At 40.0% G+C, this 144,179-nt stretch overlaps 6 protein-coding genes across 6 annotated transcripts in view; 4 read left to right on the top strand and 2 right to left on the bottom strand.

Annotated features, from left to right (window-relative positions):
- Window positions 1-1,834, bottom strand: part of LOC121955489 (1-phosphatidylinositol 4,5-bisphosphate phosphodiesterase beta-1) — a 168,812-nt gene extending 166,978 nt beyond the window's left edge. The window contains 1 exon segment of the mRNA XM_042503476.1: window positions 1,533-1,834. Coding sequence (XP_042359410.1) covers window positions 1,533-1,631 — 99 coding nt within the window. The 5' untranslated portion in view covers window positions 1,632-1,834.
- A 42,190-nt stretch (window positions 1,835-44,024) lies between these two features.
- Window positions 44,025-49,947, top strand: bmp2b (bone morphogenetic protein 2b). The gene is made up of 3 exons (XM_042503385.1): window positions 44,025-44,419; window positions 45,301-45,668; window positions 48,741-49,947. Exons 2-3 carry the CDS (start codon window positions 45,314-45,316, stop codon window positions 49,640-49,642), a joined length of 1,257 nt encoding a protein of 418 aa, XP_042359319.1. The 5' UTR covers window positions 44,025-44,419; window positions 45,301-45,313; the 3' UTR covers window positions 49,643-49,947.
- A 31,543-nt stretch (window positions 49,948-81,490) lies between these two features.
- Window positions 81,491-97,510, top strand: fermt1 (FERM domain containing kindlin 1). Its single transcript, XM_042503748.1, has 16 exons — window positions 81,491-81,590; window positions 84,363-84,516; window positions 85,223-85,320; window positions 85,908-86,043; window positions 86,188-86,325; window positions 87,706-87,889; window positions 89,101-89,203; window positions 89,291-89,398; window positions 90,553-90,684; window positions 90,870-90,919; window positions 93,085-93,209; window positions 93,524-93,630; window positions 94,600-94,824; window positions 94,928-95,052; window positions 96,633-96,774; window positions 96,902-97,510. Exons 2-16 carry the CDS (start codon window positions 84,366-84,368, stop codon window positions 97,073-97,075), a joined length of 1,998 nt encoding a protein of 665 aa, XP_042359682.1. The 5' UTR covers window positions 81,491-81,590; window positions 84,363-84,365; the 3' UTR covers window positions 97,076-97,510.
- Window positions 97,511-100,605: 3,095 nt separating this feature from the next.
- On the top strand, window positions 100,606-109,946 carry trmt6 (tRNA methyltransferase 6 non-catalytic subunit). Its single transcript, XM_042503929.1, has 12 exons — window positions 100,606-100,875; window positions 101,092-101,222; window positions 101,696-101,805; window positions 103,013-103,104; window positions 103,209-103,292; window positions 103,386-103,510; window positions 103,640-103,810; window positions 104,871-105,028; window positions 105,799-105,884; window positions 106,559-106,661; window positions 106,999-107,085; window positions 109,314-109,946. The coding sequence occupies exons 1-12, from the start codon at window positions 100,769-100,771 to the stop codon at window positions 109,473-109,475; spliced, it is 1,416 nt and encodes a 471-aa protein (XP_042359863.1). The 5' UTR covers window positions 100,606-100,768; the 3' UTR covers window positions 109,476-109,946.
- Window positions 109,947-110,962: 1,016 nt separating this feature from the next.
- chgb (chromogranin B) lies at window positions 110,963-122,409 on the bottom strand. Its single transcript, XM_042503902.1, has 9 exons — window positions 122,344-122,409; window positions 118,027-118,168; window positions 117,839-117,885; window positions 117,653-117,743; window positions 114,746-115,706; window positions 114,172-114,522; window positions 113,879-113,978; window positions 112,603-112,713; window positions 110,963-111,331 (listed from the first exon to the last, which is right to left on the bottom strand). Exons 1-9 carry the CDS (start codon window positions 122,407-122,409, stop codon window positions 111,251-111,253), a joined length of 1,950 nt encoding a protein of 649 aa, XP_042359836.1. The 3' UTR covers window positions 110,963-111,250.
- Window positions 122,410-134,288: 11,879 nt separating this feature from the next.
- On the top strand, window positions 134,289-141,558 carry LOC121955815 (solute carrier family 23 member 2-like). The gene is made up of 12 exons (XM_042503901.1): window positions 134,289-134,333; window positions 134,872-135,012; window positions 135,323-135,480; window positions 136,251-136,410; window positions 137,775-137,956; window positions 138,206-138,326; window positions 138,401-138,557; window positions 139,382-139,635; window positions 140,661-140,825; window positions 140,907-141,015; window positions 141,180-141,275; window positions 141,395-141,558. The coding sequence occupies exons 1-12, from the start codon at window positions 134,289-134,291 to the stop codon at window positions 141,556-141,558; spliced, it is 1,752 nt and encodes a 583-aa protein (XP_042359835.1).
- Window positions 141,559-144,179: the final 2,621 nt, after the last annotated feature.

Here is a 144,179-nt window from a genome sequence, read left to right as displayed (position 1 = left end):
AGAAAGCGAGAAAACCCGAAGAAAACCCATGCTGACATGGGGAGAACATGCAAGCTCCACACAGTGGGGTTCAAACCCAGAAAACTCTTGCTGAGAGGCGAACTAATAATTTTAATTAATAAATACAAACACATTTGTATAATTCAAAAGGATTCAAGATTTCTGTAAATTGAATATATTATTATTCTGTAGTTAAAATGGCATTACATTTGGTGAAGAGCACATTATGACTTGCTAAGGACTCAAAACTCAAAATTTAGGACTTGGAACTTGAGTGCCAAGGCTTGAGACCCACTTGTGACTTGCAAAACAATTACTTGGGACAACCTCTAGGGTACAGAAGCGTCTCAAACGTTCCACATATTGACTCTGGAGGCCAAACATGTCAAATTCCAACTAAATACACAGATTTTGTGTATTTTTACCACACATTATTAATGGAGATTTCACTCTGTTACATATAATTCTGACTGTGTTCCACTATTTTCCATCTATGACATACATCTTATGTGATCTTTAGTGAGATTTAATTCCTCTTTTATCACAATTTTCACATAAAACAACTGTACAGTTAACTCATTAAACTACAGTTCCAGGTGTAGGTACATCACTTTGCATTTTCAGCAAAGGAAAAAGAGCAACCTGTTTCCCAGCATGGCAGAAATCAAGAGTGTGCTCATATTCAAATGCTCACACAATAAAGATACAGGAAGGTTTGGAGAAACCAGAGAAATGTGTGCAGACATTCAAATGAGATGGGCTATGGAAAGATTAGAAGCAAATATCAGAGAAAGTCCCCTATCAGAAAATAAAGAGCTATTATGGTGGCAGTACAGGAGATGGAAATAAACACAATAAGGTCAGTTTCAATTCAATTTAAAGTGCAGCAGCTCTAAATGTCTGTATTATCAGAGGGACGTGTTGATTTGTTGTTTGGGGAAGGTGCAGTGCGCCATAGCGGGTCTGTTAAAAGGCTACTACTGTTATGTTTTCGCCGGCTACTCACCAGCAGCGTGCAATCAATTTTAATCAAGGTCATTTCACTACAGCTAGACAGCCGGTGGTACGGACGAATGAAAATAAAACAAAACAAAAAAAGGCACGATCGTTATTCAACTCTCGCCTGTCTACGATCCGCGTGTTGAACCCCGATGCACTAATTAATTGTGGTTAATTGATAAAAACGTTTCCAGTAAAGGGGGAGGGGCGAGCTTAATTCAAATATTTAATGTTATCTCAGGAGCACATTCTCACACACGAGCGCTGTCAAACACTCGCGCGCACACACATACATATTGGAAAATGTAAACAATGCACATGTCAAAAGCCACTATATGCTGTATTCTTTATATATTTAAACCAGAAAGACAAATGCGGGCAGTGCGGTCTCCTCTAATGGTTCAACCTATTGGCTACTGTTGCATTAGTCGCCTATAATACACATATAGTGCATTCAAATAAAGCGTGCAGAAAACATCCGCCAGGGCACAAAAAACAAAGAATCACTGTCGGTCTCCCTGGATATTACTTACATCATCCCATTTCATAAATTTGTTGCCCCTTCTCAGGCTCTCGGGCACGGACACTGGCTTGAGCTGCAGCGCATGAACTCCAGGCTGTGCCCCTGCCATTGACTCATCTACTCTTCTCGACGCACGGCAGGGGTAGAAATGAGTCACTTCACTTTCTTCTACTCTTATTTCTCCTCGTCTCCGTTTGTAATCTGCTTAAAAGCGGGCTGACGGAAGCCCACTACTGCTGCTGCCAGTATGTCATGCCCGCATTGGCGGCGGCGGTGGCGCGTCTCGGCTTTGGAGAGCTGTGGAGGCGGACGCAGGCGCAGCGGACCGGGGCTACTAACTGACTGACTGACTGACTGAGCGACATGCAGCTAAAGTATAGAAGAGGAGGCGAGGGAGAGAGGGAGAGCGAGAGAGAGAAGGAGGGGGGAAATCTGAATAAGTTGCATGTCTGGTTTCAAATTGTACAAGTCAATGCGGGGACAGGATCGATGCTTGCAGTGATCTAGCGCCTCCGTGCGTCCGAGGCAAGATGATGGTAATAAGCGGCTCCAGGCTCTTAGCTGATAAAAGCATGAGGGTGTAAAACACTTGGAGTGGCAATATACTCAAAGCAGGTGCATGCGACAGTTTGGTTATTGCTGGTTTGGAAAATTATGCATTCAGTAAGATTGCAAGGTATTATTCTTTTCTTGGGAGATGAACATTATAATTTAGTTTGGGTGCTGTTATTGAAAAATCACTGTACTGCACCAGGGATGTAAACAGACAGTGCAGGTAGTGATGGCTGCACTGGGGCCAGTGGGGTGGTGGGCCCTCCAAAAATGTGTGATTTAGACTACCAAGTTACAGATGTTCAAAGAAGAGTTAAAAAAGTGGCATTTGCAATGTGTCCTCAAAAGGGTCAGCCTGTTCTCATTCTGAACTCATTAAATACCACCCCTCGGTCTGTGATTTTGGCATCAGACACTGATGACAAAAGCTGCCTTATGCAGAGGAATGATATGCCAGCAGATGGCATTAGCTAAAGCGGACAGACGGCACCTTTCGTGGCAGTATTATATGTCACCAGTAGGCCAGATGACCTGTCGCAGGAGGATGATATGCTGGTGGACGGCGTCAGATTATTATGCAACTGGTAATAACGTAATATAAGGGGATGGAAAGTTCCTATAGGGCATCTGGGATGGGGCAGAAGATTGGTCCAAATAATTCCAAACTTTCTCCTTGGAGCTCGCTGTTCGTCCTCTGTATGAATATTGAGCCAAACCATGTTATTTTTTCTAAACCTAACTACGTGCTTTTGTTGCACAAGGACATAAATGTAAATACAAGGTGTTTTGCAGACATTGTAGGTTTGTTTTGAAAAAGACTGCGTGCATCTAATGATTATAAAATTTATATTTCCGTTAAAAGCGGAAGAATATTTTGAAAAGACGTAATGCATTCAACAGGCATCCCAGAACAACAAACGCCAGGCATTACATAGTGTGTAATATGTAGATGTGAAAGGCACTGACCAAGTGCAGATATCGACAAGTTAGGATGAGAACATGAACAGATTTGTATGTTTCACATGGATCATATCAACATTTCTAAAGTGACATAGTTGTGATACATGTATATGAGCTGCCTTTGTCATGTAGACGTGGAGGAGATGGCTGATGAAATGACAAGCTGCAGACCTCTGTTTGAGACCAAGAAACAACAAAACCGGGTGTTTTTTTAGCAAGACATCATGTCATTTGGGATGGTTATTGTAGCAACAAAACTGGATACTTCAAGCCAAAACATCTTTCCCTAACCATAAACATGAGGGTTTTTGCCTAAACATCACCACATGTTAAGCACAGCCTTGTTGAAACATAAAGTTTAAACATATCCACTGCATAACATCATATTAATGTTACATCTCTGTGGTTTACAGAAATGTACAATGGCATCTGTGTTGCAGTTGGGTGCGTTTGTGAAGGTGGGGATTTAAAATGCTACATAATCAGCAGCAGCTATAGAAAGCAACAGCAAAGTTTTCAGGTAAGTGTGGCAGCAGGAGCAGAACACTGACAGCTTTAATACACTGTCACAGCCAAAGGGGTCGATTTGATGTCGCAGTGAGAGGAGTATGACTCAATTTCATTAAAACAAAATAAAGGGATTTAATATGTTTCCACCAGAATTGTATTCTTGGTTGACATTTTTGAGAAGTCTCTGAAATATTCAGGCTGTCACATAGAGAGTTGAAATTTACATATAATGGAGTGGTTGAACGGTGAAAAATGACATGCAGGCAAGTCAAACATCTCTTTTAGGTGCGGGGAAATTTGCAAGCACGACCTTCGAAAATCCTGGCTCTGTTCCTGGCATCATGTTTATGTAAACTGTCCTCATCAGCAGTCAGATAAGATCTATTATATTCAAGAGTGGATGGAGGGTAACAGGTGCAACTTTAATTTAAGAAGTCAGTCCACACCCATCAGCTAGAAAGGACACTCATTTCTGTTTCAGTGCACACACATGGCTGTGGGCCGTCTTACTTCTTCATGACTAAACTTCCTCAAAGTTCTGAGTCAAGAGTGCGTCACCCTTGTGAGGACTTTTACTTTCTTATTAAATAAAACATAAAGCCCCTCTGGGCTTTGTACCACCCACACTGTTTATTTTCTGCCTTTTCAAAAAAAGGGACTACAGACTGTTAGTCCTCCAAGCAGTTCCCCCCCTCCATGTCTCTCAGTGGTCAGTCTCTGGCCGGAAGACATGTCCAACTAGTCAAACCCGTCAACAACTGACTGGCACTTTTCATGTCAGTCGCAACAGTAGTTTGTTTGAGTTTGCCCTCTGTCATTAATGATTGATTAACTGTGACAGTTTGGGGACCAGGCCCTGAATAGAGTCATAGTTGGGTGACAGCTCAGGAAAGTGAGAGAGGGATGCAAGTATGTGTGTGAGACTGAGGAAAGACACAAAGGCATGAGAGAAAATACTTCTGACTGACCTTCATATTTTAAGACAATATTTCCTGAATTCCAAAGTGAAAGCGCTTGTTGTAGTAAGAAAAACAAATGCACAAGATAGAGTCATACCAATGCGCGGACTCAAATGTTTTTATATCGCAAATGAGTCATTGTTATCCTCCATGCCTCAGACTTCAGTATCCGTCATCAGTCTTCCTATCAGCCCCGAGGTTCCAACTAACTCTGAAATCAGCCACAGCAATCTCGCATGAAAGACAAAGGCCTACAGTAAGAAGAAATTATTGGATTGTCTGAGTTTATAAAGCACTTAGATGACAAATTTTGTTATTTCAGAGAAACACTGAGCTTTTAAAATTAAGTTAGTCAAGTAGTCAACAGAGTGTTTCTTTTTTTCCCCCTTTTTGCTGAAAAAAAATTAAAAGTGGATGTAGCCTCAGAAAACACAAACAGTGATAAGTCACAAAGATTTGAGGCAGACATTAGAAGTAAAATTGCATTAATAAATAATTGAGTATGCCTCTATCAGAAAACCCAAAACTACACACACATCATACAAAGTTTTTGGATTGCAGTTGATTTGTTGGTGGAAGAGATCAATCTAATCTTTTGGAACCACTACTTGTCCTCTGGAAGTCATAGAAGAGATTTATTTCATTTCCCTTTTTCATTGGCCCTTGTTGAGCCTCTCCAGAAACATGTTCCTTACACATATGGTCCTAGAAAGATTTATGGTATTAGAACTGGAATTTAACATGAAGTAAGACAGGACAGAGGGTCCGTACCATTTCAGTTTTTGGTTTTGCTCTAATGGGGACAAATTTGTAATGTAGGATGACAAAGTTATGGCTACGCAGGCCGGTAACATGTAAGTTGTTTTTTTTTCACTGCAGTGGCCCAAGTGGGGCGCTAACTCGTGCAGAGGAGGCATTAGTCCGAATGCTTCAATTACTAACATGGCAGTGTCTTTCATTCTGTTTAAAGTTAAGTTAAAAAAATAATAGACCTACCAATCACAACACTACAGAGTGACACCACACAAATGTAAAATGAAGCTGACATACTTTGTTAAAGAAATAGCTCTTCCAAAAATAAAAAACAATAGCAAGTAAAAAGTGCTAGAATTAAAACAAATAGTCAGGCTAGACACCACTCTGGCACATTAATGCCTCTCATGTTTAAGACTGAATTGCACCTATAAACAAATAAATTTGGGTATTGTACGTTTTTGCAAACCTCAAAATATATGTATCATACCAACATTTCTAAAATGACATAGTTTACAAGCTGACTGTCATCAGGAGGTGAAGGGGAAATGGGTAGCGTGTCAACCTAAGCGAGAATGCTGTCAAGCTGCAGACCACTGTTTGAGATGAGCAAACAAAAAACTGCCAAATTGCCAAATCCCCCCAATCTGTTCAATCCCTTCACTTTTGCATGCCAACATTTTTTTGGTCACTGGGTTACCTGCGGTCTAAATAACTGACAAGGTGTAACCTTCAACCAGTAAAGGTTTTCCTTGGGGAATATAACAGACAGATGTGGTGGCTTGTCCACTTTGTGTACTATTGATGAGACTTTCATGTTTCCACAATGCCGGTGCTACATCTTTTGATCCAGGTGATCATCCATCATCAGTAATCTTATCCTATTCAGTGCTGCGGGGGTTGGGGCTGGAGCCTATCCCAGCTGAAATTGGGCAAGAGGCAAGGTACACCTTGGACAGGTTGCCACACCTTGTTTAATTATATAAAGATGAATTGTTTTCTGCTGCCCTAAAAACTAACAATGGACCTGTAGTTTGTGCCCTTACAATGCTTTCTTACAGAAATCTTTTGCACACCTCAGACAGTGCATTGCTGTGTTGAGTTCTACCTTTCAGATGAGAATATTGCCCAAGTAAAACATATGATCCTCATGTTAAAGCTTCATAACATCCACTTCTGTAGAAGGGAGTTGGTTTTCTGTATTCAAGACAAGACCTGAGGATCTGTGGTATTCAGGATCTGTTTGAGGTCACGGTGTTGTCATCCACACACAGACTATCCAACATGCTGCACTGACCTTGCTCTCAACCTGTTAAGGTTGTAGAGCGTGCTCTATATACAGTACACACACTACCCTTAACAAGCCCTTACATTGGTACTGGTGAGGAGGCGAAATTGGTGATTTGCCCTATATGTGGTGACAAGGGAGAATGAACAGCAGTGCAGCAGCATGTCAGTGTTCCTACATGCACATGATGAGTAACAGGTGTTCTTAAATGACTGCCTGCTGGAGCTTTCATTATCAATATCAACCCAAGATCCCTCCTAAGCTGCACATTCAGAATACCATTAACTGCGCTGACTTATAGGCCAAAGCCCAGATGTGTCAAACATTTCTGCCAAGTGTCAACTGTTTACTTGGCTCACATTGTTTGGCTAACTAACAAGCACTCTATCATCAACATGAGTAGCTCAAATGTTAATTTCTTCCAAAAGTCAGAGTTCTGTGCCAGTACAGCTCGATGTGAGAACATGCAGTGTTGTTTTGTCAGTGAGCCTGTTGGGTCTGACAGGATGCAAAGAAACATGATGAAACATGACTTTAAAATTTAAATACCTTGTTTGAAATCAGTCATCCGGCTCGTCAGATGTGACAAGGAAAAAGCACTGCGAACTACAGTATATGAATGTATAAACAAAACCTCTGGGAATGGCAAAGGATCTGTTTAAGATGATGCCTGCATTGTCCTCTCGATGAACCCAAACAGAGTCACGCTGTACAAAGGCAGTGCATTAGCAGCATCTCCTGGACCTCTCCTGCCAGTGCACTTTGTGATTGCTTGTGTTTTCACACTGGTCTATATATGATGTGTCATATGTGGCAGAATTCAGGAATATTATGAATAATTTTTATTCCCCTAGCCAATAAGTCCTGCATACAAACACTTTATACACTGCAAAATCTACGTTCTTATAATGTGAGTTTATGTATGAAGAAATTTGATAAATGTCTATCATACCGTAAACAGCCATGAAGCACAGCATATGACCTGGCTTTGTTTCAAACAATTGTGAATTTAAAAATCAAAAAACAGAATGACGAAAGTCCTATTTTGGGATTTATTTATTATTAAATCATTATTATTTTCATGTGTATGTTTAGCACGATAAAACCTTATTCCCAGACAAAACTGTGTAACAAACACTAAGGCACTAGGAGAGGATTGTATATTTAAAGCTGTGGTTGGTAGTGTTATTTGGGCATCAATGGGTAAAAATCCCTAAATTAACTTTGAGCATATTGTAACTCAAGTCAGCAAACTTTCTGTTGCTGCTGTTACACAGGTTAGACCCAGCGCTGCTACTGGTCTCCAGCCTGCTGTGACACACAATGCTTTGGGTTTTGCAGTGACCGAATTCGAACTGCTACAGCTGCCACCTGTCTCTGTGGTCTGATAAACACAGAGAGAGAGAGAAAGGAGGGTCTGAACAAATGCACAGTGTGCAACTCTACAATTTCTAGTTCAGCTCCTAAAATAAGTCTAAAATACACTGTGTAAACAAAACTGTTACATTCATACTGTTGAGAGCAAAAAATGTGCCATTGAAACACATTCAAAATGCAATTTTTGATCCCACAGCCATCAAAGCATAAAAGTATTATTTCTGGGTGACATTCTGGGCCTTTGCCTTGAAATGTGTCATTTTTACTATTTTCCGCCTGATGTGGTCATTTTTTACCATATTTGGCATATGGAGAATATACCTGCTATTTCCACTTCATGTACTGTCACAATCAGTGTTGCTGCAAACCATTGACATATCACAGGTTGTTAACAAAAAAAGGAAAAACAATCTATTTTGCATGTAGTATGCTGAAAATAACTCATTTTTGTGTTGTGGTTGTTTTTTTCATCTAAAAGCATAGTGGCAACATGACAAAAACCTGGTATGTAAAGTGTTAAAATTCTAAAAATTAATGACTATTTGATATTTATGATTAGGAACGATATTCCTTCAAAAAGTAAAAGCAGAAAGCAGGAAGCAGAAAGTCAGATTTATATATAAAATTTTTATTGCTCGTTTTTGAAAAGCACATTTTGTGTGCAGAGTGATACGAATGTGTGTAATAATAAAGCGAGCCCTGAGGGTCAAATAAATCAATGTATGAGAAACACTGGATTACTGTTTGAAGCGTGTGCGTGTGCCTGTGGCCGTATGGTGGGAGGGTGTATTTTCAAAATCTCTTTTGTTCTTCCTTTTCCAGATTTCTGCCCACTACATCTTTAAAATCATTATATTGTGATATTAATATATTTTGTGAAATACAAATCAAGTTGCTTGCCTTATATTATTACTTTTTTATCACTGTAGCTGGTGATACTAAAAGTGAAAGACCAATGCAGCTTTTTTTACATGCTGCTTCTCCTTACTATATTTGGCTTTTTTTTTTTTTTTTTTTGGCGCTATGCCTGCAATTTTCGTGACTTCCTTTTGGATGTGTGCTGCTTATAGTCTGGCATTTGGTTGCTACCTTTTTATAAAGTCCCAGAAAAATTCTCGACACATCAAAAAAAATAAAACATAAATGTAAATGTAAATGCAGGCAGATGGCCTGGAGATGGAGTCTCAACAGAAAAATACACTGCCACACACTGAAAGCAGGTCTTAAGTGATGTTTTAAAGAGTTTACACTTGACTGAGTCTAACATTTTTTTAGGAAAATCCTGCCTCCTTCAAGGATGGATTTAGCTGTATACAACAGTTTTACTGTTAACGTGTCAGAATGCTGTATACAATTTGTTAAAAAAAACAAACACTGGAGCAAAACCCTGAAAAGCTTGTAAAATGTCTTTACGTGTCAGCCTCCTGCATACTGCTAAATTCACACTTATAATTTGACTATAATTAAAAGGTTTTATTGGTCAAAATTTAATTGTTTCCTGTGTGCTCTCTAGTGTGGTTTGAGAGACCCGACGCTGGCATGGCCCACTGCAAATTCCCTTCTAACAATTACTTGGACAGGATGTGACTGCAGCCTCTGGTGCACATGGACATCCTGAGCTGCGAGTCACGATAAAAAATCTGCTATACAGCCGCGTGTGTGTCTGAAAAATCAACACGGGCACCAACTACAGGAACAAGAATTAAAATCATATGAAGCCAAGTGGTTTCTCTTATCCACCTGTGCAAGGGAAAACACTCAGTAATTCATGGGCATCCCTGCTAATTATGTGACTATAGTCTATTTACTTCTGTATTATGAAACCATCAGCCTTGGGATTCTAAATGGGTTCAGTTCAAAGAGTTCCTCCACCACTCATACTTATAAAATAGTGAGTAAGTACTGGCAGGCCTAACTACTACTTAGTGAATACGAGCTCTTCAAAGACACCAGGGATGTGGTTTCTTGCCTATAAAAAGACCAAAGCCAAACTGGGACTTTCAAGGCTCCTAATGGGACAGTGCACCATGTTCACCAACAGAGAGTGCTGTGGCATCACTTTACGTTTCCATGGTGGCTCTCCTCTGCTTACGATTAAGAATAATCCTTCTCTCAAGGTTCAGGAACTTCATTGTCCATTCAATCCAAATTCCTGGTAACTAACATAACACGGAACATGTGCAGTGAAAAACGATATGTTAAAAACTTAACAGCTTGCAGAGGGGGCCCAGGGCCTGCGGTTCAGGTCAAATTATGAGTTTAAAGCAAAACGCTGGAGCCCTTTTTGCTCCCCGGCCCCGACTCCACTGACACAAAAATGTGTTTTTTTGACATTATTCACACCTGGAGAGCTGCAGCGACCTTGTGGGCGAGACAGGGGAGGCTTTAATATGTCTCATTCCTCGCTCTGTTTCTGTGTGTAACCAAACACTTCTGCTACTTCTATTGTCTTATCTGAGATTGAGGAAGGGAGAAAAAAAAACTGGCAGGTGTTCTTCCCCTCAGGCTACAGACTTCAGAAATGAGGAAAATAGAGGGTGGGAGTTGGAATGAAAGGGAACACACATGCATGCATGTATACATACACAGGCACACAGCACACACATGCACAAGCATATACTTTGACACACATGTCTGAGTGTGTTGCAAGATCACACGGCCGGTGCTGTTACATGCAGTGTAAACATGTCTGAGGGTGTGTATTAAATACTCATTACAGAGGACTGGGTAAGCTCTGGGAGAGACTGGGAGAGAAAACAAACAAACCCCACAGGGTGGCTGAGAGGGGTGGCGAGGGGCCGAGGGAGGCCTCTCCCAGTGTAATTCAAGTTCAATAACTGACCCTTAACCTCACTCTAACTCAGGTTACACAGTTCTGGTGAGACAGATTATAGGCGCAGTTACCTCACAGCTGTGGATACTATACACCTCTACAGAAGCTTTACACACACTTTTACACACACACACACACACACACACACACACACACACACACACACACACACACACACGGTACCAAAAACAAAAAAAGGTCAGTTGGTAATGTCAACAATCAACTAAGTATTCCTGAATATCAAATGGCAACATGGTTGACAGGTTCCCGATGCGTGCACTTTTTGGTTATGATGTAAAGAAACTTGGACCACACAGAGCCCTTTCACAGCCAGGAAGTTGAAGACATCATTCACCTGCAGAGCTGCAGCTGGGCCAGTTTCACTCTGTCACAAAGAACTCATTACCTGCACGTCAAAATGATCAGAGAAGGAAAACACTGCCACTTCAAACCGTTGACAAGTACTAGTAATTGTCTAGTTTACACCTATGCAGATATGGAATAACCTTAAAATGGCATTTCACAGGACTTTGGCTTCCTATAGCTTAAAGAAAGTTGGATTTGAAGGTTCATTGTGTAGATTTAGGGGTATATATTGGCAAAAAAAAAAGAGGAGACTGCTACATTCCGCGTTTATACTAGTTTAAATCACTTGGTTGGTTTGTCTTGGAGAGGGAGAGACAATTTATGGAAAATTTGGCTCCCGTTAAAAAACCTCCTGAATGTCTACATCAGAAATAGGATGAGCAAACATTAGCAGGCGCTGGGCTAGCAGCTCATCTCTGTCAGTTAAAAAAAAAAGATTTATAACATGAAACTGTTTCATTCAGTGTTTTAACCAGTTTTAATCACCTCGTCCATTTGTTATGGAGAGCAGGAGACCACGCCCGATAATTTGGCTCCCGGTAAAAACCTCATGAACAAAGAACACTGAAGGAATTCTAACCGGGAGAAGTTGGTTGCAGCTGGTTGCAATCTGCAATCCTCTTTGCTAGATACCACTTAAGTCCCCTAAATCTATCGCACTGTTCTTTTAGACTTTTTAAAACCTTTAATGCCACTCAAAATTTAAATTCAGACCAATTTTATAATTACCAAAATTTAGGGGAAAAAACAAAACAAAACAAAATATGAACCAGCATCAGTTATGTGAGGTTTCGGACAATGTGGCTAAATGTCTATTGTAAGTCTATTGACTTTTTTTGTCTCATGGCAGAGATGAGAGTAGAACAGAGCTGGGAAATAAAATTAGCGGGTTTTCTTGTCAGTTTTGTATTTCTCACTTTGTATGTGGAATCCCACTGCCTTGACTCTCATTGGGAATTTGAAAAACATTTTGCATAAAGTACACAGAGCCTCTTGTGCACTGCCTTGTACCAGTTTTAGCCATGTCATGACATCTTGGTTAAATAGCCCAATTTTCATTGATTTTGTATTTCCCCATGTTGTCCAAGAAAGACATTTCAAGGATCCACATGAACCCTGTTCAATTATTTCTCGGTGACCAGAATACAAAACTTGGTTAGAACCATCAAAAACCAAAGCAATGGAAAGGATGAAGGAATTGCATTTTGTGGTTTTTTTTGTGACGTTTTTGTGTCTTACACTGTTTATGTTTTGGTGGTAGCGTAGCCGCACTGTTAGGCATGAGGGTGTCTGCATGGTAGCAGTTGTCATGTTGTTGTTTTATTTACTTAACTGTGCTTGCAAGCTAAGAAACTAAAATCATAAAGTTGTCATGAAATATCAGGTATTATTGAATTCCACCTTTAAAAAACAAATAAAACTTCCTGCTTTCTGTGTTTGAATTATTATTTACTCAAATATATTCCTCTGCCACATGAATCCAGATTTTGCAACTTCCAGATGAGGCCAGTGGAAGGGTTGCAGATGCCACGGTTGTGGCCGCAACCTAAAAATGGTTCACATCCCATGCTGTGTTAGCATAACCACGGTCACATGTTTGAGGGAAGGACTCAGAAAGTCGGGGAGAAAGAGAGCGAGAGAGAGATGTTGCCACTTAAATCTGCTTTTTACACTACAGTCGAACAATAACAACGTGACAAACAAGAATGGTCAAAATCGATTGCCATTCCCTTTGACCACTTCCCTCCCAGTTGCTTTGGGTAAGAGACATGCTCACCCCAGACATCTGTGCCTCTGGGCATCTTTCGCTCCTATTGTGTGGCGCAACAGTAGATGGGGCTGCAGGTCTGTCACACTACAACAGAATAGAGTCCGGCTATTTGACCCAATCTTTCTTTTTTGTCTTTTTTTTCAGTCTTTCCTTTTCTTTTCTTTCCACCAGTCCCTGTGGACTCAATATTTATGGATTGGTAAAACCAACATGGAACGGGGAGTTGACCAACATATCAAGTGTCAAGGTCCTGTCAGAAAGGCCCTAAATTTGCATCATTACAGCTCATCCTCTGGGGAGACGGTGGGGCTAATTCAAACCATCCACGTACAGCTGGGAGAGAGAAGGGGGCTCTCTTCTGGAGAGAAATAAAATGGAGAGAAACATGTTTTATGTCTCTTCCACCATTTATTGTTTGCAGAGTCGTAGCTTGCCTATACGGCATTCCCCTAATCATCTTTAAGTTACACAATGTCCAATTGTCATTTCAAAACTGACATCTTCAGACAAAGCAAAAGGCATCTTTGTGTCTAAATGAAAACCAGGATTTATCAGACCCCTGCACCTCCCACTGTGACTTTACCATTAAGCATGTTTGTTATGAGTAGATCTGCCAATCAGCAATGCACAAAGGGTCTATTGTCTGTGGCCCACTATGGCACAGTTCCAGAGAGGGCGTAAAACTTCTGTCGGCTCTGATAGCGATCTGTAGCTAAAGCCCTTCTCCCAATCCCTACACGCTGCAACCACAGAGTGCTGACTAAGCCTAGGCCGCACTAAGATGCTGATCTAAGGTCAGTTTTGTGCCCCACAAATGGTTTTAAATGGGGGATTATGTGGAGGTAAGCTGGTCATAGGTCTGCGCCTGAGGCCAGGTGCGGAGTTAGGGATCAGGCTTTGTGCTGTGGTAGAGCTTTTCCCTTCAAGTGGGCCTAAATCCCTTCAAGAAAGAAAATGTTGATGTTTACATCCTAGCTGTGACCCCTTGTTGGCCTCTCCGCTCGAGCATTCCTGCCATAGCTGTGACATCTAGCTAAGCTTTAGGACACCAGGGGGATAGTGAAAACAACGCTTAATCACAGCCACAGGGCACCTCCATGATAACAAAGCAACCCCTTAACCCCTCTGTGTTTGTGTGTGTTTCTTAATGCATGTATGCATGTGTGTGTGTGTGTGTGTGTGTGTGTGTTTCATCGTTGGTGTGCTCGGATTTCTTGGACGAAGGTGCCCTTATTCTTGACACAGGGATTCAGGGGCCGCAGCACATTTATTCTAAATGAGTCACCGACTTCATTTCCACAGAATCCGCGTTGGGCTCAGGCAGGAATCCTGTTCGGATAATCACACGTAATTCCACACAGATCAGGCATATTTACTGTACACCTGGAGGGGGATTCCCAAAACATGTTCATCTAATATGCACTGAATAGAGCTGTCAAAAAACAAATAATGCCCCAAAGGTCATGCAATGGCCAGGATCAACACTAACAGGGTATGCAGCTATGGCAGTATAGTTAAAAATATGATGCATTTCCAAATCGTAACGCTTTTCTTTTGACACAAAACAGTCATACGACACTGGAGATTAGGGCTTAAACAATAATTGTAATTGGCAATTAATCCCAAAGCCCAAGACGCCATCCTGAAAAGTCTTGTTTTGTCCACAGCCAAAAGATATTCTGATTACTGTTATGCAGGAGTAAATAAACCAGAAAATATTCACATTTAAGCAGCTGGAATTAGAGAATTCTGACTTTTCTTGTAGAAAAATTACTTTTATTAAAAAATCAATTATCACATTAGTTGGCTATTCATTTAATACTTGACAACTAATCAACTAATTATTGCAACTACTGGAAATAGGTCAAAAACAAGCCTAACTTCAAGTATAGCACTGGTTTATGATATATGTATAGTCAACTTTATGCAACCAACAGATCACAGTTGCATCACAGTTCCACTTGGATAACACTCTTGTTTGTGCATTATAAAGCAGTGTAGTGGATTTTTTTATGCTGGTGCATTGCTGTGGGTGCAAGGCAGCACTCTGGCTGCGGACTGCTGAGCTCGAGGAGACAGGTCACCGCAGGTCAACCAAGTCCAGCTAAACAAACATGCGCTATCAAAGAGGAAATTTCCTGTCCAATCTGCAAGTTTTCTCTCCACAGTTAGCGTACATTCACCAGATGATCCCGAGGGATGAGACAACGTGTGTGCGCGTGTGAGTGCGTGCGTGCGTGTGTGTGTATGTGTGTAAAAGTGACTGTCAGTACAAAGAACTTTGTTGATTGGTCACCTTCATGATACCATTACTTAATGATAAAAACAAAACTTTTTGTCATATTTGCTGAAACTATTGCTACATCCAAACAGTAGTGCATAAGACAGATAATAATAAAAAACAATAAAAAAAATGAGCGCTCTCATAGTGCTTGTAATGGCAAATTTGTCAGAATCTATTGCGGCTCGCATTAAGTCTCTAATGCAGCTGTTACCATGTCAGTCCCCACTGGTGAACTGAAGTCAAATGACACATTCACACATGACTGAATGCAGGACAGTGACCATCACCTGCTTTATGGTGAATGTGGGCAGTGCATACTGCTGTTACTACTGTTACATTTTTCATTTTCTTACATTACATGCCCATCTATTGCTTACAGGCAGCCAGACATCATCTATCATTTGGGACGTTTTTTTTTTAACTTTTAATGACTAATATCACACTATATTGGCTTTATGAAACACAGTAACAATCATTGTCTCCTCCACACATACTGGTTGAGGCTGCAGCCTTAAGAGTGCAAATTTGCTCTGTCCCTGTAAGCAAATGCTTTTTTGGCCCCTCTGTTCGCACTGAATGTAGGTAAACTGGAGATGACTGCTAACCAATGTTAATTTTGCTTATGTGTGACAGTGCATTTCCTATTTTTCTCCTTAAATGTTGTCAGAAACATAATTTTGTGTACTATTTAGCTGTAAAATGAGCCAGTGGCTGGGACACGAACTTTCTCATTTCACAGCCATGCAGTACACTAAAATATGTCTCTGGAAACATTTGAGAATCTTGATTCATATTTGATCAGTGCTGCCTAGTTTGAAAGTTTGACCACAGTTCATGAGCAGTGATTGATATGACTGACAGCTGCGTCAGAGAGACTCCTTGGCTCTGATTGGTTGTTTTCGTTCAAGTGCAGTAATGCCGTTAAAAATGCTATAACGCAACAGAGGAGGCAGAGGAACTGTTTTTTTTTAGTCTCATGTACTGTTATGTATAGTGACAGTTTCAACAAATATGACAAAAAGTTAATTTTAGAAAAGTGACCAATTAGAGCTTTAATGCCATGGTCATCCCAAGATCACAAATGACAGTAAAAAGCAAAGAGAATCAACAAATAAAACAATTCAAAGTCTGCATTCAATCTCAGATTGGTCATTTGTAGTGAGAATATAATCACTTATAAACTAAAGAATTTCTTTTATTATAAAAAGATTTGTGATTTGCCATGTCGTAACCATACAAATAAGCGTTTCATTTTTATTTCATGCCAACTTATTCCCAGTAAAAGGACTGCATACAGACTGTGTCACACAGCAATTGACCACCAGTGAGGGTTTGGCTCTGAAGCCTTGCAACGTTTCAAATTGCTTCCCAGCCATAATTCCTCCATCCTTTTTGACTCAATTACCTGTCACCTCACCAGACAAAGGACACACTATGGAGGGCCATTTCTTATGCAGACATACATGTGCGTATATGCATGCACACACACAAAACTCAGACGCACACACTTACACACACCGAGGAACGATACAATAGTTCTTATGGTTGCTAGGCGCTGTTGTAATTTATGGCGGGATAGGGTTGCAGGCTTAGCGCCGCATCAGTGTCTTCCTACCAGGTGATGAGCGTTTGCTGACAGGGCTTTAGCCCGTCTCCTCTAACCAGTAGGGATATTCAGCATAACACACAGCTGACAGAAGAGACTTGGGCACTTGTTGAATGTTTGGAATATAAACAAGAAAGAGAAATTTTATAAGTAAGTTCGTAGGTGGTGTTTTTCTATTGAGGCTAGCTCCAAATTTTCTGGACCTGTTCAGATTTTGAATGGAATTTAATATAAATTTCAAGGAGAAAGCTGCCAAACAACCAGTATCAGAGTTGCCAACAATATCACATATTTTCTGAGACTGTCAAAACTTTGCTCTCAGCGTGCAGATATTTCTTTTACAGTCTTGATTTTTTGCTAAAATCTTTCTGTGCTTTCAACTGCACCTCAGACCATGCTTTTGTCAGACATCTGGACAGAGTGCAGCTCAGTCTCATCAAAATTATTCTTGGGATTACACTGCTAATTCATGGTGTATAATCCTTTTTTTTCTCAGACTGAACATATCTTCCAGAGTGCATGTGTGTGTGTTGTGTTGCCATGTCTCTGTGGTTCTGTACTACAGTTACTGAAAGTACAAGAGCACGTGCGTTTGCCAGTGTGTTTAAACTGTATTAATGTGTGCGTGTACGGAGCATGTGTGTATCACCGAGTGGACCTCCCCCGCCATACTGCAGAGATTTTTCATCACATGAAAGCCAACAGGGGGTGGTATGCATGCAGGGCGAGTCGCTTCCATCTGCCCTGTCCACTTAAATTAGTGGGGCCTCGCATCCAGCAGCATCTGGTTCCAATATGGAGCCAGGCGGAAGGGTGGGTGCCTCACTGTGCGGCGGAAAATACAGCCTACTGTACCTTTAAATAGCCCTCAGGAGGCTAGGGACGGATGCTGGCCCTATCGCCCTATCCCAAGATTCTTTGTATCTGGCCTAACACTTCTTCCCTTTGAAAGAGGACAAATGTACAATTAGGCAGGAATGCCTGCAATGCTGTTTTCCAAGCGTGTGTTCGCAGGGCTGGCTTGAGCAAATGGCGGATCGACTGGTGAGAGGTTACGCGCCGTCAACCTCCCTCACTGCTCCGCGGTGAGATGCACCGTCTGACCCTGGCAAGGCTGAGCTTCTCTGGTTCTGCTGGTCCGTGTTCGGGTTAGCCTCTTGTTGTTCTGGTTCTGCTGCAGTCTGCCGAGCCAGGTCTCTGTCAGCACTCCTCTGTGGCACAAGTCTGCAAAGATCCCTCCTCCTCTTCTTCTTTCCCTGGACGAGAGGCACTTCAGAGCTTACCCATAATTCAAAGGTTTCCATCTCAACCATAATTCACACTGCGCTCTGCTCTAACTAAAGGGGCTGTCTGTAACTACGGTGATTGCATGTTTGTCAAACGAATTGTCAGCGCAGCAGACTCAGGAGGAGGAAGAGAGTAGTGCCAGAAACATGATGATGACACACTCACACACAGGACTGTGCACGATAGTATCGTCCTGTAGTCATACATGATCTGTAGGATGAACTGTATATAAATAAAAGCACACACTGCAAATCGTGTAAGCATGCATCATGCTGGAAGATGCAAATTGCCTCTTTCTTCAGGATGCTGAAGAAAAGGTTATATCCAACTTCCAATCACCATATTTGGATGAATGCTACTGAGTATTGTTGTCATACAACATGGCAGAGAAATGTAAAGTTATTATATTGATACATGTAATATAAAGAGTGACTAAACTGTCAACCATATTTAAATAATCAATATTTGTATATATAATCACATGGTCTAAAGTGCATGGTGCAAGTGCATTTATGGTGTCTCTGACTCCACTTTTGATGGTTAAAAGGCGCAACAGGTAAAGGGTTGTATTTAGTCCTTTAATTAAACATAGGTGTGTTTTGGGCATAACATTCATTCAACCAATCAGAGTGTCATCTCCCATTCCCTTTAAAAGCCACCTGCACTTGGTGCATTGCTATTTACACGGTGTATTCGGCCAAATTGGAGCAGCAAGTGGTTTTCTGCTGAGAGTAATGTAGTAAAAGTAGTAATGTCATGGCAGCAGATATTGTGGTACATTAAATCAGCAAAACTAAAAAGTAAACTAAGCTTGACAGAGGACACAAAACAAAACTTTTAGCTTCTGAAATATTCAGTGAAGTTATGCTGCTCTTTGTGTATAAATGTGCACAAGGGCTTTCTTAAAAGGGAGTCACACGGCAGCTCTGTTATGCCCTGATGAAGGCCATGTATGGCCAAAACATGTTGGCTTAATTTTATCTGTTGCACCATCAACTAGCCTTGATAGCAATATGTCAACAATGTGCCTGGCAAAAGTCATTTAAAGGCACAAACACACTAGACCAAAATCAAAGAACTAGTGGCGACAAAGGTTGACTGTTGCGTTGCCTCACACAACCTGTCTCAGCCAAAAGTTGCACCTGAACACACTGCAAAGACTACAGTCAATGGCCAGCTAACAAGTATATTCTCCACCTGCGTCAGAGGAATTAATTCTGGTCTGTAGTTGTTCAAAAAGGTAAATTAAAAGACCAACAAGACGGATTCCCAACACCAGATAACACATCCTGACACTGAAATAACAAAGGATATTTACTGTGTACTAGCCGACAATAACACAAACCATAACAAAACATTTTTTGATCTCATGTCCTCCTTTATCCTTTTGTTTACTTTCTTCACTGCCAGTCAGAGTGATTTCAATCATCAACAGGCTCTGCCATCTCCGATGCTGATTCAGCATGCTGAATCTGCCAAAAAAAAGCAGATGAGGGCTGAAATACCACTAATGCCCACTGATGACTGACACTGACCACCGCACAACCATCAGCTCGGTGTGTCAGGGCCTTAAGACCTGCATGCACACAGATGGACGCAAGTACATTTGTTACTTACACAACGTGAGCACTGGCTGTGAAAATAACATTTGCATCAGTCAGAAACCAGCAATGACAGCTGTGCTGTGTCCTGCTCTTTGTGTCGGGTGCAGGGCCGAAAAATGTTTCTACTCTAAAGTTCTGAAACAGTTTCACCACACTGTATCAATCAGCAAAAGGATAAAAGTCTATATAAGTCAGCACATGTATCTATCTTGACTGAAAATATAAACATCTTTTTCTGTTCAAAGTACATTTTAAAATGATCAAGATTGAAATAAAAAACAAATGTGAAGTGATAAATATTAAATGCAGACAGCTTTATACTACTATACTTTATAGTGAAAGACTACAAGAGCACAGGGGGAAATATATATAAATACACCTACTATATAGAAAGCCACAAATTGTTTAAGAGGCCCTCTGGAGGCCCTCCCCTGAATTTCCCAAGCACAGGGATTCTGTGTTTGCATTAGCTGTGAGGGAGGAGAACATGGAGTGAGAAACACAGTGTGATCAGATAAGACTGATGACAAGGCAGAGAGAATCGATGACAAATTTTTGACAGCTTTGGCCCATGTCTTCAGACCGAGCTCGCCTGCTGAAATATAGATCGCAGTGTGCCTCCAACACACACACACACACACACACACACACACACTATCAGATACTTGTGTAATGTGTAAGTGATTAGCTGGGTGAACCACAGGAAAGCACTGAAATATCTGGATTTTTTGCTAGAATATTTCGAACAGCACCTTCATGTATCTCCGCCTCACCGCCATTGTTGCAAAATCCTCGCCCTTTGACCTTACTGTACGTGTTGGAGTGCACACATGTGCAGAGCAACAATCAAAGGGCATATCCAAAACTGCAGGAGGTTAAACTCTAACTTGTAGCCTCTCAAATTGAATATTGACAGATTGTCACTAAAGCGTTTTACCTATGTAAACAGCCCACCAGCCAAAGGTAATTCTATTAAGTTGTGACTTCCTTTTTTTCCTTCCTTACATCAGGAGTTCAGAGGTCAAGAGGATCTGTCAGCGGTGACAGAGAGGATTATGGGTGTAGGCATTCCATTGGCAGTCATTACTGCCCTCAGTCAGCACCCGGTACTCTCTCTCCCCCTTTTTTCTCATCCTCTGTCTTTCTGTCTCTTCTCTCTCTTGTCCTCTGACAGACTAAGAGGCAATTAGTGTCACATTAGCCATATCCAGAGTATAATTCTTATTCATGCCAAAGCTGCTGCTGTTCATTCATTTTTTAAGATAAACAGATGCCTTGTTAGATTTTTTTGTGCTTGATGTCAAACTTTTTAAAATCTGAAAGGGGCGGATCACCCCAGAAATGAAAAACAACATATTTCACTCTTACCTTCAGTGCTATTTATCAGTCTAGATTGTTTTGGTGTGAGCTGTCGGGTGTTGGAGATATCAATCAGGGTTCCTACAACTTAAGGCGTGTGGGACTTAAGATTATAAGACTCTTTTGATGACACTTCCTACTGACATCAATTACTTGAGATTAGGGGTAATTTTATTTAATTTTAATGTTATTATTTTACATTTATTGTAACATAAAACATGACTATTTAGTGATGTAAATACAAGAGGCATTATGTAAAAAAAATTTAATTAACCATTATTTTGGGAATTTTTAATGTAATGTCAAAAAAATGAATGAAGTCAATGCTTTTTAAGGCTTTTTAAGGATCTGTGGTAAGCCTTTGTCTGACTTCTTTCGAACATAGTGAAACTAGGTGGCACTCGGTTTGTGGTTCTAATGGTGCCAAAAAAGTAGATATGAAAAATTCAGCAGCAATGTGTCTTTCCAGACATCATGACCCAGTTACTCAAGATAATCCACAGACTTTAGTGTTAGTAGCTTCAAGTAGGAACTATTTTCTTTAAACCAAACTACACCAGACAATGGTATCACCACCCAGAAGGAGGTGTGCATCTGCTCATGGATTAGAGGCTCATGCTCGTGATACTGCGAGATATCAGCATTAATGCTGTCCTCCATGGCTAAGCTGTAATGTTAGCGAGCTCAAGTTGCTCTTTCTGCGCTTTCCTACTTTCCTACAAAAAGTACTGCACCAAAATTCTTCCATATGCCATGTAATCATGACCCAGTAATTCATGTAACCCACATATTTGGGAAGGTTGCAATCACGTGACTAAGGCGCTGACTGGAGTAAAAAGAAAGTGGACTTTCCTCAAGTGACCTGTGTTCGAAACCATGTGATCATTTTAAGGTACGTCGTCACCATGTTTCTTTTTCTAAACCTGACTGCAGTAACTTTACTTTAACTACGTAACTAACTTTATGTTAATTATGTAACATTAATCATAGGGAGCTAATTCATTAGATATTATATAAGCCCTTGTGTGTGTGTTTTCATAGGATGTCATTCAAACTGTTGTATGAGGATATGCTGGCTAGCTCAATGGTGCTAAGTGAGCTAGCAGTAGATGCACCTCAGTCTGCACCGAGATACGGTTGGTGGGTGTAGATCAGTAGAAAGAAAATAGATCATACATGAAACTGCACACAGCAAGGTCTGTGGATAATCTTCGGTAACTGGGTCATGATTTCTGAAAAGAGACATTTCTGTTGAGTTTTTAATTTTTTTTTCTTTCCACTCTGAGCACCACAAGCCAAGTCTACAGACAATATTTCCAACACTGCATCTCACATCAAAAAAATCACGATTAATAAAAACAGGTAAGAGGAAAAAAGTGTATTTTTAATTTTAGGCTGAACTGTCCCTTTAAAGATCCACATCTTTCAAATATTTATGATGTATGAGTACAATTTTCTTTTACTCTGCCTTACTAAAGTCTCAACTTTGTCCGCAGCGATCCCCAGAACTATTACTTTGAATTAACAGTCCCTGCTGCATTACAATCACCTATCCAAATACAAGCAGAGAGAAGGAAAAATGAGTGCGAGCAGCGCTGTGAGGTTTGGACCCCTGCACTAGAACCCCAGCCCAGTAGGATTCCTCACATTCCAGCCCGTGCTGGAGCTGGAGCTGGTAATAGATCTGAGCAGGCCTGCTGGGCTCAGCTCATTGTGGCCTGTCCTCCCGGCCTCAGTTTTCTGCTTTGGAACAAGACAGCGGTTTTTCCTTGTAGGACACCTTCCTGAGAACAGCCTCAGGTACTGACTTTCCCTCCCTCTGTCATCAAAAAAAGCACACACGAGTATGTTTCTTCCCTTTCTGCCGTCCCTCCTCATGCAGCTGTAAGAGGATAGTGGGAGTTTACATAACGGCAGAGCGAGGGGTTGGGTCTTTTTTGACAGTAATGCAAGGGACACTTGTTTACCTAACCTTATGGGTCACAGTGCAGTTTAGCAGGGAATGAATGACTTCATTTTTAGGGTTTAAATGAAAGGGTTCCTCCTCTCTTGAACTTAAAACAGATTTGTGCATGTTTTGGAATGAACAAAGCACTCACTCAGCACACAGACCTCTCTACTCCGGCTGTAACTATAAAGCAACAAGGATCGATGGCAAGAATGTAGTACAGCACAACTTTATAGCATTCCTTAATATCTCAGATATATTAATGCTGCATACATATAGTAAAAAACAAAATCTTTCATTCTGCCCGACATGGTGTCAGTTACTCCAACAGTTATTGGGCTACGCCATATTTGAGGGAAATTGCTACCTTATGCGCCTTTAAAAAAAACCCACTGGGTTTTGAATGGGACCTTTTAAAAAGGGGGTAGTGTTTCATTTAGGGTTGGTGGTCATTTTGGCAATGGGATTTTACCACCAGGGAGCCTTGGAACCATTTACACTCACACATGGCATCAAGGCCTGCTGTGGTGGTGATCAAGTGCTTCGGAGATGCCTGGACACCATGAGAACACAAATTAGAGCCCATCTCTCCCGTACTTCCCCCACACACCGAAATGTTGGGGCTATAGTAGCACGCTCTCCCTCTCCCTCTCTTTCACTCCAGCCTTTCATGCTGCTTGCTCGTCAAAGGGGAATTGATTAAAGGCCCCTTTTTAAATGACTTCCTTTTCAGAGCTATTATTTCCCAATAACTAAAGGAGAGCAGATTGAGATCAGTAGTCTAATCTGTTGTTTCCCTCTCCTTCTTATTGGTGTTTTTGTTAGAGCCCGGCAAAAGAGCTCACCCCATTTTTCCTGTCAGTCATCGGGTTGTAATACTGGGGCTCATGGCTGTAACTTTAGACCGCTCAAGCACTCACGCACGGGCCTTTTTCAAGAGAACAGAGTGAAACAAGTCACTCTCCAAACCCTCTGACAAATAACCCATGCCACAAAGAACCTGTAACTCTGCCGCCCAGGGAAAAATGCTTTGAAGCTGCAGTAGAAAGGAGGGCTTCTTCACTACGGCCACTGCAGCGCTGGGTGCAGCAGCTGAACTTCACAAAAAGAGGAGGTAATCGCGATCTTGACAACAATAGAAATCCTTGAACTCTTTATCCTATAAACAGAAACACAGCTACAAACCCGGAGGTTACTGTGATGGATTTTTTTCCCCAGGAGGCCGCTATTTTGTTGTCACCAGTATACAAAAAGCAAAAATGTGTTTTGGAATGGCAATATGTCATGCTTTCATGGCGCCAAATTGAGTTGAAAGACGAGCTCAGCCATCAAAACACATAGCAGATGGGAAGAAATGAAAAGATAAGAAGGGATTCTTCGTTCTGTGTGAATCAGAAACACCTACAGTGTCCGTCTTACTCAAGGCTCTAATCGGAGCACACCATCTCCCTTCAACTTCAAACATTCGTGTAAACACCTGCTTGTATCTCACCTCTGCATCTGTGTGGGTAAATACCGCCCTTTCTTGTTCGCCTGTGTACAGACAAGACCTCCACAAGCTACCTGTGGACAGTTATTTCTTCTGTAGCCATGCATCACATCTCCTCTCAAGATGAAGAGCTCCGGGAGATGAAAAGCAGACTCTCTGACTCTCTGGCAAGGGGGGAAACCCGTTGTAAAGAAGAGACCTTCAGGTGAGAAATGTGCGGTTTTGGCAAACAAAAGTAGGATTCATCCAGGTGGTCCCAGACGGCCTATCCAAACAGAGGTCTCAGATCGAGCGGCATCAAGATTGCGTTAAAAACAATGGCGCTGTGTGATCATATCTCTGACTTTAATGATTAATCTGATCGAGCCAACTTTTCATCTGTCGACGTCAAAATTCTAGGAGTTCTTTTGACTTGTCATGTGGACAAGTAATAACAAGAGGTGTTGTGTCTCACAGCGGTTTCAAAATCACCCACAAAAGCTGAGACGGCTGCCTCTCAGAGCCCGATTACACCAGGTATTAACATGGTTTTGGTGATCCGAACACAAATGGACAACCACACACAACACCAATTACACCTGCCTATCACGCAGCTCAAGCTGATAGTTGTCTTCCAACCTGTTCTCATCACAACTCATCAAATACCACTGCTTTGTCAGTTGACCTTCATGTCAAAATATGTCGTGCTAGGTACCATTTTGCATCATTTTTGGATGGTGTGTCTATTACACTTGCTACATACACTGTGTCTTTTCATAATACACTTTAGTTTTCACAGGAAATGTAAAGTTTATGCTCATTATGTGCATACGTTCTTTTTTTAAAAAATACTTACAACATAGATTAAACATTTTGATTTTAGATTTATGTAGAGATCATGATATCCTTTTAAGTCCTGTTGTGAAAGTCACTCTTGAGCTGACTGAGATTTCTAATATGCTTGTGTTATGTTGAAGAAAAAAGTGGAATGTCAGAAATAAAATTTAAATATAAAGTATTTTGTATTGGCTGATATGTAGTAAACAAAGATGCAAAAATCATAGGCGAGTGGGATGAAACATCAAGCTGCACAGGGTCAAAAGACTGCACTTTCCAGTTAGCTACACCACCAGGAAGCAGCACCTTTTATTCATCACCTTTGAGAGCTGCAGGGTTTACACAGACTCAAAGCTATTATTACCACACACCACACACAGTGAAAAATAAAAATGTAAATATTTTAATAAATAAGAATAATCATAAACTGAGGAAGTGACTCCAACAGTTTACTTCCTTTTGTAAAACAAAAACAGAGTGTGGTTAGGTTTCGAAAAAAAAACATCATGGTATGGCTAAAAATATGTTTTTTGACATACGTCATGAGCACGGCATGCAACACATACACTTCAGTGCACTACATAATAACAATAACTCCACTGACTTTTGGTTTCACGTGCACAGATCAAAGGGCCCTGTGTAGTTGTTACGTACACACTCTTGCCAGCTGCTCGCTAGTCACGATAGCAGTTGTGTTGATACAGCTGAAGATATCACTGCCAGCGCAATTCAACGCGTCTCCTTCCGTATGGCAAAACATGGACAGTTACGCAAAACTTCGTCCAACTCAGCTAAGTTACAGAAAACAACCACGCGTCCTACATCGATGACGTAGTCCTTGTCAGGTACGCCGCAGGACGCCTTAACGTTTACACTACAAAACATATGTGAAAATGTGTCCTAGTAGGGGTGTCTGGAATGAAAGTTTTGTTTTGTTTGTTGTTTTATTTCTAAGTAATACGTGCCATAACTACATTAAAATTGAGTGGAAAATGGTTAAAAGACTGACCTTTGTTTAAATAAATAGTAGAACCTCTCTGAGGCCCCTTTCACCCCTTATAGCTACAAAATGACTCAGTCCGCTGTCACTAAACACAAATAGAGCTGGAGGAGTGACTGCTTATGTTGCTATGAAAGAAAGGAAAAGGAAAGAGAGCAAGCTGACTAGTAGTAAAAAAAAAAAAAATTCACAAGATGCATGAGAGAAAGATGGTTAAAGAGAGGAAGGACGGGGGGCACACAGCTAATGCATAGTGCTGTTTTCCAGACCACCTTGACAAGTGGTCTTAGTGATCCGATTACTATGCATCTCGCTGGTCGTTCACACTTCTTGTGTCCCCTTGTAATCAGGTCACTCGAAAACACGTGGTAATGCCAGGTATAAACTGGCTCTCAGACAGCTGGAATAATATTAAAACTGTACAGTACGACGCAACATTAATGGTTAATCTATTTTCAAAATCATTAAAAAAAAGAAACAGTATTATATTTGGCATTGCTGCACCTACAGCTGATGTGTATCAGGGAGATCATTTGAAAAGCGAAGTTTACATTTTAACGAGGATTCCTCTGTCCACAGCTTTGACATAATTGTTAGTTTAAGGTGCTTTAAGTCAAGACAGACTGCAGAGCTGCCTCTAATACTCTGCATTTTTAACGCACCCTCCTTCATTATGGCTTGGATTGGTGGCTTAGCACTCACTTTTCACTCATTCCCGTGCAGGGCTCTGTGCCTGCACTCTCTCACCTTGCATGCCTGTTTCATGCAACTCTGCCTGACATGCTCCGCTTGCTCCACAAGTCACCAATTGACCGAATGTAAACGTAAACCCTTAGCCCCTCGTGCCACTGAGGCGCGAGATGTGACTTTTCTCCCCCGAAATGCAGCTTTCAGCACTGATTCCAAGCGTCGAACCGCCAGCAAGTTTTTCAACCGGGAACCACAGATGACTTTTCTAATGGTGAAACAAAGCTGGCTTTTGTGCCTCAGTTCTGGGAGGCCGCTCACTCTTGTCATGTACATGTGAAATTAATTAGGAGGAAATACTAAAACACTTGGGTGGAAATTGCTTTTCACCAGATGTTCTACATATGAGGATCAATTTAGTATTCTTAGCATAGCAAAATGACTATATAACTTCTTTGCTTGCCTCTTTGATGAAAGCCAATCTGTCACTCAAGGCACATAAAAAGAAGTCAGGGTTATATGCTACTGTTTGTTCCACTTTATGGAGTCTTAGGTAATGTGATTACTTAACCAGGTTAGGAAAATAGAATGTTTCATTCTGGGGTAAAATTCGACACACTGACAAGAGGCCCAGTGTTCCTCAGTGATCCGTGCACAAACCGAACGAGTGGTCTTTTCCTTGTCCCTCGCCCGAAAGCGGAGAGGCCAAATAATCACAGATAAATCACCGTCGGATGCGAGGTTGCCATCGTAACTGAGGTGTTTAGGTAGGTCTGCAACTGACATCTCATATGTCATGCATATGTTTTTAGTGTGTTTTGGAGAAGAACCAGCCTTCGCGCACGTGTGTTTGTGGCGAAGCCCCACGATATGGATATAAAAAGCACAGCGTGCAATGACAAGGCAAGCGCCAAGATGAATTGGGAGATCACAAACGCTCATTTCTTGCCTTCTGTTTACATTGCCTGCTCCGCTGCACAATGTCAAAGATGTGTGAGGAACAAGGAAACCACTTTGATATAGCTCGCTACACTAACAGCCGGACAATTTTAAACATCAAGGAAGAACAGGGCAGGGGAAAAAAAGCTCAATATGGTTGCATTTGCTCAAGCTTAGTCATCTGCTCTTATTGTAACTGACAAAACACACACTGAACCTTTTTTTAAATAGTTATCCTCACATTATGAAACTATGCAAGCAAGTTTTCAGGATATAATATGGTCCTGGCTGTCTGAGGCAGAGGAACTACACAGTAAAATAAAGCAGCTCTCCCCATAGCTTCTGTTGCTCTGTGTATATCCAAGAGAATCCAAGCCATCTGGAGTCTGTTTATTGTATTACAAATGACACATAATGGTAATCTGGCATGTGATGAGAGAATGTGAATTACAGACAGGGGGCATGAAACGGGTATTAACCTTCATTTGATTTCCTTTAAGGAGGACATTTAATTTAAGGCCGCATTTTATCTACCTGATTATTCATTACAGTAAGCTCGCCCATAACCGTATGAAACAGGATAAACAGAGGAAACCGCCAATTAAATCACATTCCAGGGAAGATTGGGGGGCTTACTGTATACAGAACAGTTGGTTTAGTGACATAAATATTTACACAAACTGCCACGAATTAAGACAAATGTTACCAGGAAATAGGCTACATTGTGAGGGGCCAGAGCAAGGGGGGGTTTGTCTAAATTTATTGGCCTCTGTTGAGTCCCAAATTTTTGTTTCCTAGTTTTTTTTTTAAGTGAATGAAACAAGACAACTGTCGCAGCCCTGCGAGAGTCCACACAGTAAATCACCCCGCTAAGCTCACTCTCTTAACATCATGTGCTTTTCCTTCAAATGTTGAAAGCTTAATGTGATGTGCACATTCATTTTCCATTGACATTTACAGCAAATACTAACATGGATCATGTATCTAGAGCAGACTGAGAGAGGGAGAGAGAGGCAGAGGGAGAGAGAGAGATGGGCGGAGATATGAATAGTTGCATCAGACTGGCCCTCGTAGAAGTTAAAGATACATACTGCATGCCCAGGGAGTGGATGTCAGTTAAATGTTTATACAGCTGCTCTGAAGATTATTATTATCATGAAACCACACAGCTATAATGTCATTCTGTGGATGCCAGAGTACAATCAGGTCCTCCCTATAGCCTACTAGCCTCCTCTCTCCCCCTGTCAGACAACCCTGCTGTTCTGCTCCCTCCAGGCTGTACGGCTGGGATCAGACTCAGCACGACACCATGATAATGAAATGTGACAATCAAATGGGTTTGTTCCGGACTGACTTCGACCATGTGAAAGCCAGTGTTTGCATTTTGTTACAGCTGTATATATTTGTATAAAGATGTTTTAGATTTTCACCACAGATGCAATGCTACTAATAACTGTTTAGTTCAAACAAAGGGGAAGAAAATAAATTAATAGATTTATAGATTTCTTTATTGTTGGCATCTTTTTGCTGAGCTTGTCAACAAATTTGGGTTACAGTTTTTCTTTGTTCTATCTCAGAAGTAGCCTATTTAGCTTTAAAAGACAACACACTAGACTAATTAAAAATTGGACTAAAAGATAATAAATTGCAGAACAGCAAGCATTTAATAAGTAGTGATGGGACCATGGTGAAAATGGGGGGTGCTATTGTGCAGGAGAGATGTAGGAGCAACTTTTAAAGAAATTAAGACATCGCCTGGAGAGTGCCACCAAAGGCGACTGTTACCAAAACATCTGTCTTCTGCTAGAACTGTGCCACAAAAAGTAACTGTTTTTTATATTTTCCAATGAGACATCACTAAGACATCTGTTCTTTTTTTTTAAGCAAGACATTGCCACATTTTCTGCTGGGATGGTGGCACTAAAACCAGGTTTCTTTAGCTGAAGCATAGCCTTTCCCTAACCATAACCAAATGGTTTTTGTGTCTAAATCTAACCATATGATAACCACAGCATTGTTAAATGTAAAGAATGGTTTCATCTTATCGGCCATTTGCTGAAACATACCATGCTAGCTTAATGCGAGCACCATGAAGTGACTTCCTATTTTTGATACAAAGAGACAATATTAACCTCCATTTTTTCCTCCCAATATATGGTATTCAGAAAAGTCTCACTCTGATAAACACTACAATCCAAAAGTGGGGAGATTTCTGTACTTTTTTTTTTTGTGACCCTGAGAGTACAATAAAATTGGAGAAAAAAATGCATGATGATAAGCAAATAATATTTATGAACAGATCAGAAATAATCTTTGTTTCATAGTTTATCATACAAATGAGACAGTTATTTTTGACATATGATCTGATAATTCAAAGTATTGCACGTGTGTGATAGTGTTTGATGTTTTGAATCTGAACCAAATCTTACTAAATAATCACCATCATGATTATTTAGCAGAAAAACCTAGTAATCCCCATCCCCTAAAAAAAAGGATGATAAAATTAATATAGCTTAAAGTTCTGGCTCCCCTCGAAGAGCCGTAATTTCCACCACTCATAATAACATGTAATTTTCTGCCCTTAACACCTCTGGTGTAGCTTAGCTGTGAACAACAGCCTGCATTAGCTGATTTTGTTGGCCACTTGAGGGCAGCACAAACAATTTATAGACATAACACTGACATATAATCAAACCCTAAGCTGATTTGGCAATCCTGTTACAGAAAATGGTAAACGGTTGCTTATTTAAACATTCAGCAGTTTAAGATCAACATATACACTCATTTCTATTTAGATAGATTTCCATCTGCCTCTTTTTATGTCCTTTTTTAATATGTGCATGAACAAACCTTAGCAGAAATGTCAAAAATTAAAACAAATGAGTAAATGAATGAATGAATGAATGAATAAATGAATGAATGAAATAATTAATTAAAGAAATCTTGAAATATACATATTTTTTGAAATTACACTTGGGGGACGTGGAAAAGGCAGTTTATCCAGTGTAGCTCTCTTTGTCATTGCTGTGTGGCTTTTAATATTCATATGTACACAGGCCTTTTACCAGAATGTTTTCAAGAGCACATAGCTGTAATATTAGTTGTTTAAAATCCTTTTCCATTGTCTAGTGTGCTCTCTATTTTTTCACATCAATTGTATTCCTTCATTTGAGGTTTGACTCGCGCTCTTTTATAACGTCATCTCACTGCGCCCTCTTCTGTGTTGGCACCTGACTAGAGAATTTGCACTTCCTACTGCTTATGAACCAACACTTAACATTCACATAACAGTTGAGGATGAAAATGCACATACACTTGCATTTTATTTTTCAGATTTTCTCAAAATTAAGTTAACATTTGCACACAATTTTGACGGAAAATGTAACTTCTGTTTTGCCTACTTCTGGATGAGAGGTTAGACTTGCACTTTGCTTTGAAATCAAAAAGTCATAACCAAAAAATACCAAGACACAATGCTTTGCTAAAATAAAAAATCCTGTAGTAAATGGGCTTCACACCTACACCCTTCAGCTCACAGTCTTCATCAGGGCATGCCCTTTTTTGGTTATGACTCATTGATCAAAAAGCAAAGCGCAAATCTAACCTCTTTTCTGTTTTAGTGTCACTGCACCTGTTTTTATTTTACCTGCATCTGTAAAGAGGCACACCTCAGCCAATCTTCTGGCACTCCAGAAATGTCCTGTTATGTAGCAAAGAAATGCTCGACTTTGTTAACTATCTAGCCGCTGTCTGTTTACACTTAAAATAGTTGTTATACTGGCCTTGCCCCAATTGATATGAGATGTTCAGCTTTGTCTAACCCTCTCAGTACCTCACATAAAACCTTCAGACGTCATGCAGTGGTGTAATCTCATTGTGTGTAGTTGAAATGTTTTTTGTAAAAGTGAAGAACATTTGAAGCTACAGTGTGTGTTATTGCTTATGGCTTGACACCACAGATGAAATATTTGTTGCTCTTTCATCTTATCCAGCGAGTGATTGAAAATGCTGTCAGTTTGTGTTTGCCTGTGAAGGTCACAACACTTCTATCAGGATGTTTCTATTTGTCCTTTTGGTTTCCTGAACCTTTAAAGTACCAGCAGTTGCCCGGAAACAAGCTTAATTTCACACTACAGTTTAACTCAGCTGCACACACATATCAACATGTTTAAAATCCAGAAGCAGTAGCACCCAGAGTACAAAAAGCAATCTGCTGTTACAGTAAGTATTACATTAGATCTACATAAACAACCATTAATTGAAACCGTCTCTGCTGGAGATGTGTCAGCTCCCTCTCATGTATAGATACTTGCTAAGTGTTTTCCTTCCTTGGCCCGTAAACAGCTGCTTGTGCTTAAGCGGTAAAATGTAAATCTTGACGCTGGCTGTTTATGTAGCCCAAGCTTCTAATCATGCAGACGTATAATTGAGTGACGCATGGTGTCTTTATGAGTGGAGCTGCATTCAAAGGGCAGATCCCTGTATTTATGTCTCTCTCTCCCTCTGAAATGGAAGTAGCTGCCTCTCATCCCAACTAGTTCACTAAATGAAGCATGTGTTTATGTGAATTCCTATTGTGAGTTGTTTAAGTGTGAGGTCTGTACAGAACTAAATGTTTCGTACGGGTATACTGATTTTATAGCTGTGTGGTGTTATTACTCTGACAGAGTCTGAGCAACAGGCATCAAACTTCACTTTGTTCCTTATGTGTAAAAGCAACAAGGACATGGCTATAACTTCAAACGACATGTGGTTCATGAATAAAAGTCAACACGTGTGTTTTCCTGATATGAGACAAGTGATAAAGGACTTAAAGAAGTATTTTATTGCTGGAAATATGGTCTTTTTATAAAACTAGGATGTCTGTGCAGTAGAAAGACACTAATACTTTTGAAAGTGGTGCTACATGACCACAGAAAACAGAGAAAAAGGACTCTTTTGTTCAAGAGGTAGAAAACCTACAATGACCAGAATGCAATGCGCTGCACAAGACCAGTGACGCAATGCAAACTTGTGGGAGTAAAACAATGACAGCCGACCAGCAAGAAACAATCTCGTATTACAATTAATCTGTAAGCTAAAATGTGTAAAATGTGAAAACATTAAAAAGAATGATACAACTCACTAACTAACACTTTATATTTGATCAGCGCTACTGTTTGATCTCACTTTTTCAGCCTCCGTTTGCACTATGCAGGAAGCAGTTTGGGGCCCACTTCATGTTAACAAACGTTTGCTATTACTGCTAAACAGGGCACTAAACATGTTTCTGAAAACATTTTAGGATGGAAATGGGCAGTGCAGTAACATGATCCTGATTTATATTCAGTCAGCAGTGCCTAGTTTTACTGTCTACCTTGTTTGCTTCTCTACTCTTTGTGTCCGTGAAAATGTGTAAGTATAGCCTGTAGTTCCAGCAACAGCCCAGTAGAACCGGAAAAGCTCCACTGGATAATGCAAACTGATACAAAACACGGGGTAGAGATGAACCACAGTTCATGAACCACAGTTCATCTCTACATACTACCCACATTGTTTTGATATAAAGATGGTTGGAAATTCGTAAAGTATCCCTTTCAAATCTATGAATGAAATTAGTCTTTTTTGGTTTTAATAAAAGCCAACCAAAAGCAATTTTACAATATGATAATAACACTGACAATGTTAACATGCACAGTAACATTTCACTATTATTCCAAATATGACAATATTCTGAATTTGCTAAAGTCATGTAAACGGCATATGCCTTTTGGATATTCCAAATTAGGCCCTTTATCGAATGAAGCATTTTCTGATTAAGACGTGGTATATGCCAATATTATTCAGGTTTAAAGAGCATTCTTTAGAAATGTTAACAGTGCTTGCAGAATATGCATCATAACTGGTGTTTTTAATGCAATTTGCGGCCTCTTGCCTGTTTACAATCAGCTCTGTGTGTTGTCACGGATATTTTGTTGACCAACCAACTATCAGAGATGGGACCAAGTCATTGTTTTGCAAGTTGTGAGTCAAGTCCCAAGTCAAGACTGATAAATCCCAAGTCAAGTCCAAAGCTAATAGTCCAAAGTTATAAAGTGCTTTTCACCAAAATGGCACTTCAATTTTCCAAAGTGCTTTTTATAATTTTTAATTATTTGTCAAAACAAGTAAACTGAATCATTAGTAATAATAATACAAATAATACGCTTTATTTATAGAGCAACTTTCAAGAACTGCAGCACAAAGTGTTTTAAAAATAAGAGAATCATATGTACTGAGTTCTTCACATAAAAAAAATGACAGAATTGACATAAAACAGGCCAAAAAGGCATGTACTGCTGATATTGCACTTTAATGGCATATAGCATTATAAATAAGTACACAATCACCTCACAATACCCACATTTGCTGGCTTACTACAATAGTATTGGCTTTAACTTCTCTCCTGTTTTTGTGCAGCTTCAAATGTTCAACAAAGTTGGAAGTTGTTTCATTTCTGTCTGTAATTTTCGACACACCTGATTTGCATACTGCAAGTCGGTTTTTTTTTTTGTTGTATGTGTAAAATGTAAAATTCTCTTTGGTATCAGCTTTTGCAACTGGTGCTCAAAAGTGTAACATGAGTTGTTCATGGTTCTGTCCTGCAAATTGACTGGTTGGTGTTGAAATTGGTTCAAACAAAGCAGATCTGGGGAATAAATTGTCGACTTGCTGGTAATGAATAGTGTTAATATCAGTTAATTCAGAAATGAACTGATTCAAGGCACACTTTTGAAATAACATTTTTTTTTCATCTTTGGGCTTGGGGGGAATTGAGAACTTCCAAGTCAAAAGACTCAAGTCCAAGTGAAGTCACAAGTCATTGGTGTTAAAATCCAAGCTGAGTAGCAAGTCTGTTTTTATTTTGTTAAGTCTAGTCTAAAGACTTTTGTTTTGTTGTGTATGGATTCCAAGAAGAGTAGCTGCTACCCCAATGGCAGCTAATGGGGATCAAAAAGAATAATGTCACCAAATTTTTGACTGGAGTGTGACTTGCGTCCAAGTTATGTGACTAAAGACCACATCTCTGCCAACAAGCCAACAGTTTGCTAGGCTGGGGTAGTAATATGTGCCCAAGAGAAAAGCCCACATTTCTGGTTGGAAGAAGAAACACACTGACTTTAAATCATTTTGAAAGACTTGGATATCAACAAGTTTTTTGGATATGCACAAATATCCCAATGCCAACCTTTTTTTAAGGAGGTGGTTTGAAGGAATGAGAGAGGGAGGCTGTGTTTGCATGGTCAGAAATGTCCAAAACCAGAGGAAAGAACTGAAAAGTCCTGGCATAAGCAGCAGCCACTCCACTTTTCCATATTGTGACATGATAAACATGTTAGTGTTGAATATGTACAGCCGCATGTGAACGCAATTATAAGTGGAATATTCATTTTCATTAGCCATTTTTTTTTAAAGTTACCTATTATTTTGAGATTTAACAATGCAATGTCAGAAAAAAATCGTACGATTTATGTCTTAGCACTTTTAAGACAAATGAATTTAAGACATTTTAAAACCAATTAAGGCCTTATATTTAGATTGATTAATTCAATGACTTTTAAGATTTTTAAGGATCCACGAGGACCCTGATATTGTCTTTTTTTCTGAAATAAGGGCAAAAATACAGAACAGTTTGTGCATGTAAATGTACACTGTTATCTACGCCGATGATGCTGATAATTACAAACTGCAGATCTGGATAAAGGATCAAGCCTCACTGCCTGATCAAAGCTACCGTATCCCCTATTTAGACAGGAAATTAAAACACAAACAAATAAACAGTGTGCCAATTTGCCAAATTATGTACAGCTTGCTACAGCGACCAACCTCAACGTGCTTCTCAATATTTGAAACATGCAAGCACGGTTTGGACCCTGTTTTGTGATCTCTGAGAGGCCATATAATCTGGGGGTGGACTTGTTGCTCAAATTAGTGGGTAGAGAAGTGTGCCACATGTTCAGTATCCATAAATATTGACTCTGGCTTTCTAGCTGGCCGTCTCTGACCTTGGTGGGTTTCCATTTTGGGATCAACCTATATGAAATGTGTCCCGTTTCCCCACAATCTCTTTCATGCACCATGTGCTCGTGCTCGGCATGGCCCGGCAGTCGTGCTTCTGCTGTCAAACACATGTGGATTGATGAAGTTTTTATTGGTTTCCAAATTAAAAAGACAACCTTGCTCGAGCAGCCGAATTAGAGGTGAGTCGCAGTAACAAATCGTTCCCTGGTTTCCAGCGACATCTCTGAAGATTATCTCCTCGTTGGTATGTTACTTTGTGTTAAGACTACATCTGGCTCGAGGCGGAGGAATGCAGGGCCTTGTGTCTAGCCAAGTTTCTGTTAACAGCAGGTGAAAGGCTAATAGTTGGATCTGCAGTGTCATCTCAGGGCTTCGTCTGCCCCCTGACTCCTGGAATGTACGTGATGACAAGAGGAGGCCGCGCCATCCACATCCAACATAACATGCGGACACAGACACACACACACACACTGTGGCATGCAAAGAAATGAGCATGTACGGGAGGACAATAAACCATGTCTCCTTGTCTTCCTCAGGATTTGCGTATTAAAACAACAAACACATTCTGTCCTAATCTCCCTCAAATAACCTCAAATATTCCCCCTTGAATAGATTCATTATACTTTCGTTATAGGTGTAATGTATTAGACATTGTTCTCCCTTAAGGGGGTTTCCATACGAGAAAAAGATACATCTATTAGTTGGAGCAAAAGCACACGATGGTGGTTGACTGCATATTATTCTTTTCGTTACTGAGGATGATTTCCCCAAAGGTGAAGGATACATTGAACATACCAGCAAAGATATCTGACTTTCAAATGATTAGAAAAATACATAATAGGTAGGCGAGTGTCTGTTATTCATAATAAAAATAAAAAAAAACCCTAGTCTTGTGTTCATGCAGGAAAATGCTATCTAAATTTTTACTATTATACTAATTACACATTGCATACTAGGGGTCAACAGATTATCTGCCTAGCCCGTTATAATATTTGGCATTTTGCCAGTTATCTGTATCGGTGCTTTATTTTAACGATCACCAATAAAATTAATTGATGAAAAAGCGTCAACTCAACCAACACCAAGGAAGGCAGTCTGCAATACATGCAAAGAAAGTGTCAGCATAGGAGCAATTTTTATTAATTCATTTTTATCTAAATTTTCATTGAAGTTTATAAAAAAAAGTTGCAAGGAACTTGCTGTATATAATGCTGAAAGTTTCAGTTTTGATTAAACATTTGCTAACGGCAGTTATATTTTAAAATTCTAACTTTTGACATAAATTATCAGTTTTGTTGTAAATGCAAATCGGTTCCAAATATCGGTCTCATTAAGTATTAATAATCAGTATTGTATCAGCCCTGAAAAACCACTATTGGTCGACCCCTATTACATAGCAATCAAAGAAGCACAACCGTACATGCGTGCAATGATTTTTTCCCATTTTCCTGTTGTTTTACAGTGCAGAGCCCCTTTGACTGCAATCAAGTCTTTTTAAAGGTTGGCTGAAGCAAAATCAGAAATGTGAGCATTTTTAACTATTTTATAAGCTCTTGTAGTTGGGTGTTATGAGTACATGCAACCTTGATATTTTTGTCTTTACCTAATCTTGATGTAAATATTTACCTTTTTCTCTTCTTTTTACCATAACTGTAATTGTATGCACGTTATTGTATGTATCCTTGATACCTTCCTCTTTTATTTCGTTTGTTTTTTTCTTTACTAAAAGCCTAACAAGGGACAGGAGTCGAAGACTAACAATAGCTAAAATCTCTGCATGTGAAACATCAGTTACTGCAGCTTGTTTGTAACAGGCTGAAGTTGTACTATGTTAATTCACATTGCCCCTGTCAAACAAACTATATAAATAAATTAAAAAAACTAAAGTTTAGCCCCAAATTGTCTTCCATTTGTCAGCGAGGGTTGATGAATCATGATGGGAAGGGTCAGAACATAGCATAATGAAAAAGAGAGTCAAACAGCAACTAGACATGGGACACAAAAGCGTGATTCATGACAGTATTCAGTTGTCTGAGAACTTTCAGTGTCGTTCCTGAGCACAGACTGAACTGAAGGCCTGAGGGGTCGGATCACAAACCGGTCACATTTGTTATACTGCTGGGACAAAAGGATTTCCAAGATCTCCACTTTAAGCTGATAACAACAGCCTATAGCTAAACCACCGTTATGAGGCTGTACAGACGCTCTGATGCATTGTTCCTCAACACACCTGTGAGTTAAGGGAAATTCTGATTCGCCAAGGGATTGCAAATAGACATCGGACGATATGAGCTTTCATGTCGTGATTGACTGTAATACACAATATTATCTCAATAATCATCAAAATATGCTTGCTGAGATCCTGCGTCTTCATATCAGGACAACACATTTTGGGTTAGAAACACCTTTTACTTAATTGAGGTCTACTTAACTTAGACCTGAAGTTATTCTACAGACAATCCCGACAAAAAAGTAGTTTAGTAGTTTACAAACATGATCAAATTTTATGGCTGAAACCTGTTTAATTATGCTTAATAACATTTGTAGTATTATATTGCATATATATTTGACCAATTTTAGCAACGGCAACAAGCTATGATGCTGTTAATTAGGAAGTCCTTGTTTGAGGACACTTGGCCTTAATTATTGTTTTATCACAGCATTTCAAACAGGGCAAGTTGGTCTGATGGACTTTTCCTACAGACAAAAAGAACATTCTTATCTTATGCAGCAAGCAAAACTCATACACAGTTACAAAATGAAAAAATCACAAAGCTTGCAGATATGTTATATTATTTGCAATTTTGTTTTTGCACAGACATGTTCAGGCACTGCAATTCTTAAACAGTGACCTCTGACCCTAAGAGTTAGAAAACACTGACCAAATGTTGCACTGTTTGCAATTCTGTTTTGCACAGCAATCAATGTTCAGGCACTGAAATAAACGATTTTATAGTTTAGTACACACTAGTGACTATTAAATCCACTGGGGACATGTTTTTTTGTTTGTTTTTCTTTTTTTTAAAAAACTACTTCAAAGACAATGCTTAGTTTTTGATACTGATCAGGTCCTACCAATCCCTAAGAAATTAAAAAAGCATCCTAAACAAAAGCTCGGATTCTCAGGGGATTAAAAATAGCACTGACACATACTGGAATCACTTTACCTTACATTTTGCTACAAACAGATATTTATACTGAATCACAGATAGGATGCACGTCATATTTTGGTGCTCAACTTTTTCACTGAAAAACAGTCTTAGTAAGCCAGGCTTTTTAACAATTGGAAATGGTTTAATGTGTTTCAAAATGAGATATGCCAATACTTGATTAAGATCTTTGGGATTTATTGAAGCTGGTGCTTATGAACCTGTTTTTGCAGAGTCTCTTTCATTGTTGGTACCTCAGCAGTGTCTTTGGGTGCTGCTGAACTCTGTATTCAACTTTCCATGACCAACATATTGTGTGTTTTTTTAAAATCAGGATCTGCAATAAAATCTCCTTTCATCCCATCCCTAATCACAATATATTGAATTTGTGTTATGAAAGTAGCTAAAGATTAAGCAACAAGATTATAAATTTAATGTGAAAATAAACTTGTATGACAACATTAGGTTATCTTTTTTGATATCGATTACTGTAAACTCTACTGTGCTGATCTAGAAAATGTAAAAACGGGTCATACTGAAGTTAAATGTTGTTCGTTAAAGACTGGAAAACAAGTCAGATGAAATTATATGCCCTGCTGACATAAATTAGTGATGGTGGTAAAATGCTAAGTGACTTTCTCATTACTGCAGCATTCATTGTTTGTTGCAACAAAATCTATGAAAACTGAGAAACTGCTGTACCACCATAAAAAACTGAGTATATATGTTGTATAAAGTGAGCTTAAACAGAAAGTGTGGGAAACCCTGTGCAGCATATGCGCTTGTTTTGAGAAAACGGCATTTTCACTTGAATTATGTTTCCCTTTCCTAGAAGCTGATGGTCAAAAGTATAAAACATCGAGAAATATTACCACGAAAATCAGTTTGTAAACTGCTGTCCTAATGAGCCGATGGCTCTGTATAGAACAGCTGAGATCCATGTGAGTACCTCTATCTTGACCTTGAGTTTTATGCTGTATCTCTCAGAGATTATTTACTGCTATCACGAACAAACAAATGCCTGTTGGGAGGAAATAATGACGCTTGTGATGGTGGTGGTCGTTCTGGCTGTCTGGCTGAGTCACAGTTTAACCTCTCAGAGCACTCCTCAGTAAGTCGTTCATTTGTGCTTCAGATAGCATATCTCTACCTGCCCTCTGTGGTTGCCAGGGTTTCGCTCTGCGATGTTGTCCTTTCAATCAGCATGTAATTGGATCAGCCGCAGCGATTAGATAAACATGATATATCTGGCTCAAAACAATGATATATACAGTATCAGAGCCGCATGATCTTCTCAAACCACTCTGGGCATCACTGATCAAGTCCCTCAACAGCCTTGGCTAGACACATTCCTCAGTGCTGGTCTGACACAAGCTGTGCCAAGAGACACACACGCACACAATTTGTGCATGTACGTGCACTCAAAACACACACGCCTTTACATGCCCACTCATTCAAACCACACACTTGTATATACACAATGAAAAAGAGGGAGAAAGCATCAGATAAAGCCTTCTCTTTCTAATCCTCTCACTCGGGTAATTAAAGATATACACAGCTTACTGTGTGAGGACTTATCCCACAATCTAAAGCATCTAAATGCCGAGCAGCTTTTACCTGGGTTTGGGTTTAGAGCACTAGGTTCACCAAGTGGTGTTTTGGCAACAGCTGAGACCTAACTATCACTGCCAACAGATTAACATGACAATAGTGCAAATCAAACAGTGATTTATGAATGAAAGGAAGAATAAATGAATGAACGAAGTGGACTGGAACATCTTAAGTGGAAAAACAATGGAAAGAAAGTGTAACCTTTAACTGATTACTAAAGGTCCAGTGTGTAGAAATTAAAGGGATAAATTGGTAGAAATGGAATATAATATAATAAGTATGTTTTCTTTAAAGTATACAGAAAACGAACAATAATTTGCGTTTTCACATCAGCCTTCTGTGATGAGTATGTTGGAAAAACATTGATATTAGTGTTTTAACCAGTTTAAATCTTTGGGTCAGTTTGTTTTTGAGGGCCTCTGCAGATAATCCAACCCCTAGTAAAAACCTCCTGATCATCTGGATCCTAAAACATCAGCCAAAAAAGGTGAGCACAGATTAGCAGGTGCTAGGCTAGTGGACAATCTCCAACATGCAGAACAGCATCAGAGAAACACAGATTTTTCACGCAAAATGGTTTTATTCAGCATTTTTACCGGTTTTAATCACTTGGTCTGTTTGTTTTGGAGAGGCAGTGACCTCTGCAGATAATTCAGCTCCTGGTAAAAACCGCAGAAGAAAAGCTTCTGCTGGTAGCACTCTGCAATCCTCACAGCTAGCTGCCACTAAATCCCCATAAATCTGACACTCTGGACCTTTAGCTAAAAGGCAAGAACAACCCAAAACCAGAGAAGAATATGAGATCCACCATCAAAAACAAAGTATGAGTCAAAAATGTTTGGATCCCGCAAGGGGAAGGCCAGTGCACACTGCCACTCAGGTAACGGCATACACCCAAGGGCCTCTCTGTATTTTAATTGCTAAGTGGATGATCTGGGATTATCCCTCATAAAATGTTATTGTCCTGGAAGGAGACAAAGCTATCTTGTGATCTCTGTGGGATTTAATCTATTGCCATCTCTCCAAAGAAAACAGGTCCAGTGCTTTGGCCAAAACACAGCCGCCTGCCCCACCATCATCACCTAATGGAAGTCACTAGAGGGAATCAATGGGGGCTTTTCTTATGGAGATGACCCAAACATTAATGCTGTTGACTACACCCCACAGGCTTAAAACACAGTAAAATTTCCCTCGCCCCCCACTGAGAGCATGCGCTGTACAAATACAGTAGATACGCTCCAGAAAAAAAAATCGTATTGTACAGGTATGTCACATTTGTACATTATCAAGTGGCTGATACGTTAAAACATTACATTTCTTAACAATGTTGTGGTGAAATTGTAGTTAGCTTTAGGCACAAAAATCACTTGGTTATGGTTAGGAAAATATCATGTTTTGTCTTAAAACACACACGCTTGGCAGCACAAAAGTCACTGGAAAAGCAAGGATGTGCCTCTAAAAACACACAGGTTCAGTGCTATAAACACAGCTGGAAAACGCTGTGATCTGCCAGTACAAACACCCAGGTTCGATGCTATAAACACAGCTAGGAAACGCTGTGATGTGCCAGTACAAATACCCAACTTCAGCAGCTGAAACTCAGCTGGAAAACGCAGCGAAGTATCAGTAAAAAATACCATGGTTTAGCACCACAAACGCTGCTGATAATGCAGTGATGTGCAGCTAAAAACACAACAAAACAAACAATAAAAGAAAACAGGTTTGATGCCACCCATGAAAACACCACAAAGGGTTGTAAAGAAATAACCTGCATGGTTGGTTTAAAACAGAGGTTGACAACTTGACAGGTGTCTCACCTAGGTGACACACCAACTGTCTCCACCTCATTATCACAATATTATGTCACTTTAGAAACCTTGATGTGATACATACACATGTGACATATTCGTAGTTTGCAGAGACATATAATGTTAACATATTCTTCTGATGACTGGGCTGCACATTGAGAACAAAGAAGACATACATCAGGCCAAAGGAGCCTCTTTAAGGGATGATTTTGACTTTTGCCTCTGAGGGAAAAAATATGTTCATCTTGAGAAATTGATGGTTTCTCTCGAGACTCTCACTTGGCTCAAACGCAGCATTGTAGATGTGAGATATGTTCAGCCAAAGTCTGTCTCTAATATATCGATAAACTGCTGCGAGTTGTAATGACATGAAAAGATTGATATAGTCAGGAGGAAGCATGCATAAATCTGCTCTGGTGTCAGACACACATGTAAAAGCACCCACCCACACACACACACACACATACTCACACACATGCTGTGAAGTTCAGCAGGAGGATGTGATAGTCCCTCCGCAGAGACTAATCCTTTAAAACCACAAAAGCAACACATTGTGATGACATTATCTATTACCTTTAATCCAAAAGCTAAACATGTTTAATCCAGCTATTAACACCTTGATCATTTATCTATTTATAAAGCAGCCTTAGTTTTTTTTTGCTCCGCGTGGTCAAATTCCGAGAATATTACACCACCTAGAGACTGCAACAAGCCATTTTAATGCTATTTAAAGCCATTAAGCAAACAGACGATTGCTATTCCTATGTATGGAAAATCACCCCGAAAAACAAACTAAAAGCAACAGGATGGTTTTATCTGTTGACTCTAACTATTTTTATGGTGTGAATTTCCAGGATATGTAAAGATGCAAGAGAAAAAGAGTTGTTTGTAATAAGGCTTTTTTTTTATTATATATGCTGATGTCTCATAGAACCTGTGGGAAAACAATGGATTCATACAGGAGGGGGGCAGCATTTTGTTAAATCATTTTATTTTATTATAATGCAAATTAGCATATATAAAAGTGACTATTGACCCTAAGCCCTTAGAAAACAAAATCTTTGTAATTATCTTTATAGTGGGAATTTCCAGGATATGTAAAAATGCAAGAAAAAAGAGCTGTTTGTAATGAGGTGAGATATATATTTTTAATATAAATGCTGATGTGTTAAATGAGGGGAAACACATGGATCATGGAAGGGGGGATAATATCATTTCACTGTAATGCAAATTAGTATGTATAAAAGTGACTATTGACCCAAGGCGTTTCAAAACAAAATCTTCCTGTGGGGTGAACAAGTCTTATCAAACGGGGAGGGGGGGCTAATGTGTGTTTATTTGACGCCATTAGACATGAAAAAGTTTGGAGCCTCCGGGTTACAGGTCCGCAGGAGGTGGTTTATAGTGGACAAATAATAACAGCCCCTTGGTGACATCACTATACGACAAAAAGAGTCGCTGGGGGAAGCGAAGGCACCAATCAATTCAACCACTACGCTGTGGCGCACAGAGGAGAGGCGACGCGCTCGGAGCAACAAGGTCCAAGGAGCGACACTTGAGTGCGCTTATCTCTCTCTTAACCCCAGCCTCCGCTCAACTTTTGTCTCGGGCAAACTGTTTTTGAAGATGTTCAACCAAGATGCTTTATACTTAGATCGGTCCTGCCTACGCGAACCCGCTTCCTCATAGACTTAACATATTTTTTTTCCTCTTCTTTCCGTGCTGACCAAGACCTAACCCGAATTGCAGCTGGTGAGAATATGTGCGAGAGGCGATCGGCGAAGGGCATGGGCTGTCTTTGGTCCCTCAAGGAGAAGCAGCGTGGATTAAACACGAATTAATGTGGAATTTATCGGAGCCCCAAGGTGGAACGACGACCGGACACAGCGCTTCCTCGTCAGGTAAAAAAAAAGACTCATGGACTTTATTAATCACTTGAAAGTTTCTCAAAGAAACCAGATAATGCGAACAAGTTCAAAATATTTGCCTCGTGAGTAAAAGTTTACTTTAAAAGTGGAAACCGACAGTTCTCCCACTGTATATGCTCACAGGGTGTGTGCGTAAAAGTTCACATTTTGTACTTCAAGGAAAACAGAGTGAAAAGAGAAATGCAGTTTTTAAAGGTGTTTTTGGGGGGGGGGTTGTGTTACTCAGATGATAGTTTTTGATGTCTTGTCCTGGGCTACATCTGGCTCTGGTACGCACGTCAGATCTAACACCTGCGAGCCCCTTGAAGTAACCCTATCCCTTATGATTATACATGACCGTCAAAGCCTGCAAATAGACGCTTGTAGCACCGTCTGACTGCCTCTCCTGCTGCTGCTGTATTCTGACTCTTTTCTCCTACATTCTTTCATGCCTCTTGTGATCCTTCGGGCCACTTGCATTTCTTTTCATATCACTTCACTAAACGGGATTTCTTATCTCCTCTAATTGGAGACGTTATGTCTGTAGCTTCCCCCGCGACTTTCTTTGATTTGTTTCCCCCCTTTTTTGCTTTCATAACTTCCTCACCTTGATATTTTCATGTTTCTGTTCATGTTAGGATCAATCTTGTGTTTCACTTAGACGCGCTATATCGCCTGCGGGGTTGTTATTCAGAGCTCCCCTTTTTTGTTCAACTTCAAAGTGAAGAGGTGTCTTCCTTTTTTAAGCTGCTCTCCTTCAATCATTCCTACTGTATGGGGGGGATCGCGCACACTTTGGACAATGCTGCAGTGAAGCCCCTGTTGTGTCAATACCTCAGCGCCAGTGTATTGACAGAAACCAACTTTCTCCACAGGGACTGACTGATCATGGTCGCCGTGGTCCGCTCTCTCATGGTACTGCTGCTCGCTCAGGTGTTGCTGGAAGGTGCTACGGGACTTATCCCCGAGGTCGGCCGGAGGAAATACAGCGAATCCGGGAAGCAGACCCCAGAGCAGTCGGAGAGTTTCCTCAACGACTTTGAGCTTCGGCTTCTCAATATGTTTGGACTGAGGCGCAGGCCAACCCCGAGCAAGCAAGCCGTGGTGCCGCAGTACATGGTGGACCTTTACCGCATGCACTCAGCGAACGGAGACCACAGTACTAAACGACCCAAGAGCATGGGGAAACACGCAGAGAGAGCCGCCAGCAAGGCCAACACGATTAGAAGCTTTCACCATGAAGGTATGTATTAGTGACATACCTTTACCTGTCAGCCGGAGAGCTCCCCGGCTCTCTCAGACAACCCAAACCTATATTTAAACATGACTCAGTGCGTCAAGACTGAACTTCAGAGTCTTCGCTGTTTTATGGAGCGTTAGTCATTTACAGGTGACACGCGTCCGGGTTATTTGTGACTCTTTAATCGCTTAAAACTCACTGGCACGATTTACAAACAAGCATGCACAATTAAATTAACCCTCAAATACGTGATGCAACCTTTAACCAAACATGCCCCTGGCGCAGCTGTCACAGGCTTCAAAAACATCAAGGGGGCGGTGGTATCCCTGGGGTAATTTGTTTCTTAATAATTGATGGTGTTTGCGTGGGCTCTGAAAACAGTTTTTCCAGACACGCACCACAGGAGCAGGATAAAGGGCGGTGTGCCTTGTGCGCAGGTGATAGTCATCACCCTGTTACTTCAATAACACAAGACATGACATTATACTAACACGCATTATGACAAAGTCATCGTGTCAGACTGAATTCTGAGTCACTTGTAACAGGACTGAAATTAGTAAAAAAAAAAAAAAAAAAAAAAAAAAGGGGGGGGGGGGGGGGGGGCTGAACAGTATTTTTCCAAAACCCCCCTTGTTTCCCCTGGGGCGGGGCTCGCTGTGCGCCATTACGCACGTTCCAATAACAGCATAATTGCTCACTTAGTTTATATGCTGGCCGATTGTTGAATTTCAGTTCAATTCCATTTTACTTCCAAATTAACATGTGCTGCTCAGATGAATAAGACTCACACACTCCTGAATAATGTGTATTAGTTCACCAGTATGTGTTTACACAATGTTACTGATGAAGTGGGTTATTTTAAGCTGTCTAAAATAATCTAACAGGTGAAATTTAAACATGACTGATGCTTTATTTATATATTAAGTTTGAGCCGCAGAGTGGTGCACCTGGTCGTAATATCAAAATGATTTATGCAGGATAAAAAATATAACTTTTACTGTCAAACATATAGCAACTCTGTGTATACTATTTAATTTCCTATGTCCCATGTTCCAGTTTTTACAAGTTACTGAGTCCATAGGGGCTCTACACAGAGTCCTTATACAGAGTCCTAAGTGTTTGAGTGGGGAAGTTTCCATCAGGGGTGAGTCAGAGGGGTGGTTGAGTGGTTGCTTGGGTGCTCTCCAGAGGCCCAGTGCAATGACACCCAGTGGCTACACTGACACACTACAAACAAGCCTGGCCCGGGCAGCCGGAGCTGAGTGACTGCTCCCTGCCCACTACTGGAAACCTCTGCACCCGGCCAGCACACACCTTGACACCACCGGCCATTACCAATGTGTTCAGACTGTGTTTACATATGCTCCCCTGGCTCTTTCATCCTATGCTAACAGAGCTGCGGGGTTGTTAGTCTTCCCATGTCAGGAGACGTGCAATTGATGGCTACTCCATATAATAAGCGTGTATCTACAGATGTAAGTGTAGCACATCAAAGCCAAACAGCTCTAATCACTCATCACATCTGCCTGCTGATATTAATTTCACTGGGATAATTAGTTTCACTGCTATCGGTTTTCAAAAAATAACCATTTTCCATGCCAAATAGAACATTTCCACTATTACACAGGAAGTGGCTGCCTTAGACAGGTCCGTGATGAATGACCCAACATTAGCCTTTATCTTTTGTTTTGGCATGCAGCGCGAAAAGAAATTAGGAATGTTGATACACTCATATCTGTGGTTCACACGTTTCTGACAAGCCTCGACTTGTTCACACAGCTCAGAGGAGAGACAGACGGGAGAGAGTAAGAAACAGAGTGACAGGAGAAGGAGACAGAAAGAAAAGAGGATTTGGGGGGCTGAGAGAACAGAGGGAGAAGGGGATTTGGGAGCAGAGGGAAGGAAAGAAATAGGGGGATTGGGGACAGAGGAGAGGGAACGAGAGACAGGGGGCTTTCCCACATCAAATGAGGAGTGATAGGCCTAATTGAGGTCTTTGTGCCTCTGGAGGGAGGTTTAGGATGAGATGGTGGAATTTCCTAAATGCCTCCTTTGAAACAGCGCAGAGTTCAAAGTTTGTGTTTATTTTACCACACCAAACAGATTAAAAAGTGTGTCTATACATCATCTGTGAACTTCATAAAGTTAGAGTTCAAAGTGGAGCCGCCTCAAAGAAAATTGTAGCTTTTACTAACATTTCTGTCATTTACGGTACAATATAAAGGGGAATACCAATGAGCTTAAGTATATATGTGCGACTTTCAATTGCTTTAGGACATTTATAATAGATGTCTTAAATGCACTTTTAGAAAGGAGAGCATTTCAAGGCAGTTAGCCTTCATTTTAAGATTATAGGTTCTCTCCAGAATTTTGATATTATGCATTGTATGTCATCTCTTGGTAATGCAATTATGAACTTTCACATTGCAACATTTTTTTAATATGTCAGAGCTGGCCACTCTTCAAAGGTTAATGCAACAGTTGCCATTTATGTAATCAGTTTTACATTGATTTTTCTCCTTTGTTCATAACTCACCTTTTTAAAATCTACAATATATCCTACAACTTTTTCTCATGTGCATCGATAGTGGGAATAGTGTGCAGCAGCCAGTTCTCATAGGGAAAATTTGCCATTTAAAAGCAGTCTGACAAGCATGTCTGATCTTATCGATAAATGGGAACGCGCTGCTTTCATCTGACATTGAGCCGGGTTAATTTATGAGCCTAATACTAATGACGGTGTTGCATCACCTTGAGAATATTACCCTGAATCATGCATGCAAAGTGCTGATGTGTGTGTGTGTTATTCCTGTGTGACAATGGCCCACACCCACTCGGTATAACCACGTGGCAGCTTGGCTGGCTGCGCAGAGAGAAGGCTGTGAGTGTGTGTGAGAGAGAAAGAGAAACCATGTGAGGAACCATCCTTAGCCAAGGTCTCACTGCTCACAGAGGATCCATAAGGCCAACTAATCATAGATGTTGTTTCTCATCTTGTACAAGTCTTTGTTTCATCCTTGGCATGCATTTCACACCCATATCCTCTTACACTTGTCTCTGTGCCATCTCTTGTAGAGTCTATGGAAGCCCTGGCCAGACTGAAAGGGAAAACGACCCAGCAGTTCTACTTCAACCTCACGTCTATCCCTGACGAGGAGCTCATCACCTCTGCAGAGCTGCGTGTCTACAGGGATCAGGTCATGGGAGCGGCGCCCCTCAACACCAGAAACAGTAGCATCAGTGAGAGCGCTCCTGCTGGTGGCTTGCATCGTATCAACATTTATGAGATATTCGGAGTTCCTGCTAATAGGGAACCTCTGGTGCGTCTGCTGGACACTCGGCTCGTGCAGGACTCTTTGAGCCGCTGGGAGAGCTTTGACGTCAGCCCCGCTGTGTCTCAGTGGACCTCTGGGAAAGGTCACAACCATGGTTTTATGGTGGAGGTGCTTCACCCAGAGGAGGTGGAGATGGACAGAGAACACGCCCAGAGACGTAGTAAGCATGTCAGGGTGAGCCGGTCCCTGCACCAGGACCAGGACTCGTGGCCTCAGGCTCGGCCTCTGCTGGTGACTTACGGCCACGATGGCCGCGGGGACTCTGTACTCCACACACGGGAAAAACGTCAGGCGGCGCTCCGTAAACAGCGCAGGAAGCACCAGCACAAGGCCAGCTGCAAGAGGCATGCCCTATATGTGGACTTCAGTGACGTGGGATGGAACGAGTGGATAGTGGCGCCCCCTGGCTACCACGCCTTTTATTGCCATGGGGAATGTCCGTTCCCCCTTGCAGACCACCTCAATTCTACCAATCATGCCATTGTGCAAACGCTGGTCAACTCAGTCAACTCGAACATCCCCAGAGCATGCTGCGTGCCCACTGACCTCAGCCCCATCTCCCTGCTCTACCTGGATGAATACGAGAAGGTCATCCTGAAAAACTACCAGGATATGGTGGTGGAGGGATGTGGCTGCCGGTGAGAAACGGACATGGATAAAAAAGAGAAAAGTGGGCAAGAGAGACTGACAGAGACATCAAAAGGTTATTATGGACACCCGGTTTCCCAATGAAGACGTTTATTTATATGAAAGACAAAACAGAGCTATTGTGGAAGAAGAAAAAAAACTATATATGAATATATTTATGTCTACGTAAAGTTGGGAAAAATAAATATTTTAATCAGAGGAATATTCCTTTACTGGTTTTGAAAATGTATTTCTGATGTACATTTCGAAATGGGTGCAATACCACATGAAGTATAATGCTCAGATTTTTATTTTGTATTTATTTCTATTATAACCACTTTATTTGTAAATAAATAATGTGTATTTATCGTGAAAATAACGTGGTCGATCCAATTTTCCCAGATTAGCTACAGTGAAATAGTGTTGATGTAACTTTGTCAGGGGCCAACATGTGTGGCTGACTACAAGAGTTTCAAATTCAGACAGAAATTAGCTGTACAAATATAACGCATGACAAGAAGCTCACACTACACTGATTGCAAACCAAGCACTGAACTCTTTTGGTAAATGTAATTGGAAACCAACAACAATAGAAGAGGAAAGTGACAGAGCCGGGTCAGGGAGCTGCTGGTGTAATGAACTGCAGTGGGGTGTAGGGTCACAGGACAGGAGTGACAAGTTACAAGCCCACAAATGTGATAGACTCCCATGGGAGGATTAGGAAAACAGGGCATGTTTTCATGCAATACACGTCACTGCAAAGATCCATGGGAAGGTTTGACTAGAAGATGTTTTCTCTGTTCCTAACCAATATTAACCTTAAAAAAAAATCTGCAGGGCTTCTGAGGAAGGTCTGAGAGGGCGAAGAGTTTATTTATAGTGAGAGTTGAGACTGCAAACTGCAGCACACAGACACACCGAGAGGCTCTCACCAAGAAAAGAGCACTTTGGCACTTTAATTAATAAAGACAAACAAACACACACCTGCACCTGTCCACATACTGCACGTGCTCAGACAGATTCTTACCTACTTTGGAGTTTGGCTGCCTTTCTTTGTCGTCTCTGAGTCATAAGGCTCTGATGTCTTTCGGCACTGAAGTAAAAAAAAAAAGGAGGAATGTTTCACAAATCTACTCAACAGCAGCAGCATATAATGACACCAAAAACAGCTTAAGAGTCATGGAAAAAACAAAGCACATCATATGTTGCAGATAGATACTGAAGCACCTGAGTCAATATCTTCATAATGCAATGTTTTTGATGGAAACAACACAGTATCTTGACTAAAAACTGCTTTAGAAAGACAGATGAAAGTTTTCAGCGCAGCCACAATAGCAGATCAGATAATGAGAGGGAGAAAGAAACAGAGAGAGTTCTGCGGAGTTTGACTGACTGCGTTTTCTGCTGTGTTTGCATTAGAAAAGGGTTTGGAGGGATCACAAGGCAGCTCAAAATGCTCTAAATAGAATGTTTTTTATGTGAGCGCACATTGGGACCGTGGAATGTTGGTTTTCAATCTCAGACACATGCATACGCTTGCATGGAAAACCAACGTGGTTGTTTTTTCAATCATCTATTCAAGGGTTTCCTGGTGGGCTTTTTCTCTTCAAAAAACAAATGTGCGTCGAACAAAGATACGCTTGTTACTTATATAGGAAATGTAAATCAAAACATTTTAGAAGGAGCCGTGAGACTTTATTCACGGGCAGTAAAAACATCAAAATGTCACTTTTTTTTTCACACGCCTCAGATCATATCTGTTTACCCATTCTTATCCTTCGAGGGTGTATTGCACCCTTCTACTAGATGAGGCAACTATCTGATTATTTTATACCCTCCCAACATGCGCACACACATTTCCTCCTCCCTTCTACTACATTTCAGTTTCAATCTTTTGCATGTGTTATTTTATTCTACCTTGCATCTCCACCCCCCCTTGGTCCCATCTGGTGTCCATTTCTCCTCTGTGGACCCCACCATACCGCAACCCCGCACATGGGCTGTACATACCTCTGCCAGTAGCAGCACCATTTTAATGGACTTCAGGAGGAAGTCACTTCACTGGCACACTTAATGAACATTTGATAAAAATGAACATAACCTAAAAAAAGTTTCTGGAATTTTTTTGTGTTTAAAAAGTGTTAGTTTTAGTGGTTTGCCTTTATAGTTGAAGTCCATAAACCTTTCATTGGGTTGGGTGGAAATACTGCTCCCAGGGTGGGTGACACATGGGTAGCACAACTTAAACTCCTGCGCTCCATCCCAGCTGAGTTGTTTTGAGTTGAGCCACTGTTCCTCCGACTTCTGGGGCTTCTCATTTTAGAGCCACGTTAGCATCAGACAGCTCCTTGGGGACCACTCCTAAACTTCTCACTAAGAGCAAGGGTCAAGGGTCAAAGTAATAAGGGCCTATTATCTCTGCCATTACTGACTGACTTCCAGGCTCATCACGTCATCACAGACTTCAAGTGTGGTCAGCCACTGTTTGGGACTGAGGACATGTTCAGAATCTAGTATTTTTATCCAACTTTTGCACATGAAAGCTATTTTAAGGCACAAAAGAATTGATGAGCTAAAAATTTAGTCTGTGTGTGACTGTCTGTTAGTTACAAAAGCACGACTGTGAGATATGTGTTCTTGGCAAGATCCTCTTCACCTGCTACACAGACCTCTGCAAAGTCACTCTCTGAAAACAGATCCCCCCCCCCCCTCCTTCTCCATGCACATCTGGTAAATCTGTTAAAGGTGTCCTTCGCTGTCTTTGTTTATGCACAAACACACAACAGAGCAGCCGCACGACTGATGAGCATAACACTGGAAGCCGGGACCTACTAGCGTGGCAGGGCTCGCTCGTTTTTGTTTGGTGCGCAGCAAACCACACCAGCTCCAAACAACCCAAATCATAAGGGTTATAAAATCAGATTTCCAGATTTTCTGGCTGGACCAGAATTGGAAAGTATGCGGCGTGCCGTGTATCTTTGATGAAACAGAGGGCTCAGTCACTATGGGAGATCTCGGCTGGCTGGATGCCAAGGTGAGACACGAAAATGTAGAGAAGTGAAGAGAGACAGTGGCTGCTTTAGAGTCTTTTCTAACTCCGGATCTTTTCTTCCTCGTGTGCTGTGCGCACTAATTTTAGAGGTGGTGTTTTTTTTTCTGTATTCTGAGAACAGCCAGTGAGATGACGTCCAGCATAGCTAAGACTGTGGCATCTGTGCAGCAGCTCTGAACACATCAAACAGACAGGCGTCCACAGATTCAGGAGCAGAGCAAATATGGAAATTACTTTTCCAGAATGACTGCACAGACAATTGTACTTTAACACATATACAATTGTTCATTCTTCCACGTGCATTATGTCTGTACATATAATTCTTGACTATTGGATTAGTTTGTACAATCACATTACAAAAAGGCATGTAGGAAACAAGAGCAACATTACTAAAACTTGCTCCTGAAATATGTTCTGCTACTACCATTACTGTAAGAGCTAATCATCCATGCAATCACAGTGCAGTTGGCCTGGAGTGACATGCTGAAATCATTACCTCTGGCTGGGACTCAATGGAAGAGACCATTATATAGCCTTATACTCGCAGCAGAATAGTCTTGCAGTTAAGCTATAGTACAGAGTTAAAAGGCTGTCTGCCATTACGATACTCTCGAGAACAAGGCAATGAAACCTTAGAGGATGGACGAGACCTTAAGCCAGACACTTTTTATCGATGGACGATGGGGGGCAGCAGCAGGAGAAACGACCTTGTAACATCAGTGCTGTTCATCTCTCACCCTAGAATGATAGAGTGCTATATCCCGCTCTCTAGCTGCTCTGATTACAGTAAATAACATAAATATGCTGTGAGAAAAAACTTGAGATTTTGACTAAATTATCAATGATAAATTCCTCTTATTTTTAACTGTTATTCCCTGATCAAACAGGAATGGGCTTCAGGATGTGTACCTTGCACTTTCCACAGAGGATACAGGAAGGAGTTCCATATGGACCACATATGGGCTTCTAAAACAGGCTCGAGGATGGATTTGCCTCTAGACACTGATCTAAGGTCAGTGTCGTGTTTACTCCTCTGATGGTTACAGTTAGGTTTGGGGGGAAGGGTGAACCCGACTGATCCTGGAACCTTGCCGAAGGGCGTCTCCTACACCCCGAGCTTGAAAGGGGCTGTGTGGTTACGGGAGCGGCCTCCATCTTTGTAGAAGGAAGTGAAGAGATCAATCAGAGGGAGCTACATGACATCCCCCAGCATGCCTGTTAAATAAATGTCAATCTCATGCACAGTAAATCTTGTGCATTACCAGGCGTACGGCTTCGAATCAGAGATGTTGCTGATTCGGAGCTGGCAATGAAAAGAAAGTTCAGAACTCATCCGTTTTGTCTGATGACAGATAGGAGACAAACGCTCATAATACACGGAGAACAATGCTAAATTGCTACATCATGAAACAAAACACACTATCTGTCTTTCATTTACACACGTCAAACACATCAATTTCTCTATACACACTGGCGCCATCTACGGGTGGGTTTTGGGTCTTTAAGATGGGAGGGCAATGACCACACAAACCTGATACAAAGCAGGAAAAAACAGGCTATATTTGACTCATTGTTGAATTTATAAAATGAGGCATGATGGGTGATTTGTTGCACTGGACAATACCACAGCTGCCAACTTTCACACATTGACTGTGAGAATCATGCGACCAAAATTGATAAGAAAAATAATCTCACACATATAGACAAGTACAGGCTGATTACCACTTAATTTGTGGTGTTTTATTCAGCATATCATTAATGAAACATCATGTTCAAGATGTCAATCCCCTCTGTCCTCAGAATCAGGGCCTGTCAGTACTTTGTCCTCACAGAGTGATTGTTTTTATCTCTTAAAGTTGATTTAGAGTTGTTGCTCCGTAAGCCCATGAGGACACCACAGACTGTGGTGTCATGAACCAGGCAGTGCGGCCAGGTCGCAGGTCAGGTGTGTCCTGCCAAGTGTGTAGGAAGTACGGCAAACTCAGTGTTGGTAATTTCGTGGCCAGGCTCCCTTGGCCTGTATAATTAAAAATTTGGAGCTCCTGGTGACATTTTGGCCAGCCTTGTTTAAAAAATGTCAACATGAGGCATGCAGCTGTTACCCTGGTTATCAGGTGTTTAGGCAAGAGACACAGAGGTCTAAAAAAAAGACCAGTGGGGCAGATGGTCCTGAGAGAGTCTTAAGCTGAGGGAGTCCTGAGGGATTCATAAACCAAGCAAGAAGTTTTACGTGATTCAGAATGATTTTTGTGAAGCCTTTTTTTATGTGCAGAATAAACTTATATTACACATATAAAAATAACACATTTGAAGGGCGCATGTGCACGAGGCGTTCTGTGGTTATTTTAAAACACTCTGATGCTGGTTGCACAAAATGTAACCGGTGGATCTGATGTGCTTAATTGTGGCTTGACAGTGCACAACATCACTCCAGATAGAGGCTGCAGGAAGAACAGATGCCTGCTTCCTAAACATAGCTTTAAAGAGTCACCAGTGTAAAGGAAGGGCCCTCAGTGGGGTTAATATTTACATGTTGAAAAGAGTCCTTCCCAGTGCCTGCAAGCTATTACAGTATAGATAGTAGATATGAAAAACCACCCAAAACAGTCAAAACTTAGTTAAAGCACGCAGTAAGGTACTGTATATGGCGTAGATATTGATCACTCTATTATATCACGAGGGAGACGACATACTGCACGTCTGTCTTAAAATTGATGACGTCTGTCTGCATGGTTACTTAACTACATTTTTCTTTCTTTACATGTTTTTCGCAGCCTTTCATAAACATAAAAATATTCATGCTGTCACTATATGCAGGGTTCCCACACATTTTCATGGACAAAATTTCTGAACTTTTCCATGATTTTCATATTTTTTGTCCCACTTGCTTTGTGTTTTTCAAACATATCAGCTTCAAACTCTACTCAAACATAATTTTGGGTAGTGAACATAAATGAAGAGAAAGACAAAATGGAAAAATGGAGGACTGACATGACAGTAAGCAAAATGTCACAAATTGACACATATAACAATGACATTATGCCAACAGCTACAGAAAATAAATGTGCTGTTACATTACATCACATGGAAGGTTATCCACGAAAGGTTACTGAGACAATTTCATTATTTCCAAGATTTTTCTAAAACTTTCAATAATTTTCACCAATTTCATGACTTTTCCAGGTGTGAAAAACTTGACTGTGTAATTCAATTACTTTTTCAGTTTTCCATGACCGTGGGAACCCTGTATATGTGTTTTGCCATAGGCCAGATAAAGGTATGATTTAATGAGGTAATATGACCTTTTTTTAACCAGTAGATGGCAACAACCCATCTGCAACACTGCCTGGTTGATATCACAAAGTCTCCTATCTCCCTCTGTCTGCCGGTCGCAATGAAGAAAGATAAAAATGACATGGAAGGTTTGACTTCTTTATGACCACAGTGAACGTCTCCACAGTTTAGGATTCCAGAAAACTAAAATTAATATCACTATCACGATTTGCAAAGTGTCCATGCGGCACCTTGAGGAACTCCAGGCCTGGAACCCAGTCCACCAAGCATTAGTTGATCCCCAGCTATGAAAGGAGACCTGTTATGGAAGTTCGGGGCCTCACTTGGTGGTCTATGAGAACAAGCTGGTGCTGAACCTTTTGTACTTAGAGCAGATTACCAGGAGGCTGCTTCCAGATGCAGTGCACCAGGGGAAACAGGCTCTCTTTCCCTGGGTGGTATGAGACAAATCCATTCCCCACACTTTTCTCATTAGTGTAATAAGCTTTGTATAAACCAGTGGACTGACATTGTCAAGGACACACACCATCTCATCCATCCATCCGTCCATCCATCCGTCCGTCCGTCCGTCTGTACAGTACATCTGTCACACATCTCTGTGCTGGAGCCACGCATGTTGGAAAATTTTCAGATGAGGCGCTTGCAAACACATATTTTGAACCTGTATACATCATGTAATTGCTAAAACTGAGCCCAAAATATGATATATTGTTTCTGTTACACTTTTTGCCACAATTTTCCGCACCCGTCGGTTATTTTGAAAGGAGGCTTCATCATCCTGATTGCATGGGGAGATGAGAGAAGCCTGTTTATGTAAAGAGCAGGTCCACAACCTGAGGGCCCCAGCCAGCTCAGCTACGAGGTGTAACTCACACTCCTTCACCCCGCTCTCCCACAGCCTGTCAGTGGCATGGCAAAGTCTGCCTCACCAAAGCTTCCTGTGACTCACTTCCTGTCCCAGCCCTGCACCTGCACTCCCCTGGGTGATGTCATGGCAGGTTTTCCTCTTGGAGTCGCACTACCGAGCACACTCCCCGTCTGGCATAATGCACGTATGCATGTGTTTATGTGTGTACATCCATCAGCGTGCCTGGCCCGGACATCAGTCGGCGGACCTGCGGTGAATGCGGCCCTTCATAGCTTTAGTGATGACCTCTTCTGTGAGGGAAAGGCTTCGCAGAGTCGGGAGGCACATCAAACAGACGGGAAGGAAGAGGACAGCAGTAAATGGAACATGGATTCAGTCCCAAAGCTGGATTATTGTGATTTTTTTTCTCTCTTTTGCTTCCTTCTTCTCCAAGATAAAAATATGTCCATTTGTTTCCTCCTTGTGTCTGTGCATTCAATTACTCCTTCTGTGAATCCTTACTGAGCTAATGAAAACTTGACCTTTATGAGAAAGGAGTAGTTCTGTTTTCCAGCGGGGAGAAACAACCTCTAGATGTCCTCAATATCTGTAGGAATAATTACAGTAGGCCTTTCTACCATCGGTGACCGCAGTGAAAATGATAGATTGAGGGGAACACACTACTTGGACAGGCCCATGAGTAAATGGAAATATTGTATGAGAATGAGTGCATACTTTTTCCCCTCATCCTGGGCCGTTAGAGGTGATGTTTTTTTTTGTTTTTTTTTCTACTAAACCAACCCTTTTTTTTGCTCCCTAAGATTGTATGTACGTGAACGGGCAGGAAATGCCTTACAGCTCCTGTCAGCAGAGGAGAAACCCGTTAGAGGTCAAGGGTTGCAAGAGGAAGGCAGCAGGCATATATCAATATTCATTTCCTTTTCTGGTACATTCACAGACCTCTTGCTAGTTTCACTCCTTTATAGAGTGCGTTATGGATCATTAGTTCTTGCTAGCTGCCTGTTGACAACATTAGCTGCTCTAATGGTCGTCTGTGGGAAACTCAGCACTGCGTTCTCCTTTTTGCTGTGTGCGCGTGTGTCACATATAGATAGTATAGACCTGAAAAAGGCGTGAAAGAAAAGAAAGGCCCAGGCATCTTTGACATCTACATAATTTCCTCAAGACTGGACTCAAAAAAAAGTATACGTCCCCTGTTTAGGGCAAAGCAGTCTTGGTGAAAATGTAGTCGTGATGTACTATTATTAAGCATCCACAGTTGTGACTACGGAAATTGATAAAGTATACTTAGAAACTTATTTTCCTCATTAGAATGGGCAGCATTTAGAGGGCCACAGTTTACCAACATCCAGGGGTTGACATTGGACTGAATCTCTGTACTGTCACTGTGCAAACAGCGGGCGTTCTGTTGACTGGGACATAAAATAGTGCTGTTGGGTTTTGGGTTTCCAGAGCGGGATCAGGGCTGCAGTATATTGAGTCCATGTGGGGAGTGCGTTTTTAATCTGAGCCTTACCCGCAGTCCTTCCTGTTTCTAATTTGGCGCTGCAGCGGTTTTGTCCCGAGGCCAAGAGCCTCTCTTCCACAGAGTGTCTATTTCCTCTGAAGTGAATAGTAGCAGGTGTGCTGGCCCGAGATCCCTTGGAGAAGTCTGCTTATGAATGGCCCACATCTTACTCTTTCTCGCCTGTCTTTGTTTTCTTTTTTCTTCCTTTCATTCTTATTTTTCATTCTGCCTTGCATTCTTTCTTTCTTTTTCACGTACTGTCTTTCTTTCTTTCTTTGCTGTTATGTCTTCACCCCTCTGTGGTCACTTCTTTGTCTCCCTCATCTCTTCTGAGTTTCTTTTATTCTTCCCCTCTGCTCTTGCTGCTTCATTCAAGATCAAGGTGTAGTACTTCGATAAGTCATAAAGCGGCAGCTCAGGCTGATGAAAACAATAAAAGACAACAGCAAGAACAAGGGCGGCACAATCACATCTCAGCCAGGCCAGACATCGGACATAATAATTCACATACAACACTGAAACTGTCAGAACATCCAAATTAGGTTTAGAATTTGGTTTATTGGATTTGCCTTTGTTGTGGCAGCATACTGCCACAAATCCTTCAGCAGTTGCAACCATTACTATAGACTTAACTTAACCAAATGAGCACACACAGTGCAAATCCCCTAAATAATAAACACAATACATTCATATATGCAGAAGTAGGAGGAGGAAAATGTGTGTGTGTGTGTGTGCGTGTGTGTGTGTGTGTGTGTGTGAGTGAGAGGCTCAACCTTCCACACGTTGTAATCAGGCCAGTCTGATCACCAAGAACTCATCCAATCTGTGAGCAGAGGAGACATGCTGTCATGCTGCTTCAAGGAGGCACTGAGATTGGAATTAACCTCTAGTGACCTTCACTCCTCCTCCCCCCCTTCCCCAAAACACACTCCCTAATGAGTTGGGCCTGAAGGGGTGCAGCCTTTGCTGTAAGGCGAATAAATCCTATCAAGGCAAAGTCATATTCTCACTTATCTTTGAGGAAAAACAAGGAAAAAGAAACCATGGCGGTTGCCAATGATTTGTGACTTTAACGCGGGGGTGAAATACGGCTGCAAAGCCATTAAGGAAATGAGAGTCTAACCAAAGGGTTGTTTAACTGGAACACATGAACTCTTAATGATGTTTGTGTTTATTCAATTTTACTTCCACGTCATTTGCCAAAGTATCATTTGGTTTAAAGGTTATGAGGAAGGGTTGCAGATTTTGTTCCCAGAGACTGTGAGTATAACAAAACGTCCTCAAACTTCATACAGAATAACCAAACAAGTTAATTTAAGAGGATCTGTACTTTGTGGGCTTTTGCTTCACATTAAACTGTCAAATTTGTAAAAAAAAAAAAAAAAAAAAAAAAAAAACAAATCCTGTCACCATGTCACCCATAATCAGTCTATACCATTTCAATGTTCTCATTTGTACACTGAAGAAGTAGCCTTTGACCCTTTAATAACAATGGACGTTCTCCAGCCTCTGTTCAGGCCTCATTCCCCCTTCTGCTCTTCTGATTCTCTGCCAAAGCCAACCACGGGCATTTACGCTTCCAGCCGTGGCGTTTCCGGCATCTGCACACGCTTGTGTTTACACAGGATGTTCAAACTTGATGCAGATTAAACAAATCCAATTTGGAGGCTGAGTTCAATCACCTCCTTTATTTCAACATTAAGGAGATGAAGCTGGGGGCCAGATCACCACTGCCATTTCCAAGAGGATTGGGTGGGGGGAACGATCTGTACACCAGTAAGTCCAGAAAGTATTTTGAGAGTATTTATATGCGGATAGATGTCATCCGCTAGTTCCCACAGGCTTGCATGTGGTTGGATTTGCTCAGTGTGGTGTAGGGTATTTTTTCAAATATTCTCCAGCTCTCCCTGGCAGAGAGTTGTGGGCCTTCGAAGGGCCCATGGATAGTTTGGCATTGGTTCTGTTCCCACACTTATGGTGTAAACGGAGGCCTGGCTTTGTGCTCACATGCCCAGACCAGGCACACGTAGCACAATTCAATGTTATGAACATTTAATTTTGCCAAGACTTTTTCATCTTACATCAGATAATCACTGATTACTTAAACTCAGGAAACACAGTATAGGTCAGACGGCAATTGTGCCAAGTTCACTTTCTCATATGGGAGAGCAGACAGCTTCCAAGTTTGGCTGAGGGCGGTCTGCAGGCTTGCTGGCCCAGTCCTCCGTTGAAGCCAAGCTTCAGCTCCACAGGCTCAGGACTGGGATGGGAAACGCTACAGAAGACTGGACGGTCTCTGACCTTTTCACAAGTACACAGGGACCTTCTTTGTGTCCAGAAGAGTCATTTGTTCAACAGGATTTTTAATTGCTGCTCACTCCAAATAAAGCCGGGAGTTTGGCTGGTGTTTGGGTCCTCACCTGGGTCCGCTTTTGCATTTGGGAGGGGTTTTGACCTTCTGCGGCACCTGTTTGGCCAGCATCCGGCTGCCCATCTGCTCCTAGCTAATGCTGCCATCCCGCTTCTATGGAGCAACTCCATTCAGGATGGCTAGCTGTCCGCCTAATTGTATCACATTCTGCAGGCTTTGTCCTGGCATTCCCTCACCAGCTAAAGGTTGCCGAAATCTCATCCGCCACATCAGAGGGGCCCTATTAACCCCTGACCCCTGGTTGGTGTGTGTGGACAAGGTCGCTCCTCACACCCAACTCCGGGCCCATTAACACGTCGCCCCACAGCAGAAAAACTATTTTGACGGGCTGTAATTGGCGCTAAGTGATGGTGGACAAAGGCCCCCTCTGTGCTGCCTGCTGGACTGAGCGGTACTGACCACTCTCTAAGCTTCACGCTTGACATTTCCTTTCTGAGTCCGATGTGAGAAGAGAGGAACTGGGGAAGCCCCTTCCTGCAACGCCACCTCCTCCGTTTCTCCATCCCTTCAGCCCCTTCTGCTATTTGCCATGGCGCTCCTTTGAAAACGTGAGATAATGAGGTTCTAGTGGGGAGAGCTGGCCGGAGCAGAGCTGCACGGTCCAGATCTGTGGAGGCTGATTAATCCAATGGCGGGCCATTCCTTTCAGAGCCAGCCTAATTAGTTTATGTTAGCTGGGGAAGGTCAGGGGGCGTGTTTGACTGAGGCCTTTTCTTTAAATGCCACAATGGTGTGATGATCTGTGGATGCAGGTGCAGCGATCGGCTGCTTTAATGTTGCGGAGCTGCTTAGGGTATTGGTTGTACGGTTGAGTTGTGAACTGGCAAAGACAATGAGGTCTTTTACTTGAGAGTGTATGACATTTATAAACCAGTCTGCAGCCATCTAGTTGGCTTTCCAAGTTCATTAGTCATGAACTCAAATATTATAACGCTCTAGAAATAACCAGGGAAAACCCCTCAGTATTGTATGTGGGATAGCGGTTAAAATCGGGAAAAGATGGCGAGCCAGGACTTCCAAACAACTAAAGACTTCGAAGAATAATTTTACTGGTAGTCTTGGCTTGCATTACTGTATTTCTAACCCAGAGTCCACCCAGTGAATTACAAACCACTTAGAATGAGTCATTATGTCAGAATATGGAAGTCCCTCCTCCTTCAGGCTTTTTTTCTGTCATCAATTTTTTGTTATTTGTATACCAGAAGGGTCATATAGCTGACAAAAGGCAGAGTGTGATACTATATATCCCACCTGCATATGCATAAAAAAAATAATGATACTAAAGAAGAGAAAGGAAGACAATGGCATTTACATACTCATATAAAGAACAACCACAAAAAACAAACAGAAAAAAATTAAGATGGTACAATCAACCCATTTTCCCCTCCCCTGCTGTCTAGAAAACTCATAAACATTATCAACATAAACCAACAGCATTCAGACACAAGAGAATAGATAATTGTGCTAATTTCCTCTGTCATACATGACGTTATCCACAAAAATAAACAAATATATATATAACATATATGTATGTGAAATAGACAAAAAAAATCATATATTAGGTACATGTATATTTTGAAATAGCAAATAAAAAAATCTGAATAAATGAAATTATTATAATGCTCTATAAATAACCAGGGAAAACCCCTCAATATTGAATGTGGGACAGCGGTTAAAATCGGGAAAAGATGGTGAGCCAGGACTTCCAAACAACCAAAGACTACGAAGAATAATTTTACTGGTAGCCTTGGCTCGAATTTCTGTGTTTCTAACCCAGAGTCCACCCAGTGAATTACAAACCACTTAGAATGAGTCACTATGTTAGTAAATGGAAGTCCCTCCTCCTTCAGTCTTATCACCATTTACCTTGACTGGATTCATATTTATGGCAGATGCAAATCCCTTTAATGATTGACTGTGATCTCAAATTCCCCCCGTGCTGTGTACTGCTTGTGTCCTTAGCAACACTCTGAGGGAACCCAGCCAGGCTTCCCTCACACAAAGCTGTACGCTTCAGACAGGTCTAACTCCCTTCCCCATAGGCCATGCCATGCTCTCATCCCCGTATTTAACAGCCTGACGTCAGCCAGGAGCAGAGGAGGCAGCAGAGGAGACTTTAATACTAAATCTCTCCCCCTGTCATTACCGGCCTGTGTGACCGCCTATCAGAGGCCCTTGAGTGATGTGGGAAACCCTGGGCCCTGTCCTCCCAACCCCTGTAGGCCAGGCCGCCTGTTCTGTCCAAACCAAACTGAAAACTACAGGACAGGCACAGCTAGGGTTGACATCAATGAGGCGCCGGGCTCTTTATGCCCACTCTGTGGTCAGGAGGAGAGAAGCCTGGATATTAATCTCTCTCTCTCTGTCGTCTTTGCTCGCATGCTTTCTTCCTCTTTCCCCTTCTCACCACGCAAGCCGTATTTCTGGGCTCTCCGTCCCATTAGAGCTAAATCAAACGGAGGCAGGGACTGTTCATTTTGATAGCTGTTGCAATTGCAGTTGCAGCTGGAGGAAGTATCCTCTCAAACACTGACACTGTGGATGGGAGGTACAGGGAAATTAATGATCTGGCCTAAACCCAGTTCAGTGTGATGGATAGTACAAGCAGCTTAAACTGAGGTCTGGGTTATTTTTTTTATGTTAATCTCTCCATTAATAATTGCCCAGACTGTTTTGCTTTAACCCGAATAAGTCAACCACACCTTCCTTGACACTCAAACCACTGAGGCCAACCACATTCTTAGTAAATCCACACCAGATCACTGACATGTAATGGTACCATAAACTGTCAAAAGCATTCAACTGACTGCCTGACAAATGCTTATTTACATATAGTGCAAATACAAAAATACAAAAATCATTGTACACTGTAAAACCTCACAAGCTGATCTTACTGAAAATAATATTGGAAACTGATCACCTTGAAAAATGAAAGTAAATATAGCTATTAATCTTAATTTATGTTTACTTTATATCTAAGTGTTAAGTTTACTCAAAATTTAGCTGTATTTATTTGATTTTTTTGTGAAGTTGTTGCTACTTTAAAATGACAAGTGGAATTACCTTGATCTGTGTTAGCAACTTCAGTAAACCAAGTAAGTCTGACTTCATCTTGATCACGACAAAGAGGATTTTGCCAATGATGAACTTAGGACATCTGTGAGTTGTTTTCTCAACATGATATGATTGACTAGTTTGCAGCCAGCAGAATACAGATAAATAGCAGAGTAAACCTGGTTTACTGAATTTGCCAAAACTTAAAAAGACTGATTTAATTTTACTTGTCATTTTTCAGTTGCAACAACTTCACAAAATTAAGTAAATATGACTACATTTTATGTAACCGTAACAATTAGAAATAAGGTAAACATAAATTAAGACTATATTTACTTACATTTGTCAAGTAAATCTGTTTCTTAGGTTCTTTAAAAAAGTAAAATCAACTTGTCAGATTTTATTGCGTAGTAACTCAACTAGTTTTACACGTGTGGCACTTCATTATTGTCCTGATTTTTCCAACACCTGTGAGGAGGAAAAAAAATAACCCAAACATGCCAGCTCAGTCAGTCCACCAGCCCATGTGATGTGGGTCTTTATGAGAGGACACCTGCAGCACCCAGCGTCCCCAGTCGGCTTTGTGAAAGCCTCTGAACTGGGTGGGGGACAGAGGGGAGAGCCAAAGGGCCAGACCCAGGTTTGGCCCCGAAGGCCTTAACTATCACTCCAGTCCACGGGTTGCCTTTGGCCTTGCTAACTGTTCCATGAAATGGGCCCCAGGAACAGTGCAAACCTCCCAGAAACAGGCCGCTCACTGTTAGCCAACAGTGCTCCCTTTGTGTGAAAATTGTCAAAGCTGGCCCTTTTCTGCACTGGTCCTGCCTTTCTTTTGAGCCTCAGCTGTGAGCAAACAAAGCTGGCTTAAGGGTTTGCATGATGGTTAGCTAGCTAGCTGGCTAGTCGTGTCAGTGTTTGTGTCAATGAGAGCAATGGAGTTTGTGTTTCCTGTGTTCTGCAGGTGGGGCTTCAATGGCTAATGAGAGAACACCCAGTCAATGCTCCACTGATGAGGCCATTATAAAAAACCAATAACACATTTTTTTATGGCTAGTGAAGAGTGAAGCTCAAGAACTCATGTGATCCAAATTAAACACTCATGGGGGAATACAAAAGGGACTGCACGGCTTTTGCAGCCACTAAACCTGCACAAATAAGACAAACGGAAACCATGAAATACTAAAAGTAACCAAAAAAAGTGGAATGCACCCCTAACTGCACTACAACGCAAATATGGCCCTTTGCTATTTGCATGTATTCAAATTAGGGGTTGACAGATTAGCAATCTGGCCGATTATCAGGGCCGATATTTGGCATTTTGCAAATGATCTGTATCTGTGTTTAATTTGTATGATCGGACAACACCAGGAAAGGCAGTCTGCAATACATGCAAAGAAAGTGTCAGCATAGGAGGAGGGAGCTATTTTTATTTGTTCATTTTTTTTTTAAATTTAAATTTCCACTGAACCTTATAAAAAAAAAGTTGCGGGGTACTTGCTGTATATGATGTTAAAAGTTTCAGCTTTGATTTCAGCCTGAAGGCATTTAAACAACGTTTTGTGTTGGAGTTGACAGAAATATTTTCATTTTTATTGTAAATGCATATCGGTTCCAAATATCGGTTATTGGTCTCTGTAAGTACTAATAAACGGTATCAGTATCAACCCTGAAATGCTGAGGTAATATGCAACCATTTGATGCAAAATCTCTACTCTACGAAATAAGCCTCATTACAAAAACAGTCTAATTCACAAAGATAAGTACTAACAGTCACTAGGGCTGTTGTGAACCTGATTATTGCAATACTGCTCTACTGACAAGCTAACTGCAGGGGATGGCAAGCAACCGCCACAACCGCTATGTTAATGTTAAAATATTCAGCTTCATGTAAAAAAAAAAAAAAAAAAAAAAAAAACTGCACCCGCTCATCACTGTCATTTTTTACCCAGCCGTGTAATCACAGTGGAGAAGGGGCGGGACAAATACCACAAAGACCAACTGTAACATCACTGAACAACAACAATAGAGGAGAAATTAATGCTGTACCCACACAGTTTGTCCTCTCTCACTACGTACTTCAGCCTTCTTTTCATCCAGAGGTACTATGCCTTGTGCCGACAGTTTTATGTCTAGACGCAGCTGAAAAACATGGTGCCCGATACTGCAGCTAACTGCCCTGCTCTGCATTCAACACTGATAAAGTATTTAGTTTAATTTAATTTTAGTTTCTTTTCCTCTGCCATTGTTCTACCTACTGTGTGCTTGGCACAAACGCGTCATTTATATGTTGCCACACAGATAATTACAATCAAATGCAAAAAAATTGCAAAATTGCACTTAGCAGCAAAAGTTTATTGACATGTTTTGGCTGTGATATCATTAATGTAAGGAATTTTGGAAATCTGACCTTTAGACGGGGCAGGTCGTGGCTGTAAGCAATGCCCTATCATGATGCTATCAGCAGCCAAAATGTATTCTTTCTGTATTAGCTGGCAATGCCACAGCAGCCCTGTTGTATCTTTTATATAAATAAATATTCTTAGATAAATAGTTCTATGCCAGCCATTCAAAAATAATTAAGTCCAAACACTGACTGTTTCAGTTTTGCGTTATCCATAGTTAGATAAATTGGGCACGCATTATCACTAATGTTGGCATGCTCAAATGGTTGTTTACAGCCAAAAGTGATAAATGCAGCAGTAATAGTCTAAACAAGTGAGGCGACAAGTACTTAATAATATTCCTAAATTATTCCTAAAGGACTTATTGGTTGAATAAATCTTAAAGGTGTTAGAGATTAACAGTAACCAGATTTTAGGTTTTGTTTTTTTTTTTTTACATCACCACATTTTAAAATATCTCCGTATTAACTAATGACACTCGTTTTTTACTCAATATTGTGTTTATAGATTATGACTTAATCCAAATGCATGTTTTTTTCATTCATCACACAATAACATACTGTATATTATATTGTAACTACTCAACAGTGCATTTATGGCATTTTTTTCATACAGAATCAGTAAATTATTATTGTCACTGCTTGATTTGTATGGTTGTATATCCTCCTGGCTTTAATCGCAGTTAATTTTGCCAACTCAGTCTGTGCATCCTGGGACGAGGTTCTCTAAATAAAAAGGAAGAGGTTTGTTTGCCAGCTGGCTGTCACAGGTGGTGACGCTTTAATCAGCAAAACACTGTCAGTGTAAACATTACACAGTCTACGTCAGAGTTGCCAAACCCAACACTGCGGTAATGTACAGCATGACAAGTGATTCTGTTATCCTCAAAGTGAATATATAGCACTGTGATCAATGTTATCCACCAAATCCATATCCTCCATCATACTGCTGGCGTTTATTTATTGCTCTACAATAAATATGAGTAGAGAGGTGAATACTAGAACAGATGCATAAATCATACTATATTTATCTCATTGCAGAGGCAGAGATAATTACTGTTTATCTCAACTTATATTTATTGTGTTGTCAGAGCACGACATGCTCTGAGAAAGCAGACAAAACATTTATTAAATGCGATTTGTTATGGGGTTTTATCTGTGGTTAAAATGGTCCATCAAGTCACCACAGCTTTGGGTTCACATGCATGAACTCCGGAGAAGATGTGTTCACTTTTAGGCTAAGAAGTCACACAACACTCAAACAAAATGAACTATAGCTACAACTTCCATGACAAGGATAAATGCTTTAACATATTTATTAAGGGAGATAAACTTTGCAGAAGCGGATTTTTCCTTTTTTCCCCTTTTGGATGGAAAAGGAAAACCAGTAGCACTTGGTTTAACCGCGTTTCACTTTGCATAATTGTTCCCAAGGTTGCTGTTTTTTTATTTCTAGACTTTCTGTGCCAATATAATTCAATTTCTGTGGCCAAGCCAAATATTTGCAGCATGGCTTACGCTTCTAAACTGAGCTGTACTTTGGGCAAAAGAGGGTGACCCTGCCAGCAGCGCTGCACAGACAAGGCAATAAACAGATTCACTGCCCATCAACAACAACTCTGCTTCTAATCGCACTGTCATTCTCATTACTTGCTCTGTTGTGCAATAAATTCTTCAGCGAGTAACGAGGTAAACACACACATCGCCCAGGGATTGAAGTTTTATTACTCTTCAATCCACACCTTGCATCGCACTGAGCTATGTGCTGGATGGTTTGATGGTAGACCAACTGTTTACTACTTCTTAGGAACAGATGACACGGACTGGAGGGAGTCAGAGTCATTTACAGTTAGTTAAATTCCCCGCTGAGAGGCCCTGCTAAATGCTTCTTCCACAGACCTTGCTGGGAAATATTTGCAATGGTTTCCATCCAGATCTGGGTCACTCGGTTCCACATTCACTGCACAGGTGAGCTGGAGCAGGTTTGTTTGGCATTGGTCATTGGCTGTCCTTTCCTTTCCACAGGGCTGGGAAAGCAGCACCACATACAGCTTGCGACAACAAGAGATGCTTTTGTCCGTAGCTTACCGCGGCGAAATGACACCGCTAAGCCGCCTGCTGCCAATGTTGTCCAGGTCTCCCAGGACAGTCCCCGGGGGCTAAGAGACCTGCTGCGGGCCAGTCCAATAGATGCAGAAGGAGAGTGAGAGCCCTCGGGAGAATAGGTAACTCTGTCAGCCAGCCGTGCTGCTGCAGCATGCAGCTCAAAACAACCTCTTTCACATGGAGTGTGTTTTGGCTTCCAAGGCTGTAATCATGGATGATTAGCCTAAGAACTCAATTCCGAGCGAGGACTATTCCTTATTCCTGTCACACTGTCAGAAATTATATTTACCTTCCACTTTTCCCAGCTGTCCCCAGATAAAGGGAGACTTGACTGATCAGTGGAAATCAGGCAGGTGCGTGTGATATTGATTCAAGCATTAAACAGAAAAGTACACCTCATTTCAGAATGTGTCACGTCCAAGTACACACACAGATGACAGTTTCCAATTTAGTTTAAGATGTTAGGGGGAAAAAGGATTTTTGAAAAAGCCTCTACATTGATTAAAATATTCAATTTCCGACTGTGTTTTTCAATAAATATCACAAGAGTCAGCTTGTGCTTTCACATTTAGGTTTTGATATTTTCCTTTGAAGGGATAGTTTGGATCCTTTAAAGTGGGACTGTATAAGGTACTTATCCATAGTCAGTTCATTACATACAGTAGATGTCAGTTCGCACACTCCCAGTTTGGAGAGGCAGGCTGCAGTACCGCTGTTAAGCTATGTACAGCTGTGGACAGCAGCAGCAGCAAAATTTTAGCCACCTTAAAAAAAATCATTATCAGTTTAAGTGTATGCTATATTGACAATACTTTCACTGTTTTATCTTCCAACAGCCCTCACCTTTGGCCCTACATTTTCTCAACCGTAGAATGTCCGTATGCCTACACATCTTTCTCTTTCGGCTCATTCAATCTCCTTTTGCAAAAGTGTTTCTGTATAGACCAAATCATAATGTTTGTTTACAATAACTTCCAGGTAGAGACCCCCTATGTCAGGGGCAATAAATGAAATGGCACTGAGCAGACGCTGCCTGGATTAGTTTTTATCTACCTAAGAAAAGGCTCACCTAAAAAATAAAATCAGTTTACGTGTACACTATATTTAGAATATTTTAACAGGTTTGCCTTGCCGTTACACAGCCCTTTCCGACAGGTAACTGAAGCTGTTATGTTAAAGCCACCAGACTTCAGTGACAAAAACAGTCATTTTATCAAACGGCTGCCTCAATCAGTTAGTGTGTCAGGTAAAGCAGTTAAAACACACTTGATATATCGCAAAAATGTAGTGCCAAAGGAAACAGCTGTCTAACGGCAAGGTAAAGCAGTGAAAATATTCTCATTATAGTCTACACTGAAACTGATACTGATTTTCTTTAAAGTGGGCTTTTTTTGTAAAGGGACAAAAATGCATTTTGTTGCTATTTTTGTGTTCACGTGAAATCAGGCAGATGAAAAACACCTCCTGGACAGCACAGAAAAAAATACAAATAGCCAGACAGAATGGCAGGACAGTTAAACGAAACACACATGGCAATATGTTGCGATGGTGGTAATGTATTGTTTGCAAAGAATAGAATGAAATTATTAAAAAATAAATTTATTTGTGTGATTTTTATAGTAATTGTCCAGATTCCCCATGTTTTCCCCTTGCAACATCCAGTTGTAAAATTAATCTCAGCAAATTGCCAAAAATTGAAATGTTTTAAATTTGAGCAGCCATGCCCTCTACTATAACTGTTGCTGGTATTCTCCGCCAGCCTCTCTTAATTTTACCGCCCTGCTCTCATCCAATAACATAATATCCGGTTTGCCATCTACCATCTCGCTGAGTACATTTCTGACATTCTGTGTTGGTACTCCTGCCTTCTTCTTCAAACTACAGATGTGCTGGATAAGTACCACATACTGTACAATCCCACTTGAAAAAATCCACATTATCCCTTTAAATAACAATTTGGAGCTGTTTAGAAAGTATAATCACATAAAAGGGAAAAAAACTGTCAAAACTAGTTACTTTGTAGCTTAAAATGTTGTTGTTTTTTTTTTTTACAGACTAGCTAATCTCTTTGTACACTTAAATAAAACTACATGAAAAACATCGTATTTTTTTTCTTTAAATTTCCATACTACATCAAAGTGAACTGAGAACATAATATTCTGAAATGCATACAAAGAGCCTTCACTGGCTTGTAGTTGGGTAATGACTCAAGCAGCGTGACACGTTACGAGGACTGATGTCACCCGTGGCCAGATCATCACCCCACAACAGGTGCAGCCTTCTCCCTTCCCTCTCCTCACTCATCCTGCTGCAGCTTGTTTTCCTTCTACATGTGGAAAACATCTGCATAGGTGGTCCCTCTCTTTATTTCTGCACCCCCCACCCCCCCCTTTCTCTCTCCACCCCTCTCATTTACTCCCACCCCTTTATTCCGTCTCCCCTTATGTCTTTCTCCTTTTATGCCGGAAAAAGGGAAGTGCTGATTGTAAATATGGAGAGGTGTCAGTGCCAGAAGAAACGGGCCGTGTATTTCTGGATCCAAGCTGCGAGGTTTACCGAAGCATATTTTTATCATGAAAAGCCAACATGGAATGGGACGGCCGTGCGCAGCTGCTGGTCTAATTTGCTCTAAGCATGTACAAATAGGACGGCCCACACAGACCATAAAAGTGGAGTGGAGGTTTTGCTCAACGCGGCACTTTTGTCTGACCAGAGGCACAGGGACGCCTTCCAAAGAACAAACAGATCACAAAAGAAAAGAGAAAACACAGGCACACTGACTTGATAGTTTGAAATACAGTAGAATAACTCAGAAGAGGCTGGACCACTGCTGCTTCAGTGTTATTCCACAAGTAAACAGTGTTTCGAGCTCTGTTTACTAACACCGATTCCATTTCATATTCAATAGCTATGACAATATAACCTCAATGTTCATTCCTCAGGAAGCGTACGTCCTAAAAAATACAACAAATGCACTTTGTTTAACATTTCCCACTTCCTATGCTTGAGATAGTACATTTTATTTACAGAGTCAAGGTCAGTGGCTGTCAGAACATATATATATCAAACCCTTATGTATATATTTTTTCAACAAATTCTCAAGGTTGTTTCCCACCTTCAGAGCTGCACCAATGTCCCTCCTGTTCCTTCTCCATACATTTTATTGCGCCATGGAAAGTTTGCTCTTGAGCAATTTGCTCTGGAAACCCCCCGTAGATCCTATGAGTACTGTACGTTTGTACACATAACATGCCTGCGTGTGGATACACGCGCATGCACACACACACACATACATATGTCTGAACGGGGTTCCCCTTTAGCCACCGGATAAATAACTAACTTCAAACAGTAAACTAGGTGCTAATGAACTGGATCCTGACAGGGTTTGCTTTCCACGAGCACAGACCCACCCCACAATGGATCCATTCACAGGATCTCAGCCATGGAAAGTGTTGGTAAAGTAATCCCGCTAGAGTTTATGCGACCTTTTCTAACTCTCAGTACGTCTTTCTCCCCTCAGGCCTTTAAGGCTCGGCCAAGAACAACACTGACCTGCATCAGCTGATACAGGCAGAGGCTACCCACATTTGCATGTTTCAAAATGGCACCCATTCACAAACTGGCTGGCAAATTGATGTGGGGAGGAAAGGAACACAACGCTCCGCTTCCTCTTACGCCTTACCTGTGAGATCAGTCACGGCGACTTCAAGGCCAGCGTCGTTTCTTCCACGTCTCTCTGTAGCACAGGACGTGGCTGGATGGCATCTTCCGTGCACATGTGGCCACATCGCCCAACATCCTCTGCGTACAAGACCTACAAGAAAAGGTGTTGTTTTATCGTTAACAGAATACTGGCAGTGTTCCCACTGTGTCTCTGTGTGCTCTGACAAACCTAATAAAAGTCACAGCATTGCATATGGCTTTATTCAACACATTTGATTTCACACAGGGACAAAAATGTCAGCTGCTTCAAACTGTCATGCACACCTGCTACAGGGTTCCTACAGTTTAAGGAAAGTTAGATTTTAGACCAACTTTGCCAATCAAATTAAAATTTAAAGAAAAAAAGAAGAAGAAGAAGAAGAAAAAAGAGTTGACATCAACTACCTATCAGGAACTTTCTTGTTTGTATTTGTTAACTTTTTTGATTTTTTTTTTTTTGATAATTTCAGATAATTTCCTCATAACGTTTTTACCAATTTGTTGCAAATTTTTGAGCCATGTCTTGTTAAGTTGCTCATCACCTTCTTCCTATGTTTTTTTTTTGAAGAAATCAAGGCAATTTGCTTAGGTTTTAAAGGGATAAAAAGTAAGAGGATCTACTTCAAATGCTGCAAAAATGTAAAACTATCTAAAGCGGAACATGTGGCAAACAATAAGAATATTATCTTATTAAAGTATCTGACAAAAGCTTGTTCATTATCCAATTGTCATGTGGATGTGGTAAATGTATATAAGCGTTATTGGTTAGTCTGTCCTGATCAGCGGGATATACACATACACACACACACACACACACACATATACAGTATATACAGCAATAACGTAATGCTTTTTTAAGAGTTTTCAAGGATCTTTGGGAACCCTGTGTTAAATCTGACAAAGACAAATAGAGACAGTTAAGATTTAAACAACATCATACATTCTGCTAACAAAAACGACAATGAACTCATCAGGCTTAATATCTGAAAAAGACCACCTATCTGTCTTTCTTTCTTTCAGTGTTGGACGAGCAGAGTGTTTGCCTGGAGTGAATGATCACCATCTATCCACATGACTGTACTCATCTATATCTTTTATGTTTCTGGGCAGCAGGGGGATGAAATACTGCCGGTGACAGGTAAAGCGATACTCTGTAATGGAAGTTGTTTTACAGTAGCCACTTTTCAGAAAGAAGTGCAATATTTAAACATGTGATATCCTGTTCCAAACCACAGTCCAGAACAGCCTCTCCTCTAGATGTGAGGGTCACACTGCGCTGACAACCTGTATTTATGGCTATCTGACCTGACACCATGAAAGGTTTTATTTCTATCAGATGTTTCCATGCAAGAAGAGGTGAACAGAAAGAGGGAATATCAGTCTTGGCTGTGTCATATGGAAAGTTCAAATGTAAGAGAAAATACATGAACTTTCCTACTGTTTTAAGGTCTTTTGAACTTTTTAAAGGTCCAGTGTGTAGGATTATATTATATAGGCAGAAATGGGATATAATATAATATTTAGTGTATAATCATCTGAAAATAAGAAGCTTCGCGTTTTGTTACCTTAGAACAGTGGTTTCCAAACTGGTGGGTCTGGGGTCCCTTCTGAATGGACCGCAAGTGACTCAAGAACATGTCAAGTTTGTGAAAAACACTTTATTTTGAAGTAAATTTCAGGCACAGAGCTTTTAAGTGCCTTAGTCTTGCAGCGTGTTTCATTTCTTTCTGTTGTAAACTAACATGTTGTTGACATTATATGCAATAAAACTCAAAATATTGTAATTTATCTAATGTGTGGACCTTGAACGACTGGCTAAGGAGCAATCTGGACCCTGTGGCTGGACCAGTTGGGAACCACTGCCTTAGAATTTACTGTTTACATCTACATAGGGAGCGGGGCCTCGTCTACGGAGATCGCCATGTTGCATCACCATGTTTCTACAGTACAGCAATAGCTGCACCGACTAGCTTAGGTGCAGCTAGTGCTGTTCATACGTAGTTTGCTTTATTGTGACTGTCAAGGCATTTATGGGTGCAGCACCTGAGTCCAAGACAAATTTCCATACAGGGCCAATAAAGTAAATCGTATCATATTGTTTAGCCCAGAATGGACTATAGCAGCTAAGCCAAAGATTAAAGACACTGAGGGGCTGCCTAGAAAGGCTACTAATTGACGCGCTCGCCTGCTGTTCATCTTGTGAAATAAAAAGGTACCACTTCTCCTTTCACTACTGCGTTCTTCAATGAAACATGCAAGAACAATCTGTTTCAATGAACATCATACCAAAACAATATTTTACAACTAGGATCGGCATGACACGACCCGGCATTACAGTCAAAAAACTTTCTGTGCTCCTCCATCTGGCAACAGCTGTCACTGAATGATGGTTCATATATTGGCACACGCATGACACAACAGTGACCCCTACAGGTTTGTTTTTTTTACCAAGAATGGCTGCTGTATGCAGACAAACCAAACACTGGCTCTAGATAGGGACATTCACATTTTGGCATCAGCCACCATAGCTAGTAGCTCCTTCATGACATTAACCTTGGACAGACACAGGTTGTGTTTTGGGTTTTTTTCCACATGAAACTGCTTAATTGAGTGTTTTCCCCAATTTAAAAAAAAAGTAAAAATCTCTTGAACATTGGGATCTTTAGCTATAAGAGAAAAAATGTGAGCAGACCATCTCCAACATACAGAACACCATATGAGAAGTACTTATTTGTAATGTGAAACTGCTTTATTCAATATTTGTACTTTGTTAAAATCCCTGGGTCCGTTTGTCCTTGAGAGGAGGAGACCTCTGCGGATAGTTCAGTAACTATAAAAAAAAGTCGGATGGTCTGCAACATGCCAAACAGGGTCACAAAAACACTGATTTGTAACATGAAACTGCTTTATTCAGTGTTTTTACTATTTTTTATGACCTGGTCCGCCTGTTTTGGAGAAAAAGAGACCTATGTGGAAAATTCGGCTCTTGGTAAAAACCTGGAATTCTGACCATGAGTTTTAGTTGGTTGCAACCTACTGCCGTTAAAAAAACACTTTTTTTGTATTTTGAATTTTGTGGCCTTGGCTTGGTAACATTTTTATAAGCTTCAATGGAAACATCCACAAGCATGGACGTAAGACTCCATTTACTGAAGCACCTATCGCTCCACCCATGTAAACAAACAATTAATTTTAGAAATCAAAGAGCCTTTATGCTGAGCCTTCACGGCAATGCAAGGATTACAAAATCTATCTGAGGAGAGGTCGGCAATATTTAGGCATACACAGGTACTTTTGTCAACATACACAGTCTTTATTTAGTCAATCACTCTGCTCTAAGTCATAGATCCTCTCCTGACCATCACACCTGTGTCGCTTGACTCTCATCACAACAGAATTTCACATTACACTGACATTTGTAAAACAAATAACCTGCCAGGTGCAGCCTGTCCTTTCTTGAGTTTTATTTTTCTATCTGAACGAGAACTGGGATGGAATTTCATGGTAGCTATGGAGGTCAGTGGTGTAAGAATAAATCAGCTCCCTTTAAAAAGAAAGTAAGAAACAGAACAAAGACATGATTTTGACAGCCTGGAAGAGTGAAAATGAATCAGAGCTGCAACACTTTGCAGGCCACAAGGCCGTGTAGCCTTTGCTCCCTGGAGCCCTGAGCTGTCAAAAGCCTCTCTTCCAGCGCTGTTTCTCAGGCCTCCTGACCCCCTCGGTCTTAGTCCCACAGGATAAGACCCGAGGTTTTGTTGGGTTGTAGAGGTGGGAGCATCCAAGGGGATGTAGGGGCTGAGGTGAAGGGGATGTGGAACGCCGAGGTAAGCAGTGGTCGGTAACCTTATGAAAACAACACCTTTGAACAGTGTTTACCTCCGAACCCGTATTAAGTCATGAATGAGGCCTCCACCGACACGTCAAAGAAGGTGGTGAGGTAAGTTAAGTTTCTTGTTGCATTCATTACTCCCTCTCGCGTAACCCACCTCCCCACTACATCCCTAGAAGAACGACTCCCTCCCCACCCCACCTCACCCCCAAATACATGGGGCTCGGCAGCATGAATGGGGCATTGTGATGCGTCTCCGTCACGGCAGTGAATGTTTTCACTTCCATTTGATCCGTCGGCGAGGCTGCTAATTGGGTAAGCGTGTTCCCAGGTCACCAGGAGGTTTCTCTTTCCATAAATACAGAAAGCCGGCGAAGGCTTCTACAGATGTTGTTTCCCACCCGCTTCCAAGTAGGTTCAGACCAGCTTCAGGCAGTAGATGTAATTTATTGTGTCTAAAACCACAGTCCAAAATTTTGCCCTCTCTCTCTCCTCATCACTCTAAAGGCTGCATTTTATCATTCTCCCAGGCACTGCAGTAAAGCTGATATTTGTCCTTTTCTTTAGCTTGGACTGTGTATGCTCTCTTGCCATTAGGACCACAGGTGTCATGATGACATGGACATGGTGCTGTCTGTACTCCATCCAGGCCTGACAGGTCCAAATGATGTTATTTTCCATGCGTCTGTCCACCAATGACACAGTTTATGAGGCTCTGGGTTTATTTGTTTGTTTCTGTCATGGAATTTACATTTCCTCTCTTACACAAGGACTCAGGATGATCTTGTGTGCCAGCACTAAAGACGGAGCTGGAACAGAGAGCTTAGAGAGACTCACAGACATGTTTGCTACACTCAATCTGTAGGGTGTGGTCAAAATGATCAAGTGGTCAAACAAACTGTCCTTCAACTAGAGCTCAGAGGTTTAAGACCTTGTGCTGGCATGCTCGACTGTGCTGAAGTGTCCTTACCAATTTTCGGGCTGCTTTTCTTCAGCTGAGTCTGGCATCTGTCCTCCCTGGATGGACAAATAAAGAGACAAGTTCCCCTCCCTCTTAATAAACAAAGTATAATATCATCAGATCAAAAAATGAGACATCACCCCAGAGGTCCTCTGAGATGCTTTGTTGTACTTTTACTGGCATGGTTTCATGATCACAATCTACAAAGCCAGGGCAGCTAGTGAACTGAAACAACCTGAGAGTGCTTAAAAAACACTATCTTTTATTTGTACTACATTGTTCTTTTAAAAGAACCTTTTTAATTTGTGATTTTTGGCAACTGCTTTCTCCCAGTGAGAAAAAAATCGTGATGAAGGGAGAGATAAAGATGTTTTGAATTTGTCCATTACGGCACCTTTATGGTTCAGTGCATGCCAAATACACACATGTAAACAACTACAGAACTGGAGCAAACAGTGGCCCGTTTCTGAGCCAAAGACATGAAGCGCCTTTCTCTAAAAACAAGTCCACAAACTGAGGATGGTTCCCTACTCCAACCCTGGCGTGGTCTAATGGCGCCACTGTGTGGCAGCAACAGAACTTTTAAATAATTTGTCCATAAACTGTTCCAGGTAGTCCTTTACTTACTAGTTTTTTTGATTCAGTATAAAACTATGTCATTAATTATTACCTCTTTGTAGATGAATACAGTCAAGCAGCAGTATCTTTCAAATACAAAAAGACCAAACTATACAGTATTCATGAATATTACTGTGATGATAGAGAAATGACCATAATTTTCCAGATGCAGTATGACTAAGAACTAATAGCTTAATGCCCATTAAATGATCATAAAATGACTAAGCGTCTAAATGTCTTCATCCACCAAGACTTAAATAAGAGGCTTTTCCAGTGCTTGACCAAACAATCATGGACACTTAAAGAATACAAAACTTCTTTTCAATCTCTGTGTCTCTATTTTTTGACTTTCTACAATTTGATTGAAATGAGTGTTGTCTAACGCACTGGTTCCCAACCTGAGGGTCCCTACCAACACTGGAGGTCACTGAAGCTTCATGAGGGAGGTCACAAGGCCTTCTTAATTTTTAGGGGTGTAAGACAACTACTACATACAGTATAACCCTGTGTATCAATCTTTGATTACTTTCTGTGAAGAAATCTAAGTAAAATTGTTGTTACTAAAGTTTGGATTACTAGAATATTAAACTCAACACTAGTAAAGATACAAACTTAAAAAACACAAACTACATTCACAGAGCTTTCCTTCTGCTAAACAGCCTCTTCATGCATTAGGAAAGTGCGCAGTTAAAACAACCAAAGAGCTAATAAAACAATGGCCGAGCATCAGGGTCAAGAAAACAGGTCCTAAAATTGATTGACTAAATCACAAAAACTTCTTTCTTGTGTAATTTTAACAGGAAATAATCTGCTCCAAATCCATCCAAATTGATTGTTTTACACAGACTTTCTGGAGTTATTGCATCCACTGTATAAAAAGTACACTTTATCAGTTTTTCTGTACTGTTATTACTATAAACTTAAAATAATATGAAATATCCATAAAATATATCACTTAATCAGGGGTTGTCAGTTCACGCTCTGAGAGAAAAGCGGTCCCTCAAGTAACAAGTTTGGGAACCACTGCTCTAAAGAATACCGGGTTGAGGGGCACACAAGAAAATGAAATTGTGCCAAAGAAAAGCAATTTTAGTAATTTAGGCATCTGAAATCTAACACGATTCTGAATTGAAACATTGTATTTTAAATAAACTCAGTTGTGATAGTGTGTAGGAATATGAAATGATCATTTTCTTTTACAAACAAAAATACACGTTTTCATGGAAAACAATTCAAGACTTTCCTTGAATTTTGAAGTACCAATAATATTTTTCTTTTCTTTTCCACTTGCCCACTGTTTTTCAAACATAACTGATTTAAACTCTATTCATACATAATTTCAGCTAGCTGGCATACAGGGAAAGATTAAACATGTATGTGATAGTAAACAAAACATCACACAACGACACAAATTAGAGCTACGATACCTCAACAGCTTCAGAAATTAGATTTGCCATTACATTTTATGAAAGGTCAGAATATTACTTTAACTATTTGATTGCACACAAGAAAATTCCATAACTTTTCCAATATATTCAATGATTTTTGCTAATTCCATGACTTTTTCAGGCCTGGACAATGAGATTGTGAAAATCCATGTCTCTTCCAGGTTTTCCATAACTGTGAGAACCCTCTTAAATGTAACTTACTCTTCAATTTCGATCTACGCTCAAGCCTCTTATAATCTCATTTATGTTTTCCATTTGAATGCATGAGGTTATCTAGCTGAAATGGCATTTTGGTCAGCAGCCAAGGCAAAAAGAGGCTGTGTGATCTTACCAATAGAAACCAAGGGGTGGCAGGCTTCACACGTAGGCTCATCTCATGATCAAGTGGCTGTAAGAAAAGAGAAGTAAGTCCACATTATGCTCAAACTGCCAGAGAAACACACCTACCTACATATTAAAAGCTACAAAATTGGCCCTAACTCAGTGTGGCTGACTGGTTGTCAGTGGAACGCCATCTGTACAAAAGATAAAAAATGCCAGCCATCAGTTTTATTGTGTTATTGTAGTTTTATAAGCTAGCACTACCATTATGTGGAAAGGACCAACTCAAGTGATTCATCTTGATTTACTCATTGGGACAGGATGTGGGCATTAAGGAAGGTGGGCTGATTCATCTGAGGTAAACTATTACTCATCATGTTGTGAGGCTGTCTCTTTAAATCCACTTAGACTGGAGCAACGGCCCTGATATAAGATTTTCACATGAACTAAATCTCACATGAAAGTGTCAAAATTTAGTCCCTTCAGGTGGATTTCTTTTCTTGTAGTCAGTGTAAACAGATCAACATCAGATTAAAACTTTTTCAAAAAACTTTCTTATAGCTTGTAGCTTTGTATTTGGACACACAGAGCAACTTGTGTTCACACTAGGCAATTGTCTGGTGAATCCCAGATTTGTGCGTACAACATTCATACACAGGGTTTTTGTTAGTACACTCTGTTTGTGAATGAGGCCCAGTGACCAGTAGACTGACCTTCATGCCTGAAGTTGGTGGACTGCCCCTTTAATATGTGCAACTTTAATTGAAATAGCAAACAGTAAATGCTGTATATAAATGTTTAAAAATTCAGAAAAAAACTGTAACTTAGTCTAATTGCTGCTAACTGCCATTTTACAATTGCGCATTTGTTTCAAATTTGGTTCATTTATAATTACAATGTCTATACACTGAAAGACCAGACCAAATAAAACTGCTGTTACATGTTATCATACAATATATTATATATTAGTATCATTATTATGTTATTGGGCTGAGGTACTAATAATTGGTGTTAGACACATTACATTGTTTATAAATAAAAATGTTAATATATTTCAGTAGGCTACCTAAAGACATAGGTGTTCAGAAAAAAACTTGTGCTAAGCATCTTTTTTCCCAAATTTGGGGGGTTAATTTAAATTTTGTGCTACACTGAAAGAACAGACCAAATAAAACTGCCATTATATTTTATTATACTATATTCTATACTCTGAGTTAGTAACATTATGTTATTGGTCTGAGCTACTGATAATTGGACACATCACTTTGCTATAAACAGAAATATCATTTAGCATAAAAGCTACACTAAAAACACTTTGATGCAGTACATTTTATTGTTTTTTTTCTACACTTAAAAAGTAACTTCAGTGAAAGTTTTCCAAGTTAAATTATCTTACTGCTATGTTGTCTTTTAGCTAACTTAACTTTTAAGTTATGACACTCAAACCGAATGGTAGCATTAGCATAAATTAGCTAGTATGTTAATCATATAAGCTAATTTTGGGATATTGCAGTATAGCTCTGTCATGTTAGAGGCAGTTAGCTGGTCACTTTTAGCATAATATATATTCACCTATCTATGATACAACTTAGCAGCCCTTGATAACCACACCAAATAAAACTGCTTTTATACTTTACTATATATATTACACTTGTATCATTATTATTGTATGGGGCTGAGTTATTATTAATATGTCTTGTCACATCACATCCTTTTAAAATGCTAATATCACAGACATGGTAACTTGCTAATTTAAGCGTTGCTAAGGGCGATTTTCTTTTGATGCGGTTTTTCCAAATTAGGGGCTTCTTTAACATAAAAGCTACACTTACAACACACTGACACAGCATATTTTGGGGTTTTTTCTACGCTAAGTAATTTTAGTCAGTGTTTACTAAGTTAAATTAGCTTAATGCTATGATATTTTAGCTAACGGAGGTAACTTATGTTATGACACTCAAACGCACCGGCAGCATTAGCATAAACTAGCTAGTATGTTTAGCATATTAATGTTAGCTAATTCGGGGTACTGGTGACAATATGGTATAACTCTGTGCCCTTAGGGCGAGTTAGACAGTCATTTTTAGCACAATATATATTCAACTATTTACAATACAACTTGCGAAGCATTCATATATTGTTTAAGTTAATTAAATCTCTGATATCAAGGACTGTGGTTGTGAGCAAACGCACCTTTTCTTTGAAGACGTAACATTAGCTTAGCCCACTTCCTGTCAGGTTCCCGCCTCCTGTCTCTACCTGTCTGAGCGGGGCGTGTTTTACTCCCGAAAGAGCCTCACTCCTGCTTCTTTCCGCTTCACAAGAACATTTTTGGGAATAACTCACCGGTAGAAAACTTTGAATCAAGGTAAGAGTGTTTTTTAATGTATCGACACCGTTAGTTTATGGCCCATTAACCAGGTGGGATCGATTAAAGCAGATTTCTAATGTACCTGACGACAGAAAATCACATCTTATGACTGGGAATGGTCCAGTTTGGACTTGTCATGGGTCTGTGGTAGGCTTAGGGGGAGTTAATGTTTAATTTGTGTAACTTAATTGTACTGGTATTGTCATACTAAGGCTGGGCTGACGCTGAAATGTAGTCTGTGAGTACATAACCTTAATTTTGTTATTGTTTATGGCTCATAAGTAGCGCCTGATACTTGATAGTAGTTGCCTCAGGGTGCACTTACATCATTTTTGTGCTTTATTTCAGACAATTGGCTTTAATATGAAGGATTTTAACAATAAGAAGACATGCATGGTGCTTTCTGACAGTTTATTTTGTAATACTATGTGTGTAATTTAGTTTTATTGCTCAACAATAAAACTAAATGGGGTGTTTTTCATGTAGTGTGAATGTTTTTTTTCTAGTGCTGCATCCCTTTAGTTATTCCAATATTAAGTCGAGTCGAGAGTTCAACCATTGAATTTTTGCATGAAAAATATATTTTATATTCAGTGTTTTTGCATTCTGATGAGGCCCCCAGATTACATCATCGCTCCCTCCAACACTTTTTGCTCTTTATTTTCTGTCCGTGTTTTATAGTAGTATGTGTGTAATTTAGTTTTATTGTTTAAAAGAAAATGCATTTTTTCATAGAGGGTGGATGTCTTTTATAAGTGCTACATTCCTCTACATGTTCCCATAAAATGTCCACTCTCTCAATGCAGCTTTTGTTAGAAATAGCAGATTGAACACAGTTCACATTGACTGCTTTTAAAGGGTTAAACCACTGCATATTTTGTATGAAAACTAATTTTATATTCTGTTGGTTTTTTTTTCCCATTCTTTATGGAGCCCTTTGGTACAACATTCATTGTCTTGTGCTGCATTCAGATGCATTTTTACGAGCATTAGAAGATTGGTTTTGATTTTTTGTTTTCTGTAATATGAGGAAAAAGGCAAAAGGGTAAAGCAGCGAGGAAAGAAATGTTCCACAAACTTCAAAATATTAGTCAATTTATATAGAAGAAATAAAGCTAGGGGAAATGTCTAGGGAAAAAAAGAAAAATATAGGGAAAAATTATATTTATAGCTAAATATCATGGTCACATATTTAAAATTATGTTACAGAATTATAATACTTTTTACGCACCTTTCCCAGGTCATTTCCTTTTTTTTTTAAATTTATTACTAAATGTCAAGTAATGTTCTTGTGTTTTTTTAATTCTAATTTCTTGCTAGATTTGCGTCATTTCTTTTTCTGTTGTTAAAGCCAATTAGCTCAGGTTTCAAAGGGTTAAACAACATAATTTCACAAAGATCCAGTATACAGCTGAAAGTATTCAAACACAGCAATAACAAAGAGCCAGGGGGATATCACACTAAACAAAGATATTATAAGACATACAGATATCAAGTGTCTTCATAGCCTCGGATGCGCACTTTCAACTAATGTTCAACATCCTTCAGAAAAGCAACAATATGAGTTTTTTATTGCTAAACTTACATTATGGATAAAAACACTAAGCTAGAGTCACTACCAAATTAATGATAAAGACAGTTTTGTCTTCTTTTCTGTGGCACATAAGAAACCGCTCACCACATTTTCCCATAATAATGTTTATTTTCTGTTGTTTGCATTCTGATGAGGCTCCAAATTACATCATCACTCCTTCCAACACTTCTTGTTCTTTTTTTGCAGCTAGTGTAATATTGTGGGAGTCAATTCATCACGCTCCCAACACATCTCAACAAGCCTTCCTTCAGCAGACATGCAAGCTCAAAACTTTTTACTGTACCCTACAGCTGTACAGGGAGGGAGCAGCACAAAGACAGCAGAGTGTGTTCATTAAACCAAGCCTCGCGGCAACACAGTTTCACACAGTATACACTTCCACTGGGCTGCCCACGACAAATGAAACTGGTATTACTATTGATGGCCCCAGACTACACGAGCGAGTGTGCATATGAGTTTGTTCACCACACATTCAGATGTGAAACGAAGGGAGATTGGTGCAGTGTGGGGGGAAATTGTTGTTTTGCATGGACTCTCCTGCACCAGATTCGTGTCTGTGCTCGTCACACATTCCTCAGCTCTACCCTCCCTGCTCCTCCTCCGCTCTTCTCCCCTTTCTTACCTGCCTGATCATCTATTCAGTCTTGCTCATAATTAAAATCCCTCAATCCTCCACTATACTTTTTACCTTTGTGCAGAGGCGTACAGCTGTGTTAAGTCTGCTGTGTTTACCACAGTTGTATCTATTTTCCCTGCCAGCACCAGCCTGTACATCTGCCAGTCTCCGTGTTCACTGATATCTTATTTATAAATGTATCGACTGAGAGGAGTACTTCAGGGGCTGCAGTATCTTTGCAGAGATACTGCAGAAAGAAGATTTAAAATCTGCTCCATTGCTGGGTACTTAAGAGTAGAAACACAGAGATCTGCTTCTTAACTGCCAAGCCAATTTGGATGTTCTCACAGGATGTTGAGAAACACTTAATCCGCTGAGTCATGTTTTCATCCCAGATGTTTCCTAATCTTTCAAAGAAAAGAGAGGAGAGAATCAACATATTTAAACGGAATTCCCCCCACCGAATGATTAATCAGACATCTTTTTTTCCTTCCTGTTTTTATGTAATGTTCCTCTCCTGTCTTTAATCTAATGCACTGTCTCGCGTCTGTCTTTGTAGATCATGATTACAGCGGCAGAGTATGGAGAAACATCATGGGAGCTGTCGGTGCAGGTGGATCAAAAACAGGGAGATGAGTCCATGAGATTTAAAATGAGGGTGAAGGGAGACTTGCACATCGGAGGACTCATGCTGAAGCTGGTGGAAAAGATTAGTAAGTGTCTCAAAACTGTCTTACTGTGATCTCTAAAGGAGTTTTTTCAGTGTCTCGTTTAGGTACCCATGAGCTTTTCTATAAGCACTTCATGTTAACACTGTACCCCTTTTAAGGAATTTTGTTTATCCAGAAAGATAGTTTACCTACAAAAGTGTACATCCATATGACTTTGTTTTAAGCCTCCACCTCCCCCCTGTTGCTACAACAGGACTGTTAGTCAAGCCACACCCTTGTTTGCCCTGCATTTTTCTACACCGCACTGCTATTGTTTTGCCACAATGCATTGGCTTTTGTAGCCCAAGGGGCCAAAGTTCAGCCAGGATCTGATATCTCTTTGCAGTGCCCCATTTATAAGCAGGAGCTGATATATAAAGTATGAAGGCGACGTCAGTTAGGTGGTTCAAAGAGCCTGAGACATAATAGATGACTAAGTAGCTTGTCATCAAGGAACAGAGCACCATAACATGATGTCAGGTAGACTCATAAAACCACACTTTAATCATGCTCAGCCACCTGCGCGACAGTACAGGTTTGTGAGGTTGTGGATGGAGTGGTTGTTTAAATGTTTTAGCACTGAGCTACACCCCAAGACCCTTTAAACTTTAAAATGTGTGCATTAACTTTGAGTGTGATTTATCCTTTAAAATTGAGATATGACGGTAGCAGTGTTGTAATATGTTTTAAATAATCTGTGTGTCTGCAGAGGCTCCTCAGGACTGGTCAGATCACGCCCTGTGGTGGGAACAGAGGAAATGCTGGCTGCTCAAAACCCACTGGACATTAGACAAGTATGGAATCCAGGTAATGCAGATGGCAAAGTGATTTAATCTATTTTTATAAATGTGCAGATCTTTGTTTCAGTGTTATCATTTCCATATTTGAATCCAAAAAACAATTTAAATATTCCCTATTAATACATATTTACCAAGGCTAAAAAGTATTTAAGTGCCGACTCCACAGCACAGTACTTTAGTCAAGTTATAATTAATACTTTTGCAGGGCCGACCCTAGCCTTCAGTGGTTTTATTTTGTCAGTCGGCCTGAACCTTTTGTTGGATCTATAATTCAAATGCATAATGCTATTCACAAAGCAATAAGAACCAAATTCATAATGAGAAAGATCAGAAAATGTGTGCAAAATTAGTTCAGTCCACTCACAGATCGGCCTACTGTCTGTTTTTGTTGTTCATATCTAAATTGCATGTGTGAACATCACATTATACTACACCCTTTACGTACTGTACATAAGTGCATTCAACAGACGGGAAGTTTCTCTAAGCCCAGTTTAGGTTATGAAAATCTCCAAGTCAAAATAAGAAAAGAAATAGCCTAATTATAGATTTTGCAGGTGTGGTTCAAATTTCAAAACAACAAATATTTCTACACAGGCTGATGCTGACCTGCGCTACACACCCCAACATAAGCCCCTGTTGCTGCAGCTCCCCAACATGAAAACCATCAAAATTACCGTCAGCTTCTCCAGTGTGGTCTTCAAGGCGGTGGCAGAGATCTGTCGGATGCTCAGTGAGTTTTTTTTTTGTCCTTTTTGATCGTCCCTTTGTTTCTTTTGTTAAGATTTAGAGACATCCTTGATTTATTTAAAATAAAAACTCACCTTCCTTCCATATTCTCCCTGATCCCTCACGTCTCCCGTTTGCTCCATCATAGACATCAGACATTCAGAGGAACTGTCCCTGCTGAAGCCTCCAGACGATCCCTCCAAAAAGAAGAAGAAGAAAGACAAGAACTCAGCACAGGAAGACATCTGGGACATCGACTTGGTTAGCGGGGGACCTGTAGGCACAGGTACTGTGAAACGTTTACGAACAAGGCCAAAAACTTAAGTTTCTTACTTTAGAAGTAATCTGCAGCATCTCTGAAAAAGATTCTGGCTAAAGAAAAAGACGCATTTACTGGGACAAAAAATTGAACCCCAAATTGCACCCAAAGAGACCGCTGGGCAACTAACAAAAAAAGAAAATCTGCAAAAACAGTCTGCATATCCACCAGCTGCAAAAAAGAAGAAAAAAAGTGCAAAGTACCTTAATCGAGCACTGGCAAATTTCACACTGAAATATATGATGCCATTTAAAATAGTTGAAAAGCCTTTAAGCTTTGTTACGTTGTTGGACTGATGGTTTTTCACTAAAAAGGATGTTCCCAAAAAAGATATGTTTGTGACTGAATAAAAATATTTGTTTTACTGCCATTTTAACAATTTTAAGCATATTTTGATGATTTTTGGGGTGACATCATGAATTGCAATTATTTTGGCAAACAGAAATTATGACATTAATTTCTCATCCCGTGCTTAGCTGCGTGCAGTATTGATGCTTAGTGTTTTGAGCGCCGATATATTCAGTTTGCTTGTTAAAACATAAAATGTCAAATGGGAGTTAAAAGTCCAGTTTTATTTTTATGTATCTCAGAGAAGACTCACTGATTTATAATCATTAATTGATCTGATGGTTTCCAGTGTGTGATTGATTTATTTTATACATTTGAAGCTAAAGCTGAATAGATCTTTTTCACTGCAGACAAACAACAGGTGTCACAAATACCTTAATTAGTCATTGCATTGCATAATAGAACAAAGTCCCCGTTAATGTATCAGCTCCACCTGTGCTTCACCTGAAAGCAGCTCTGATTATATGCAGGTCAGTGAAAGATTCATCTTGTCTTCTGAATGTAATTTAATACTTTCATATGACTGTCCAGCCCTAAAACAGATAACATCTTTATTTCTACGGGTAACTTCTGCCAGAGGGGGAGAGGAAATATCTATATATAGCGCTGCGGACATCTGACAGGCAACAGTTTTCATCAGTGAGATCTGACAGAATTGTTCAGTATGCTGCCATGTTCTTCAGGGTTTCCCTAACACACACTTGCTACACTGCAGTTTGGATCCCAGACCATCCTAAAGATCACTCTAATTAAGACCTTTGATCTCCGCCGCTTTTAATGTCGACCCGGTCGGTAACTTTCGAGTTTCATCACGGGTTATTTTGTTTTTATGAGTCTCAAGCTCTCTGTCAAACATTTTATCCTAACAGTTGATTCTTCTTTGAAAATGTTCTTTTGCTTTTATGTGTTTTTTTCAGTGTCCTATGCTATATCATTTGACACTGAATCCCTTTGGCAAACCTGGTTTTAATCATTTATCTACCATTCCCCTCAAACAAGGCCCCATGTACAGCAAGACCATGACAGCCACTTACGACCCAGAGAACGGGATGCCCATGTCCGCCACAAGCCTTTGGTTTGGAGAAAACCCTCTAGCTGACTCCCAGCCAAACCTGCCGCCTGCCGAGCTGGCCAAGATGTACCAGCCGCTCTCACTAGTGGACAAAGCAGTTAACAATGCCGGGTAAGTAAAAACCTGCTCATTGATTTGAAACTAGCTGTCAGAGAAGCAAAGTCCTTTCTCTTCTGTTGTTCCCCATGCAGCCTTACTTCAGAATAAATATGTATGGTGATAATTTTTAAACACATTTGAATTGTGCCATGATTTTCATGTAATGCTTGTTGATTTTAAAGATAATTTTGCAGGCCAAAAAAGTTGCAGTTTCTTGCAAGTTTGTCGTAGTACTGTTTAGTATTGTGTGAAACTGGTCAGTGAACTCCATCTCTTGTCTTGCACAAAATACATCACCAAAACCACCATGCTCACTACCTTGGCACAAATGTAATTATTTCAGTTATTTCACCTGATGTTTAGCTAGCCTGTGTTTTATCTAGTGACTCCAGAGCCCAGTTGTTCAAAAAATGTTTTATCTCGATCAGAATGATCTGGATTTAGAAATCAGTTGTTTTGCTATCCAGGATCAACTAAACCATGTTACTTTTTCCCCGGTTTCTCAAAGCATAATTGGATTGGAGCATTTTGATCTAAATACAAATTTTTCAAGATGACCAAATCCAGATAACCAGTGCTCCAAATGGGACTATATATTACAGTTTAGGCTATTAGCTCTGCAGAAACAGCAGATAAAATACCGAGTGCTGGGTCACTTAAAGTGTTTTGGTTTAAAGAGACCGAAAACAGTATAGGCATGCAATTGTTAGAAACTGCTTTTGAATTTGGCATTATGTAATTTTTGTTTGATACAGCTGTTTGGGGGATTATTTTATTGGTGCAAAACCCTTTATTTTATTTTTTCCTTTATTGTACTAAAAGGCTTAATAGTTATCTGATAGCTGATAGTTGACCCAGCCTTAAAGGTTGTGCGAACACAGGCGTAGTAGCTTAGTGGGAGAGTTATGACATCACTTGCAACTTTTGACTGTGTAGTCTTTCTAAACGTATATTTTCGCAGTCTAAATCTTCACAGTTGTACAACAAACAGTGAGTTTCTTGACTTGCAAATTCTTCCCTGGAATTTATTAGTTGATGGACATTATAAGTGTAATTTATGGCACAATTCAAACAAAAATTTGTCATAAAATGATTCTTCTCTTACGATTGACTATCATACGTATTTTTTCCAAAATAAAATCTAATGGTGGGCCAAAAGAAGGGGGGGGGCTGTCCTTTCTATATCATTTCAACTTCTAATTGGGTGTTTCTATGATTGACAGGTGGTTGGACTCGTCTCGTTCTCTTATGGAGCAAGACATCCAAGATGACGATAAACTATTGCTTCGCTTCAAGTACAACGTCTTCTTTGACCTCAATCCTAAAGTAAGCCACTCAAAATGCATCCCCTTGGAAAAATTACACTTGATTTGGATATTTTTAACTAAATTTGAGCGTGTGTTTGTGTTTTAGTATGATGCCGTCAGGATAACCCAGCTGTATGAACAAGCTCGCTGGTCCATCCTGCTGGAGGAGATCGACTGCACTGAGGAGGAAATGCTGATGTTTGCGTCATTACAGGTAAACAACGCGCCACGATCACGGTTATGAAAGCGATGGAAGGTTCTACCTGTGTAATACTTGACCCTCGTAGAGATTAATAATAATAATAATAATAAAGTTTATTTATATAGCACTGATCAAAACCAACATTACAAAGTGTGTTGCATTTAAAATCACATGGGAAAAATTTCAAACACAACACAAAATAACAATGTAAGAACAACACACGGGGAAAATTTTAAACAGCAAAAAGCTATATGTATGTATGTATGATATATGTGTAATGCATCTATGAGGGTCACAAGTGTCCGCACGGCCAAAGTGACATCACACCATCAGAAATAGTCACTCATGGGGGACCTGTACTGCACGTTTTTACCTGCACATATGACATTTTCTAACTATGTGGACACAGATAGGCAGATAACCATGTTGTAGACTTGAGTTTTTGATGCACTGCCACTTAAAGTTTGGGAGAATATTGGTTTTCAGTTTTCTTGTTTTTTTTCCATAACTTTTTCTAGTTAAGGCACTATTTTCTGCAAAAAAACATCACAGCAGTCATGGGATATTAAACCACATGACAGAGCAGGTCTTTTTGACCACCTTTAAATCAAGCTTACACGGAAGAATTGGTGTCATGGAGCTGAGAATATTATCCATCTAAGAGTGCGGGCTTGGTGTCTGAATCCATGTGAGGACGTGTCAGCACTCGAGGAAAATCCCACAGGAGAGGGAGGATGGGAGGGAGAGGTATAAGAAGAGAGATTTAGTGGTGGGAAAAGTAGTGCGGTAAGACTTATCGCGCCCCTTCACACATTTACTCTGTGGAACTAACGATTACTACGTTAACTGTGGCAAAGTTTAAGCTGCGACATTTTCTGTGTCTACATTTCAGACTGTCTCTGATCTGTTCAGCTGTTATTTAGCAACGGATGGGACGGTGATTCAGAAATCACAGTGATTCAAAGGGAGATCAGTGTTGCACTCACCTACACATTGGTGCAATGGCTGGCACACAGGGCTGTGCTCAAACCTCCCTCTGACTCATGCCCGCCTTGCATAACCTCTTAAGTCATAACGACTTGTACGTGTTAGAATATTTGATCGGTAAACAAAGTCAGAAGTTTTCCACTTATGGTGTGAAAACTTTTCATTTCATGTCATTTCAGTATCACATTTGTAAGCTGACCATTTCAAATGAACCATTGGACAACTCCAAGGAGCCAGAAATAGATGAAGTAGAAGCTGCCCTGTCCAACTTGGAGGTGACACTTGAAGGCGGACACAAAGACCGAATTCTGGTAAACACAGTTTTTTTTGGACACCGGAGTGAATATTTACTGTAATTTTAAGGTTTTTAGGTCTGTTACAGTAGAACACCTGTTTTTTAAGCAGGAGTGATAGGTAGGCCTCCGATGATTGCATGTCTTAACATGATGTCAGGAGAAGACACACAATAATTCACAGTTGTTTGTCCCACCCCCAGGAAGACATTACAGACATTCCAGAGCTGGCAGATTCCCTCCGGCTGTTTAGGTAAACCCACCTTTGTTCCCAGCACATCGAGATACCCTTGTTCATACCCTAAAATACGACCTGAAATTGATCTTTTACTGTTCTTTAACCCTCTATAGTACGGTGTTGCCTCTAGGTAACGTACCCATTTTAGGCAGTTTAAACTAACACAATACATCCTCAATTATGTTGCAATACTTTAAGGGAAACAATAGCAATGTTAATATTATAATGTGACTTTCTGGAGAGCATTTTACTGTCATTTTACAATCCAGAAATATGTATTCAAAATAATATATAAGAAAAGTTTAATTTTTAATCCTTAAAGTTCTTTAAAGTTTGCTGAAATGTGCATACACTCTCCAACACACTCGTTCCTCTGGGCTGTTTCACCGTGGTACAGTGTTGCCCGAGGGTAGTTATCAGACAAACAAACTTATGATAAGAATTCGTGTTTTAATGTTTTTCCTTTTTTAAATGGCATACATTTTAAACTTAAAGGTTGTTGAATATTTTTTTAAAACAATAACACTTTTCTCATTTTGTACAGAGTTGCTTTAAGATAACATACCCAAAAGTGCACTCTGTGAAAAATATATTTTTGAAAATTTCTTTGAATTATGTCTACATTTAATGACAAAAAAAATATATAAAAAATTACAATTTCCCAACTGGCATCATAATGCGTAGCATAGACAGTTAAGAGAACTAGACAGGTGTGGGTTTAAAGAATAAGATTGGCATTTTTCAACCTGGATTCAACCATGTTTTTGTCTGTAAGTAACTAATGGGAACAACAGTTTTGGAATTGGTCCAGAATTGAGCGAAAGCGCTGAGGTCAACAGCGGCAAAGCAAGCTGCAACGTTACATTAATGGGCAGTTGTTCACTGTAAGTGCTCATTTCTGCCACAGATAAGCTCATATTGTCATTCTATCGCCAAACCCACCAGACTCCATTTAAATAAACAGTAATTTTATCATCGTAAAACACTCTATTCAAAGTTAACAGAAACAAAATAAAACTACAAAAAGCTGTCTTAGTTCATCTTTCCACTTTACAAAAGGGACTATCTCTGCAGGGATCCTTTCTAAAACTCCTCAGACACTTGGAATAACAATCTGAGCCTGTCAGTGACAAAAACAAGCACTTTTACAGTGCATACAACATATAGTACTGTGCAAAAATCTTGGGCCATCATAGATTTTTTTGTTTTAGAAAAGTTGTAATGAGGACATAATATATACATATTTTGCTTAGTCTCGTTATGAAGATACAAAGAATACAGAGAACATGTACAATGTTTTAAAACAACAAAAAAGTCAAAACAAAATAGCTTCTTCTGACTTAAGTCAATATTTAGTGTGAAACATGGAACCATATAACCATAACAAAAGGTAGCGCAAACAATCAATATTGAGCTTTGGACATGTCTTGAATGCTACCTGGTGTAAATACACCAGAAGATTAGTATTATAAATCTCACATTGCCTAAGAGAGTTCAAGACACTCTAAGTGGAAATGGAGGTCACAGTAAATATTTGCAACTTAAGCCTGATGAGGTTATTTTAGTCTGAAATATTTGCATTTTTAATACTATATACTGGTTGTATTTTAGTAGACTAATGAGAAATAAAAATGTATGGTCATTATAATCTTGCTAAAATAACAAAGTTTAAAGTGGCCTAAGACTTTTGCAAAGTACTGTACATTGGCGGCGTACAAATGCCCTGAGTGGTTACATTGCAGCCTATTTCACCACTGCTAGCTGCAGTGCTCTCACTCAGTACTGGACCATGTCGATAATTGTTGTTCCCATTATTCATTTAGACACAAAAAACATTGGAAAATGGGGTCCTGGTTAAAAAATACAAAAGTTACCCTTAAAATCAGTGTAATTTGTGTCTTGTGGCCATAAGGTGATTTATTGAATGTGTTTGCGTACTTATGTCTCTGATACACACTTAACTATTACCATGGTGTGTAGGTCATCTGATAATTGATTAATGGAAACAACCTTCTGTTGAGATGTTCTAAATAAATTGCACTACTTAAAAAAAAAAAAGTATCTCATAAACTTCTAAAAAATGTATACTGTTTCGCTTACAGTTTCTTACAACAGAGGTGTCAAACCTGTAATGCAAGCATAAAAACGTTTTTTCTTTGATTTTCTCTGACTTACATCAGGCCCAAAAGACTAACGCTGCGGCCGTACAAAGAGTACTGGTTTGTTTTCAAGGACACCACCATCTCCTACTACAAGAACAAGGAGGTCTCCAGTGGAGAACCCATAGAGCAGTTTCACCTCCGAGGTCAGTGATGAAGAATCTCTAACCTGTTGTTAAAGATTAATAACTTTTAATGTTTGCATTCCCATGGTGCGCTATTAAGTCTCTGAGCATCCCTGTGAGTAAAAAAAAAGGCCATTCTCATAATTTCATAACACACATAATTATACATATGCACAATTTGGATATGGAGATGCATATAAGCCACTGGGAAAGTTGTAAATATCAACTATAACAGTCCTAATAAAAATATGTGCTTTGAAAACGTGAATACATCTGCTGTATGTTACTGTACTTCTCTTGTAATTTAAGTACTATCTCTTCCTCATCTTTGACAGGTTGCGAGGTAGTCCCCGATGTCAATGTGACAGATAAAAAATTCGGCATCAAGCTCCTGCTCCCAGTTGCTGATGGCATGAATGAGGTGTACATCCGATGTGACAATGTAAGGCCCACATCTTCATCACCAAAGAGTCAACATGTCATACTCCAAAAACCAAACCCACCGGGGGTAAAACTCTCAGTCACAAAATGAAACACTAACAAAATGCCCGTAGCAAACTAAAAACAATAGATATCAGCAAGTCAAATGTATATTTTAGTAACTCATGGTCTCGTTAGCGTCAGCGTCTACAGTTTGTCTGGTCGAAGTAGCAAAATACTGCCTTCACTTGTTTTTTCCCCACAATATTTTAATTTAGATTTTCCATGTTATAAAATACAGCTTTTTGCAATCACATAGCACATAACATATAATGCTCCTCAAATGTTAAAAAATGGTAATCTATACAAAATGGAGTACAATAATTACAATATACGTTCTAAATTTGAGAGTTTTTTTTTTTAAGTAAATAATTTATACAGGCTTAGATTCTGCATGGTCCGCAAACATTAGTCATTTACTTGATCATGTCATAGATCTCAATCTTTTACATAACTAAAAGCACTCCATATATATTCTCAAAACTATGCTGTTTATCTTTTAATATCTAAGTTATCTTTTCTAATGGCAGGCTTGATAACATCAGTCTTATCCACCGATTAATGCTTGGTCTGCTTAGGTTTTTTCATAAAAGTGCAAAACATTTGTTTTCGGCATAAAGCAAGCTAAGGTCTAAAATGGCCGTTCATTTTTACCATAGTTAAGTTTCACTGGATACAGGCCCAACAAAAAAAAAGCTTTCTTTTTGAAATAACTGATGCTTCACTTCTTATCCACTTCCTTTCTCCTAAAACCTCTGTTTTTTTCAGTTTTGCAGCTTATAAAAACATAGTTCTTTAATAATTTACATTGGTGTTAGTGCATCCAATCACACAGCAGCTCTGACTACATGAGCGTTTTCAACAATTCTACCTGTTTCGGGTGCATATATAAACGCAGGCTGATATTGTAACTGTCCTGTTATTGCTGCAGGAGATGCAGTACGCCAAGTGGAAAGCTGCATGCATCCTTGCCTCCAAGGGCAAGACGATGGCCTACAGCTCCTACAAGTCAGAAGTAAGGAACATCCAGTCCTTCCTGCAGATGAAGAACCTGGCGCCCCCTCCTGGTCAGGCGGCTCCGGACCTCAATGCTATGGATATGAACTCTGAATGTTTTTTTTCTCCACGCTACACCAAGAAGTACAAGACCAAACAGGTCTGTTAAAGGGCAATGTGCAATGTACTTCACTTCTCCAACAGTCAGCAGTGTTACGTCACTGTTATTGCTAAATATTTTTTTTAAATCTGCCTCTTTCCAGCTAACCGCTCGTATCCTGGAGGCCCATCAGAACATTGCACGACTGTCCCTGATGGAGGCCAAAATGCGCTTCATCCAGGCCTGGCAGTCACTTCCAGAGTTTGGTATCAACTACTACATTGTCAGGTACTGTGCAAATATTTGGGTTTAATCAGTGGGGAAAAGTACCTAAGTATATTTACTCAAGTATGCTACTTTAGTACAATTTTGAGGTATTACAGTTACAGTTTTATGCAGCTTTATGCAACTCCACTACATCTCAAAGGGAAGTATTGTACTTTTTATTCCACTACATTCATCTGATAGTTACTTTTCCACATCAAGGTTATCCGTAGAAATTTTTTAAATAACGCATTGTCGAGGAATAGCTACCCAACAGTTTATAACATATTTAAAGGAATACTTCACCCACCCTCAAATGGCCATTTGCGTATCTATTACTCACACTCTGTTACGTTGAATTTGTAAAGAAAATCTTGTTTTTCCCACAAGCCTCCACGGTGAAGGAAGAATCCAAACCGGAGAAAATTCTTGGTGATCTGTAGTTTAACAACAGCAAAAAATAAATCAAAACATCACTTTACAAACTCACACAACTCGACTCATTTATCCAGTCGTATGTTCAATTCCTCCCAGTCAGACAGCCTTTTCTGAAGAGGAACTGGACTGAAAGTGAAACTTTTCTATGCTCTCTTCATAGCCAGACTCCATTGACAAAAACAGTAATTTTACCTCTGTGAATATGAGGGCTGCTGATCTACTGCTGCCTCGATCCGTTAGTTTGTTTGTGTTATTGTGTGACTTTGGTATTTTAAAGTGTTGGTTTGGATTCACCAAAGTCACACAATAACACAAACAAACTAACTGATGGAGGCAGCAGTAGATCAGCAGCCCTCATATTCACAGAGGTAAAATTACTGTTTTTCCAGATGGAGTCTGGCTATGAAGAGAGCATAGAAAAGTTTCACTCTGAGGTCAGTTTCCTGTCGGAGAGGGCTTTCAGTTTTGGATTTACTGAGCATACGACTGGAAAAATGAGACTTTGATTACACTGTATGAGTTGTGTGATAGTTTGTAAACAGGTGTTTTGATAAAGTTTTGTTAAACAAAGACCCCACTTTAAGTCATCAAGACTTTTCTCCATTTTTGGATTCTTTGTCCACTTCATCAGGAATTATCTGAAAATGTTTCATGAAATACTGTAATATTTTGCTTAATATGGAGTCCTTTTAATAGTTTGAGTTCATTTTGTTGCTAATACTTCTGCACTTTCACTTTAGTAAAACTTTGAATGCAGGACTTAAACTTTTAACATTATTTCTGCAGCATGGTATTGCTGTTTTTAGTAAAAGGTCTAAATAATTCTTCCTCCCCTGTGTATGATGAAGATAAGATCTTTATTTGTCCCAAAATGGGAAAATTTGCATTGTTACAGCAGCAAAAGGATATCAAAGAAAGATATGTACAAGATAAATAAAGAAAAAGAATAATATAAGTAGTAAAATATAAGACACAAATCTGGAAATTGAAATGGGAATTGAGCAGGGGTTAAAAAATAGAAATAGAGCAAAAACAACAGTATAAAAAATTTAAAAATCGACCCAAAATTCAACAGTAAAATAAAAACCTCAACACTGGTGACACGTTTACATCTTGTCATGTCATTTCTGAATGATAATTTGGAAATTCTTTCATTTGTGTTTCAGATTCAAAGGCAGTAAGAAGGATGAGATTTTGGGGATCTCATACAACCGTATGATTCGTATTGACCTGTACACTGGGCTGCCTGTCACCACATGGAGGTTCGCCAACATGAAGCAGTGGAACGTCAACTGGGAGATAAGACAGGTGAGGCTTCGTTGTGCCGTGCGTTACGGCGTACGTGCGTACATTTCTTCTGTCGCCAGTTTTTGGGGGCGTACCGCCTACAGAGAGTATTACTTCAGAAACATGAATCCTCTGTCTGTAACTCCAGGTGACCATTGAGTTCGACCAGAACGTGTCAATAGCTTTCTGCTGTTTAAGCTGTGACTGCAAGGTGGTCCACGAGTTCATCGGCGGTTACATCTTCCTCTCCACAAGATCGAAAGACCAGAACGAGACGCTAGACGAAGACCTGTTTCATAAACTGACCGGAGGGCAAGAATGAGGAAAACTTGTGCTTCTAATAGCACATCTTTTGTTTATTTACGTGTGTTACAATGTGAAAGTGCAGCATTCATCCGCTGTAGCAATGGTAAACACTGAGCAAATCACTGCCACACACAGTGTAATACTGTAAATTTAACATTTTCACTCAACATTAGCATCAGAGGTTTTTATCATTACTATCCTGCTGTGAACTGTTATAGAAATGTACCCTGCACTGGAAGAATAATGGCATTGATGTAAATATGTAGTCAAGATTCTCTCAAAAATTGGACGCATTGATACTTGTAAGAATTAAGCTTTTTTTTAGGTGAAGAGATGTCCTCGTTTCAGGAAAGAAAAAACCTTTTGTAAAAATCATTAAAGGGTGTTTTTTTATATTTCACACACTTGTTCATTTGAGTTATTATATTAAACGTTAAAGTTGTTAAATTCATAGACTGTAATCAGATTTGTTGCTCAGTCATGGGCACATTTTGAGACAATGGGCCCCTCGGCACAGACCAGACATGCAAAAGGCCCCTCCTCCTCTTTCACGTAGGACTGAGACACATAGACTTTATGGTGGTTTTACCCCTTTTTTGTTGTTTTGCATCTCTTTGTGGTCATTATGGATCTTTTTGTGTTTTTATGTCTCTTTAAAGTGACTGTGTCCCTTTGTGGATTTTTCTGTCTCTGAGCTGATTTTGTGTCTCTTTATGGTTGTTTTTCCCCTTTTTGTAGTTATTTGACATCCCTGAGGTTTATTTCTGTCTGTCTGTCTGCTTGTTGTTTTGCCCCTTATTACAATTATTCAGTTTCTCTGCAGTTTCTCTGAATCTCCTTGTGGTCTGTCTGTGTCTCTTTGGAGTCATTTTGAGTCTCTTCCTAATCGGTTAATTTGACTGACTTTTTGCAGGTCAGGGCCAGGGGGACCCTGACACCTTGGGCCATTATTTATCCATGCTTACATAGATGAGATTCTATATTCTCTGCTTTAAGAAAACACAATTTATGTGACGAGAAACATACCTAATTTTGCTACAGCCACTGTATTTAAAGCATATATTGTGCAGCCATACCCAAACTATGAACAATGAAAAAAAGCTTCAAAATTCACAAGAATTCTGACCCTTTCTTGGATTCTTGGAGGACTTCATAAATTAAGTAACTCATAATTGCCTATTAAAAACACTAAAAGCTTCAGTACAAGCTTTAAGGCAACTAAGTTGTGCAAAATGTAAAATACAGCTTACAGTCTGATCGTAGTTTGATCATTTGAAAACTTGAAGATGTCTCTCGGGTTGCATCATTTATTTCAGTCGTGTTATTTCAGTGTAGGATGCTCTCTTTTGCTCTTTCAGCCGCCTCACTGCCACACTGCTGCACACGCGTGGTGGGCAGGTGGAGCTGGCGCATCGTTTGAAGGCAGTAATAAAACACCAGATTGTGCCCCCCTGGTGGGAAATGAAACGCACCCACCCAGGCTCAGTGATGACGTGGTCACACATCTGCCACGTTTTCACTCTACAAACTGTGTTAAAATGCAACCCAGCAGCATCAGCTCCCATGATGATAGGAAGGCTATAGAGTATATGTTTTTATAAAACTATACATAATAAAATCCAGCTTGAATTCAATAAGTTTTTCAGCAATGTGTCATACAATCCAAAGTAAATATTCTTCACATGACTTAACACTATTTGTCAAGATTAATGTGTGACATCTATTTTCCATTTTTTCTGATATTTATGGTAAGTTTTTTTGTGAAAAATAAAACATGTTGGAATAGTTTTTTACCATTAATATAAGTCTATAATAATCCATTCTGCTCTCATTCTCCACCTGTGTCTACAAATGTCCCAATCTCTTCTAGGTCACCAAAATCTCAAGATCCGGCCCTGATACTGTCATTTATTTGCATACTTGCTGCTTACAGTAACCACTGAACACGGTGTAAGTGGCCGCCTTCTCCCCCCTCTCCCCCCTCCCTCTGCTCTGTGTGTGTGTGATGGGGACATGATGAGAGGACATGATGAGAGGGACACGCTGGACGCGGTTTGAGTTCAGGTGTAGTGAGTTTACAGCTCAGTTATGCTGAAAGAATAAACTGATATTTGATTCCTTCAACAACAAGCAGAACAACATGTAAATATGCAGAGATCACAACAAAGCTGTTACTTAGGGACTGTTCTGTAGCTGCGCTGCTTCCTGACATTTTGGGGAATGTTCCTCTCTATAGTTCCACTATAACTCAAACTGAATATTATTTTTGGCATTATTTCTGTACAATTCAAGTTGACATAAGAAGATAAGAGGGGGGAAAAAAACCCAAAATATAAAAAAATATATAAAAAATTGATTCTTTTTGTCTGAAAAGTAGTTTTTTTTTATGAAAATGCACAATTAAATTGATCTGTACTCACACATCTCAGCCTCTCATACCCTCAGATAATGAAAAATAAACAAAAACAAATGAGCGGTTATCAGTATCTTATTGGCCACAAGAAGCTGGAAATTATCGGTTCATCAGTATCGGTTGAAATAATCATTATCGTGCATCACTTGTTATGATATTTTCAGAGAGACAGCAAGCTCAATTTGCGGCAGCGGCACCTAACTGTGGCACCTCGTGTGGCACCCCCAGATGCCGCAGCTAGGTGCCGCTAGCAGTCGCAGCAGATGCCACTGGTTGCCAGCTTGTGCCACGTGCCAGGAGGTGCCGCGAGGTGCCAGTGCGTGTGCCGGGTTTGGCGGAGGTGCCAGTGCTTGTGCCACTGCTTGCCAGGAGGTGCCGCGAGGTGCCAGTGCTTGTGTGTGCCGGGGTTGGCGCGAGGTGCCAGTGCTTGTGCCACTGCTTTCAGGAGGTGCCGCGAGGTGCCAGTGCTTGTGCCGCGGTTTGGCGGAGGTGCCGGGAGGTGCCAGTGCTTGTGCCACTGCTTGCCAGGAGGTGCCGCGAGGTGCCAGTGCTTGTGCCGCGGTTTGGCGGAGGTGCCGGGAGGTGCCAGTGCGTGTGCCGCGGTTTGGCGGTTTTTAATATAGCCTACTCACAAAATTAATATATTACAAGGTGACAAAATTATCTGCAGCAGCGGAAAAATCCGCTGCTGTATTTTCATATCTTCATTAAGCTTAACAGAAATAAATATGAAAAAAATATATTGTGATAAGACTTTTTTTCCATATCGCCCAGTCCTAGATACATGTCATCCTGTAATGCAAAAAAGCTGAACTATATACATTTTTTGTTATCGACTTTTTTCCTGTTTAAAATAGTCAACAAACAGCATATAAACTGAAACACAACTATTTACTCACACCTCCACTGCTGGCAGACCCCAACCCGCATCATAAATGGCCCTAATATCTCAAACTGGAGAAGAAATTAAAGAATCGATGAGATCGATGATTCTGATATCTACAGTTTCACTTAGTCATCGCACTTCGCTCCTATTGGCTGGCGAGCTCAGCGCCGCAGATCCGACCAATCACAACAGACCGTGCGTCACTCTCTGCGATCTACAATCGACTCGCCGTCCTTGAAAGCTAGGGAAATGAAAGCTAACACGTGGAAATAGTGAATTGTCGTATTTTGCATTTACTTCAGGGTGGTTTAGTGCCTTTTTTAAACCGTGCCTTGTCAACGGCGACTCCGTATATTTCTCGAAAAGTGACAGTTTCCTCTCAGCAGGCTCGTGAGCGGGTTTATTTCACTATGGCGGACAACGTAGACGATGATTCTCTGTACAGAATTAAAGAGGGGGACTACGTTGTGTTGAAACGGGGAGATATCTTCAAAGCTGTGCAAATTCAGTCAACGAAGTAAGTCACAAAGTGATTAAAATAGCCCTTTTAACTTGCTAAACACCAATTTGCGCCTTCTAACATTTCACGAGAGGCATAAACCGGAGCTAGCTAAACCACAGATGACATGTCAGTGATGTTGCACGCACGTTGCAACATTTGTAAGCTGGATGCTGCACAGAGGGCTGTAAAGATGCTATTTCATGACTATGTGATTCTGTGTTGTACTCACAGGAAGGTGATTTTTGAGAAGCAGTGGTTCTTCCTGGATAACGCCGTGGATCAGCTGTACAGCAGCACGTTTGAGATCCTTGCTGGAGGGATCCTGCAGCCTCTGAAGCCCAAAGACACAGAGAGCTCCACCGGTGTGTCACCTGCTGTTAAATAGACCCACACACAGTGTCGGGGAGACAAACTATCACCTACTGCACAATGAAAAGTAGCTAAATTACATCTTAAAGGGATAAATTTAAAAAAAAATTTAAGTTGTATTCTTGCACACCCCCAGTTTGGAGAAGCAGACTGGTGTCCTACATGGAAGCTAAGCAGTGCACACACACACAGACACACACACACACACACACACATATATATATACTTACTATATATATTATATATATATATATACCTTACTATGGATAAATACCTCATATTAGCCCCACTTCAAAAAATCCGAACTATCTTTTTAACCTTTGAGTTGTGCAATTGACAAAAACTATCAGTTTTGTGATAAATGTCTGTTATTTCCAGACTGCTTGAACACACACGTAAATGACTATAACAGACCGTTATGCTTTTATTTTCACTTTGAGTAATCTCTTTTATGTTTTTGTTCCAGATTCAAAGGAGGCAGGCACAGACAACAGAAACATTGTAGACGATGGAAAATCCCAGAAGCTGACGAGGGATGACATCGAGACGCTCAAAGAGCAAGGTCTGAAGGGTCAGGTACATGAATAATCTTGCAGTTACATCCATGAATGGGAAAGTGTGACAGTATTTTTAGGTTTTTGTCTGGTCTGTTTGTTAAAAAATAATGTGTGCATTACTCTGTTATTTTTTATAAATTGTCATAAGAGTTAATGAGATCAAACACCAATAATGAATGGCTCAATTTAGCTGATTGATCTTTGCCATAGAGCTCCATTATTGCCTAAAACTTTAAAAACTCATAAATTAGTGTTTAGGGAATGTCAGTTTCTTACAGTGAACATCATGTTTTAAAGTGTTTTGGTGCCGTTTAACTCACTCAAAATGTGTGTTAATCATCAAAGACGGAGACAGCCACTAAAAATATCTATCATTATAAAATGTTTAATAACTCTTGAACTGTTAATCCTATCAACATGCTTTAAAAAGTCACATAAAGTGGAGAATCTCAGCCATCCGGTGACATGACATATGTCCCTGGACTTTTTTAAATATTGGAATATACCTCAGGATAAGCTTATAATAAATGACTGTCACTTGCTGAGGTAAAGTGTGAGATAGACCAAAATTACATACACTAAACATTTAACAAAAACTCTCCAAATTAAAAGCAAAAACAGTTTAATGAAATTGTTTATGTATTTATGGTAAAACAAACAACAATAATGTTTTACTGTTGTTTCACTATTTGTATAATATTTAATTTAAAGATTTTATCTGGGTTGTGTATGAGTTACTTCTCGGGGTCTTGTTCATGAGTGAGGGTAAAATGGAGCGAGAGATTGAAAGGCGGTTTTTGGCGCAGCGTCAGCAGTGATGCCGGCGTTGTGCAGGACTGTCGGTGAAGAGGGAGCTGAGCTGAAAGGCAAAGCTTAAAGTAGGGACCAGGCAGGATTGGTAAAACCCAAAACTGAGCCCAGTAGCTTAGTTGGTAGAGCGGGCGCCCCATGTACAGAGGGTACGTCCTTGCTGCAGCAGACACAGGTTCCATTTCGACCTCAGCCCTTTTCTGCATGTCACCCCCTCTCACTCCTACTTTCACGCTTATGCTGTCCTGTCAAATAAATAAAGACAAAAAGCCCCCAAAAAATAAGAATGAAAATCACTGCAAGTTGGCCGACACATTATTGGTTTTTGTCTCATTCTGTGAATCTTATCTATTAAATTGTTAGATAAAACATTGCGGTGTGAAAGAAGAGAGACGCCATGTGTTTGTGCTCCACAGGAAATCATTCAGCAGCTTATAGAGAACAGCTCTACGTTCCGAGATAAGACCGAATACGCGCAGGATAAGTACATCAAGAAGAAAAAGAAGAAGTGAGTCATTACCCGTGATGCCGCCACAATCAGTTTCAGACCTAAAATAATGCTGTGGGATGTAATTAGTGTTATCAGTTGTTCCCATTCCTCTGCTTTTCCAGGTATGAAAACACTGTGACGATTCTAAAACCGTCCTGTCGCATCCTGGCGATGATGTACCATGGCCGGGAACCAGGGAAGATCTGGTGAGTCAGCACGTGGATTAGCAGCATGTGTGGAAGTCGTGTCTGATGGAGCAGAGAGACATGAGCGTCTGATGTGTTTTTTGTGCGATGCAGCCACCTGCGGTATGACACACTCGCCCAGATGTTGACTCTGGCGAACATCCACGCTGGCAGTAAAGTTTTGGTGTTTGAGACCTGTGCCGGCCTCGTGTTGGGATCCATCATGGAGAGAATGGGGGGTACGTCACTCCTGTGAACTTTTTCTGTTTGACCAAACAATCGGAGCTCTTTTTTTAAAAAAAATTCTTTCTATAAAAAGGCTTCTCTCTGCCCGTTTTATAATTACTCTCTCCTTCCTCCTCATCCAGGCTATGGCTCGGTGATCCAAATGTACCCAGGAGGTGGGCCGGTTCGGGCGGGTGTGGAGAGCTTTGGCTTCCCTGCACATTTTCACGATATGCTGCATGAGTTTCCCATCTGCCATGTCAACGCTCTGCTGGCAGGCACTCTGGACACCACAGCCAAAGACCCCAGCGCTGGTAAAGCCTTCTGTGTTAAAAAAACTAAAACCTTCAAGATGTTATAACCTTCTTGCTGCTAGATGAGACAAAGAAGTTGTAAGCTAGTGCTGAAAGGCAAAAAAACAACAAAATTTAACAACTTCTACGGTTCCCATGGTTACGGTTGCGCGATATGGTCGTAAAATATTATCACAGTATTTAAGGATATTTTTGCAATAACGATAGTCTTGAAGAGTACAGAGAATATTTTATTATTAAAGGTAGTAGAAGACGGTAGAGGGTAGATTTATTAGTCATTTTTTCAGCACATTTGTCCTTGATCCTGCTACGTCTTTGGAGTTGAAGGATGAGTTGATTAAAATCAGGAGCTACTATGAAGATTTTAAGAACAAACAATTGCAACAAAATAAGTGTTATAGTTGTACACAAACGTAGTTCACCATCAAATATTCCATTAAAACGGCATAAAATATAGATATTACAGCAAAATAAAATCAATCAAAAATTACACATTTAAAGTTGGCAAAAAAAACATTGTCTACAAATATGTCATCATAGAGTGTGTCACTTAGATCTGATGATCAGACTGCCCTGCACATGTGCGCGCGCACGCACACACACACACACACACACACAGAGCTGCATTTATAGTTTTTTTGTCGTACAGCGAGCGTCACATAGGTTTATGTCACCACAGGCTTATGACGATGATGACACTGATTCCTGTGAGCCTGAAAGTCGTCAGCTGTGCGTAAAACATTCAGATAGCCCAGACTACTGATTCAACACGGCTGAAGTTGCTCCTGGTTGGTAGAATTTTTGTGTCTATTGTTGTAATGTTATAAATATAATTTTTCAAAAAATAAAGGAAATGGGTAAAAATAGCGCTGAAAAGTTTTGAGAAATTCAATGGTAAAATGTGTGGAGATTTCCACGTGTTCCTCTTGATGATCATTTTGTTATTATGTTTGACATAAAGAAACAGAATCAGTTTCTATGGTTTAAACTTTCTAATATACAGATAGACGAGGATGCTGTGACCTTCCTCTGATCTCGATGATTTCTCTCAACATTACAGATTCAAAGCAGTCCAGCATGTCTGCGGAGGAGGAGCAGAACCAGCCCGAGGCGGAGCGGCAGGGCAGTCCGGAGGAGCAGAGCATGGAGACTAACAGCGGCGCTGATGGTCGTCAGGACCCGGAGAAAGAAGAGAGGGAGAGACGCAAAGAAGCCAGAGTATGCTTCCCAACTTTACTAACCAGTTTACTATCTGACAACCTTATTTTTTGTTTTGTTTTTTAAAAAAGACGTCGCCCTTCAGCATTGTGTTTTCCTCATTGAAGTGCTGAACCCAAAATATGAGCAAAATCCAGAACACGTGAAGAAGTAGCACATCCCAAACTTCAGTCAAGGAAGGCAAAATACTCACATTTAACTTGTTAAATTGGCTCAAATCACAGTAGAAAATACACCCACACATTTTGGCTCAGATGTTGGCTCAGTGTTTCTTAAAACATTGTGAAATTGTAAGCTTTTTTTTTGGGTGGAGGCTTCAAAGAAGCCCACTCATTTTTTTGCCTCTCTCCCTGCACTATATACTGTGTTTTGTCATTTTGTGTATTTTAAATTGTGCGAAAATAGAAAAAAAATTAACCTAAAGAGTGTTTCAAGACAAATACTTTATCGATCATTACAGGACAATTGCCTTGTAATATCAAAATAATTGGTAATATCTATTTTTTATTTATTTATTTTACGTTTTAAATAGATGAACTGACTTTTAAAATTGACCAAAAAGGTCATGCTTTATGTTCCAGTAAACATTTAGGTAAAATTGGCCCTAATCTTTAGTAAGTTATGCCAGTTTGTGTTTGTCATTGTAAAATTGTTCTTAAGGTTAATTCTGAGAGGTTTGAAAACATCTTAAATCTAACTTGCCTTAAGCTGTAGGAACCCTGCTGTCCTGACTTCATGTTTTTGTTGTTTTTTTTTTTTTTTTTTTGCAGGCTGAGGAAAAAAAGGTGAAGCAGGAGGAGAAACGGAAGAAGCTGGCAGCTGCTGCTGCCCTGCTGGAAGGCATGAATGCCGACGGGTCGGTGTCAGATTTAGCTTCTGCTCTCACATTTCTGCTCCTCTGCATCGCTCTGCTCACTTCAGCCGCTTTCTCTCCCACCTCTGCCTCATCACTCCTGCATGGCGCTGTGTAATAAACAACAGTAATTAAAAAAGATCTGCAGGGATTAAAAAGTGATGAATGATTAAAGTATCATTAAGCATGTCCATAAAAGCCACGATAAACCAGTTTCGTCCTCCACGTTCACACACGATGATTAGCACACGGTGCCCTCACAAGGTGAACAAAGTGATGGCTTTGCAGTTTCCTGTCATATAAAATGAAGCTCTTGCTTTATGGCTTTTAATGATTGATGGACGGAAATATAGTCAGGGTGACATGGGAGCCGCAGGTATTGATCTGGTTATCCCATTGACTTTCCTCCACATCATAAACAGAACCGTCAGAGCACAATTTTGCACACTCTCCTAAATCAGCCTCTTTTACCGACTCTCATCGAGCTACATAAAATAAGAAATGAATGTCTACAATAGGTGCTAAATCCCCAAGTCCTCGGGGCGTAACTCCGCAGCACCGATGAGCTAAATTACGATATTGCCAGTCTGCAGGATTCCAATAACAGAGTGTGTGGTTTACAGTGTATTTCATGTTGGACAGGTTTGCTTGATCATCTGTTTGTTTCTCTCCTGCAGGTTGGTTATAGCCAGTCGCTTTCACCCGTGTCCAGTCCTAATGGGCCTGCTCAAATTCCTCTCGCCCTCCAGGCCTTTTGTAGTCTACTCCCAGTACAAAGAGGTAAGATCATCATGACTAGCAGTATTTACTGGAAGCACAACACGTCTGCTGAATGACGATAATGAGTTATCTAAGGAGGATGTCTCATGAGATGCCGCCGCACACGAGTTTTTATTGCTCCGAGTTACAGCCGGGAATTTCCTTCCTGTCACTGCCAAGGAGTTACATTGCCTATCACATCACTGCCCTTATTACCTCTGTAGTGCTTATGCTGCTAAAAAGATCACTCTGTCTGTGTGTGTGTGTGTGTGTGTGTGTGTGTGTGTGTGTGTGTGTGGACTCGTCGACTCTGCAGTCATCGTTTACTCTTTTATCTCTTCCCGCTCAATCTCTGCAGCCTCTCATCGAGTGCTACACAAAACTCAAGGAGCAGGGCGGCACGGTGAACCTCAGACTCACAGACACCTGGCTCAGGCATTACCAGGTAACATTTAAATGATTTTTTATTTTTATTTTTGAGGTATATTTTAGGCTGCTCTCATCATTTTTTTCACTCTGACAGCTGATTTAATAACTGTAATATGAAGTTGGTTGCACAGATGATTGCTTGCTGTTCTGAGGGGAATGTTTTAGCATGTTCAGCTCATTTTTCTGACTGGCCACTCTTACCTGTGTTGTTTTAAAGTGTATCAGGCAGCTGTTTTCGGCAAAAACTGCGACAAAAACACATTGTACGCCACTCTTCAGCATCAACAGACAGACAAATTTACCAGCTAGCTGGTAAACAAAGTGAAGCATTTAGGCAACACTTAGTCAAAACAGCCCATATAAAACTGGTGGTCTTTCTTTTTGCATTTACAAAAATTCACTTTCGAATGAGAACATTGTGAAAATGATCCCTGCAAAAACAACCGAAAACGCTGTAATATGTATGCAAGGCCAGTAGTTGGCAGTTTAACTATTTATTTACACACCATAGAAGAACACCGTGGGCGAAGTGCAGCCGTGACGTCACCGTCCTCACAGGATCTGAGCGTTGTCAGTTTACACGGCGACACAAGAGGTTGCATTTTCAAAAGATTACACTCTGGAACCCAGATTCAAAAGTTTACGTTTTCAGGCCCCCAAAACATGATTGTTGTGTAAACAAACCAAATCACAACAAAAGGAGAGAGTGAATGTTGGATTTTAATTCATCAGGTGGACACAAACAAAAGTAAAGGCACGAACAAACTTTGTGCGTTGAACATCCTCAGAGCGCTGCCGTCGCGCGGATGTGCATGTGCAAGACCCCATTGATCAGGTGGAAGTGAGACTAAACTATGTTTCTGGGTCTAAAGTGATTGCTTGTCAAATAACAAACTTAAAACTAACTTCACTGTTGTGAGGTGGCTGCGGCTGGCTCTACAGCAGTGTCTTGGACGGGACTGGAGTTTGAAATGAGAGATTGGAGCATGCCCAGTTGGTGCATTCTTGTCTCACAAATGAGACAAGAATTAAATAACTGGCCACCTCACAGTCCCTTAGCCTTGCTCTCCACTGCGGTTATTACTACACCAGGAAGAAAGTGGACAGCAGCCCTGCAGACGGAGCTTCGTTGGTGACTGTAACAGCTTAATTTCAGCCAGTGTAAACCGCCTGGCGCCAGTTCTAACCTATGTAATGGCAGCAACAGAAAGTTTGCTGATCCAGCAAGGATTCATATTAATGGTGCTGCTGACTGGGAGTCGGTCTCTGGAGATGCTGCCCGCTCTCCTCCAGCTGAGGTGGTCTTTATTCGCGTGGAGGGAGGCAGATGACACACTGCGAAGGGGGCTCTAGCTGACGTTATCTACAAAACATGAACTTGAGGCTGCAGCCTTTAGCTCCAGTTATCAAAAGGCTAAACTTTTAGCAACATTTTCTCTCCATCTCTGAAGCGGTTTGCAGATATCGACATGTTCCTTTATCGTCAGACTCTTTTTCAGCAGTCTTCCTTTTTCGGCTTTCTTTCCAGCGTAGGCAGTTGTTGACAGCTGGAATATCAACTTTTTCTGCAGAATTCTCCAACATTAAAGGGACATACATGCGCCCTTTCTCTGAAATCACCCGTGATTGTCTCCTGACACTTTGATTTTTCTAAAGCCTGAAAACAGGCAGAAGCAGGTGCAGAGGTCTAGTTTTCTCTCATACCTATTAAATTACAATATGCTCCAAGTTTATCATGGGATTTATGCCCAGTTACTTCAAAATGAAACTGCATACTCGGGTTTTAAAATCTGTTGAAATTTACAATTTGCAATGATGTGAAACACCAAAAAGCAGCAAATTTTCACGGTAAAGTAATGTCTTGCATCTTTTCTTGCCTTTCAAATTACTAAATCGATTATCAAAATTGTTGGTGAGCCCCAAGTTCTTCATCTACTGCTCAAGGAAGAAAGTCATTTCTATTGTCTTTGTATCGGTTCAGCTGTATTGCAGATATACAACATTTGGTTTAATTATTTTGCGAAGATACTTATCACTGCCCCCGATCCATTATTCCTTTACATCCCATTATTCCCCATCATTTGCTCACTTTCCTTTGCAGCTTCTCTCAGAGCTGCGTTCTCTGCTGCGACTGCATGAAAACAGTGTGTTTGCATACTCCGAGATCTCCCGCCTCAGGACCAAAGTGTTATTTCTCCGAGCCCTTCCTGTAGAATTAATGTCTCCTGACTGTCATGTCTCTAGGTGTTGCCTAACAGGACACATCCTGTGCTGCTGATGAGCGGGGGTGGGGGTTACCTCCTCTCAGGAACAACGGTTGCCACGGACCGCTCCAAACCCGCAGGCTCCCTGCGGGCCGAGGAACCAGCACCAAAGAGACTGAAACTGACAGACACTGAGGGATAAACAAATACAGAAGCATCAATTCTGTTAAGGGCACATTACCGATGGCCTCTAGGGGTTTTTCTTCAAGCGTTGACTTCTATTTTCTTGAACTGATTTGACACATCTGGAATAAGGGAGATGGAGTGTCTGGTATGCGTTCATCAGGGCACTTTCGCCCATCTTGTGTATTTAGATCAATGCAGATGAAGGCGTAATGCTGAGGAGTAAACTATGAGCTCTATGTATGTGTTAAGTAAGGAACTGCTGAAATTATCTTTGGTGTGATAAGAGTAAATTTGTGTCTTATGCCCCGAGACCAGGTGTAAAAAAACCCAATTTTTTTTCCAATTAATGCTCTCCAGCTTTTAGGTTCTAACTTTTTTATTTTGTTGTCCTGCAGAAAGTGCCATTTGTTATATGATCCAGTTGCTGATGCAGCCTCACTGTGGGCGCATCTCGATCTGCACAGAATTAAAAAGCAGTACTAAACTACCTGATGCGTAAACACTTTGTTTTTTATATTTATTTTTTGCATCCGTGGTGGTGATAGTTTTGGCCCGAGGCCTTAAGTTTGTGGGTTGTCCAGCCGTCCCATTCTGGTGAACGTGATATTTCAGGAAGGCCAAAAGGGACTTTCCTAAAATTTGGCACAGTTGTCCACTAGCACCCACTGATGAACTGATCAGATTTTGGTGGTCAAAGGTCAAGGTCAGTGTGACCTTGTCTGTCTCATTCTTGTGAACATAATATCTCAAGAACAGTTGTACGGAATTTCTTCAAATTTGGCACAAACGTCCACCTGGACTTAATGATGAACTGATTAGAATTTGGTGGTCAAAGGTCACTGTAACCTTACCTTGTCTCGGTCTTGTAAACACAATATTTAAAAAACAGTTCTACAAAATTGTTTCAAATTTGGCATTAACATCCACTTTGAGCCCATGATGACCTGAATTAAATTTGGTGGTCAAAGGCCAAGGTCACTGTGACCTTTTGTCCGTCTCATTCTCTTGAACGCTATATTTAAAGAAGGCCTTAAGGGCGTTTCCTCAAATTTGGCACAAACATCCACTTGGACATAAGAATGAACTGATTAGAATTTGGTGGTCAAAAGTCAAATTCATTGTCTCCTCACAAAACATGTTTTTGGTCATAATTCGAGAATTCAAAAGCAGAATTTCACACTAATGTCTCATAGGCTGAAGTGATGACATTTTATATCCAAAACATCAAAGGTTAACTTCACTGTGACATCATATTACTCTGCAAAAATACTTTTCTAGCGAATTCTCAACAGCAAATTTCTGAGCAGATACTGAATTGGTGACACAAATCTTGAAACTGTGCTGATCTTCTGTGCTGCCGGAGGGAAGATGTGTGTGAAGCGTCCATGATTTCGAAGACATGGGTGGTGCACGGAGGCATACAACCGCTAGGTACTAATTCTACTTTTTTCATCAAGAAATAATTTGAGAGAAATTTGTTTGGTCCCAGAATAACTTATTTTATTGAGTGCAGAATTCTTCAGAACACAATGATGTGTATAACATCTCTCATATATTATAATCTCATATTTTCTATATAAACATCAAAACCATTCCCATGCGGATTAATTTGATAACATCAAAATATCACAAATACGATGATAAACAAGGTGATAAAATGTTTTCAGCAAGGCTCCAAGGTTTTTTTATGTTTGATTTTTTTGTCTTTTTTTAACACTGTAAGCACACTAAGTTGGCGGACATACAGTAAGACAGCAGCTGAAAGTGTCTTGAAATGCAGCCCTTGCTGGCTTATGTACTGTTGTCATGCAACTTGGCGGCGATTTTCTGCAGCTCTGCATCCATCGCTGCTAGGTTTTCCAGCTCTTTCTCCTGAAAAACACGGATATTTATAGTTCAGATTATATTATGACATCCAAACAGTCTGTTTTTTACCATAAATTAGGCTCTTTTACTCATGCCAGCTTAAAAATCTGTGTAGTATGCCTAAATTGGTCATTTAGGTGAAACTTTTCCTCATTATCCCTTTAGTCGTGGTGCTGATATCCCTCCACCTCCTCCCTGATTTGTTTTTCTGCTTTAAAGTCTGTGACAAGATAGGGAGGTCTCCACAGGCCGACGTGCTCCTTTTTAATGGGCATATTATGACTTTGATCGCTCTGGGAGGCTGTAATCATGACATTCTTAGTGTGATTACTGCAGCAGTAATAAAAAATCTTGTATGGAGAGAGTGATGCTGTGGAGGAGAACTGATTTGAGCACGGCAGTAAAAATTCACTCGTAAGTGTTCGTGAGCTGAGGAACAAGCCGCTGCCCATGAATATACTGGTTGCATTTTTGCTTGATGTATTTAGGACAAGCACATGAGGGACACTTCTTGATGTGCATTTGCACAGATGCATATTCACGGATGCTCTGTGGTTCTGAAGGCTAAATCCTGACATCTCCATGTAGACTGGAGATTTCCATAATGAGCCTGGCTGCTTTTCCCCCCAGTGAAACACTGTGGTGGAGGCACTTGATGTGCTTCATGGCTTTACTGGGTCAGTTAAATATATAGGGAAAGATGTTTTATATTTTTTTATGGAAACAGCACTAGAACAAAGTGTTTTTACGCTGTTGACGATTCAAAACATAAATGCATCTGTTCTCAGTGATATTTTAAGGGTGGATTAATGGACTTTAACTGCAGGTTTTTGAAAATATGCATAATAGTATCAGACTTATTAGACAGTGTGTTACCAAGGAGGGCACATATGAAACAAGGGACTTTGGGGTCCTCGGCAAGAAAATAGTTGGCAGCAAATACTGAATTTCTTGCATTCTTGTGAATTTCTATGGACCGATTTGTGCCTTTTTCATCACTTTATGGTGCTTATGTCTTTAAATTTGTTAAAATAAAAGACCACTGCTACTTCATATTTCTATTGGGCAGGACACACTTTCTGAATATTGAGGGGAGGGGTGTTACCTGCAGCCCCCCTGCCGAAATCTACACCTGTTTGTATAATACTATAGTACTGTATTTTCGCTTCAGTTCAGAGGTCTAGTTAGAGGTGTAACGAGGTGAGCATGACAGCAAATGCATCCTCCCATCAGTCATAAACATTTTTTTTTTTGCAGATAGTAAAAGCTGTTTTTACCTCCTGCGGGGTAAGTGCTCTCTGGTGCAAGTTCCTCTTTGGCTCCTCTTGATTAGAGTGGTTTGACAGCTGGTTTATCTTGTAGCTCAGCAACTTGGCCAGTTCGTCCATCTGAGCACATTAAAGGCAGAGTCATATTATGTCTAAACTGCACTGTGAAGGCCAAAGTAACAATCTGTTAATCAAAACTTTAATAATAATTGGTAAAGAAATAGAGTTTATTATGTATAAAATTAATGGCTGTTTGGTGGATACCAGTTAATATGTATATACAATAGGGGTGGCAAAAAAAATTGATACTGCATAGTATCACAGTATATTGCATGGCAATTCTGTATAAATACATGTATTGATATTTAAAAAATGTTATAAATTAACATTGCAAATATAAATTAAACTTTTGATAGCCTATTAGAGAAATAGTCCACTGCATTTGTTCCTTTTTTTAGTCCATCAGATACATTTTTGCTGCAATAAAAATGAAATTAGAGGAACAGCCGGAAAACTTAAAAATTACATAAAACCAATATTAACAAAGTTTTCGTGTCAGAGACATAATTTAAAGTTTGAAACAAAGGTTATAAATCACAATAAATTACCATATATGTTATTGCAACACTATTATAAATATAAATATAATATAAATTACAGTATGTTTAAAACTGCAATAATATTCTTTTGTGATATTGTATCATGCAACCTCTGGTGATTTCCACCCCTAATACACATATAAGGTTAAACTCTTTAAAACCGTGGCTTGATTATTTTCAAAAACTTGGGAAGGAGGCATTAAGCAGCTTACAAATTATGATTGTGAATAATGGAGAATGATAGTTTTTTGATAATCTTTTAATAATTCCCCCCCCCCCCCCCCCCCCCTTTTTTTTTTGTAAAGCTAATTTTCTTGTCATTTTTTCATTGTCAACTTTTACTAATTTCTCGCAATTTGTGCAATATTTCTTGCCAAGTTTCTCATTGCCTTTTCCCCCATGTGTTTAAAAGAAAAACAAATTTGCTCAGTTTTGAAAGCTTAAATAGCTTATGAAAGGCGTCTAAATGCAGCACAAGAAAACTGATGCTGACACATGTTTTAAAGGGTTAATAGGCTAAGAAAATGTGTAAAATTACCAAAGGACATTTCGAAAAACTGAGTGGATAGCATTATCAATTCTCCTCAATCTGCATGTTTAGACTATATTTCATGTTTAGTAATTTGCAACAAAATTTCAGTTTCATGTATGCATGCAGAAAAACAAATCTGTCACATGATGCCTACCTTGTTTGAGGTTGCAGCGTGCTCATCCGAATCCCTTTTGTACCATGCAGGATGGTAGAAACCTCTAAAAATCCAGGGATTGCGCTTCTCTGCCAAATACCTGAAAAACAGCCCGAATTAGAAGCTGCCCTGTCAATACTTTTTATGTCAGCACGTGAACAAACTAAAGGCGTTTGTTCTTTCCTTGTACAAAATGTTCCCTATGGCTAAGAATGACTGAACTCTGCAGAGTTTCGTGCTGAGCTGCAGGACACAAACTTGAGTCTAAGACTTTATAGACATGATGGAAGTACCTCATTGCTTCGTCTCCGTCCTTTGGTGCGTCCTCGTACTCCTCTGAATCACCTCTCTGTTCTTCGTCTTCTTCTGATGAGCCTCCGCCGCGCTTGTGAAATTTCTTTTTATGGTGGTATCTATGTGTTGGCTTCCATATGCGCTTCTCTATTTCTTCCTCCTCTTGTCCGTGTCTTTTGTCCAAGCCCCAGGACTCCTGGCTGCGTTCACCGTCCGCCTCGTCTCTCTGCTCCTCTGAGAGCTCCTCGTCACGCTTGTGTCTCCTCTGGTGGTACCTGCCAGCCCTCCACTCTCTCTTATCTCTTCCGGTGTCAAAGTCCCAGTACTCCTGGCTGCGTTCTTCATAAGGCACCACCAGCAGAGACACAAACGTGACGAAGAGCTCTCAGAAGACGAGCCCGATGAGGAACGCAGCCAGGAATCTTGGGGTCTGGATAAACGGAGTTGGAGGCCCGGACGCTACCATCATCAGAGACACAAACGTGACGAAGAGCTCTCGGAGGAAGAGCCTGATGGTAACGTCCAGGCCTCCAACTCCGTTTATCCAGACCCCATGATTCCTGGCTGCGTTCCTCGTCAGGCTCTTCCTCCGAGAGCTCTTCGTCGCGTTTGTGTCTCTGCTGATGGTAACGTCCAGGCCTCCAACTCCGTTTATCCAGACCCCATGATTCCTGGCTGCGTTCCTCATCAGGCTCTTCCTCCGAGAGCTCTTCGTCACGTTTGTGTCTCTGCTGATGGTAGCGTCCGGGCCTCCAACTCCGTTTATCCAGACCCCAAGATTCCTGGCTGCGTTCCTCATCGGGCTCGTCTTCTGAGAGCTCTTCGTCACGTTTGTGTCTCTGCTGGTGGTAGCGTCCCGGCCTCCAACTCCGTTTATCCAGACCCCAAGATTCCTGGCTGCGGCTGCCTTCGTCCTCCTCCTCTGATGGTTCGTCGCCACGTTTGTGGAGCTTCCTTTTCTTGTGGTGGTAGCGATGTGTGGGCTTCCATATGCGCTTGTCTCTCTCCTCCTCATCCTCGTCCTCGTGCCTTTTGTCCACATCCCAGTACTCTTGGCTACGTTCCTCCTCTGGCTCCTCCCTCTCCTCGCCCTCCTCATCTCGTTTGTGTTTCTTCTGGTGGTATCTTCCAGGCCTCCAGCTGCTCCTCTTCTCTCTCTCTTCATCATCTTCAGATCTCTTATCCATTAACCCCCAACTCTCCTGGCTGCGCTCGTTGTCTTCCTCTTCTTCTTCTTCTCCTCGTTTGTGTTTCCTCTGGTGGTATCTTCCAGGCCTCCAGCTGCTCCTCTTCTCGCGCTCAGTTTCCTCTTCGTTCTCGTGTCTTTTCTCTTTCTCGTCACCCAGACTCCAGGATTCTTGGCTGCGCTCATCCTCTGGGGTTTCTCGTTTATCCTCGACGGATTTCAGCAGGGCTTCGATGTCTTTCAAGTCAGCTCCTTTTGCCTCAGGCTCCTCAGGTTGACCTTTGGCCTCCTCTGCATGAGCTGCTGTCCCCTCTCCAATCTTCTTGTCCAGCGGGGCGTGTTTGACCCCTACGACAGAACAAAAGAAACACCAAGAGGTGTTAAGATCTGCTTATCATGGCACTAAGACCTTCAGCCTTTGGGTCAAATTTCATCATGTGCTTGATTATTTAATCAATCACTCATTTGGTACACGGCTTCAATTACATTTTTTGGAGGATAAGGGAAAATACATACTTTTCCTCTTACCTGTAGTACTGTTTATCAGTCTGGATTGTTTTGATATGAGTTGCATATCAAAGATGTCTGCCTTCTCTCCAATATAAAGCGCCAAAAAAAATCTTGTTTGAAAAAGTCAACAGCAATGTCTCTTTCCAGAAATCATGATACTCAAGTTAATCCGCAGACCTCGTTGTGAGCAGATTCATGTAGGAACTATTTTCCTTGAAAAACACATAGAGGCTCAGTTGGCTGTGGACATCAATATGACGACAAAAATTTGCAAGAAAAATGTACAAAGAAAATTACCTAAAAATTATTCTTACAAACAAAGAAAAACTTGATAAATACTTAAAAAACATTCTAATTCTGTAAAATATTTGTAATATGCAATTATGATATTTAGAAATATAGTTTTTTTAAAAATAATTCTCAAAATCTACTCATGTGTTGCAATTGTGTAACATTTCTTACCAAGTTGCGCATTGCCTTTTTTCCCATGTTTTAGAAAGAAATAGTGTCAATTTGCTCAGGGCTCAAAGGTTTATTGTAAAAGGCATCTGAAAGAAGCACAATAAAAGTGTTGTTGCTCCAGGTCTCAAAGGGTTAGATTGTCAAACAATTTGGCGCCCTGTAGCTCACCTGGTGGAGCAGGCGCCCCATTTACACCAGCCTATGTCCAGAAGCAGCAGCAGCAAATTAATATTGGACAATAACAATGTGGCGTTTTGCAGATGTTGGGTTTGGGTCTCTTACGACGACTGTGTCAAAATGACTTTGGCATAAGATGTTTAGAAGATGCTGGATTGTAACTATTTAGCATCACAACTTAAGAAAAACAACAAAATATCAACATTGTCTGTCGTCAGTGTTCTACATCAAACTGACGTTGCCATTAGACCTTGACCTGACACTGAATTCTGCTCACCAGACGTTAAAACCTAAATTTAACCAAATATCGTCCAAAGGCATTGATGGCCAGCTGGAGACAAGCGTGAATCTAGCACTACCGAACCAGCTAATGTTATAGCTCAGCTGAGGAGGATGCCAACAAAGTTTACATCTCAAATTGTGATAGGCACGAGCCTCTTGTCCATGAGTAGATGCACACTTCCCACTGCTTTGTAAAAAGAAAATAGTTGCTTTTTGTAAAAAAAGTTGTTAAGATGGTCTGAATTTTTTAAAAAATTGCAAGTTTGCAACACTGCACAACCCTTTTTTTTTCATGAGTAGATGCAGGCTTCCTTTGGCACAGTCATACAGTTCTAAGGTTGTGATTAGAAAGAAAATAGTTCCTACATGAAACTGCTCACAACAAGGTCTGTGGATTATCAGCCAGTCATGATTTCTGGAAAGAGACATTGCTGTTGAGTTTTTCAAATTTGTGTTTTTTGGCACTTTGAGCACCACAAGCCAAAAGACATCTTGTTCAATTAAGACGTCTCCACGGCCAATATCTCAACACTCTGCAGGTCACACCAAAACCATCTAAACTGATAAAAAGCTCCAAAAAGTAGAAGAAAAAAAAATCTATTTTTTTATTTTAGGATGAATTCTCCCTTTAACATCTCTTGTCTGCGGAGTAGTGGCATGAAAGCTGTATCTTATCTATTTTTGTCAGCAGCTGGTTGTCAAAATTGACTCGTTCAAGGTTGTTTTTTTTAATGACTAACAGCTCCGCAATCTCTCAGCAAACTGACAGTTAAAAGAGAGCTGCATCAACAATTTGCTTCATGTCCTAAATATGCCTTTTTACTATCTCCGTGCACAGTGAAAAATGCACTGGTGCCACAAACCTGCTTGGAGAATGTCTTTGCATTCTTGGTCCAGCTGGGAGTCCGGTTTGGAGAGCGCTTTGGAAAGGACTTCAACCAAACAGCGTGTCACCTGCAGCAAACACATAAACTAAATTTGTAGCTCTGTGTTTTCTGCAGAGCTACTTTTATAAACTTAATCATTTAAATTTATTTTAAAAAGCATACCACATCTTCTCTTTGTCCCTCTTTTCCCACTGGAAGCGCTAGATTTTCTGCATTAGAAAGAAAGTATTAATGTTAAAATTGCTGCATGCATTGAGGGTTGCATGCATTAAAGTCTCTGTCCATGGTCCTGAAAAGCGCTCACTAACTTACAGCACTCTGCAAAAAAAGACTATCACTCCATCACCTACCTGCCAGCAAAGCCGCAACAAAAACAAAAATAAGTCTCATCTTGGCGAGATGAAGGTAAATCCAAGAAAGTGTGCGCAGCTCCGGTCCCTCCGAAGCGGCAGGAGAGAGCTGCGCTGACTGGTGCGCTTGCTGCTCTGAGGACTGGAGCAGAGGAGCGCCTCAAATAGAGAGAGGAGTGGGCTGGAGGAGCGTGGGAGGAGGGCTTTGGGCTCTGTTAATGTCATGACTCATTAGACCTGCACCGAGGAGTGATCCCTGTGAAATTTGACGCATGCACAATGTCGACATTTTGCGGAAAGTGGATTAGTAATTAGTGTCACGGTGCATTCAGGTGATCGTTTAAACGTGAGAATTAGCGTCCGTGGAGCGTGTTCGTGTTTAATGCCGTGAGATGCCCGAGGACAGGCAGGTACAGGGGGGTGGACACAGCATCACGAAGACACACACATTACAGCCCTGCAACAATACTTTGTAAACAAGAGTTATTTTTATGTCAGAAGTTGATTCAGCTCAGCCTGCAGTGTATTTATGCTGATGATCTGCTTCTTTGCCGGAAAAAAACTGAATGTTAAATCAAGCTCTGTTTGCCGTTCTGCTGTATTGTATTGCATTATATTGCAGGCATATTCATGATATTGTGCCCTGTGGTTAACTCACTCAGTTTTTTCCTTTAGAGGAGGCTTTCCCCAGTCTCTCTGAAGTTATGTAACAGCTTATACTCCACTGCAGTGTTGCTCTACATTTTATGTTTGTGATAATGATTGAATATAGGCTAATGTTGCATATATTTTACCCTTTGAAACCAGAGCAATAAGGCTTGTTTTCTTTAAAAAAAAAAAAAAAAAAAAAAAAACATGGCAAGAAGGCAATGAGGAATTTAAGAAAAAAATATGCAAAAATTAGCAAGAAATTAGTAAAAAAAAAAAAAAAAAAAAGAAAGAAAAGAAAAAGAAAATTAGCACCAAAAAGACATTTCCTGGAAGGAAGGAAGGAAAACAGAAAAAATACAATAATTCTATAACAATAATAAATAAAATTTTCCCTATTTTTTAAAAAAAAAATTCCCAAAAAATTTTTCCCCTATAGTTTTTTTTTTTTTTTTTAAAAAACTTTATAAATCTTATAATTTCTTGCATTTAATGAAACACTTCTTACCAACATAGCATTTTTTTATGTTTATGAAAAAAAAGGAACCAGTTTGTTAAGAATTCAAAGGTTTAAATACTTATGAAAGGTGTCTGAAGGCAGCACAAGAAAACTGCTATAGACCAGGTTTCAAAAGGGTAAAGAAGAGAAAGTAGAAATGGAGTCTGTCCAACCACGGTGAGAATTTAGCCCAACCAGCTCTTCAATAATTCATTCAGCCTTCAGCACATCCTGTCCAGTTTCCCACGGGAACCTGTGAGCTTCAGCACCAGTGGAGGAAAACCAGGGAATGGAGAGCTGGATCAATAGTTGTTGTGGTTAACACTCAAGTTGCATGAATCGCAAGTCATTTATCGCGATTCAGAAATGTACCTCAAGCTGGTTTACAACCTGTGGAGCATACAACAATATCTTTTCGACCATTCAGATATGAAAAAACTCTCCAAACTTTAGCAGGAAAGACATAAAAGAAACTTAAAGAAAAGCAACCGAGGAGGGACGATTCTCCCATGAAACACAGACATGCATCAGAGTGCTGTATGATATTTGTAGGCAAAGCAAAGTTAACGTGATTCCCTCGACGGAAACAGGCACCCAGGAAGTGCGCTGAGTTTTGTATTTAAAGCATTTTATTGAGAATTTGCACAAATAGTTAGCAAATATACAGAAACATGCAGAAATTATTGATTAATATACAAATGCAGCATAAGTAAATTTAGTGCATTTACACAACTAGTATAGATACTCCTCTGTAGGATTTTCTAAATTATATTAAAAAATAATACATTAATAAATGTAAAAGCAACAACAAAACAAAACAAAACAAAAACTGAAATGCAAAACCCACACAACCTAGACACCCAATACTGATACTCATTGCTTATAGATTGTGTTGGTACAGTGTTTCTGATCAGGAGTAGTATGTAGTATATTAGTGGTACAAATTACTCATTGCATTGGCAAATATAATGATTTGTGTGTGTATGTTTGTAAGGACAGTGATCAGATCTTGATTTCAAACTTCTTTTTATTCCAAATGTTTCATGTAACTGGGCAATGCACAAACAATATCTTAATCCGCCGCCGTCTTCACAAACACTCCCTGGATTGGGACGAGCTGACGTGCAGCGACAGAGCTCAGACTTGTACGCTCAGCTCAGCGCGGATCAGAACATCCAAACTGACAACTGCTGGCATCTTATTTTTGACACTACATGTTCTTGCTTACTAGACCGGCAATTTGTTCTTCCTCAGTGCACATATTGTTTCATGCAGACACAATAAAAACACAAGTCAAAAAGTGACCTATTTGAGACTTATGAGAATGAGCCGTAAGTGTAGGGGACATGTTGCACTCAACATTTAGAACATGTGCATTTCTCCCCCGGGATAAAAACTTTAAAAAGTGAGAGTGGAATTGTGTTTTGACAAAATTAAAGAAATTTCCACCATAAGTGCATACAGAAAAAACACAATGCAGGAAATTAAGTGTTTGATCAGCCTGTTCTTATTCCAATATTGTCAGTTACCTCCAGGGACTTTGGTGTCAGACAAAGATGCCAAAAGGCACCTTTCATGTTAGTATAATTCGCTGTCTGACAGCATCGGTTTGAAAGGCCGCCGGTAACAACATGATATAAAGAGTTATCATGATGTTTTTGCAAACCCAAACACATGTTTTTGTTGTACAAGTAAATACGCGTAGATATGAGGTGTTTGACAGACTTTGTAAGTTTATTTTAAAAAAAGACTGCGTTCATCTAACAAGCAGAAACTGTGCATTTCCTGTGAAAGCAAGAGTGTATTTTTAAACGACAGAAAAACGCCGTAAAATGACACATTGACCTGGAACGTCAACAACTGATGCAGAAAGATACCAGCCGACTTATTATTCTGAAGTCAAATAACGCAGTTTTTGCAGTGTTTTTCGTATAAAATCCCAACACCAAAAGCCACCTTTCAAGTCTGAATGTTATGCCATTGGATGGCGTCAGTTGAGGTTGCAGTCAGACAAAACCATCCGCGGTGTTGTTATACGCCACCGGACGGCCGGACGGCGCCTGCTGCGGCAGCATATGTGGACAGTTGGCATCAGTTGAGAAAGTGCCCAGACAGAACCTGGTGGGCCGCAGGTTGAAACGCTGCTGGTAACGACATAAAACAGGAGCACAAAGGTCCCTGCAGAGCGGGTGGAGGAAGCAGTGGATGGATTATGTGCCTCTTTTGCCTAAAACTAACGCAACGTAATCCCGCTATGTGCTTTGCTGACACCCTGGCAGCAGCGTCAGTAGCAGTTGCAGGAGGATACTGAGCACCTAATATGTAGACATGAAAGTCCACCAACCAAACAGTGATATTTGGTGAGTTTTCATGAGAATGTGTTGGTTTGATGTTCAGAGTTTTCTGGCGGAGGACTCCCAAACCCTGTTTCATACATATCCCCTCAATACTGACCCAAAATCTGCAGCTTTGAAAAGGGCTACCATAAATTTGAAACGACTCACAGTCTCTTCTGTATGAATATATATGGGCCTCTGTGGATGCTTACAAATGCATGATGATAAAAAATGTTTACATGGGCTGTTTACACAAGCGCTGACCTTTATGTATGGCAAAGCACACTCCAATCAAATCATGTCTCAGAAACTATAAGCCCAGAAAGTGCAACAGCTGCAGGCCAAATGAGAATATCGTGCTCCGTAAATCTGCTCTGGCCTGCGCCTCTCGTGCCTACATGACTGGTTACTGACATCTATCTTTGTAACTGCACACTGGCTCCTGTTGTGGGAACTGAAATAATTACTGGTCAGAGCATAAATCAGTGTATTGTACATCCAAGCTACTAATCCAAAGCAGCCAGCGAACCAAGTCTCTTGTGTGAATGATAGATTTTCAATTTCACACGTTTTGTGTACTAAGCAGCAGCAGCGGTGGGTAAACGGCGCTGCAGTTTCCTCACTGTCCCCGGGGAGGAAGTCTGTGACTGAGGCTCCACAGCGAGATATCAAAAGCACTGAAGCACTAAATTATACAAGCCCCATGTTCTGAACAATGTGTGCACGTCCAAGAATGCGCGTGCGCTCACATGTGTATGTGTTTTTGTGGCCTTACTGCTATTGCTCCAGGCCCGATTAATATTTTAGTGAGCCATGAAGATATAGGAGCTTTACAGGCGGCGCAGGGGAGAGATTTGAGAGCTGGATGCGTTCAGACAGGGATCTGTGAGCACGACTCATTGGTCCCTGTCTGCGACAACATCACCCCTTTCATCACGACAATTTACATGCAAGAACAAAAGGCGAGTAGCTCATGATGATCACAATGCAACGCGCCGCATGAAAGCCTCGGCCGGGCTTTGATCTTTGGTGGGGACAAGCTTTATGTTTGGCTCAAAACTACTGAGGGACTTTGATAATAGTCCAAGAACAATAGAGGAGTCTGTGTGCAGCCGAGCGTGGTCAAATGCTCCTATTTTTGTTCATTTATCACAATTGTCTGAAGGTTTATTTTTCTTTTGAGGAGTCACTCATTAACACAATTTAATGTAAGATCTAAAGCAATATTCTCACTGATTTAAATGAGCAAACGTCCATCCATCTCCATCTTAAAATATGACATAATCTCATTAACATCTAACATCTAACAACAGCCTGACAGCACACTTATTAAAATTATGAACACGGACTTTAATGGCTTAAAAAAATCACTGAATAATTTACATTTGCATGAAAAGTTTTCTAGGAACAAGAACTTCAAAACAGCTTCTTCTGTTGTCCTTTTTAAAGTCTCTGCTGATTGTAAACATTGTTTATCATACCATGAAAATATGTATTATGCAGCTGCATCCAGACAACAAGTCGCACATTAGGGGCCCCTTGTGTTGCTGTTTTGTTGTGATAATAGTAGTAATAAAAACGGAAATAAAAACGAAATTAAAATGAAGACAAAATGATATTATTTATATTAAGATTGATAGCATTATATGAATTATTGCCCAATCCCCATGGCCAGATTACCCAAAAGAGTTTAGGGCTAGAGGTCTTAACACTGTTTGATGGATTACCATGAAGACTTTGTACATACGTACACGATCCCCTGAAACACGGCTGATTTTGTAATTCCCTTATTTTCCTCCCCCTGCCTACGACAGAGAATTAGGGCCATGTTAAAAGAAAACAAAAGTTACATTTTGAGAATAAAGCCATCATATTACAAGAATGAAGTCGAAATTTTGAGAAGAAAGTCAAAATTTTGAGAATTTTGAAAATATTCAGAAATATTACAAAAATTAAGTTGTAGTTTTATGAGAAAAATATTCAGAATTTTATGAGAACAAACTCAGAATATTACAAGAGTAAAGTCGGAATTTTACAAGAAAAATGTAATTTTACGGAAAAAAGTTGTAATTTTATGAGGATAAAGTCATAATATTACAAGAATTAAGCCAGAATTTTTACGAGGAAGAAAAGTCGTACTTTTACGAGAATAAAGTTGACTTGACTGTGGAACGGCGTGACACCGGGGACAGTCGTTGCCAAGGAGGCTGACTGTGCTCTCACCTGTTTTATAGTTTGCTGACAATATGTTTATTTCCATAATATAATATCGACGACTTTTTTCTTGTAAAACTACGACTTTATTCTCATAATGTTATGACTTTTTTTCTCATAATATGATGACTTTATTCTCAAAGTCTCAAAACAGTTTTTTTCCACGCTGAATGTGGCCCTTAAACTCCAAACTCCACCATGATGTTGCCATTTCTGGTCTTGAGTGAAATATTTTGGCTACTGGATTTTGGTTCTGGCAAATGTCCCTTAAACCTAAAGTTTGGCAGCTTTAGTAAAAGTAGTTTGGAGCATCTTATGAGGGATATTTTATACACATGGGTAAGAACAACCTTTAAACACACTAATTTATCAATGAGTCTTTTCTTAATATCCCTGAACTATACTAACAAATCATTTTGTGCTTTTCAGCAATCGTGGATGCTCTATCAGACCCAAAGAAGTTCTTGACCATAGCAGAAAAAAGAGCTGACCAGATGAAGGCGTTGAGGACTGACACGGTACACATGGCAACAAACACACACATTTATAGCTTTTTAAGCCAAGAATTAACAGAAATGCTGAGCTCCAGTTCTGGTTTAGGAAATTGTACCTGATTGACTGAGTACAACCAGTATTAACTGAGACAGCAAAGGTTTTTAACTCTTTACTCGGACACACAAGGCGGACATCTCCAACACTCTGCAACTAACACCAAAACAAAAAAGATTGATAAATAGCACTACAGGTAAGATAAAAGATGCATTTTTGATTTTAGGATGAACTTTCCCTGAAATGTAGCAAAAACAGGTGATGCATAATGCGCTTGCAGTGTTGGACAAGCGAGCAGCAAATAATGGGAGGTGTGGTTTCAAATGATCCGAGCAGGTGTCGTTATGTAGCTGCACGATTGTTTATGCATTCATTAAACAGGATGATGGAGTACTTACACTCTACAGGACAAACTGTAGCGTTATTAGCATCCCCATTGTAGCAGCAGGGTGCTCTCTGAATGCAGTGCTCAATAGGACCCGAAAGGCCTGCGCGAGTTTGAAGGAGAGGATTCAGCTCTGATTTATTGTGTAATACAGGATTTGAATGATCCTCATTAGCAGGCGAGCAGGTGAGGGATAATTATAAGGTGTAATACTTAATTATTGGATCCGCGTCTCAAATCCTTTAGCTCCTGAATCTTCTTTGTGCTGTAAATCAGAATTCAACGCCATAATTAAAATATCCCTGGAGTGAATCATGGGAACCAAAAAATGAAAGTGAATCCTCTTTAAGTTTGGAAAAGTGAGCACTTTGTGGTGCATGAACTTGTGAGGAACTGTCGACTGCTTTTGCTGTCACCCATGAGTATTTTTTTTTAAATTAATGCAGACTGTGTTTTATTAAAATACGAGTAAAGGTGGAGATCTTAATGAGGTCTTCGGGGAGAAAAGGAGGATGAGTAGACCTACAACTGAGAGGTAAATGTGAATAAATTATGAATGGGGCAGAGCGAGTCGGTCTTTATGAATATTGTGACAACTCTAAAAGTTTATCGTTCTCTAAAGAATAACGGCCATAAAGCCGGTTTCAGTAGCTGCTGCAGTGACTGTGTGCAGCACTCAATAGATGACTCAAAGCTGCTGCTCACAGTGCAGTTTCAGCACACAACATGTTGACAGGTAGAGGAGATATGGAGGTTGAGTTATCGTGCAACTTTAGAATAATGTGTTTGATTTAACCCTTTGAAATTTGGATTAACATCACTTTTCTTGTACTGCATTTAGACGCCTCTCACAAGTATTTAAACCTCTGAACGCTGAGAAAATTGGTTAGATTTTTTTCAAAAGCATGAGGAAAAAGGCAATCAGCAACTGGGCAAGAAATGTCCTGCAAATTGCAAGAAATAAGTAGATTTAAAACATTATTAGAAATAAGCAAGACAAAATGCTCAGAGAACTAAATTTATAATTATCATAATTAGATAAAGAAATTTATATCACAGACACACATCAAGCACTTTTTCCAAGTCCTTTCCTTGTTTGCTTTTCTTTTTTTTGTGCGTGTGAGTCTTATTAGGTGTTTAATTTTAAGTTTACTTTTTTCTGGTTTTCAAGTAATTTGTTTTCAAGGTGCTTATTGTCTTCTACCCATGTGGAAGATAAGCCACAAGCAACTAATAAATATGGTTTTCATACTTGTATATTTAAGTAGACAAACTTAAATATACAAATGTATATTTCCTTTTTTTCCTCTGCAGTAAAATAGAAAAAAAGAAAATGAGCTAAAAAAAAAAAAAATCTTAAAAATTAGGATAATTCTTTGAATTAATTTTAAATCTATAATTATGATAACTGAAAGTATAGTGGTTTTTGGACATTTTTTCCCTAGCTTTTTTTTAAAAAATAATTTTGTAAATCTACTAATTTCATTAATTTGCTCATTGCCCTTTTTTCCCCAAAGGTTTCAAAAGAAATCAAACATGCTCAAGGCTCAAAGGTTGAAATAGAGGCATCTGAATGCACAAAAAAAAGTGATGTCGAGGTTTGTGTCCAGGTTTCAGAGGGTTAATCTGGAAGATATATAGTTTCAATTACTATCAAAGTAAATGGTAAACTAGTAAAGCATTAATCCTATTTTCCTATGAATGGTTTTCAGACACAAAGCTGCTGTTCATCATTCATATTCCATCGCCCTAAACATAACAAAACCCCCAAAGGATGTTTACAAACCTTTTGTGCCGACCCTCCGCAGCGAATGAAAATTTAATGGGGCAGTATTGCTGCGTACGCTTTCCTCCCCTGGGTTTTCATCATTGGGATTGATTTTGACGTGTAGATACAAACTAGCCATATAACACACAACGCTGTCGATTGGCCACAGTGCACGATTGTGGAGAAAAGATCAATATGAACTTTCCACAGGGGCCGTCAATCGGTTTATTAACGCATGTTTTAAAACTAAAATAACTTTCTGTTGAGCTGTATTGTATGATAAATGTGATCTTGTTGCATTTCTTATTGATGGCAGATTGCACGTATTCGTATAAACATAAATCTCCATGGACTCTTAATCACAAGAGACAGTTTGAAAGGATGCAAGTCAGAGCTTTCAAATCTTTTCCTCACTTTGTGTTTGTAAGCTTTCTGTCAGCGATGTCTGTGTAACATTTTGACAAAATAACTTCAGTATGTCACATGAAAGGATTCACAAGGGAGGGGTCATCTGTTCGTTCGTCATAAGCACAACATTACATTTTTAAAAAGTCAAACTTTATTGGAAACCTTATTATCTTTCTGATAAATCTAAATGCACCTATAATTTCTGGCTTCACAGGCGGCACGCGTCGACTCGAATCTAAGACACCGTTTGTAAAATGCTCCCTCACGTCTCATATTAGCACAGGCTTTTCATGTCATTGATTTTTTTCTCCCAACTAATTGCTGCAGAGGAAAGGCACACAAGACACGCTGTATTGGAGAACTGCAATTTACCAGTAATTGTTTCAGTGGTCTTGGTTTGTTTGGCCCTCTGTTAAAACACGTGGGAATATCTTACGTTGCATAATCAGGACTGCAATTATGGACTGAGTTCTTGAAAACCACTTACAAAATACCTGCAGGAACAACCTGATCTAATCAGGCTGGTAAAAAAAATAAAAATTACAATACTTTAAGTGAAGATATTTTTTATGCAGGAAAGTGTAGTAGTTTTTTAAAAACAGGCATAAAATGTATTTGTACTGGCTTACACTGCGGGGTGACTGGGGATGGTTGGAACATTTCTGACCTTTCTGTCTGTGTCTTGGAGCTCTTTGAAGCCGGTACGTTCAAAGTTTTACACAAATTAGTTTCATGCATCTGAGATTAAATGGTGCAGCTTGTGTCTCTGTAGCTCAAACATAAAATACATGATTTAGTCTCAAGGACTGAAATGTTACCATTTTACCCCATAGTCTGGGCTGAAATACAACATTATGAAATAATGATTATGGCAGAAATTGAAGACAGTGAAAGCTTTTTATGAAATGCTTGAATTACTTTTTAACAAAATCAATGTGTGTATAAGTGTTTGTGTGTCTGTGCTTGTCTGTTCTGCACTTATGTGTGCGTGTGTGTGTGTGCATGTGCATGAACCAAGAAGCCTATATTACTTCTTTTTTGTTTTTACATTTTCTCACATAAAAACTAACACAGGCCCTTTACCACAAAGTAGCTCTCCCTGTAGCTTCAAAATGAGCACTACCGCATGACAGATATCAACATGTGACTTCAACCACAAAGGAGGTGATGCTTTTACAAAAATAAATTAAGTAAATAATAATAATAATAATAATTAAAAATGATAATAATAATAATAATAATAATAATAATTTAAAAAAGCACAACTATCTTATTGCAAAACTATTTTTTCCTTATTTATTATTTTATTATTTATTATCCTCATACAGTGCTTTATACAGCCCTTTGTTTTTAGCTTCATCCACCTTTCCAACCTGCCTCCTCTTGGCCAGCTTGCGTTCGCTTCCTTGTTTATACCCATCAGCACATCAGTGTTATAATCGCAGCCTTCTAAAACACGTGGGTTCTTCACAAATTACTGACTCACCTTTACGTTTGATATGTATGAATTTGCATCATCAGTCATCTTTATATTCTCATCCCAGCTCGTCACATGCTGCCGCTTTGTCAGTGGAATTACGCGTCTGCATATTACGCTTTAGGTATCCTTCTACGTCTGATATTTGTGTTTCACGATGCTGCTGCTGTCATGTCAACAAATACACACTGCATTTGTTAATGTTAAGGCAACAACAGCACATGGCAACAAGCGACGGGATGTCAACAAACACACATGCTGGCACAGATAGTTAGGATTAGGCACATGGTGTAGAAAAAAAACCTGTCACCATCATACAGGAATTGAACAACAGACTCTGGCATAAAAGTCAGTTGTTTATGGCACTGAATCACCATACACACCTTCACACTCCTTGAGTTACATCGATACTGGCAGTGTTTTAACCTGACACCATCCTACTGTGTTTCACAGGTTCTGTCTGGCCACGCTGTCAAATGATGCCGCCTGTCCACGTATTGAAAAATACCACAACCAGCTCTGTCTGGCCTCAGTGTTGCGCACTTACACCACAAGCATTGACAGAGTGGCACTATTTTACCAGTTTGGAATAAGAATGGGCTGGAAATTAGTTGCATTAGTTTTTATAGGAAAACAAGAATGAAAACAGCATCGAGCTGATAATTCTGCACATGTGAAATAAGGACTGAACCAAGCATGTGCAGAGTGAATCAGGTGATTTATTGCTTGTTTCTGATTGGAGAAATGGAAAGTGTTACAACTGTATTATGTTATAACCATCCCCGGTCTCCCCTACAGAGTGAAATACTATCTCAATACTCAAAGTGTCATATTGATTTAAAGATGACTGATGCTGCCTTAGAGCATCTTCCCTGCCGTGACCTTCAGCTGTTTGGTTAAATTGACACTGATGTTAAACAGTGTCCACAGTGATAACATCAAGTGTTGAGGAGTCAGAGAAACTAGATTACTTTAAGTTCTTCAAAAGTTTAGACTGACCTTAGATCGAGCCTCAAGGGCAACTTCCCAGTGACATTCATGAGACCTTGTGAAAGGTGACCGTTGTCCAGGCTCTTAATCACTAATCATTTCAACAATTTCTCTAATTGAATGTTTTTTTCCCGAGCTTTTTAATTCAAAATACACAGACTACATCCACATACCCTCATATTCTCTTATTTTTATTTTTTTTTCAAGTAAAATAATTTGAGGACCTTATTTGCTTTGAGTATGACCACAGAAACTGAACCAACTCTAAGAGGACATCTGCTTATTCAAACAAGGAGGCGAACAAGCTTGTTGCGTTTGTTGTGCAAATTTATTGCTAAATATTCAAGGCACATGTGTGATGCTGCCTCAATTTGTAATCCTGTTTCCCTTCTGCTGAATTTTCATTTGTTTTTACCCTCGCAAAAACGTCCAAATAATACACAAATTAATTCAGAGATTGTGTTTGTTTCGGACGTGCTGTTTTTCACGCAAAAGGCTCCTCGGGTGAATACAAAAGGAGAGAGGCGAAAACATAGATTTTAGTTTTATTCCAACAAAATTAAAGACATTCACACCATAAATTAATGCAAAAAAGGCACAGATTGGTGCAGAAAATTCCCCAGAATCCATGAAATTAAATTTTATGGCTGAGGACCCAATAATTCCCGCGTTTCATAAGTGACTCCACTGGTTTTGAAACCAAACGTACACCCATTTGCACATATATAGAAAAAAGGGAAAGAGATGCCCAAAAGCAGGACAACTGTTAGAATAAAGAAAGAAGCTGTAAAATTTGATTTGAATTAGATGTGTTGCTCTTTGTCGTGAAAATCTTGGCAGAAGTTTCTTCTTTAAATCTGAAGCACTGAGCCTCTCTGCAGGGACACACTGGTTCCAAGATCAAGTGTAGTTTGGGAACAAAGTTGAGTGTTTTTCACACTCTGACTGCACATTTTCAATGGATTGGTGTCGGCACTTGTTTGCTTTGAAAAGATCTGCACTCTTAGCCGGAGACAAGTATTAACCATTGAGCCATTAATCTGATTTCACTCAGCTGGGGGAGTACGGGCAGGAAACATGTTCATGTTTGATGTAAAACTTGCAGATCCTCCTCAGGCTGAGTCAGCCTCCTCTGGCTTGTCTGAGAGGAGATGTAAATGTCTGGCTGCTTGCTATCACTCCTGCAGAGATGCATGAGAAGTGATTGCATGGCATTAAAATACCATGAAGTCTTTGATAAGATAACAACACTGTAATCTCTGCTGAGTGCCACGAGCATAAACATGGATACAGGCTGCAATCCAATCGCCTGAAAAACTGTTGGCATTGTACGTTTGTGCAGTAATGTTAAATTTGCATGTTATTACATATGGATATTAAAACTTTACATTTCAACAACACTGTGGTTAGGTTTAGGCTTAAAGAGACTTGGTTATTGTTAGGAAATGATCAACTTTTGGCTTATTATACCTGGTTTTGGGGGGGACACATTCCCTGCTGGGAAAACAGTAAGTCTCAATAAAAAACAGTCATTTTCCAGTTGGCTAGAAATGAGTGATTACGGAGTGATGTCTCCTTAAAATATTTTTTTTTTTTGCATAGTGGGCAGAAAACCGGTGATGTCCTGGTAAAGAAACAATCATTTTTAATGTCACTGTACCAGCTGGACAACAATGGTTTTTCATGCCATTATCCCATTGGTAAAAGCAGCAATGTCACTGTAAAAATCAACTGCTTTTTGTGCCACTATCCGAGCAGGTAAAGCAAAGATGTCCAGTAAAAAACATCTGCTTTATGCCACTGTCCCAGCAGGAGACGCAGTAATGTCCAGTAAAAAAGCAACCATTATCGTGCCATTATCCTAGCAGAAAAAGCCGGGACTGTTGCCCAAAGAAACCATCACTTTTCAGGCCACAATCCTAGCAAGAAAACAAGTAATGACTCTGTAAAAAACAACTGTTTATTACCTAGAGAGCTGCTGGAAACACAGCAATGACTTACTAAATCACAACCCATTTTGCAGTTTGTTGGTCTTGAACTGTATTCTGTAGTGACAAAGTCAGCTCATATATTTTGTCGCTATAGAAATGGTAATAAACAAATGTTTGAAACAAATGTCACAGGTCTTTGGTTTGCAGAAACGTACAATGCCAACGTTTTTTTCTGGCGACTGTAAAAGGTTAAACCCTCTGAGAGCCATTTCACCTGTGCAAGACCAGCATTTAAGAAGTTTTCTCATATGCATTTGATTGTTTGAGCTAAGTCTTTACTGGATGCAGTTAATGCTTTAGGCAAGTTATAAAACATGTAGCACTAAATATGCACAAAGAGCTCCAGAGAAGATCTGTTTCTTTTACTACTTGTTCCCTCGGGCTCCACAGAGACACAATAGCTTGTTGCTGGATGAGCAAATACTTTATGTGCTGTGACGTCTGCTGACTGAATGTTCTTTGCTGCTTTCAAACCTCCGTGTTTACGTCTGTGCATCCTACCTTCTCTGTCACAATGTGTCACAATTAGTCTGTGCAAAAATCATGTGCAGATTTGCAGCATGATTCAGTGTTACATATGCACTATTTCGCTCGTGGCAGTATTTTTTTTTTTTTTTGCATCGGAAGAAGCAGATGATTCCCACTTAAAATGTACACAAAAACTGATTCAGGATTTTTTAAAACGTATTGTTACCGCACGGTTGATATTCTTTGTGATCAAATGTCCTCACTAAAAACTTGGCAAAACCTAATTTCATGTTATACAGATGTTTTTATACAATGCATTTTATTATTTTGATTATACTGTTATTCTCTGCAATTCTTTTTTATTAGATTAAATTTACTTTTTTCAACCATACATTTTCAACAGATTTTGTTACTAGATTCATTATTATTTGTATTTATTCTTGTTTGTTTATTTTATGGAGTTACTTTCATTTTCAGATTTTTATGAAATATGAGTTTTTATTTTTTTACCATATATTTTATACAGATTTTTTTTAATCGATTCATTTTTTATTTGAATCTATTTATTTTGTTTATTTATTTTTATGGCTTTATTTTATGAGTTTACTTTTATTTTTATTACATTGACTTCTTTCTACAGTCTGTAATGTTGCATACTTTTTTGTAAAGGTATTTCTCAATGTGACTGTGAAAGGGTTAATGAGCAGTGAGCTGAGTAAACCAGAAAACACTACCTTCTCATAAATCCTGCTTCTCTACACTCAAAACATGACAAATTAACCTGCCTGCCTATAAGTCACAAAATGATAAAGCAGCATTATCTATGAAAATGTTGCAGGGAGTTAATGATGTGCTACATCGCTGCAAATGACATTAAAGTTTGGTTTTCTTCAGAGAGCGTCCTTTAGAATATAAATGCCTCCCTAAGTGCACACATAAAGCAGCAGCATTATTATAAAAGCAAAGAATATCTCAAACTGTGTTGCTGCTGATGGGCCCTCCATGGCCTTTTTTTCACTTAGTTCCTCCTTACTTTGCAGCAGATAAGTGGCGTGTCACTTTGACCTGCTTTAAACCTGTGAAACTGCTCCGATAGTGTCATTAATTCAACTCAGTGAGAACGGAGGACACGAGCCTGAGGGAAATTAAACACCACTCAAGTACCCAAAGACAAGTAAGAAAATAGGAAGCACTACACTTGAACCTGTCGTTGTCCCATAATTCTTAGCACCCTTTTTTTTTTTTTATAAAACTTGAGGTTGTGTTTTCACATGATAATTTCCCGAGAATCGTCGCCGTACCTGCCTCGACACATTTATCAGCGCGGCACAGAGAGATCATATCAAGTCTCCTCGTTCTCTTCCCCCCTCCGAGCGAGGGAAACATCCTCTCTTTGAAGGCCTAAATCTCTTTATCTTTGCATCTTCCCAATTTTGTCCTGTCAACTGATTGTGACAGTTTGAGGTGAGCGCTAAATGCAAACCGTGATCAAACAAACCGTGAGCTGAAACTGTCAGAGTTCTCTCCCAGCTCTTAGTTAAGTTTCTTTTGTTTTTTTATTTGTTCTCAGCATGTTTTGATTTAATTAAAAAAGTAAGCTCCTGTGGAAGAGAAGACGTAACTTTTTCAATTATGGAGTCGTTAGGAAATTTATCTGACCATCCATCCTGTTGTAAGGCTGCCTTCCTCCAGCCTTAAATCAACGTAAATGTCTTCTTTTTTCCCCGTCACTTTAAAGTCTGCTTCATCAGTCGGACAAATTAACGAAACACACAGGAAGGTGATTCATCACTTCTGATCTCCTATATCACTCCGCGATCTAAACCATCCTTGATCTTAAAAGGAAGGTGCACCACATTATGTAGTTCCTAATTTTACTCAAAGAGGAGCACACAATATAATGTATTGATTTAATTCAACCTGTTATTTGTAAGTTGCAACAACTTTACAAAATCAAGAAAATATTACTAAAGTTTAAGTCAATGTACCAATAAGAAATCAAGTAAACATGAATTAAGATTAATAGTTATATTTAGTTACATGTTTCAGGGTAATCAGTTTCCTAGATTTTGTAAAGTAATATCAGTTTGTCAGATTTTTTAATGTGTGAAGTCAGAGACAAGCTCATTGCCACTTGCGGTTTTGATTTTGGGCCATACGGCTGCTTCCCTTTATTGGCCGAGAAAAGGTCTTGAACCCGGCTTGGCCGCTATATTTATCATTATAATACAGGAAAGAGTGAATCTCAATTGAGATGAACTGAGCAGCTGTAAATTATCACCAAGATTGGAATCTGGGTCAAGTAAAGATTTGAATTTGGTACTAAAACACCTTTACAACACATAATGTATAACTTTAAGTGAGTGATTTACATTGACCTTAACACTGTGTCCTCCCACTCTGACTCCTCAGCATTAGGTCTGACTGGTTGCTTGTCTGTGGTTGTCTTTATTTTTCAATTTGTCTCTTTTTATAGAAGAACTCTGCCTCAAGAACAAGATCAAATTTTTATTTGACACTGAAGTTGCAATGGCTTCGGGAAAGCAAAATGGACTTGAAAGTCTTGAATTTGATGTAAGTACAACAACTTATTCATGTAAAATGTGTCCTATGTGGATATTTTCCATTATTCTCTCTAAATGCAGTCAGCATCGCCAGGTTCCTGTAAGCATTCAGAAGAAACACTGCTTTTGGTGCAGTGTGTTGCTAAATAATAAGCATATCTTGAGTAATATTTACTTCACTATGTTGCGATTGATCCTGCTACACTGTGGGCAAAGGTTCAGACAAGTGGGAGTAATTTAGGTTGGAAGTTTCTAAAAGTTATGTAACTTTTTTTATTCTCTCGCAGCTCCCAAAGCCCACACAGCACAAAATAATATTTATTTTCAATGAAGCTTTGTTTTTTTTATATGCATTTGCTTTTTAACCTTCCACAGTTGCAGCGAATACATAAACACAATAACAGAACATTATATAATATCTACATTAACTGTAGATGTGTACTAATGATAAAAAAATGAGAACAAGTTATTACATAAGTGCATCTCGAGGTGCGTTTTTGTTACCTCCTGATTTGTGTCTTTTTGCATTGTTTTTTACGCTGCTGCAGATTGATGTCAATGATCAACAAAGCAAAGAGGAGGGAAAGACATGTGGGAACGGCTGTGTAACAGAGGAAGACAAAAATAAACCAACCTATTCTGTGACTGATGTCCCCCCGTGGTACCTTAGCAGTTTTCTGGCCATTCAGGTGGGTTTGAAAAAGATTTCAAACTTGTAATAAGATCTGTTTGAATGTTTTGTGAAATTCTCAGTCGCTGTGGCTGTTAAACAAAAACTGTAACTGAGGCAATAACATGATGAACTTTTATATCTGTCAGTACATGATGCATTTACATCATCATCGTCTCATGCAAAAATACAGACTGCATCTGTCAAATACTCTAAATGCAGATTGTTCAGTGTTTTTGCCTCTTGACTCGCTGTATTTGGTACAGACCTGCATTTTTGATGCGTTAGGTTTCATACTGTCAATTCATCGCTATTCCTCTCCCGTGCAGCATTACCTCCTAGCATGTAGTGGATTGATCTCCATCCCCCTCATTCTCTCGGAGGGGCTGTGTCTGCAGCACGACAGCCTGACCCAGAGTCGCCTCATCAACACCATTTTCTTTGCCTCTGGCCTGATCACGCTGCTGCAGGTCATCTTCGGTGTCAGGTCAGCGTGATAGTGCTAGTTCACTGCATGACTCACAATCCTATAAAAATAAAAAAGATTGGCAAGAATGTTTAGATAAACTTGAGAAGCTTGAAAAGTTAAACTTTAAGATTAAAGCCTATCTGCTGAGAAGAATGTCTCTCACCCACACTGTAAAAATGTCAACTCTAAAAACAAGACAAAAAGCAATAAAATGGGGAGAATATTACTTAAAATTCGCAAAAGTATCTGCAGACAGAACAGGAAAATTTCTCTTAACAAGGTTTTTTGTAACAGGTAAAAATAACTTAACCAAAAACTAGGCAAAAACAAGCACATCTATCTAGATTTTTTTTTTTAATTAAGAGGTATTTTCTCAATATGAAGAAAAAAATTAGCTTGTGGTATTGTCTTAGAATAAGGCTACATGTTTGAGAACTACATCTTAAAACCCTCACAAAAATGCTGCAAAAGGACAAAACAGCTTAAAACAAGTCATAAAATTGACCCCAAAAACAAGCATTTATTGCCTTGATTTTGGATATTTCATATTACTTAGACTTCAGTTTTTGCAGGTTGTGAATATCATTTGATAAATTATGGCTAACTATAAATACAAAAATGTAGTCAATACAAATAATAATAAAAATATTTGTTAAATGCAAGTTAACCAGTTGCATACACTAGTAGTCTTAATAGTCTTCTACATCAGTAGACATGTGGTGTCCTTTAACTGCTTTGTCTCATTCAGTGTCTCACTGAGAATAATTTCTCTTTATGTCACACTTTAGGCTTCCCATCCTGCAGGGAGGCACATTTTCTTTGATGACCCCTGCCATGGCCATGTTGTCCACGCCAGAGTGGAAGTGTCCAGCTTGGACCCAGAACGCCACTCTGGTCAACACCTCCTCACCTCTGTTCAGAGAAGTGTGGCAGACTCGCATGAGAACAGTGCGCTAAGACACCTGCATTCACAGAATTGATAACAAAGACATAAAACAGCACATCTGTAGAGCTCTTTGTTATTTCAGTGAGCTCCAGTCATATTGGTGTTACAGTCCGTCAGCTGGCAAAAGAAACAGTGATGGCGTTCGATTTAAATAGCATCTTTGAAACATATCGAATGCAATTCAATGTGCTTTGTAGTTTTATTGAAGAAACAAAGACAAGAACAACACAGAAAATAAGCAAAAATTAATCTTTAAAAACTTATCTTTATAAGTAGAATAAGTATAAAACATAAAATTGTGATATTAAGACACTACAAATAAAAGCCAGACTAAAAAGAAAGGCTTTTGGTTTAAAAGTATCAGTATTTCAGATCCTCCGGCAGGCTGTCCCAGTGTTTTGGAGAGTGATGGCTAAAAGTAGATTCACCAAATGTTTTGGTTCTACTCTGAGGAAAAACTAAAAAAGAAGAGTTGGAGGATCTGAGGAGCCTTCCTAGGTCATAATCTAAAAGCATCTCTCAGATGTAGTCTGGTGCAAGGCCATTCAGTGCCTTATAAACTAATGAAAGAATTTTAAAACCAATGCAAAAACTAACAGGCAGCCAGTGTAAAGTTTTTAAACAGGCGTGATGTGTGCTCTCCTCACGGTCTTAGTCAAAACTCGTGCTGCAGAATTCAGAATTAGTTGAAGCTAATTGATTGTTTTCTTTAGTCGACCAGAAAGGAGAGTGTTACAGTAGTATAGCCCACTAGTTATAAAACCTTGGATTAGTCTCTCTGTGTTGCTCAGAGAGAGAAATGGCCTGACTTTGGATACTTTTGCCATACAGCGTATATGTGGCTTAAAATTAAAATCAGAATCAGATATGACTCCAGGATTTCTTGCCTCTTGTTTTGGGTTTAGTCCAGGTGTACTTAATTTGGAGGCCAGTCTCTCTCTGAGCCTTTAAAACAATGACCAGTACCTCTGCTTTGTCCCAGTTAAGCTGTAAAAAGTTCTGTGACATCCAGGCCTAAATATCGAAAATACAGTTAAAAATCAGCCTGTCATCAGTAGGCGCGGCCACATAGAGCTGAGTGTCATCAGCATAGCTGTGGAAAGAGATGCCATGCCTCCTGATGACATTGACCAGAGGTAGCATGTATAGATTATAAAGTAACGGTCCTAAAATTGATCCTTGTGGTACACCACAGGTAACCTTATAGTGTTTGGAGAAGTGATTACCTATAGAAATACAAAAACAAAATCTAACACAAAGATATGAGGAGAGCCAGTTTAAAACAATTCCAGACAGGCAGACACACCTTATACATACTTAATTGATCTAAAAGAAAGTGTTGATGTTATTGTGTTTATGTCCACAGCTGCAGGGCTCCATCATGGTGGCCTCACTCCTCCAGATCCTAGTCGGTTTCTCTGGCCTCATCGGCTTCCTCATGCGCTTCATTGGGCCTTTAACCATCGCCCCTACAGTCTCCCTCATTGGCCTGTCACTGTACGATTCAGCCGGAGCCAAGGTTGGCAGCCACTGGGGCATCTCTGCTATGTATGTAACAGCTCGCTGCATTTGTGAACATCATGTTGCTTTGCGTGAAGGTTGTTGTTGTTACTGTGTGAATCAGCCGTGTTTGTGCTGCAGGTTTCACACTGACTGTCTTTCTTAGGAAATCACGGTCTATTAATACATTGAAATTAAGATTAAACAAGAAGGATTTGCCCTAAGTGAATATGGTGTCATCACTTTCAAGTATGATTTTTGCATCATCATGCTAATGACAGTTCTTCTCATACATAGGACCACCGTGCTGATCATCCTGTTCTCCCAGTACCTCCGTCTCATACCAATCCCTGTTCCTGCATATAGTAAAGCCAAGAAACTGCACACCTCAAAGTTTTATATCTTCCAGTTCATGCCTGTATGTTTTGTGGAAAGTCATCACAGATCTGTCTAACTATACTGATAGTGGTACTAATATTAGATATTGATTAGATTCTGCTGGGCGTTCTGATCTCATGGTTAGTCTGCTACCTCCTCACCATCTACGATGTCCTGCCGTCTGATCCAGCCCAATATGGTCACCTGGCTCGCACTAATGTGAAGGGAGATGTGGTGAACGAGGCTCCGTGGTTCACATTTCCTTATCCTGGTAAGTTCACCAGAACACTTTTTGTCAGGGAATTTAGGGAAAGTAACAATTATAGATGGTGTAGAATCAAGTTTTCTGCTGAAAGTATTAAAGAGACAGTTCACCCTGTATCAAAAATACATGCATTTTTACTCTTGAATCAGCCGTACTACATGGCACTCAAAAGAAAAAATGCATTTTAAAAAGCTCAACAGCAATAGAGTGCTGAGAGGGACGACATTTTTCTGTCGGACAACCTGGCAGCTAACATCACCCTGGTTCCCTCGTCAAAAAACATATGAAATTTTTCCACTGGATTTTGGATCATTGCAGAAAATGAGTTCTGTGGCGTGATACTTACACGTTTTGTTCAGCAAGAAAATCGCAAATGAACACCACTATCAGGACATTCGATGCCTAAATGCAATCGTCAAAATTTAAAAGCTATTGCTATGCTAAAAACAACTACGCTATGGTCACGTTGCGGCCGCTATGAGGCTGTAAAGCCGTGTTCAGCGCGGTCTGGCATTATGACAGTCTGTAGTCTCATTTAGCCAATGGTTAACAACCATCTTTTTTAAGCAGGGTACCCGTGCAGTCTTAAAAGCTTTGAATTTGATATTTTCAAATTGAAGGTCTTAAAAAGTCTGTAATTCGTCAACAAAATCTTAAATTTTGTTTGCAAAGGTCTTAATTTCTTTTACTTATACTATCACCGTGATGTTGCTCGTTACGCGTCCTGCTGTGTTTTGGATGTTATTATCCGTCTGATCACTGGGTGAACTGTCCTTTTCAAATATTTTTATGGACTATTCAATAATCAGTATGTTTAATTCCTCATTCAGGTCAGTGGGGCATGCCAGCTGTGAGCCTGGCAGGTGTGTTTGGCATGATGGCTGGAATAATATGCTCCATGGTTGAGTCTGTGGGCGACTACCACTCATGTGCTACTCTGTCAAGGGCCCCTCCGCCCCCCAAACACGCCATCAGCCGAGGCATTGGCGTTGAGGGGCTCGGCAGTTTGTTGGCAGGGGCTTTGGGCACAGGGAACGGCACTACCTCACTTAGTCAGAATGTGGCTGCCCTGGGCATCACCAAGGTAAAGTACTTAGGATATTGATGTCCAGTCCTTCAGTTTAAAGGAATACTTCACCGCCCCACATGACCATTATTTGTATATCATTTACTCACCCTGTGTTGTGTTGAATCCACGAGGAAAGCTTTGTTTTTCTCGCTTGTCTCCATGATGCGTGAGGAATCCATACACAGAGAAAAATCTTTATGAACTGAAGCCACTGGGGTCCGCATCCAACAACAGCAAAACTCCACCAAAACATCCGTTTACAAACTCACACAGTTTAGTTTAATCCAAGTGTCATTTATCCAGTCAGATGCTCAGTACTTCCCAAAAAGACAGCCCTTTCCAACAGGGAACTGAATTGAAGGGAGACTTATCTGTTATCTCTTCAGAGCCAGACTCCATAAAAAAAACATTCATTTTCATTTGATGAACACAGAAGCTACCGGTGTAACGCTGCCTCAATCTGTTAGTTTGTTTGTGTTATTATGTGAATTTGGTGAATCCAAACTAACCCTTTGAAACAACAAAGACATGTAATAACACAAAGTAACTTATTGATCGAGACAGCAGTCGAGCAGCAGCTCCTGTGTTCAGCGAGGTAAAATTACTGTTTTTGTCAATGGAGTCTGGCTTTGAAGAGAGCACAGATAATTTTACTTTGTTTGTTCTCCGCTGGAAATGACTGTCTGTCTGGGAAGTACCAAGTTTACTGCTGGATAAATGAGACTTGGATCTTACTGAGTTGTGTGAGAGTTTGTATGTTTTGATTAAGTTTTGCTGTTGTTAAATGTAGACCACTATGACTTCAATTTAAGAATTTTCTTCAATTTTGGTTTATTTGATCACAGTGGAGGCATGCAAGAAAAACAAAGCTTTCTTTAAGAATTTAGTATAGGGTCAGGAGTCGATAAACAAATGTTCATTTGAGGGGTGAAGTTTTCCTTTCATTTTAATTTAAACTGCATAATTTCATAACTATGCATTTGTGAAAGAGCATTAAAAGCAAAACTTATATATCAAACTGCCTGTTTGTGTGCCGACAGGTGAGCAGCCGAGTGGTGATTCTTCTGAGTGGAGCTTTCATGATTTTGATAGGAATGGTGGGTAAAATTGGAGCCATCTTCACCACCATCCCCACCCCTGTGTTGGGAGGGATGTTACTGATCATGTTTGGAGTGATAACTGCAGCAGGAATTTCTAACCTGCAGGTGATTTATGATTTAATATTAAGCCAAATTTTTCCCACATTGCTGCTGTTCAGAATATTGCTGATACATCTCATTTTACAGTCCACAGACATGAATTCCTCCAGGAATATATTTGTTTTTGGTTTTTCCATGTTTTCTGCACTCGTCATTCCAAACTGGATCATGAAGAATCCTGATTTCTTAGACACAGGTACGATCAACCAGGACACATCATTACTTTTTAACAGGTTGCATTCAGTTTTTTAACTTGATTGAAACAGCAGGTGATGCATATCTTTATAGCTATACATTAAAGTATTTTATCTGTATTGCACAAATATTTTCTCTGTCTCTTGTCCTTGGCGTGTAACTCAGGTTTCAAAGAGGTCGACCAAGTGTTGCACATATTGTTGACGACCCACATGTTTGTAGGAGGATTTCTTGGCTTCTTCCTAGATAACACAATTCCTGGTAAGATAAAGTGAAAGGTTGTTATTGAATCAAAAAGCATTCAGGACACGTGATTGTAAAGTATATTTTATTATAAAGAAATCTGTTGCCTAATACTCCCTCTAATCTCACTGTCTCAGGGAGCAAACGTGAGCGCGGCCTCTCAGTCAGGGACAAAGATCATCTTGAAGACTCGAGCTGCACCTTGGGAACTGAAGAGGTGTATGACCTCCCCTTTGGCATTACTTCTTGCCTCTCGTCCCAATCTTGGGTTCCTGTAATTGGGCTAGGGTCTTTGGCCTGATTCTGGGTTGTCATTCAGTCGAGTGGAGCAGCCTGTCTCTGACTTATCTCTCCTGGCATGCCTGATGGGCCCGATGCTGAGGCGGGTCATTTTTGATAACAGCCCAGTCATAGCAGTGTTGGAAGCCAAAATGCGACCCAACGTGTTTCTAACGGCACGCTGAGTTTGGGCCGATGCTTGGCGGGGTTGTCATTTGAGCTGCCTTTGATGTATGCTTTTCATGATACAGTGACAGTTTCAGCAAATACGACAAAAAGTTGTTTTTGTAAAAGTTACCAACTGTAAGCCGTGTCTCTCTGAAGAGAGAAATAAAAATATCCGTGTGAACTGGAGCTCTCACGTCCTGTCAACACCAATTAAAACAGAACCACTAAATGATCAAAGTGTTACTATGCGGCACCATAACTCACAGCCGGTCAACACACTGAGGCAGAAAACTGGAATAATGTGTTTGTCATTCTCCTCTTTCAAAGAAATTAAATTTAGCCTGTGGATAACTGTATTATCGCACAGCCCTATCTCCACACTGATCAAGGCAGCTGCTTAAAAAACCCACAGCAGCAGCAGCAACCCCTCCAGCTGTTATTGTGTTTTCTTCTGCAAAAGCAAACACAGATAACACATCTTCCCAATCTTTCTCTCTTTCTCTTCATGCCCTCATCTCTTTCTCTCTGTATTCATTTCCTCTGACTTACCGGCTCTGACAGGCAGGTGGGATATGGTGTAAACACTTTGATCAGTGGAGCCATCAGTTTTCCCCGAGGCCCATTTTTTCGGACCAGCGGTCAATGGTTTGGCTGCACACTCTAATGTTATTTCAGAGTAGCGCGAGTGTAATTTGCACTTTAAGAAATCTCACCTTTTCTTTGAATTTCTTTTTTTGTGTGAGAACATATAACAGAATATTAAATTCTGTACGTTGTGTTCTGGAGGGGGATTCTGCGCAGTGATTCACAATAGGATTTTATGTAACACTGTGGCAGCGATCTGCATTTCAATGGGAAATGATAATGATAACTCAGCAATTCCTGCTCATCAGGAAAAGGTTTCACATTTACCAGCCACCATATTTTTTTCTGTCCGTGACTTCAGCTGTGAGAAATTGCTTTTATTTTCTCTTTTTGAAATCTACATTGTATTATCAGTCCTCCTCAGCTTTAATGCACTTTATGAGATCTACTGTGTGCTCTTGAAAGCTTTCAAGTTTATCTTTTGCACATAAATATTGCCTCAGATGGAGTGAGGAGAACGGGGCGAGAGACAAACAGAACAAATGAGAAATAGGAAGAGAGAGAGAAGGATTGTGTGTTCATGACCAGTAGATGGGGATCATACTGCGGGCAACGAAATATCCAATGAACGCAGACATAAGTATATATATCTCAGCTGATCTTATTTACTGTTCCCACAATCATTCATATGACTGATTTTTGAGTGAAAAGGGTGCGCACTTTGGTGGCTTCATCTTTTTTTTTTAATGCATATGTGCTGGAATTTCAATAAGAACTTTTATTTCTCCACTTATATTAGAGAATTGATTTAAGCATCACTGGAAACAAAAAAAATACAATGTAGGTGTAAATACAATAAGAAGGATGTTTTCATAAGAGAAATCAACTCGACATTTTAACACACAATCTAGAGATAATCATATGTTCCTATTCAGTACAAGACTGGCAATATAATAATTTACATGAAGTGAATTTTTGTTTATTTTATTTTATTTCATAGTAAATTATTTTTTATTTTTAAATCTAAATATTTCTTTTCCATTTATGTATTTTCCCATATTCCAGTGTCTTTGCGTGACTTTTTTTTTTGTTGCTAATTTTATTTATATTACTGATATTTTAGGACATCATCTTTTTTTATCCATTTTTGACATTTTTATCCCAACAACTAACTGATTAATAGAAACAATAATTGACAGTTACTGTAAACTGCAGCCCTGGTTTTAATCTGAATTAAAGTTATGGTCAGAATTAGTTTTGGCTATAAAGTAAAATTGTACATAGTGAGTAGCTTATGACATGATGGTTCCCCCCTTTGTCCATGACTGATTTTATTATATATCTAAAAAAAAGAAAAAAGAAAAAGAAAGATATCTGAGCAGACACATGACTGATTCATAGTGAATATTTTATCAGAAGTGAGCCTTGCTTTCAGAATTACTTCCTGATAATAAAGCCAGACCTTCAGTCAAATAATGATAGAGAATAAGCAAGGTGTTTGGATTAATGTGAAATCAGTGGCCGAGTTTCTTCCTCAGGTGAAGCGTATGACTCACACCTCCCTCAGCCTGGGAAGAAATCTTCACAATATTCCCACTCAGATTGAGTTTATTAATCATGAGAGTGAGTTTCACCTCAGTGTGCTGATTCATCCAGTGTTTCCGAGCACTCAAGTGTCAGATGAAGCCGCCACTGAGCTCACAGATAAACAGACCGGATCCTACAAGAGCCCGAGGCTTAACACGATTTTTTATACTATAATAACCTCCCACTGTTACTGTCACACACTGGTTTTGTTTGCACATAACAACACGTTTCCTACAGCATATTGTCAGATTTTTTATAATACTGGAAGTGAGAATAACAACAAATCATCAGCCTCTACATACA

The sequence above is a fragment of the Plectropomus leopardus genome, chromosome 16 (assembly GCF_008729295.1).
Source record: "Plectropomus leopardus isolate mb chromosome 16, YSFRI_Pleo_2.0, whole genome shotgun sequence".
Classification (NCBI taxonomy): Eukaryota; Metazoa; Chordata; class Actinopteri; order Perciformes; family Serranidae; genus Plectropomus; species Plectropomus leopardus.
This window is presented reverse-complemented; position numbering and strand designations above follow the sequence as displayed.

Excerpts from the sequence above, each read along its gene's own strand:
- trmt6 (XM_042503929.1), top strand. The coding sequence starts at position 100,769 with ATGGCGGACAACGTAGACGATGATTCTCTGTACAGAATTAAAGAGGGG. Across the intron at positions 103,293-103,385 it reads CGGGAACCAGGGAAGATCTG|CCACCTGCGGTATGACACAC; the intron begins GTGAGTCAGCAC and ends TGTGCGATGCAG. Across the intron at positions 105,029-105,798 it reads AGAGACGCAAAGAAGCCAGA|GCTGAGGAAAAAAAGGTGAA; the intron begins GTATGCTTCCCA and ends TTTTTTTTGCAG.
- fermt1 (XM_042503748.1), top strand. The coding sequence starts at position 84,366 with ATGATTACAGCGGCAGAGTATGGAGAAACATCATGGGAGCTGTCGGTG. Across the intron at positions 90,685-90,869 it reads GACACAAAGACCGAATTCTG|GAAGACATTACAGACATTCC; the intron begins GTAAACACAGTT and ends TCCCACCCCCAG. Across the intron at positions 93,210-93,523 it reads AGAGCAGTTTCACCTCCGAG|GTTGCGAGGTAGTCCCCGAT; the intron begins GTCAGTGATGAA and ends CATCTTTGACAG.
- bmp2b (XM_042503385.1), top strand. The coding sequence starts at position 45,314 with ATGGTCGCCGTGGTCCGCTCTCTCATGGTACTGCTGCTCGCTCAGGTG. Across the intron at positions 45,669-48,740 it reads TAGAAGCTTTCACCATGAAG|AGTCTATGGAAGCCCTGGCC; the intron begins GTATGTATTAGT and ends CATCTCTTGTAG.
- chgb (XM_042503902.1), bottom strand. The coding sequence starts at position 122,409 with ATGAGTCGTGCTCACAGATCCCTGTCTGAACGCATCCAGCTCTCAAAT. Across the intron at positions 117,744-117,838 it reads AGGGACAAAGAGAAGATGTG|GTGACACGCTGTTTGGTTGA; the intron begins GTATGCTTTTTA and ends TGTTTGCTGCAG. Across the intron at positions 111,332-112,602 it reads GAGCACTTACCCCGCAGGAG|GAGAAAGAGCTGGAAAACCT; the intron begins GTAAAAACAGCT and ends CGTGTTTTTCAG.
- LOC121955815 (XM_042503901.1), top strand. The coding sequence starts at position 134,289 with ATGGCTTCGGGAAAGCAAAATGGACTTGAAAGTCTTGAATTTGAT. Across the intron at positions 135,481-136,250 it reads CAGGTCATCTTCGGTGTCAG|GCTTCCCATCCTGCAGGGAG; the intron begins GTCAGCGTGATA and ends GTCACACTTTAG. Across the intron at positions 138,558-139,381 it reads GTTCACATTTCCTTATCCTG|GTCAGTGGGGCATGCCAGCT; the intron begins GTAAGTTCACCA and ends TTCCTCATTCAG.